The sequence below is a fragment of the Oxyura jamaicensis genome, chromosome 15 (assembly GCF_011077185.1).
Source record: "Oxyura jamaicensis isolate SHBP4307 breed ruddy duck chromosome 15, BPBGC_Ojam_1.0, whole genome shotgun sequence".
Taxonomy (NCBI): Eukaryota; Metazoa; Chordata; class Aves; order Anseriformes; family Anatidae; genus Oxyura; species Oxyura jamaicensis.
In genome coordinates, this window is record NC_048907.1 from 13,577,671 (window position 1) to 13,721,849 (window position 144,179).

The following is a 144,179-nucleotide window of genomic DNA, read 5'->3' on the forward strand; positions in this document are numbered from 1 at the left end:
TAGATCTCAGCTTTAAAGCTGTAATGTACAGTGAATTTGGTTTCATGGTAAAGGAAATGGTAATTGCTGAAGTATGTTTTCTTAAGTTGCAAAATCATTTTTGAAATGTTTTCATTGAAATTTTTGTTGGTGCTGTGCATGAGAATGAGCGGACTTGCAGCATGGCACTTTCACAGGATGACAGCACTGAATTTGTGTATTGTTGTCACTGATGCAGAGACAGAGGCCAGTGTTGCTACTCCTTTGTGCATGACATTGTTACTGAAATTATCAGATCCACCGTCACAATCTATAGGACTATCCGAGCAAGTCAAGTAACAATTTTGGTACACTATTCCAAGAATTTTTCTGAAAGATTGGTCAAGTTCCTGGCTATCTGGCAGATAAGCTCTCACAAGAACCAAGAACACAAATCCACAAGTGATATCCTTGGTTACAAAACTGTACATTACAGTTGTAAGGCACTAGTAAAAGCACTTTGCTCCTTGCTCCAAACAAATACAAGGGTCTGGTCTGCAGGGCTGAAAATAACGGAAGGGCACAATGAAATATCAAACAGGTTTCTACCTGTCTTCTACACCTGGGCAGCTGCTCCAACCAAACCACACACCCTGTACTCTGTTTCCAGAGCAGTTTAACCTGAACATTTTATTACATGGAGGCAACTGTCTTTATTGCATTTACATGAAAACAGAAATATGAACATTTGGTGCTCCTTTCAAAGGAGGTTGCATTTAAACATGGGCTTCTTTCTACAAGAGGCAGAGTTTACTCAACTTCTGTTGCTTCATGATTTTAAGTGATGCAAAGAAAATATAATTCTTGAGACTGTATACTGCTTTTGAAAACTTTGCTTTCTTGGGTGCATTCTATGTAATAAAGGTATACTTCATATAGCATTTGCGTAATGGGAACCACAGGCAAAAGTGTTATTATCTGCAGTCTACACAAGCAAAGACATGCACATTTTTAGTGAATCTGTCATAGGCTACTTATAAAGGCAATAGGTGCTTGTGAATTCAGTGCTGCAATGATATTGAAACATGGACGGACATTTATGCCACTACTGACCTCTCAGTTCTGTGGGATTCCAGATAGACAGATGCTTTGTGATCCTGGCCAGTAGTTGCAGACTTTCTTCAAGGTATCATAGTTTTTAGAAACTTTGCTATGTTACGTAAAAGACATTAATAAAGGTTTCATATCTCTTCCTCCTATATTTGACTGACAAATTTTGTTGTCACTGTTGTCATCTTGTATTGCACCCTTTGTAAGACAGCATGAATATTTCAGTTGTGTCTCAGCACTTCGCTTCAGATGCAGACTAGTAAGTGCCTTGGAAATTAAATCTATGGCTCCATATTTAAGGCTGCCATTTTATATTATTGAACAGCAAAATAAAAAAAGACTTAATCTTAAACCTTTTCCTTAAATTTTATTTTAGAATGTCTCATTTAGAATTAATCAATCACAATGATCTGATACATAATACAGTAAGCTACAATTAATAGGGCTCAATCTCTACTGTTACATATTTAAAAGGAGCACATTTGTCACTATGGAAAGATATTTCTCCTACATATAAAATAAATTTAAAATGAGCACCACATAATAAAGTGATGTAGAGATTGCATGAGAAAGAAAAATGAGTGTGTTGTTTCCTTATGAAATGTTGCAGGCTAGAACTTCCTGTCAGGGCACACCAGTGAAACAACCTTCACGAGCCAGGGCTGTTAAGGAGCTGGGAACACCAAGTAAGAAAACACGTCAACAGAGGCCACGTTGGCGTGCTGATCCCTCTGCAGGAATGCCATCTGATTTCCTTGATGGTGGTTATACTGAGAATGTAACAGTGATCAGCAGAATGAGGAAGAATTGGAATGGTTTTTCTTAGATGATTCCAAAGCATGGATGTAACTGCAGGTATCAAAGAAGCATTTCAGTTCAGGATCTGAATTAGTTCCTTTCCACTTACTGTATCCCAAGTTTCATTTTCTTAGTAGTTTAGTCTTCCATTTGTGTGTTTAAATTACTGACACAGGTGTCAATAACAGGAGAACTGGCAAGAGCTCTTATCTTGGCTCTGATGGGAAACAACTCACAAATGAATTAATTTTGCTGTAGATAGTATAAGAAACAGATTGTAAATTTCCCTACCTAAACTTCTGGATCATTCTGGCAAGCAATAGGAGGCAGGGCTTTGTCTAGTGGGATACTGGCAAGCTTCTGCAGATATTCTAGGCACTCTGCAAATAAACACATGGATTTTAATTACATGAATGGCTTGTGTGACAAACTTTCTGTTGGGATGAGGGAGAGCAGATGGACTTTTTGTGTGTGCTTGCAGTATACAATGAAGAATTTAAATACAAAGCTGAGATACTGGAATTTCTTGCTTAGATGCTGCCTATTGAAGGTGCCTAATGTCATGTGCACTGAACTCTTTGATTATAAATTTCCCCAGGCACTCCAAGTTCCTCTTTTGTACTTTCCCAGTGCAAAACTGCCTTGACAAAACTTATCAGATTCTTTGCACCAGAGGCAGTTCAGGAGAAAACAAGATTCTCCAAGTTAGAAGCACTCACTCTGTGGACTACATCCACAACAATATGGAAATGATACTGAAAGGCCAGTAAGAAAGATAGAAACATGAAGGAGCAGCAGGCAGGCATAAGCACCCATCACTGTCAGGACATTCACCTACTGACAATCTAATTTCTCCATGCCTCCAAATTCAACCTAAGCAGAAGGTATGCGGGCTGCCTGAATTACTCCCATAGGGACAGCCTAACCTCAGTCATTTTTCACCTTGGGCATCTTTCAAGCATGCAGTGGTTTATTTGCACAAATTACCTGTGAACTGCATCACTTGCACAGTGAGTCCAGTGAAGAAATGAGAAAGCAAGAGAGAAAAGGAGCCATAAGCAGCAGCTCTTCCCATGAAAAATCCACAGGCCTTGTATGATCAAAAAAGATGGACACCAGTCTTTGAAGACAAGAGCTGGAGGGCATTCAGCTGGAGGGAAGGATCGAGGTGGAGTCTAAGTGGATGACAGTGCCCTCTTGCAGCCCTGAATGAGACGAGGAAACAATTCATGGTGCAAACAGGAACATAGGCTCCTACATAGCATGTGCTACTACTGCATGCACTTCAGGCAACATGATGGGGGAATTACTGGTATTCTGCTGAGCTTTCCTTACTATATCAAGCCTGCACCCATCTTTAGAAATGTGCAGAAAGGGACAGAGGGATTCAAGTCCAGTATGCAGAGGTTAGGCTGGCTCAATGTGCTGGCTATTTGGGACTCCACCTGAGTCTTACTTGTTGTGCAAGGGAACTCTGGCCGATAGCCAGGCATCTGTATGATGTTGAGTCCCGAGGTGCTAAACTCAGATGCAAAGTTTGAAATCCTTCTGTAATTTCCACTGGAGCTGTATGTAACCTGCTTGAAGTAGATCTTTTCAGAAGAATTACACAGTGACCAAATCTGCAGGACCATCCCCAAGGTGGTCTGGGAACCTCTGTAACATGCTGTGAAGGGTGCTGGGAACGCACAAATCCCTGCCTACCAACACACAGTGAAAACACAGACAGTGTTATGCTATTTCTTATGTGTTAGGTACACACAGACAGACATCAGTCAGCTCCCCAAAATGTAGGCCTGAAATGCCCTCTACATTCAGAGTTCTGTCAACGGAAACATCCAGAACACTGAAAGATGTTTTGAAAACAGGTTCTGTTTTGCACTGCTTTGCTCTGTTTTCCTCATTCTCAAACAAACATTTAACTCCTGCCTGACACTGTGCTATGGAAAGGAGACTGGTAGACACCGTAAAAGCACAGTGCAGACTTCCAGCCTCCCAGTAAGATAAAAAGTGTCAGCTTCCAACCCTCAGAAGGTACATTCTTAAGTGACGTTTTTTTTTAGAAGGCCACAAAATTATCCTGAACTCTTAAGAGATTTTAAAATTGGTCCGCTACACCCATCTTTAGGTAACAAAAAGGACAGCTGGTTGTACAGAGGAAGAAATATAAATCAGTCTTTATATCAAAATATAAAAATCTTGGAGCCATTTGTTGCTTTTCTATACTGTTAGTGGCAAACACGGAGTGAAGGATAGAGCAGTAATGCTAGAAGATTTGAAATGAACTACAAAACTTATTATTGAGATTTATTCTTTAAGTCATACTGATAGATCACTGTATCACAAGAGGCCATCCGAGTTTTCTCTTGCTTGCATATGTAACCTAAGAATAAAATTTCCATGCTTCTAAACTCACAGTCATTTTTAGTGTAGTTGAATGAAATCCATCAAACTTACCCGTATCTTTCTGATGAGATAGCCAGAAATTAGTGCAATACTTCAAGAAGAGATGAAAAGATGAAGTCAAGATTTGCCCTTACTTAATACAGATTATTATGGTGAAAACAATCCTAAATTCCACTTACTTTTATTTTTATTTTTTTTGCAAACTATTGTATTGAATATTTATATTTAACTGCTAACACCCATCTTTGTTAGTTCCCTGGATATCCCTGACCCAATCAAAGAATCTCATTAGTTCATTTACCCCTATTTCAGTCAAAAATTTTAGTCTAGTTTTAGGCATCTTTGCCTAAGTGACACTAGTCTTAACTACTGTCCTTGTGACATCTCCCTAATCAAAATCTTTTATTTGCATTTTTTTTCTTATTTATGGTGATTTCCAGATTTCTATTTGTCTCACTTCTCTGATAGAATCTACAAACAAGGGTTATTTTAGGCAAAATTTGTACAGAAAGGCTGCTGCTTCCTGAAACAAAGAGGATCAGTCTTGCCTTGGACCCCTCAGCAATGGTCAGCACAGAAAATGCAAAACAAAAACTTGTTCTTTGCTTGGCTCGCATCAACTGTTATTAGTAAATTCAGGACTTCCACATTGTAGATTTGTTCTAGTCAGTAAGATCTGCTGTTATTTCATCATTGCTACTACTAGCCATTTAATTTCCACAGACTTTCATCCCTAAGTATCTTAATTAAAGAGAAATAATGAGTTAGTGAATTCATTTAATAGCACCTCCTTAACTAAATGCAAGTTGGGTGATGCTAAAACTGCTTACTCTGTGCATTTCACATAGGAATCTAGAGCAGAAATTCATTGCTACTGTTCAGGGAAGTGGAAAAAAAAAATACAGATTCACTTCCAGTTTTCTGTTCTCTTTGCGTTCTTTCTTATTTTTCTCCACTGCATAGATATTGTCTAGAACCTTGCTTTTGGGCCAGATAACTCCCTAGATGTTACCTAGATAATTAGAACTGTAGTTATTTTTTTTCTTTAAAATTATATTTAGCAGATTCCTCATGTCTGCTGTATTGATATTGCCTGACAACCTGTTTTATTATAGACCAAACAAATGCTAAACCTTTATTTAATTAAGACGATATATAGATTAAGGCAGATGAAATGTCTTGTTGTGTTGTGTTTTGTTTGTTTGTTTTTGTAACAAAGGAACTACCCAGTGTTTTTTGGAAGCAGAGAAAAAAGCAAGACATGTCACATTTCAACTAAATAAAAAAATGCATGTGGGGCATTAGTCCAATGCTTTTGTATGGTGTATTTCAAAGTTTGCACCCAGTGGGTGGGGCAAAAATAAATCAGGGCTTCATATGGTGAAAATGTATTTGGGATTCAAGCATCTAGAATCTGACTCTATATTCTGCTCCCTGGAAATGTCAGCTGCTTCAGGGGTTGTCTGATATATACGTCCTTTTCTCTCTTCTGAGAATTTTTAGCTTGGAGTGTGTTTGAAAACACTTCAGAAAAAGGGTGGAAAACACAGAGTGCCTTCTTTGAAATACACTCCTTTGTTAAATTCCTTTCCCAAGGGTAAAGAGACTCTCAAACACCTGAGGGCAACAAATGACTCTATTCAACGCTGCAACAAATGACCTAATAAACTCCCAAAGGGTTACAATAGCTTATTTGTCATCATTTATTGTCAGCTATTTATAGCACCAATGTAAATTGAAGCAAAACAATAAATACCTGAGTTATTTTCTTTATTTTGAAGGTTCTTTAAAGACTAAAAGGTGCTTTTTTAAATAATAATAATAATAATAATAATAATTTTGCAATTGAATTTTAAGTCACTCATACGTTTCGTGTTAAACAAAGTTTGTATCTACATACATGCCAAACATCTACCACCATTTCCCTTCCCAGAAAATATTTGCAGACCATGACTTTATAAAATTTTATTTGGTTAACTTTTAAAATGTTGACCCATAGCCTGATAGACCATGTTACAAATGCTCCTGCTGAACAGATTTCAACTTAGACTTCAGTGAAAAAGCAGGGTATGAATACAGCAGTAAAGATCCTGATCTCAGTAACATTAATTTCAGAGTGTAATAACTCCATTGTACTTCAGATCCATTCTGGATTGAATTCTGATCCACGAATCCACCCATTGCATTGTGCTCACAATGAAAAGAGGTTGTAAAGCTGCCCTAATGGAGGAGATGAAAGACGTAACTATTTGTGTTGTTAAACCATAGTTAACCAAGTTAAGAGGAAAAGACTTACCTGAGGTGGTCTGGTGTGGTTTTTGTGAGGCAACACTGGATAGTTTGGCACTATCAGTTCACCATTGGTCCAAAAATGTACATGGTGTAAGCATCATCACAGTGGGTGTTTTATGTGTGCAGTGTCCTTCACACACAACGTGACATTCACCTAGTTGCAACACGGGCTAAGTTTTTGGCCAAATTCAGCAGTGAACATCCCTGCCAAAGAAGATAATTCACAGGTATTTTGAGAAACTATTTTTATGAAACATCAAGCAGGTTTTATTTATACAGTAAAAAAAAAAAAAAAAATTAAAAAGATGAGAAACTTACTGTTTGATAAAAATGCTGAAGTGCAGTCCATTATTATATTGGTTCTAGAAATAGAGATAATATGAATTTCAAGGCTACAATTATTATTATGATTTCTATAGTCTGAAGTGGTGATATAGCTCAAGGAAAAAACGTCCAGTTTTGGGTAACTTGAATCAGTTGCAATTTATATTATGAACCCTGTATAGATACACGGGGCCTCTGGGGAGCAGATGGAGGTTGTACTGAGTATTGTTAAAATCTGCTATTGGATTACTGATTCTGTAAGGAGAAGCTGTATTAACTCTATCTGTTCTTGAAGTGGGAGAAAAATAATGCACGGTCTCTGGATAAATTAAAAATATAGAGAGAGAGAAACAAGCACCAGATTTTTAAAGACCTTAAATTTTCATTCCTAAATGAAAACCACCATGAGTTCCTACCTGTATTTTCTCTCACAGATATTCTCATTCTACCTCTAGGACAAATCAGGACAACTTCTCTGTTCATTATTCTTTTTACATAATTAAGTTCAGGAATCTGAATGGAAAGCAACATAAATCGTTATAGTGACGAAACAGCATTACCATACAGAAAGTGGTAAGACTCAGAGCCATCTATCAAATTTAGATGTACTACCACATATATTTGATATTTTACTATATTTATCGCTTTAAGCAGAAGATGGCTTCACTGACTTGAATTGAGTTGGGCAGATACTTGTTAAATGAGTCTAGATCAAATGGTTTTACTACTATCAATATTTTGTAAGTAGTACATTTAAATTATCACTATGCCTTTAGACAAAAATGAAGAAAAAGACTGAGGGTTACTTTTGATGGCTCTTTTGTTGCAATTAATTTGCCCAAATGAGTTCAGTTTGGTGGCTTGGAAATTGGCACAAGAGCTGTGCCAATTTACAATATCTCACTAAGAAATCTAGCTACATTTTTAAAAGTGTATTTGCTAATTTCTCTATAGTGTATTTTATGTGGACTGCATCATTTGTAATGCAGCACAGTATGTAAAATATGTCTATCCATCTCTTGCAACATCCTTTGACTTATCAGCCTCATTGCCACCACCAGCTTATTGACGTACTTCTTTTGATGTCTGTGATAAAAACACCCATCTTCTGACTGCTGGAGTCAAATGACTTGGTTACAAGTTTTGCTGGTCCATATAAATACATGTATATGTATGCAGACATGTATGTATGTATTTACATTTTTGTGGTTATTGCATGAATTCTGCTTGGGAAAAAGAAGAAAGATAATTCACATGAGGCAGTTCTGAAAGAAACTCAGATATTGCTGTGGTCATGGCTGCAGTGGACATAAAAGTGAGAAGGGTAAGGAAGCATTAACACTGTCAAAAGAAACATTCATATGCCTAAAGCAAATTTTAGAGAGATTTAGGCACTTAAATACCGGACTTCAATCTACAGAATTTCTTTAGAATATGTCTAACTCCAGATATGGCTAAAATTATTCTTTGACCACTTGGTTTCCAGTTCTGTCTCCTGGATGCACATTGTTGAACAGCTGGGTACAGCTGCTTGAGACCTCGTGGAATCCAGGACCTAGCCAGAGTACTGAAGTGCCAATTTCTGGAGGAGGATGCTGTATCAGTAGCACTGCGCTTCACACAATGTGCAGTGTCTGTAGCCATTCATATTTTAAAATAACACATCTGACTTTTACATGCAGTGATTTCATGGTGAGAGAGCTCAGCCAGGAGGTATAGGTTCAAAACCAAAAAGAAGGTAACCAAGGGAACAAATGCATCATTAGTTTATATTCACTACGAAGGGGCAACTGCGGGTGCCCATGTGCGTGGAAAGAAGTTCTTGTTTTCAAAGTCTGCATATTGCTATGCTCTTACTCTTACTTTGCAAGCAGGCTAAAGATGTCCTCAAGGAGAAACATAATTCACTAAAAGTACCAAAGAAGATACATAATTCTGGGGACATTTCAGGGATGAGAGCAGGAAACAAAAGAAAAATTCAGCTTATGGTAGCTATTAATTTTAAGATGAATTACTGATTGTGAGCATTGCACCAAATCATCCCGTGTCACACTTACTGTGTGATTCATCTCACACAGTCTCTATCTCAAAGTTAGGAGTTTGATCTGAACTAGTTATCTGGGCTCCACCAGTCCATTTACTGTACACCATATCTAAAAGATGTTCTTTCCCATTGTAAGTGCTGATAGGATGGTAATATTCTGGAGGTGCTGGTTTCTTTTTATCAGCAATAGATTCTCCTGAACTCTTATCAAGGATCGTGCCTTTTTTAGATGGCTAAAGCAAAAAGAAAGTAATTGGGCCTTTTTGTAGCCATTTTAACATTGTGTCCAGATGCTATGTTCAAGGAAAGATCAATGCCTTTAGGCAGCTAGAGACAAAGGAGCAAGGGAGAATACATATGCACACAAGTAAACGTCTGGAAAATCTTCATGTTGCAATTGTATTCCTGTGTCCATAATAGTTTACAGAGCTGAGAGACCCCAGGTTTCTAGGGGTCTCATCTTCTCAGCTTTTATGAGCTCAGATGACACAAAAGTGGACTAGATTTTAGGCACACTAAATCGTCTGCTATTTACTTTTGTTCTGCAGAGGGAAACCTCCTTTTTCATTGGTTCTGAAGCATTATTTGCCATACGTATGATAACAACAATAAGATTTTACAAACACACACAGGTAGCTAATAGCAATTAACAATTTTGTAAAAACCTATTCTGAGCTAGATTAGACTTAGTACTCAAATTGCTGGCAGCAATGTTAAATGTTGTTGAAATATTGTTAATACAGACTAATACATACTAAGATGTGTCCTCTACGTCTTTTCTAAATTAATATATGATAAACAAAACATCACTGCAATGGAAGGAAAAAAAAAAAAAGTGAGATGCTATAATATAGCCCTAATATAATGACAAAATCAAGTGCTCTCTAAGTCTCAGTTTATGTATTTAAATGTTCTTTGCCTTAAACAATGGTGGTAACCAGACAGACATATGGTAAATACGTCCCGATCCATTATGTGCTATTCAGACCAAGAAAGCTGGCCGGAGAGGGGGAGGTTTGGTATTAAAAGTGATCTGGTGTTATGTACACTCAAGTAACCCCTTCATGGGGGAAAAAAAGAAAAAGAAAAAGAAAAGAAAAAAAAAACTTTGTGAAAAGGGAAAAAAAAATCTTAAAAAGCAAAGCTGAACACTTTGCTGCTGTGCAGTGAAAGTGAGAAACGGTCCCCCCTGCCGGGGAAGTTGATGAATAATCCGCAGATCTCAAGCTGAGCCTTGGGCTCAGAGCGGCTGGTATCCCATACTAACACTAATCAACCAGTATGAAACATCCATTTTAAACGCAAATGAGGGGGGCCTTTTCAAAGGAGACCCAAAGAGGGGAGGGAGGGGGAGTTCAAAGCTCAAAATGGTTCTTTCTTTCTCTTTCTCTTTCTCTCTCTCTCTCTCTTTCTAAAAAAGACAGAAATATGGTTGGTTATTATCTAAGTTATTGCTACAAAGAATTTTGAAATTAAAAGATAAGCTTTCAGAGGAAGCTCAGTAATTTTCATAAAGAAGGACTTAAAACAGATGTGCCCTCTTTAATCGGGGTGTGCTTGAAAAAATATAAATGCATTTTTAACAGGGAGAAAAATCATATGGTTACACATTTGTCTCCTGGGCAAAAATAATTAAAAAAAAAAAAAAAGTCTCACTGCATTAATAGCCACCACTAGAACTTTCTTATCTAGCATAAAGTGAGGTGAATGATTAGCCTGTGTTTAGAAACCAGGAAAAAATATATTGTTTTCTTTTTCCTTTTCTTTCTCTCTGGCTTTTTTCTATTCAAACAACCACTGATTGGAATTAACATCTTCATTGGGCTGGTATGTATACAACGCTAATATGTACTGATAGTTTATCGGTTGGTTTTCTTCTCAGTTAACTTTTTCTTATAATTTCTGTGCCCAGTAACAAGCTGTAGCTAATAAATTCTCTGTCAAAAAGGTGTCATGGGTACCAACAAATGTTTTCTTTAACAAAAGGTAGGAACTAAGATGTTAATGAATCAGTGTTTTCTAAGTGTTCTTCCTAAATATTACTAGGTTTGCATGAGCTACTTTTGCCTTATTTTCCTAAGTCCATACTGGAAGGTGGATATATGTTCTGCAGGAAATTGTTAGAATATGGAGCAGAGAGGACCTAAATTGCTTTTCTGAAATAAAGTAACACAACAATCTTCATAACAATCCTTTCCCCAAGAAAACCACAAGTCCTGACTGGTTGCTCAGCTACAGTTTATAACAAGCCTGACAGAACATCACTGATGTGTTTTGTTAAGGACACAAAGAGCTAAAAATCCTGCAGCATTAAACTCGTGTGTACCTTCTGGCCAGAGTAGCAAGAAGCCTCTTCCTTTTCAAGAATGCCTTTTCAAGAAGGCTGTTGCTGAGAGCCCACTCTTACAACATCTCAGCAAGGGCTTTCCCAGACCAAATTGCCCACTGGTGTCAGAGAGCACAGCAATGCATCTGTGCTTAATCCTCCTTATCACTATCTAGGCTGGTTCAGGCCATGATGAATGTCTAGAATGATCATCACTGTGTGCCACTCTTCTTTATGCGTATTCCTTTTTAATGTTAAATGCGTATGTTTTAACAGTGCAGTAATATAGATTTGGATGTTAATTTGCTGTGCACGGCTGTACTCTGGAATCTGATACTGCCAATCTGATGGCTGTAAATATACCATTAATTTTGAAGGGAGTTGTCTAACTATAAGGAATGTGGTCCTTCCATTACCAGTTATGTCGTCTGACAGCTGTACTCTGTAACTAAGCCACAGAACAATAAAACAGTACCTAATTATTACATGAAGTCAGGCACAGTAGGGGACCTGCTTTGACATTTGCCCATTTATAACTTAAATATTATGGCCACCCAACAATAGGAAAACAAACAAACAAACAAACAAACAAACAAAAACAATAAAACCTCTTGACATAAAAAGCACCTATTATCTAGTTTTCCTTTTCTATAAGCAAAATAACGTTCTTGATATACACTACAACTCTTTTAATGAAAAAGTCACAGGAAAGAAGTTTGGTGAAGAAAAATGAGATTCCAAATGCAGTTGTTTCTGTCCTCGGCATACAGAACTCAAAGGGTAGAGGAATGGCAGTAGCCTCAAAAAGTGCTCACTTTTCTGTAAACAAGAACACTTTGGTTTGGAATTCCTACCTTAATTCAACAGTGGCATAGTTTTAACATAACGGATATATTTAATGCTCCTTCTGCTCCTTTCTTTCTGTGTTCCAGAGCCCATTTTCAAAGCTGACTAATGACTTCTGATCTCAGTACTAACATTTCACATGTTCACGCAAAACCAGCTGCTTCCCATAAATTGTGGTCATATAATCAGTTGTCTTTATGTCCCATATTAGATCTCATTCATGACCAGTAGCCTAAAAATGTGCCAAAAAAAAAAAAAAAAATCCTTAAAGTAAATAGCAAGTCATTGACCATTACCTTTGGGTAAGCCAGGCAAAGAAGGGGACAAAAACTAGAGTTCCCACAAAATGGATTGTTGTCACCTCTCAAACCATTGTTTCTCTACCTGTAGTAAACTACATTCTATCATTCTTCAGTGATATCATTTTCAATATTTTAGAATGCTTTGAAATGATTATGATAAATGGGTTTTATTTTGGTTCTGGTTTTGATTCAGGATTATTCCAAGTGGTTCTTTGACCTTTACACAATACGTCGCTTAATACCTTGCCTACCTGATGAAATTTGTCTGCTACATTGTCACTGTTACAATGGTACATACTCAATACAGACACAGCATGTCAGTCAAGCATGATTTACAACTACGTGCAGTGACTTAAAATAGTTAGTGTTGTTGATGTATCTCTATATTAAGGATTATAATTATGTAATGTCCTCATTTTAGTTATGCAATTTCTCTCATAGAGACAGGAATTTACTACAACTTAGCACTTGTAGCTCTTTGCAATATTTACCTTTTAGTTTTGGAAAAAAGGGTGTGATCCCATGAGATGTCTCATTGACTGAGAAAGCAGAACTGCATTTGGGCCAAAATCCAACATATTTCAAAACAATGTGCTGCTCTGTGTGCCTCTCCAATGTCTTTGGAATTCTTTTAATTCAAAATTCTTTTGGCTTCTTCAGCTACAGCACCAGTTAATCCTATAATAGAATAGCACTCATTAAAATTAAGAAATTGTTAGTTACACTCCATCTGTAATTAAAACCAGGCCTTGATGTTATAAGAACTGTACACTATTTTCAAGATATAATTGATACCCATGGTAATTTACACAATCTATGCACACATTTTGCTCAATCTTTTAAACAGTTTACATTTTCTTTTTAAGGAACAGATCATTAAAATGGAGTAATTTCTGCAGTTTAGATTATACACATTTTATGGTCAATATCATTTCATGTTCTGGTACATAGCATATTAAATGTCTCTTGATTATGTTTATGCATTGCTTTGAGTTGGTATGAGCTGTATAATTCTTTAGTGTCATTGATAGCCTTTGCAGAACAATGGTCTATTCCTTGGATGTCCTACATTTGTAAAATAAATCAGTGCATTTAAGCTGTACTTAGTTTCTAGTTAGTACCGTAGCTGTAGCATTAACATTTTTGATCTGTCATATCAGTGGTAAAAGAAAACAAGTCTGAAGTCTCCTTCATGATTTCCTTTTAAAATATAATTGAATTCTACAGCCAAGTGTATTAATCATGGTTGGATATTTAATGTAAGTTTTCAGATTTGTGAAGTACTTTTTGAAGTTAGTGTTACCACCCTGTTTTTCTTGAGAATTATTATTTACAGACAGTTTGGATAGGGCTACTAAAGCAGTTGGGTTTTATCCTCAAGCAAGAGAGAAGTGGGTCATCTGGTCTCTTGATTTTTGTTGTGTTTGTCTGACATGCAATCCCTGGAGAATCCAAGTCAAATCAGAATACACAGTTCTTGCTGAAATGAATGTATTAGTTTGCTTTCATGCGGAATTTTGCAACATCCCTACATGCAGGCACCTCCTTTAGGATTTTTGCCACACTCAAATGATGCTACTATAAAACCTTCAGATTTAGACAAAGAAATAGTACTTTCTTATTTTTTTCCATATCAACATGCATGGAGGACCTCCTGCTCCTGAATCCAGACTCCTTTTTTCCCCCATGCTGGAGTGACATCACCATTTCTGTGGTCTTAACTCCTTCCCCACATGGAAAATTTCCAGGGTTAAGATTTAACACAAGAGGAAGTCTAAACTGAAGAAACTGGAGAAAGGAATAGCAGCTTCATTTTGGATGCACATACATCTCTGTCATATCAAGTGGAGACTAAACAGAAGGGGCAACATTAAATAGGGAGGAAATAATTTTCCCACAGGGTGCTCTTTCAACATATGAGAGTTTAGTGGAAATGATATCTGTAGGATTCTGTGGAACAAGGCAGAGCTGTACAACTGTGGCAGGAAAAAATGCAGCAGATTCAGAACAAACTTTCATGGGTAGATGGCCTGCACAGATACAGCCTCTTCTTGATATGAGGGATCTGGCTGATTTATAGCCAGACTTCACAAACTCTTCATGAAAAGACAAATCTTGCATTCAAGGAAAAAATGTCTGAGAAGCTTAGTGAGAGGACAATTATGATGCTTTCCCTCTGTTTCCTTCTCACAAATTCCTGGTGATCTAAGCAGTGATCCAATGCTGAGAGGGATGGCTGCATTTCTTCGTAAACTATGAATGCCCCTGCTCTTGTCTCATCTGTGCTTTGTCTATGTTAGCAAAACTGGTGGCTCTTCTTTTGTTTGCCTTGCACTGGAGCCAAAGGAAATATTCACTCTTATCTAAGGCAGCAGTGTGGAGGAAAAGGAAAAAGAAATATCTGAATAACCAGAATAATGGCCAAATGTATGCAGATTGATCAATGTGGCTGAGATCTGTGAAACTGGGGAAAGGAAGGATAGGTTGGCAAAGTCCTCTGCCTCAGCTCTCTCTTTCTAATAATAGAACTATTTATTACTAGAAAATGCATTTAAATCTCTTGCATCGGTATTAATTTTATTCACAGAAAGAAAACCTGCTCAACAAGCTTGTAAATGTGGGTAGGAATGATGTTCGTTTCCAAAAATGTGCTTGTATTGTCAATTTTCCAAGACCTGAGTCCCCTAGTGCCAAAAATGTGTATTGCTGTGTGCCTGTGGCTGTAATTCTTTATGTATGAGAAGGTAATAGATTGTGCTTCTGATAGGAAAAAGTGAAACAATATTAAATGATTCTCAAGCTTAATTAAAAGCATAATTATTTAAGAGATGCGCATACAACTAGATTGAAAATCCAGATTGTCTGAGAAGAAAAGTTCATAGATGTTTTGCACGTCCCATCCTCCGTTCAGACATCAGATCCTTGCTGAGCAGCAATGGTACTACACTGGAACCTGTGCCAGGTTACAGCAATAATTGCAAGCCCCCCAGGATCCAAGCTCAGAAATTTTTGTATGTTCTCAGGAGACAAAGATGAGTGATCATCAAAGGCAGAGGAACACAGCATGACTGTCATAAGCCTGAAGTTACAACTTAGACATGCAATAGAAAATATCATCGGTACCTCTCCAGTGCATAGCCTGTAGTAATTAAAAACTTGATCCCTGCTGTTTTATCATCTCATTAGCAATGGGGGCACAAGACTTTTATCCTTGTTTGTCAGGAATCAAAAATACCAGAGCAAGTCTGATTATAAATTGATGAAAGTAAAGTTAAACTTTTAAATAAGAGCTGTTTCAGTTCACAATGTTTTTTAAGCTGATTAAAGAGATCTCTTTTCAGTAAAAAAATATATATCTAAGTGCAGCACAGACAGTAGAGGTCATTGCTAGGAACAGGACATGACATAACATTTGAAAAAGTGCAATAACTTTTAAAATAGACTGAGAAGTAAACACAAGCCCTGTCTGATAGTGCTAATACAAAAGCTTTCAAAATTTAAGAATTTTAACTCTTCAAATCTTTTAGTAATCTCAAATTTGTGATGGTTTTCATTGCACAAAGTTATCAGACAGAGAGGTATTGCTAGCATGTCAGCAAATATAGTGAATACTTTGTTTGCATTATTGATAAAGTCAGTTGGTAACAGCAGTAATGACTTTCCCTCAAATGCTTAGCCAACAACCACTTCAGCATTCGTTTTAATGATGCAGGATTATGGCAAAACTGAAATCAGTGCAAAGCATTTGCTTCTGTGGGTTTTGGATCAGACCCTTTAAGAAGAATTCTTGAAGTAGTTCTAGGATGGTTCCAGGTTTCCAGAAATATTGTCACTTCATTGCATTTTAATAAATTTCTGACCTGAGCAGTGGTACCAGGATTGAACTGGGCAGAGGCAAATTTGGTGGGAGAGAACTGATGGTAACATTCTTTTCTTTCATTTGATACCATCTGAAAACACTTCCTCCCCCCCCCCCCCCTTTTTTTTTTCTCCCATGAATCTCTTTCTCCTTCCCTTTCTTCTTCTTGTTCTTAAGATCTGTGACTTTCCTGTCGGAGGTCTAACAAGGTAACATACCTGAACCACTGTGCTGATTTTATTAATAGGTTTTTCATCCCAATGAAAAAAATGGACCTATGTCTTTTCATAGTGAGTGGGAAGCCACCCTTGATGTTTTGGGTCATTATAAGAAAGGATATGATTCATTATTTCAGAGCAATGGTGAATCAAAAGTAAAGAATCTGAATATTTTTTTTCTTTCAACCTGGCAAAAGACAAGTCCTTTAAGCCATGAAGACTAATCAAGAACTGAAGGACTTTTTGCAAGTGGAAAAGGCAAGCAATGAGAAACAAAGCAAAAATGATGATACAGTAACTCATTATTTTACTGTGATTACTTTATGAGAAATAAAGTTATCAGATTCAGCAGAATTCATTATGGTTGAGCAAATCATCCATCAAAGACAGAATAGAATTACATGTTGAACTAGCTTCTCTCACAGAAAACTGCATCTTTAAAATACTGTTTCTACAGCAGATAAGTGAGATGGTTGCTTAAACAATCTATCATCAGCGTAAAAACTGAGAATTATTCAAAATGAACAAGAAAGAACTAGATAAGTTATCTTCTGAAAAGCTACAATGAAGAATTTACAATGAAGAATCTTTCATGATGGAAAAATATACTTTAACTTTTGACCATTTATTTATATTGAAATTGATCAAAAAGAAAAAAAATAACAGAAATCTATTTCATAACTGAATATAATTGGCTTATTGAACTCTTCGTCACCATACAAACTGTGGAGGCAAGAAATTAATGGGACTCCATGAAAAATTAGATATTTCACCCCCCAAAAATATGAAATTATGATTGCTATCTAAAAAAAAAAAAAAAAATCCTTGCAGTTTTTGAAAGGATATAAAGTTTTGCACTTCAGGGCATAACTCAGTCTCCAACTGTTACGGCTTGGGGAGAAATCTTTCCCCACAGGCAGGTTACCCCTAAGTTACTAACTGAGGCATTCCTTTCCCCTTCCTATGCAGCATCTGTTACCAGCTTCTCATAAAGACAGGATACTATACCGCTAGTCTGATCAAGTATGGAATTCTGATTATGCATCTAAATGAAAACAGAACTCAGCAAAGTAAAAAAAAATCTGCAGTGTGATATTCTTTCTTTACAGGGATGTTAGTTAGAATTGTGTAGCTCCCCAGTGGACAAAGGAATAATAGGAAACATTTTAAAAATAAAATAAAAAACAATATTTACACTGATTCCTGAAAACATACTTAAGGACATGTGTTAAAACCTTGAAGACAATGAGCCTAGACAGATGGATAGATAATATTATAGGAGTGTAGTTTTCAATACAAATGCAAAAGCCAAATTAATCTTTCTAAATTCTTAACTATCTGGATATAGATATCCTGTGGCACATGACAAATCTGAAACCTGCATGTTTTCTTCTCAGCACAATTTGACATTATTCCTAGTGAAATACAATTGTGTTCTTACAGTATGCAATCACCCAAACAGAAAATATTTTTTCTATCTACACACATGTAAAAACTCTTTTTTTTTATGATCTAAGATATGAATTATTTTGCATAATACAGCTAACAATCTGCTGCACAGTGTTCTAATAATTATTAATAATTCTAATAATTAAGTCTCGGTCATCTCGACTTCCAGATTAAAAAGAAATAGTAGACAGAAAAAAAAAAAAAGGCAAATTAGTCTTCCAGCAAGCCACTTTGAATCCTCAACTGAAAACACAGATACTTCAGCAGCTTAAGTTAACCCACATGGACCAGCATGACATTCCATGAATCTCCTTTTTTCAGCCTCAAACCCTTTAAATTAACAACAGTTGAGGAATGTATCATGGTATGTGTGCTGCAACTTAGGAAAAAAATGGTCTGAGAAGATTACCATTCGATTATACATTTATCCTTTCATAAGGCTCAGTATTAGCTTGAATGATTCATTCTACTGGGTTTGTTCTCATGTCTCTGTGAGGGGAGCACTGTCAGAAGAAGGAATATGAAGTCTGTTTATTAACGGATTGCATTTTTTCAGGTGGCTAGTAATCTTTATATTAGATTGAATGGTTTGCTTCATTAACTTTCCATTTCTTTTTCCAGGTTGATAAGGATAGGATGTGTTCCTGTGTTAGGGGGTTCTTTAACAAAATACCAAAAGATTAACTATTTCCACTTCTTTCATGCTTATCTCTAACCCCTTAATCCATTAAATATTATCCAAATACAGGAATGTAAAACTTATTTTATATAGTATATTCTGTGTTCAGGGATATGAACTGCTGTAAGCAGATTTGAACAGAGAATGGTTAAATGAAGGGAGAACACAAAAAAGTAGACATCAACTAAATAGTCCAGATCCTATTTGAGAACACCCTACAAACCAAGAGAGAAGAAATAAATCTCAAATCTTTAGTCTTTTTCTCCCCATCAGTTTCACAAAAACTGGCACAACACAAGGTTTGTTTAGTTGTGCTAGTCCTTCCACTTTGAAATGAACCCTGTTTCCTCCTATACTTTGTTCGCATGTGTGCAGCTTGAAAGCTGGGACTCCAGGAGAGCAGGAAAATGGATCTTCTGCTGAAGTCACGGAGCAGCAGGATCTGTGAGAAAATAGTCCTGAAGTACTATAGTGAGTGGTTGGCTTCCATAACACTTTCAGAAATACAAAATTTGCACTCTACAGGTACCTGCAGGGAGGCTGTAGCGAGGTGGCGGTTGGTCTATTCTCCCACGTGCCTGGTGACAGGATGAGGTTGCTAAAGGTGACAGGATGCTAAAGTTGCGCCAGGGGAGGTTTAGGTTGGATATTAGGAAGAAGTTCTTTACTGAACGGGTTGTTAGTCACTGGAATGGGCTGCCCAGGGAAGTGGTTGAGTCACCATCCCTGGAGGTCTTTAAAAGACGTTTAGATGTAGAGCTTAGGGATATGGTTTAGTGGAAGATTTGTTAGCGTTAGGTCAGAGGTTGGACTCGGTGATCTTGGAGGTCTCTTCCAACCTAGACTATTCTGTGATTCTGTGATTCTGTGAAAATCACTGCAAAGCTTACAAGAAACAGGAGTACAATTGGACCAATGTTCTTTCCCACACCTGAGAAATCAGAGGTAGAACCACTCTCAGCAGAGAGAGTAAAAAGCAGTGATCTTACAAGGTGAAGCAATAGTCACTAGCATCACATGCTTTTTTATTTTTTTATTTTTTATCAGTACTGTGGAATTTCTTGTCCCTTTGTACAAATTTCCCATCCAAGGAGAGTCAGGAATTTTGCAAGTAGCAGCTACCACAGTCACCCTTTGAATTCAGCTGGATAATGTTCTCTGTGCCTGCACTGCAACAACAAAAATCAAACTCCACTTCCAAACTGCACACAATATAACAATAGTATTGAGTTCTCCAATCTGTGACAAAATCATCTGATTTTTGTTGTTGTTGTTTCTTTCTATTCATAGAAATAACAGGGTACTTATTAGACACTTGTCATGAATGTGGTGTAAAATCCTTGTAGCTAACTCTCAGAGTTGTTGAGCACCCATAGCTACAGCTGACTTCATTTGAAACTGCAATGATCCACAGACTTGGAATTAAGGTTCTTACTCAATACATTAGGCAAATACTCAAAGTGCAGAATACAGTTTGTCCTTAGTCCTTAGTCACATCATCTTTTAGTCCAAACAAAAATACAGTAACAAAGATGTGAAGGGTCTTAAAAAAGAAAATACAGGGAAAATGATTACTGAAAGGACGTGCCCAATTGTTTTCCATGAGTACAATCTCATTACTACTATGTAGATCACAGCTTGCTTATAGTGGTTGCATCTTCTGGTCTGTAGCTGAGTAAAAGAGTAAAATCTTATTTCAATTCGGAATGGTGTATTCTTCCCAGGTGGTATTTTCCATTACTATTTTTATTGTACAAGGTTCAAAGATCAGCTGTACACAAATGTTATAGACCACTGCCTACGTTCTCCAACCCATTTGAAACCCTCTTCTTTCTAATTACTCATTTCATTAAAATGACTAAATTAAAGTTCACAGAAGTGTTTCTAAGTATACTTAACTTAAAATTTGTTCTTTCTAGTTTAGCCATGCTGTAGGCTAAGAAAAATTGGGCAGCTCAAATACCGAAGAAAGATGAAGGAAATACCGCTTGCTCTGAGATACAGAATGTTATGTTTCTTACCAGATACCACCATATACACCACACAAGATCCTACATAAGATAGCCTGGCACTGGCAGTACCAGGCATACTGACAGCCCAGTTACTATGGGTACAGCAACAGAAGACCACAGAAGCCAAAAATATTACCAAGACTCTTGTCAGGATGTCTAATATTCACAAAGAAATAAAGCCAAGAACAGCATATGCTTGCTCCTAACTATGCACAGCCCTCTGAACAGATAGACAGCTACACTAATGGCATGTAGTCCTGCCCAAGGGCATAAACTATGAGCCGACAAAAGAATTCAGTCTTGAAGACCTTGGAGATACCTGTTACAGTCTGAGAACCAACATGTTTCTAAGGTTTGTAAGGCTTCTAAGCAGTTTAATTTCCACTAAAACTGCAGAAGGAGGCAGGAAAAGGATGTACAGATCAAACCATGCAAAATCTCAGTTTATTCTTGATACGCATTCACACTGTGATGAGCGCTGCATTTAGCTTTTCCCTTGGGGCATCAACAACAAAGCCTCATTGGCCCATCTCAAACTAGGGATTTTAAAGCTTCCTACAGCATTTGCAGACCTGCTGAGCTCTTTCGAAAACCCATGTATGGTTTTTCAAGAGGATTGCTGCCTGAATTGTTTTTCCCTTTCACTGCCTGACAAGTGGTCCAGATTAAGGCTTGAGTGCTTCCTGCAACTACGGAATGCCTGCAAAACTAAAACACATCTTAAACAGGGTGAGTACTAGGTCAAGTCTATCTGCTGTAACAACTGTCTGAGCTGAACAGAGTTTAGAACAAAATCTGGAGCACAGATCTCTTTCTATAAACAAACTATAAACATTGTCGGAGAGCAACCAAAGAAGTCTCTTAAAATCTTATATGTACCAGCAAACATATAAATCAGGCCTGTTATGTGGCAGGTCAAACGAATAACTATTATTGCCCTTTTTTTTTTGGCATTGCTATTATTTAAAATGTCTCTCTTCTGAAATGAGGAGAAACACTTCATTCCCAGGCACAGAAGGACAGCTTCAGAGATAAATATGTTTCTGACTCACCCAAATCAAAGCTGACCCTGTGGTTGAAGTTGTTGATTAGAACAAAAAAAAAAAAAAAAAGAAGTAAAAGAAAACTGTTCCCCTTCACCATAAGCAGAAAATAAACTTCTGAAAATATAGTGTAGAAAAGGAAAGAAAAAGCTCACCCCCAACCAGCTCTTTCAGGATCTTATCATTAATGTAACATTTAACAGGCAGCCGTCTCAAGCGTGAACCAGCCAGTCTCCCTCTTGAAAAGTCTTTCTGCTTAGCCAAGCTTAGAAAATCTTTTCATGATAAATATTACACAAAGCAAAGCGTAAATTCAGTAAAAAGTCAGAAGGATGCAGCATGTAACCAGACTATATGGGATGTTAAAAGACAGTCTTCCCTTATGCTTACCTACGTAACTCATGCCCAAGGTCTGATCCAAGGTCCACTGAAGCCAGCCAAGTGCACCAGTTGCACGTCTGCAAGAGGGAAAGTTGGTGATGAATATCAGAGAAAGGTCCCTGCCGATGGGATTCCCTAGATTCCACATCAGGGAAGGACGCCCAGGTGATGTTAATGCATCCCACCTCAGCTTCTGGCAAAAACACTTTTAGAGAATTCATTCCTTGCCCTGTCTAACTGGAAACCCTACCAGATAAATGTGGGAGATGGAAAAAATTCTTTTTCCAGAGAAGGAGTCCCTTTTGTTATGTGGAAGACATTCTACCCAAAATGGATGCAATTCATACAGCTGCTCAAATGAAATAACTGCATTTTGAATTGTTTGCATTAGGCCCTATTCTTTATTACACGTACTTAGAAAAAAAGTTAAAAGAAAATTTTTCAGGTCAAACTCAAGGACTTAAAAATGAAAAATGCCAGGAGATGAGCCGCTCATGGAGCAGTATTAGCCTCCTGCTGTTTATACATTATGGAAGAATTCTTAGTTACATAATTATGTTCTTTTTTTCCCAGAGAATTCATGCCTCATTCAGCACATGGAGACAGACCGGTGACATTCAATGCTTCCCATTATCTCCGGTGTTCAGTGGGTAACTCCCTGCTTTATGCACAGCACACTAAGTGGCCTTGAGACAGAATTACTAATTTCCTAGTGGAGATTTCTGAAGCACTTATCACTAAAGTATCAGTATTTTAAAAATATGACTTATGCTTTCAGGCTCTGTGAAGACAAATGACAGCATTATTGCCACTTCGTTTGCCAGAATTTTTCAACACAGAAACGCAACAAATATTTCTTTCATCTTACTTTCAGAAATGACTGAGGCACTTGGCTGAGATCACACATTTCAGGACAAACACACAGCTTGGCAGAACTACGAGCAACTGAAAGGTGTCTCAGAATAGGAAGCACTGGGCAACTTGCTTAACAAAGAGTGCAACTGGCTCCATTTGCTCTTTTGTGCAGGAAATGTAAGCTTCCTCTTGGGAAAAAAAAAAAAAAAAAAAAAAAAAAGAGGATAATGGTCGTGCCCTTTCCTCCTAGTCCAAAGAATTTATGAGCTCAGACAAATAAAATATATGGTTTATTGGAAGTCAGAGAGACATTATTCATTATAGCAGCACTATAATAGACTTTCCCTGAAAAGTGGTTTTCAGGAAAGAATTTGAGATATCCATCATATCAGGCACATGCAAGAAAGTATACATGCCTTATTCAAACACTACTGGATTAAATGTAATTCTTCTGATGAATGTTGAATCTAGCCCAGAGGGAACAGATACAAGAGATAATGGATGCGAGTATGATGGGGTGATGTTGGGTGAAAGATACTTCGGGGAAGGTGGCCAAATTAATTTGTAGTAATTATGCATTTATAGCCTGGTATAAGTAGAAATGGAACTTCACAGGGACAAATGTGATATATCTGCTTTACTCTGTAATATGGATTCAGAAGGGCAGATCCAGTAGTGCTGTTTTAGGGGAATGAATGAAAACAGATCAGATAAAATAGACACTTCCAATTACATTATCCTGTTTCTGTAGCTTGTATTTTAAAAATATCTACACCCTTTACTTGCAGAACATTTCCATGAACTGCACTGAAATTCTCAACTCAACTTTCTCATCCCATTTTATACCTAAATCAGCTATGGCAAGTAAGCAGAAGTCTGGACTAATGATAGAAGTTAGCCTCATGGACCTTATTACCAAGACTCAACACTTCATGTGCTTTGCCCTTCTACTATAGGACTGATCATTTGCAAATTTTGGCTCCAGGGTTTGGCTTTCCCTTTTGGCCTGTCTAGAAACTTTTTTTTTTTTTTTTTTTTTTTCTTCCTCGATGCACACAGCTGGTAGCCCTAGCTGCTACATAGGTGGCTAAAGCCAAGCTTCCATGTCTGGACCGGCAGCTCCTTCAGCTGCTCTGTGTATGTAGGAAGGTTCCTTGGGCCTTCTAATTATTCTGCCCAAGGTGATTTGCACTGACACCCAGGGAATTAAAGTGCTCAAACCTTAATTGTTTTTGGTTTCCATGGTCAAGCCTCACTATCAACTTAAGGAAAAAGGCTGAAGGCTGACTGTGCTGTGGAGACCAAGCTTTCAATATCTGTAAAAGAGGGTAAAATACATTGGATGTTTTCTCCCTTTGCCACACACGCACACCAAGCAACATGGTTTTACATGAACCTCCACTGCACAACTCAGCCAAGCACATTAAGCTATCAGCACATCATCAAACCATCACAAACACTTCCTGCCTTCCTTTTCCCTGCTTCTTGTTATTTACCCTTTGCCAGGCAGCAGCAACCGCAATCTGCAGCTTAACAGCTTGCACTACACTGAAAAGAAACCCCTGCACAAAGAAATGTAACCACAAAATTATGTCACTCAGTAGCAATTAGCTTTGTTTTCAATATACACACACTTTGGGGCTAGGGAGGAATTAAAATGTAATGGCAATTGTGCAGGGAAGCAGGTGAGTGACTCTGTGGCTTATGGCAGATCTATCACTTCTCTTGGGATGGATAAAGTCTGTATTTCACCAGAGCCATTGCAAGTCCAAGTGCTTTGGCATGCAGGGGAAAGCAATGATTTGTATCTGATCTGAAACCACAGAACAAACAGGAGCAACGTTAGAGACTTTTGCCCTCATGCAGTGACTGACATGATTTTTTGAACAGCTATTACATGTCTGAAAATTGACATATTGCTGGTAGCAGCACATAAGGCACCCCCTTTCAAAGCTGTTACTCAGCAATCAGTGTCCAATCCTTAATGTTTTCTTTTGTTAAAAAAAAAATCACAAAAACTAAAGTAAACCACAGTCTGGTTCTGTGCCAACAATATTAACCAGCTTCTTTTAGAGCCTTTGAAGTTAGCAGGGGGCATCCAATCTTGTGGTGCAAGTAAAGAATGATACTTTAAGCGATTCCTTTTCATCCTTTTAACTTAATGAAAGATTAATAGCCTTGTTATTTTTGTTTCTGCTTTATTTTTTATATTCAGAAAAAAAGCAGGTTTTTTGGCACTTGTTGAAACTGAAATGCTGCCTATAATGATTTTATGGATCAGTGAAGCACTGAGTTGTTTGTTGTTTGTTTTTTCTTTTTGCCCTGTCTGTGAATCCTGTTTAACAACGCCGAGCACAAAGGCAGTTACATACTGTAAATCCCCCCAAACAGCCATGCATGTACTTTTGGGAAGTAGGTGGCAGAAGGTGGGAGCACGCTTTTAGAGTGCACTGTCCTAAAAGAAAAAGCAGGGAGGGGAGAGGAGGTTAGCAAATCTTTTCAGCCGAAGAGCTGTGGATTAGTTATAAAAATGTAATCCACTTCCCAGCTGAAGAAAGCAGCTTTATGTCGCTGCTGGCTGTGAAGATACAATGTGGGTTTTATAACCATTTATTTATATATTTTCAACCAAAGCCAACAAGCCAGAATTCCTGGCTTGTCATTGCCTTTCAGGACATAGAGGATAGGTAGCTTTTATTTTGCCTTTCTGTTTGCCTTCTGGGGTGCAGGAGGGCTGTAGATTTCACCTAAAACATTGTTGCAGCCATTTATTCTCTCTGCTTCTGTATTCTTAGTTTTGGGTCCACATTGTGTAGTTTCTGTATTACCACTGTACAAACAGCACATTAAACCACAGGAGAAGCACAGTGTAACGTCATGTAGCCCACACAAGTTTCGTTGTGCCAGCCAAGGGTCCAGCCAGGCACTTTCCTAGAGCTTGCACAGTGTGGTGGTTTTACCATGCTAGGCAGTTGAACACCACAACCACTCTCTCACTCCCCCTCCTCAGATGAGGAGGGGAAGAAGTAAAGGAAAGAACAACTCATGGGTTGAGATAAGGATAATTTAAAGAGAAAAAAAAAATATTATTAAGGAAATATTATTATTAATTAAACAATTCAACTAAAGGGAAAAAAGGGAAGGAGGAAGAGGAAGGGGGAAAGGGAATAACAAAACAAAACAAGTAAAGGCTATGTGGAAGTGCAGAGGAAAGAAATTACTCTCTACTTCCCACAAATGAGCGATGCTTGACCACGTCCTTGAAGCAGGGCCTCAACGCATGTAGCCAGTGTTCGGGAGGAGGACAGACGTTTTCACAACAAGAGCCCACCCCTCCCCTCTTCTTCCTTTTTCCACCTTTTATTGCTGAGTGTGACCCCACATGGTATGGAATATCCCTTTGGTTGGTTTAGGTCAGCTGCCTTGCTGATGTTTCTTTCTCGCTTGTTGCCCACCCCCTAGGAGGGTCAGAGAGAGTCCTGATGCTGTGCCAGCACTTCTCAGCAGCAGACACAACACCGGTGTGATACCACTGCTGTTCTAGCTACAAGTGCAGAGTGCAGCACTGTATGGGCTGCTGCAGGGAAAGTTAACATCCCAGCCAGACCCAGTACATACAGTAACTGCACTCAGAAGCGTAGTTGCGATTTTCAGTACCACACCACACACCTTAGTTTTTTTTTTCATGGGTAGGATGAATAAAAGGTGGCCCATGACAAGTGAGAGACCTGATAGCATTCTAAATAAACCTATTATAATCACTTCTTATAAAGTGTTTATTAACTTTGGATCTTGTATTCCAAAGCTCTTTATCCATAATAAGTCATGGGTAGAGTGTGCACATTCACTCCAGCTTATGTAAACCAGAAGATTAAGGCATATTTTTGCTTTTATTTTATGTCATTTGTGTTTTACTTGCACCCCTAAGGGCAAGGCAGCTTTACCCCAAGTGGACATTTCGATTACACTATAAATAAATGACTGTCTAAGAATCACACATAGACTTGCAATGGAGCCAAGACCTGATTTCAGATCTCCCATCTCCAAAGGCCAGCTTTTACCCCATTATTCAACATGAAGTGTTAAGTTTCATTCACAATTTCACATTATAGCTAACAGGATCTCTGCAGCCTCTAACAGCCAGTATTTACACTATTGCTAATTTTTGTAATAAGTCTTTGCTCTGTGAGCTGTTTCTCCTGTTTAACATGCTACTAAATTTTGCATCTGATGTCCACTTTAATTCTTTGGGTAACTGCAAAAAAAGAGTGAATCAAATATGATAATACAACTACTACAAGCAGTGAGTGAACTCCTTTCATCATAAATTTTTCCTCAGCATCTGACAGAGAAGAAGGTTGGGACATGGAATTTCAAAGGGGAAAAAATACTAAGCATTGTGATGTGTGTTAGCAAAGAGATTGTAGAAATGCAGTAGTGGGTATCATGTGCACAACGTAACTGAACTTGCAATCCAAGTTCTTTACATGAACAAGCCCAAAGGTTGGCAGTTCCACCAAGGCAGCCTACCTCCCTGACATGTAACCGTTCTGACAGGCAGAGTATTACATGCTTTAAAAGTTGTCTTCATCATAATTCAGAGGAAGGATGGTCCCACTGTACAAAATAAAACACATCACTGCTCTTGATATCTAGTCTGTTTCAAATGAGAAATCACAGTAGTGTAATACTGTAAAAATTAAACAGAATTTTTCTGCTATTATACCAAACAGCCTACTTAATAAATTGGTAATGAAAAAGAATAATTTATTATAGCTTGTGAATTTTGACAGTTCTAAAAAGACGTTCTTAGAGTTTCCCCAAAGGGAGAAGAAGAATATTTCTTCCTTAACACACTGGCGTTAGATGTAATTTCTCTGTCTGTAGAATTTTGCTCCTGCCTGGTAGAAGGGATTAGGTTTTTTTCTTACATCATAACCTATTTTAAGCAATTATAATCTGTGAGTAATAAATCATTTTCATTCACCTCTCATGGGGAGAGAAACGATGTGAGAGAGCATTCCAGAGTTTTAATTTGTATCAATGTTTGCACTACTATTAAACGAATTAAATGGGTTCTACAAGTGTTCTCTCACATATCTGCAATAAATTATGGAGCATCTCAACCTAAGACAGTTAATTGTCTCTTTTACCAGCTTGTTTTGTTTTGTTTATTTTTTAAACTGGATAGCACAAACAGCTACAAAACACAATGAAAAACTGAAAAGACTCATGGGTATTGCAAAATAGGACATAACTTCAATCATTATAAACACTGCATACTCATTTGAATTGCAAGGACTTGCAGAGACCCAGGTTGTGCCTCAGAAGCAGTGTGACCTCTGTGAGTACTGACAGCAGTACAAGAACTTCCAAGACAGAAAATTCCTGAAATGAAACACTGGCCCTGGCAAAGTCAAATGGGATTTTATATCCATGGTTTATTCCTTGCTTATATTCTGATGGCATGGCATTATTATTATGATGGTATATCTTTTAAATGGCAAGAAGGAATAACTAAATTAATGTAACAACTTATGAAGGTAGAACTGGGGTAAAATATACCTTAAGGGAAATAAAGATTTGAAATTACATTCCACACTTCCCTGTTATTTTTTGAAGGAACCCAAAACACATCAAGAGGGTTTGTATAAGAGCTCCAAAATTGTACTCAGAACATTTTCCAAGACAACTGGACTCATCTGGATCCCTTACAAGGATTCTGCAATTCTTCCTGCAATACAGCAAACTGTCTTATTTCCCTTCTTTTACTCACTTTACAATGTAGACCTTCTATTTTGCCCTCACCAAACAATGAAATAAAAATCCATTCTTTTTACATTATCATTAAACCAAATAAATCAATTAACATATTTTAAGAAGTGAAAACCTAGCACTAAAGTCCTCATGCTTAAATTAAAAAAAAAAGAAAAAAAAAAAGAAAAAAAAAAAGGCTTCTCTTGTTTATGTCTGTCTTTGCCCTTTGAAATGATTCATCTCTGAAGAAGGAACAATCAGACAGAGAATGAAGCTGCTAACCTTACTTCCATTTGCAGTCCCAAACATCTATTTTTTCAACTGTTCAGAACTACTTTGCAGCAAATTGTAATCACTATGTAAAGGGATCACTTTTGAGCAGCTGAACAGTTTCTTTTCAAGTTTGTTTTAGCCTATGACTTGATATTGAAGGTTTTTGCTTGTTTATTGGATTTTCTTTATCTGCTACTGAAACCCAAATCTTTATACTGAATATACTTTGTACAGGAAAATAAACTCATTCCATTTCAGAACAACTATTTCAAATGGTTAGTCTGACGTAGATCTACTTAATCGTAATACAATTTACATGCACACTAACCTAAAGCAAAACCCATTTTAAAGATCATCACACTTAATTACACTAAAATTCACAACTTTCCATGCCAATTTTAAGTTTTAAAAGTAGCAGCAGACATGAACTAGCAAAGGAAAAGGAAGGAAGGAAGGAAGGAAGGAAGGAAGGAAGGAAGGAAGGAAGGAAGGAAGGAAGGAAGGGAGGGAGGGAGGGAGGGAGGGAGGGAGGGAGGGAGGGAGGGAGGGAAGGAGGGAAGGAGGGAAGGAAGGCAGGCAGGAAGGCAGGCAGGAAGGCAGGCAGGAAGGAAGGAAGCTGACAGCAAATAACAATTTTCCCTGCTTTTCAACAGGACAGTTTAACTCACATGGAGTCCTATGCTGCTGGAGCCAGTACCTGAACAACTTTTTTAAGTTGCTTAGATATTTCTACAGTTCATTTCCACGTGCAATGTCTTCTGAATGACTTGAGGTTGCATGAAAACACCTTAGAAAGATCCAGGTGTTCAAGGATGCCCTCCTATTAAGGAAATCCTGCAATTGACACTTTATTGAACATCAGTTTCAGTTTCTGCCTTGTTACACTAGTTTGGGATTTGCACATTGCTATTAATTGGATAAGAACTTTAAAACAAAAAAATCAACACTTTTTATGGTCTAACAAGAAGGCTATTTGAAACAGAATTAAGCACGGATAGAAGAGAACTGTTTGACAATGCATTATTCTTCCAGTTTCAAAGGAAATGACATGGTCATTTGGATACACAGCAAACATCTATACATGAATGACAAGAGAATTGGTGATTTTTTTGTTTTGGTTTGGTTTTGCTTATTAGTTAAACCAAATGTGGGGCTGCCTTGCAAACAGATACATATTCCCAAAGACGGAGATGGTATTTGGCTCCATTTCAATGCCACGTTGCTGTGGAAATACCTCTTCAATTAGTTATTTTTTAGCATCAAATTGACAACAACCTAAGGATGCAAGAGAGCAGGGATATAAGATATCAGAAAAAAAAAATGTGATACCAAGGACATAAAGACATAATGATGTAGCATATGATTTAATTAAGAGCAGCTGATCCACATCCAGGCAGATTCATGGAGCCATCATGAATGTTCTTAATAATGCAATTCCATCCAGACTGTGCTATTAGATTGGTAGAGATTGTACCCCCAGAGCATCTGCAGGCTTTGATTTGGATCCAGGGAATTGCTTAACAGCTGGAAAATTTTAAAAGCTGAATGGGAATTTTGTGTTATGTAATTTTCTCATCTTGATGAATGGGGGAGTTGGACATGTGACTTTCATTAGCACTGATGGAAGTTACTCTTCCATTAGGAAGGGAGAAAGCACCCCCAAGATCTCGATTTGCACTAGCTTGAGCCTATTATCTATGTGCATGCTACAAAGAACAGTAATAAGTTCAGCGCTGGCATGAAGTCTCATGTAATGACCTAAGATTTTTAAGCATGCATGCAATTTAGGCAGCAACAGAATTAAATATAAATTATTTAATGTAATCAGCATAGATACCAACACTTAACAAAGCTGCCTTAACTGCCTCTTTTGTTAGTTGTTAATTGTTTGAGCTGAAAGCTTCATTACTGTATATCTGACAGCCATATACAGCCATTATGTGAGATCAAATGTTTCAGTCTTTTAAAAGGGTGGACTTAAGGAAAATCTTCAAGTTGTTCTTCTAACTATATACTTTTTTTTTTTTTTTTTTTTTTCCTGAGGTGTTCATAATATTTCAGGTTTTATGATACAAATTTGAACCAAGACATACCAAAACATATTTATTTATTTATTTATTAATAAAGAATACAAATTTGACAGTCCAATGGAAATTTTGCTGAGTTCTAACTGTCCAAAAACACTTTATGTGAAATATTTGATTTTGAAATTGAAATCTGCACAGAGTTTATGGATACCTACATCATATTGGCAAAGAAACTGAAAAGATTTTTTTGTGACTAATCTCTCCTAGTTAGTAGGACCACTGTGGTGACAGAAACTAGGAATCATCATGGGGACAATCCTTTCTATAACCTCAGTGCTTCTTCAGATGTCTGCCTGAATTTCATGCAATTGAGCAGGGGAGAAAAGATTAATGTTGCTAAGGTAATATGAAATGACAACTTTAATTCTGACACTTCCTAACTTCTGAAGGTTTAACTTTTCAACCAGAACACTCTTCTAATTTGTTAGCTTGTTATTCTGAGTAGTCCAGGTGGGAAGCTGCAGATGCTTTTCTGTGAACCCTAACTTTTGAGATTTTAGCCTAATCTCAATCAATTAACATTACTATGAGATGAGCCATTTTTACAAAATGCTGGAAGCTAATGACTTTATCCAGAGAAAAGAAAGCCTTTCTCTACTGAATTTCAATTACAAACAAAAACATGCAAGTTTATTTTGGATAGCTCTATCTTTATCCCATTGTAGGCTGTAGCTCTAAGTTTTAAGGCTCACAATGTCTCCAGTTCTAACCCACCCATTTAAGACAATCATTTGTTTGTCACTGTGACCATGCTAGAGATAACTGACCCCTTCACTGAGCTGACAAAGTGGTTTCCTACTCATCCAATTCAGTTCAATTAGCCAAGAGAGTTTAATTAGCCAAGACAGTTTATCTAGGGGGCTGAGGTTATCTGCCTGAAGCAGATATTGCCTGCAGGGTGAGCAGTCCCACAAAACACAGACAGCATAACTATAGGATTCAGCTTGTGCTTTGTAAGATTTTGAACTGGTACAGTTGTATTGGGGAACTACTTATGAGGACCACATATGACTAGAAGACTTCTTATGACTTGTAGGTCTTGCATGTGACATGAGGATCCATGAAGAGGACAACTGAAGATCTTATTTTGTCTTTGGCATTGATAGGAAAACATTCTATATATTGTCCCACTGTACAAATTTCTTGACACAGGTCTTCAACTGACACTAATTAAGTGTTAAAAGAAAGGGTAAAGATGTTTCTGTTTTTCTAGAGGAGGTGAAAAATCATGTTTCTCTGAGCTTAGCTTTAATATTTCTGCATCCTAGTTCTCTATTTCAAAAGCAAAGCTGATGCCATGAGGCACCGCAGAAATTTGGAAAAGATGCTTTGCTTTTGAAACAGAAGAATCAAATCCACTTTAAATCCCATATAAAAGTTAGTCCAAGAAAGTCAATGAATGGATCATGATCAAAGTCTCTGTATTGAATTTTCTAACATCTTCCAACAAAATATGTTTTAAAAGGAACTAACTGCATCAAGTGCTTTCCAGAAAGCAGAAATGATAACTCTGAGTTCATGGTAGTGGAGAGAAGTAAAAGATGAAACCTCAGTTCCTACATAGCATATGGGTTGTTTTATATGAGTTGCCAAAAAAGTTCTGAATTCCCAAATGTTCTGTGGGAAATTTATCATTTCAGCCTTCAGTAAATAAATGGAAACAATGTGTTTCTTAAGGACTACAGCCAACCCAAAATACTTGAAATGTGTGGCACTGTATTCTGGGAATACCTTTGACTAAGTTCTGCCATGCTATCACTAAGCAACACTTTGCTTGTGAAGAAAGGTAATGGACATTACATATATTAAATCTAATTTCTCATTTTGAAAGCTTTACATCTGATCCCTCATGGCTTCATTCCTTCTGGACAGCAGGACACAGTAAATAAAAATGCCTAGAATGATCAGAATGGAAGTATCTAACAACTAATTTGCTCCATGGTGATTGCTCAAAGTACAAAGGAAAGGAGAAACAATGTCGTGCTACAAATAGCATAGCTGGTTATTGAGAAATCATTTTAGTCTAAAGTCTTATTGAAAAGTCCTAAGATAATATACATCTGGACTTTGTGAGCCATTCAACAGACCTCTGTCCCCTTGACAGAACACTACAGGTAGGTAAAAAACAAACATGCAAACAAACAAAACATAAAATAAAAAGCCCAAATTAAAATTTTCACCTGTTGAATTTTGCAGATTTAAGTCTAATGACAGAATATTGGTTTCATGCATATTTTTTCAGGACTTGTTAATTGCAAAGAATAAAGGATTTATTCCTGGAAGTTTCCTGTGAACTCCTATCTGTTTAAATCAGAATTAGGTATATGAAAGGCTGCTGGAATCAGACGTGTTTAGTTTAATAATTGCAGTTTCATGAGGCTTATTTATTTAGTAGATTTGCACATGGCTGATTATATTGAAGGTTCTTTTTCATTGCCTTAGTACTGACATGGAAAGGGGCAAATTTCTGTGTTTTGCAGACAGCTTTGATGCTGTAAGCAACAAGGCAAAACACTGCAGAGGTTGTTCTAACCCTGGGGAAGCAATTCCAAAAACTGTTGTCATGCCAGGGTGCACAAGCGTTGTGAATTGTCACAACCTGAACCACCTCAGAAGACGGAAGCAACGGTGTGGAGTACATACATACCACTGAAAAAGACTTTCAGGCCTTTCCCAAGGTATTGGGATGAGAAATTTAAGGGCCAGGTATGCTTTCCCAGCACCTGGAACTTAGTGGAGAGCTCCTCTGGGATGTGGGTAAAGCTCTGCAGTGCCCACTGGAACAGAGATCTGTGAGCTGCCTACCAAACGAGTTTTCAAGGATTCTTTATACTGCAACTACAAACACAAATGCCGATACTTTTCTTGTACTACCTTGAATAATGTTTTTGTAGTATACAACAGGACTCTTCATAATGCTAACCAATAACAGCAAGGGTGCCAGAATCCAGCCTTTAATCTTTTGCTAACTGAGTAATTGCTGAGGTTAATAATTTACTACGACAACAAAAAGTTGAGCAGTGATAGAAGGAATTTGCTGAATTATGATTTCTGGTTCCTTTCTACAAGTCTCTGCCAATAAAAATTCTAAATGCTGAGTTAGACAAAGTTAGGTTCAGTTCGCTGTTTCAAGCCTGTTGTGCCCACAGCATTTTCCTGCATTTAAATACCAATCTAGAATTGTACTGCACAATGAATGTCAGAATAAGCATTTGCTATAAACCTCACCTTCAGAAGGTATGGCCATTGTACATTGTACATTGGTACATTAAACTTTCACTGTGTTTAAATCATGTCTGTAGCTTAACAGAGAATTGAAAACACTCCTCAGCTCTTAACCAGCACTTAACATTTTGTGGGTTTAACAGTCATGCCTCAGTATCTCTGACTGTTCTTCTCTGTTGCCTAAAGATACCCAAAAGCAGATCATTCAGTTTGTGAAATGCAGGATGGTGCTAAAATGGAAGATGTTGTGGAAATGTGAAATATTTTTAGCACCAGATTCAGGGACAAGCTATTTATTTTTCTGCTATGCTCCAAGATACCTCTGTTGTTTTGTCCTGGGCATTCTGGCCCCCCTGGTCTGGCATGAGACCTAGAGGGAGCCTCCCTTCAGTAAGGTTTTGGAGGGGCACCTGGATGCCACTGAGGAGGAGAGAAGCATGTTGCGAAAGGAAGGCTGGATAAGGGAAGATATGTACGGAAAATTCACAAGAGGTTGGTATTGTTGCATTAGCAGGAGAATTTGTGGGGGAACAGAGAAAACACAGAGAAAAATAGAGAGCAATATGAATTACAACCAGTATGGGTATTCCTGACCATAGTTCCTGTCTCATGTACAGGATGTTCCTTGTTTTTTGAGCTTTAAATTGCAACAAAATTTTATATAAAAAAATAATGTTTACCTTTAAATCATTCTCCATGTAGCCCTCTTTTCTTCTGTGTATTTTGTGTTAGCTTCAATAGTTGAGCACCCTGCGTTTTTAGCTACCACCTCACAGCCCTGACCTATAGCATTCCCCATATTGTATATAAGCACAGAGAGGACTGTGATGTTAAATACAAAAGAGAAATAGGAGTGTTGTAAGGTCATATGCTTCTTGCATAAGGGATTTCAAAGGAGGCAATTGTTTAAAGGACTGGAAGATGACAGAAAATAATCTGTGTAATCCAACAATCAAAACCTGTATTCGTTAGCACAGGGAACTTTGTTGGGTGCCTCAAAAAATGGAAAGGTGAGTAGTCAAACTGAGAGCAGCTCTTTAATTTCCCACATTTCAAGGTGCAAAGAATAGGCTCTTGTGTGTTTGGACTATTGTAGTTTTGACTTTCATATTTCTAAACCTCAGGATTTAGATCTGAATCTTGAAAGTGATTCAGACTTTTGCCAGTTCTCCTGTCCTCAGCTGAAATACAATGTCGAGTTTTTTTTGAAATAATAGTGCAGCTATGACCATTCCTTCAATAAGGCATTTTCTACATGAGCAGAATTCTTTGAAGTATGGAGCCATGAAGATGGTGAGGGCCAAAGGTGAAAGCTGTGCAATAGAAGTTTACATTCCAGTCAGAGAACGGGTTGGAAGGGTGAAGGAATTAGTCTATTGATATTCAGTGCTTTGACCTGCTAACAATAACTGTGGCATAGGGGTTATAACAGTGGCACATCCCTACATTGTGTATCAGTGGAGAGAGACAGACCTTATCTGCTTTAGTTCTCTTTGGAGGAAAAATCAGCAGGGCTTTTGCCATGTGGTCACCAGTTGCTGCTACTGGGGAGAATGGGGAAAAAAATGACCATAATTCCTCCATCACTGCGCTGGATCTAAGAATAAGTCCGCTACAGATCTGCAATATGACGGGCATTTTTCAAACCCCGATGCTAGGAAAGAGAAAATAAATTAATAGGGTATTCTGTGCTGGTTTTTAAAAGGCATATAGACTAAGGAAAGCAACTCCCTGCTGGTTTTTTTCCCTTTAAGATTTTTTTTTTTTTTTAAATCCTCTTTTTCACTTTGAAAGTATTTTTTATAAAAGATAATCAAAGCAACACCAACAATTTTTTGACACCAGAGAATACTTTTCCCTTGGTATACAGCACATTTATAACACAGCTCAGCTAGCCCTGTGGGTAAAATTTTGTGCTGGGGATCTGCAATTTTACTAACACAAACCCAACAAGACTGAGCCCATCCAGGGGAAGAAGCAGTAGCCAGCTGACATGTAGCTAGCAAGGCACGCTGGGCTCTGGCTGTAGTTCTGCCTCCATCCTCTGTCTCTAGCAATCACTTCCCAAATCTCTGGCTTTGCTTTGTCTCCTGCCATTTGTCAGAGTGTGGCACTGCAGCCAATTTGTATACCATAATTCATGTAATAATATAATAAAATATTATGTAGAATGAGGCAAAAATCAGTGAACAGTTTAGATTCAGTTTGTCTTTAGGATTGTAAAATTCAGGCATGTAGGTAACTTGTTTACATCATCTAGTTAATTTTTTTTGTCAATGTAAGACTGTTTTCAGGCTCCTTTTTTTTTTTTTTCAAATTCAGATTGGAAACTTTTTTTTATTTTTCATATAAAACAAATCATGAGGTATTCTACCTTACCTAATAAAGTCTGCATAGCTGCCAGACCACAGAAGTCACAGGCTAAGATCAGTGGGCTGCCTGGACTCTTCATTACTCTGAGGCAGGAGTGCTTAGATGGTACTGGCCAGGGATCCCAAGTGTGGCAAAACCCTGCCATTAATTAAAGGACACACAGACCACAGCCATACTACTACAAGAAGTGCTCCTGTGAGTGCAAATTATTCTCATTCCCAAGGACTTTAAAAAGAAGATGAAAAAGGGCTTTTCACATGGCAACCATATACCAATATTTTGAGAAAACATTTCACCTTTGTGACAGAGCTCCCAAGGCCCAATAAGGAAGGTGAAGTCCTGTTATTTCTTAAGAATAAAAAGTACCCTTTGTCTCCAGAAGAAGATCAGAGATGAAACACTGACTCAGAGACCTGGTCAGTACTATATCTTCTGAGTCAAGCTGCACTTTATTAGCATGGCCATCTTCAAATGCCTTTGCTTGCTTCTCAACAAACGTCTGAAAACCCCAGGCCAGAAAACTGTGTAGTGTCATTTGTTTAACATATTCAAGAAGCAACTTCATAATGCAGACCCAAGGGGCAGAGAGATCACCTTTAATTTTAGACATGCTTATTCAAAGGCTGCTTCAGCTGGAAGGAAAAGCATTTGAGTAAAAATAACACTCTCCATGGTTGTAATTGCAGGTGAGGTGCCATCCGGGCAGTTACCCGGCTAATCTCAAACACAAAGCTGACTACAATGCTGAATGTAAAGTTACTGCAAAAACCTACTCCTAAGCAAATAAAAGCCTTACAATCCTCATTAATAATTCCTAAACATAACACTGAGTGAATTAATATGCTGATCTGGCAAACCGGGAGCTGTTTGAATGGCTGGTGTGGAGTGTTCAGCCCAGCCAGTATAAAGCAGTTTATTTCAGAAGATCATAAAACCGATCATTTCTGTAATCATTTTTTTATGTTGCTGCATAACTAAAGATTTTGAAATTTATATACATATATATATATAAACAAAGTTAACTTAGTGGTCATTATACTAGCCCCAGACTTGTAAAAGCTTTAGTCAAATACCTAATCTGCCCAGACCTCTAATGTGACCTTGTTAAGTCACTGCACACCTCCCTGCCTCAGTTTCCCATTTGTGTGTTGAAGATAAAGTTATTTGCCTAATTCCTACAGACATGGTCAATACAATGATGATTTTATGAATCTCAGTCTATTGGGATTATTATTGTCTGCTGCCTTCCTATAGTGCTGAGGACATGCCACCAGGACTACAGGGAGGGACGTCTTACATGAAAAATAAGAACATGAAGGACTTTGTCTCAGAGACCTGCAGTGTCAAATAAGAAATGGACTTAAAAAAAATACAGACAGATGGGACAGTCCAGCAAAATAATTGAAAAATATTGATCATTATGACAGGCTGTGATCTCCAAAAAACAGCAGCCAAATGGTTAAAAATGAAAGTTTTCATTTGGGTAGTGTAAGGCTGTCCCATGAATATTTAAGAGATGCCTCTCTCCAGAATGAGGGCCAGTGTGGGAGATAACATGAAGGCGTTTGTTTGAAATTGAACCATTAGATTGATTAGTTGAAGCTTAGTTATTTTTCTCCATATGCAGAATAAACAACCAGCACACCAGCGTGAGACAGTGGAGAGACCACATCAGTTAAATGTGGCTTACAGCACAGCCATGCTTTCAGCTCTGCAATTAGCAGAGATTTGTTATCACACTGCCATTGTGGGCACTGTCCAGCACAGCCTGCTCGGCTAGAGGTCAGCTAATGGTGTGAATCAAGTGGGAGAGGAGAAGCCACATATTTTTCTCAGCTGCCCCTACTTTACTCCCTCCTCCCAGCCCTGTACTGAATTTCTAGTGGTTTTCTTTAATTTCACATGTTGAAAAGACTGAGTGATCCTTTTCCTCAGATGGTCTTTCTAGAACCCCCAACAGAGTGTGAATAATTATTCCCACTCTGTTGGGGCTTTGATAAGACTCTTATGGCTGCCTTTTGCTCAGCCTCACAGCCTTTGTTCCTGCTGAAGTTATTTTCTTTCTTAGGAAAAAAAAAAAAAAAAAAAAGGTAAAAACTGTAAAAATGATCAAGCAAAATTGTAATTTTAATAATAGTAATAACAATAAGAATGTTGGCTTGAAAACTATAAATGCCTTGGTCAAATCTTTCTTGTAATGGGTAGTCATCATGTGTTTATTTTTATTTTAAGGAGAGTACAATTCAGAAAAAAAAAATGGCCAGAAAAGTTTGAGACATCTGAATATGAACTTTGACTTCTGGCTGGAAGCAGTGACCTGGTCCTCTAGTTTAGGCAGAATGTGCTCTGTGAGATTTAATGGATGGCACAGGTTTGAAAGTGTTTACAGCTTTCTTGCAAGTATGGAGAAACAAGCATGTTTAGAAACATATGTGAATAAACCGGGAGGCCCTATAAGAATCAAAGCACATAGCTGCCTTCTTGTCCCCATTCAGAAAGGCAGAGGAGGTATTACTGTTGGCTAAACAAAAAGCTTTGTCTGAACGTATGTATGCTCTGATGCTCACGGGATGAGGGAAAGAAGTTAATGCTGAATTCAAACATCCCTTCAAACACTGATTAGCTATCTTAATACAAAGGACCACACATCACAAAGGGGTCTATTTTAACCTTTCTACCTCAGTCCATGTTATAGCGAACAAACAGGCCAAACTGTTAGCTGTTACTGGAACGGGAATCTGAGGTAAGTTGATAAGGTTTATCCAGGTGTAACTGGAGGCACGCTGGGGCCTAATGCACACACACACAATGACAGAAGGACAGGAGAAGCAATCGCTTCAAGAAAATAGGTTTTTGGGCTTTTCAAAACCAACTTGTAGTTGAAGTTTGGGTCCATTATTAAAATTAAATATACCTGGAGCCTGTAGGTTTCCATAGCCATGTTATTTTAGGCATCGCAGTGCTGAGGAGCAGCATGAGATCAAAGTAATGGCGCATACAGATATATTGGCGTTTTGAGATTGGAAGATAAATAATTCATACCTTGAAAACAGAGTTGGGTTGTGGATATTATAGATTAATTCCATCTCACACTTTTCCTCCCTCTCTTACTCCCCCCCTTTATTTTTGCTAGTGGGAGACCTACTGCCCTTGTCCCTTTCTTCTGATTTCTGAATCTGCCACAGGCACTGTTAGAATTACAGCAGTGATAAGAAAAAATCGGGCATGGGATTTGAATTAATGCTTTTAGACAAATCTCCATTCCATCTCTAATTCTAATGCTAATTACATTTGCAGATCAAAGCCCATTCGTTAAAGTTTTGCTTTGGAATACATGTAAAGATTTTACTTTTTTGTTTGATTTTTTTTCCCCCATTTTTGGAGAAATGCTTCTTCCAGTAGAGACCAGATGTTCCTAAAATATCCCTCTGGAGCAGCACTGCTTTGGTTCTCTGTTTTCCTTTCTTTGAATCATCTGTATACACTGTGTATTGCATTGTTCTGTTACTGTATAGGCAATCCATCTTTCTGACTTATTTGGTTTCTGTTTAGAAAAAGACAATGATAACTTAATAAGTGAGTGCAAATACTTGCAAATATGTTTGACTGCATGCTCAGCATTGCAGGTATTCAAAAACTGTATCAGCTTCAGTAAGATTATGAGATTGCAATGAAGAGATTTAATATATATATATTGACAACTGAGTTATTATTTTCCCTCTGACTGTCATGTTTATATGATTTACATTTTTCCAACTGCTTCTACAACTAGGAGGACTAAAAGCTATTTTTTTTCTTCATTTTTTTTCCTCTGTGAAGCAGAACCTTTTTAACATGGGCTCCATATACATATATATATGTATATGTATATACATATACATTTATATACGTATTTGGGCTTTTGGAAACAGAAGCATAAATATAACACAACTAATGATAAAACCATCAAAGCTGGCAGCACAGGCACAAGTCTCATTACACTCAAATTTAAGCTTGGCATGTCCACACGTTTGTAGGATCAGTGCCTATTTTGCAAGTGTCATATAATGAAAGTCAGGGAAAGTCAGAAATTTTTAACACCATAACATAAGTCAGAGATTTTTAACACCAGAGCCTCAGGGGCTGTAGCAAAGGAGTACAAGCTCATTTCGGGAGGAAATAAAAAGGAGGAAAAAGAGAATGGTGGAATCGAAGTGTGAAAAGAGGGGATTAGGTGGTGAAAGGGGCTGGATTGCATGGAGGAGGAAGCAGAAAAGGTTCAGAGGGTGAAAAAGCCAATTAGTGGAGTATAAATCTAAAAATGACAATTTCTGAAATAAAGAGGTGTTAACTTAAGGCAGCTAGAGAGAGGATTAGTCAAGGAAGTGACAGGCTGCAGTTAGGAAAGAGTAGGATTCTAAAAGCTGATCAGAACTGAAAACAACTACACTATATTATATATATTTATAACGTATTTAAACTGTATAATGAAATCTGGTTCCTTTTCTAGGCATTGTACAGGCTCCCTCCATCACTTGCCCCCCAAGAGGTGTGCTATAGATAGCCAAATTCTGGCTTGCGTCTTCTATCTGCAGGCAGCAGCAAAGGCCCTGCTGACTCAGGCGAATTGCTTGTGGAATCTCCTTAGATGTCAGGCACAGTGTGACTCTTCCTATCTTTGCAGCAGCAGGAAAACAGTCAACAGGAATTATTACCTCAGCTACGGCAGAGCTGTTCAGTGGGTTCCTTACCATCAGATCTGACAGTCACAAAGTACAAAAAGTCCCTGCTCGGCATGGGGCAGTGTTTCTGTACCTCTCCCCAAACACCTAGGAGTATTTTGGACTCAATCCTGGTACAGTAGGTAAAATCCTTCTGCGTACTGGACAGTAATAGCATTATAAATATCTATCACCCCTCCAGAAAGCATTGGGTTCTCATTCACCACAAATCCTTTCCTTGGACGTTTTCCACCCTTTGTGTTATCTTAGGTCTCCTGCATGACAGAGTCTGTTACTATCTGCCTGTCACTGCTGCAAAACCCTGTAGCTCATCTACTCAGTCAGGCATGATCCCGTAATTCATACCTGTGTAAGGAAAAAGAAGAGTAACATACATGGCTTCTTATCCCTTTAATATGGACATATTTTTTTGCAGTGGAAACTGAAAAGTCTGGAGGGGAAAAATCAAAACCAAAATCAAATTCTGCTCACATGCATCCACATATATTTGCAACCAATTCAGCTATTTCTAATTTTAGTTAATGAATGCAAAGACTTTTGGATGTAAATTGGCAACCCGGAAAAATCTTCCCCAAAAGACTGTGTGCTTGGCAAGAAGCATACAATTACCTGGGTGTTAAGAAATCATGTAGTGTTGCCAGAAAAAGCTGCTTGCAACACACAGCTAGCTCTTCTGATACATAGGAACTGTAGTATATATGTTTGAATAGCATTTGCTGCTCTCTCATCTATTTTCTAGAATATCAGGTACAAAGACTGATCACACTTGCCACTATAGAGATGTCCCATAGATACAAGACTACTAGAAAATACTTAACTAGAAGAAAACCTCTTCCCTTCTGTCTTCTACAGTGCTGCAGGATAGAAGATGTTAGCCAGATTCAATTTGCCATACTAAATCTTATGGCTAGGGAGCATCTGCATACAGTTGAAAGATACAGATTCATACGGAAAAAGAATAAATAAAAACATGAAATGTAACAGGCCAAGCTTTCTTCAGCTGGGGTAAATCAGCATTTCTCCCTTAAACTCTCTGGAACTGTGCCTATTTATATCTAAGAAACTAGACAGTTATTTGAGCTTGCCAGCTCACTGTAGGGATAAACATAGCTTTAACCAATTAAATGTTCGTTACAAGCAAGACAGAAAGGATAGAAAAAGCCTAAACTCAGAACCAGTGAGCACTTATGCTCTTGTTCTTTTATCAAATGAAACACTAACATTTTGTGGAATGCCTTTTTCTGCATGGGTAAACCCTACTGTCAATACTGTTTTAGAGCTACTGGGGGGTTGTTTTATGCATGGGTTTAGAGATTTTTGGTGTACTGGTGTGTCAGCCTTCTTAGCATAGCACAGTTTTCTCAGTAAAAAAGTGCGTTACACTTATCACTAAACTTACAGGAGTCATAGATGTGATACTGATACCTTAATCTGTAAAACTGCTTCACAGTAGTTTCAAACTAAAGTACTGTGGTTCAAAATCACATACATACAAGACATAACTTGCAACCTACCTCTAACATTAATCTGACAGTGAACACCTGGAAATTAGAAAAGGACAGGAACTGTTAGCCCAAGTGTAATTTCCATGTTATGCCTTGTAAGCTGAAATTTACCTCTGTAAAAAGAAATAGCAAAGAGACAGCCATGGTTCAAGAGTCTTATTTAAATCGCGGTCAGATTCAGTACCGTCTGGCCCTCCACAGTCACCCTGGACTCATGCCCTGCTACTACGAGGAATATAAAGCCATCTGCACACAAAGTGACATTTACCCTTGCGTTGGTTTTATCACTTGTGTTGGAACACCGCCATTCTGACTCACGTGGTTGTATTGGTAAACGTGGGTTTGCATACATTACAAGCTGATCTTGAGAGGAGCATAAGAAGGTATCTCATAATCTTGAAGCAAAACTCTTTCAGGAGGTATGTAGTTGGGATGTGTTGGTTGTTTTTTCAAAGATTTTAGAACAATGACATAAAGTAATAAGAGTTGATAACATTAAATAGAAGGAAAGAACAGAAGTAGGCAGATCTCCTTCTCTCTCTCAAACAGGAAAAAAATAAAGGTCTTTTTTAAGGTTAATGTTCTATTTTACCCATATAATGTCTGTTTCAGCTGTTGACTAGATTGCCCCTAGTGTTCTGGCTCTATATCTTTTGTTTTACTATGACAACTTAGCCTTTTCTCTCATGAGGATGTATATAACAGTCTGCTTATAAATCTGTGACACTATTTGTAGTCATCACCCTTAGGCCACAGCTCTCAAGTTTACAATGACAATCCTAATAAATTTCTCACTTTTCTGTGAAGAGTTCTACTTTCATATTTTCAAAGATCTGGGGGTCGGGAGAGGACAAAGAATTATTTATTTATTTATTTGTTTATTTGTGAGCATCATGCTGCTGAAGGCATGAAGAAACTCAGTCAATAAAGAAGGTATTACAGGATTTCCTGAAGATCGGTGAACTATGAGGAATATCTTTGGCTGAAGAATGAATCAGGAAACCTAAAAGTACTTGTCAAGTCTAAGCCCTTCATTTCTCAATGGTTTCTCAGCTACTAATGAAGTCCCATTATCAGCACATTTTGATGCAGTTATGCAGTCTCTCTGAAACGATGACACAGTATTGTGGACCATTGTTACAGCAACAGCTATCCCAAGCTTGAGCAGTAGTACATGGAAGACATAAAAGCAGTCCAGCAGGAACCAGCAGTGCAACCTCCATGACTACACATCAGGGTGTGTCTGCAGGTGCGTTCTCTTGTATCACAACAGGATCACACAGGGAAGTAGCAGCACCATTACTGAATGATAAGGGCCCTTTACAGAGCCCTCACTGCATCGTTAGTAGCAGTCATTATTCTATTTTTCCTTGTATATCTCATTGTTTTATATTATCTTTGTCATTCAGTCCATAGATTGGATTATTTTTACTATATAGTATAGTAATACATCTTCCATCTTTCTGCAAACTTTTGATAAAACACATCTTAAATTCTTTATGAACTCTTCTTCCCCCTGCCCCACTGACTCCAAGTGCAAGGCTCCTTCCCCTGATAATTCCAGTCTCATTGAGATCTTTATACAATTAAAATTCCCCAGGGTCTTCAGGTCTCTCTCCCATCTAGACAATTCTGTTTTCTCCTCATGCTCCCTTACCCATTTCCTCCTGCAGCTTTCAGTATCCTCTTTGTCCAGTCAGTCTCTGGGATGGAGCAGGTGAAAGGACAGTTCAATCAAATCCAGACTCAGTAAGAGATTCAGGTATTCATAGAGCTGATAAATCTTTAAAGGCTTTGGATGATAAACTCTAACAAGTTTCTACTACATATGTGTGAACTGCAATATCTCCAGTGCTTTTATCTTGGATAGCTTAATGTGAGTTTTCAAAGGGAAAGCGAAAAGACCGTGTACAAGTCAAAGAACATCTTCCTGCCTAATTTCAAGTCCTCACTCCAAAGTCTCCAGAGTGTTTCAAATTAAACCTTATCAGATCTCTTAGGGTAGGATAGTATTGTGGCTAATGTTGGCCGCCTTTAATAATAGGTTGCAATACCAACTCTGCCTATGATGCAAGCCTTTGAATCCATAGGCTAAGTTACATTCCCAGAGGCATATCTGCAGCTTTTATCTGCATCTGTGACTGCTACATGTATATATCTAGAGACATTTTTTTCTTTCACATGGAAGTCTGGATTCCAGTTTGCTTTCACTTAACTTTGTAATTTGCCTTTAACATCCCCAGATAATATTCTCCCACATTATCAATGAGGTCTGATCAGCTAATGGCAGCTGCAAAATAACTGTGGCAGACAAAATCTTTGTCTTTTGAAGTGTCCGTCCTTTCTGCTTTGCTCATTTTCTGCTTGCAGTAATTTCCTCCACCATTCAAGCATCACGGAAGTTGTAATAGACAAATGGGAAAACTAATCTGGTTATTAGCTCCCAGGGTGAGCTGTATAAAGAGCTTTCTTACTAGGAAAATACTGACCTGGGCGTTGTCAAATCTCTTGCAGAGACAGGTCAGGTGAGTCTCTGATCACACATTAAACTAAAGTAATTATTTTAATCCAGAGGAGTTTAAAGTAGAGAGGAAGAAATAAAATAAAGACTTCCTACAAAAGATTTAATAGGAAAACTCATATTAAAGCCTTTGAATGTGAACTTAAGTTCACTAAGATGGAAAATTATTATATGAAGTATGCATAAAATGGATGTTGGTCATAAACAAGGGTAATTTATGGTTACTTTTTTGAATCTAGGCAGCTAAAGAACAATTTAACTGTCTGAGATTTCAGGAAAGAAACTGGTTTAGGAAGAATTAAAAAATGACTCAAGTTCTGTTCTCAGAGAGAAATTCACAACTGTAAAATGTCTATGCATTTTCTGAAATACATCTAGGTAAGCCTATGCAGGCCTCTACATACAGAGGACTCTACATAGAGATCAACTTCCCTTTCAAATGGAAGGGCTGGGAGGCAAAGTCTGCAGCAGAATAAATACCAGTATATTTTGCTGTAGATTCCTGTATCTTTTTCACAGACCCTTTCAACCTGTTCGTGGTCCAAAGGTACCACAAAATCCAAAATGCAGAAGTACATTAGTTTATTGTACATTATTTCTAACCTCTAGTATCTTTTAACCCAAATCTTAATTTCTTTACTCTCCATTCTAATTCATAATGTTCAGTCCTGAAAACAGATATCACTAAGAGCCAAATGCCTTATTCTTTCTTGCTTTTGTAACAACTAGCAATGAAGTTTAGACTCTGGGCCTGACATACCAAGCTTCATCTCAATCTCTGTATTATTACAGAAGGAGTAAGGAAATTATTTTCAAGGAAAAAAAGAAATTAACATTGTTTAGAGTTGATGAATGTGTACACAATGAAAGACAGCTGAGCTTGCAGTGACCCAAAGAAAAGATGTTTCGAGCAAACTGATATGCCTGCATACCTCCCATTAGTGCTGTGAGTTATGCACATGTTGAGGGAGGAAAATGGACTCCAATTAATGTGTTTATAGAGGAAAATGTACACTGTAGAGGAACAGTACACTGTTCTCCAGCTGAGCTGAGAATGACTTCCCAAGATAAGACCCTGCTGTTACTCAGCTTCTAAATAAGGTAAGAGAAGATTGCGCGAAGGGAGGTTCAGATGGCAAAGTGAATTTGCCTTGGTGAATTTGAAGTGCTTACATTGCAGTCTGCAGTTCAGCTGCTTACCTGGTTTCTGGATGCTTTTTTATTTACTGTCAATTTAACAAACCTTGTCCTCTGTTGATAAGGAGCCTTAGTGCTCAGCTTAGTCCACCAATTTCCCTTCTGATGCCCCAAGCTTTTATAGTGTCACATTTATTTTGGTGACTACAATATATTTGTAAACCCTCGCACCAGGCTGCAGTGCATGTTAATTCATTAAGCCTGACTGAATGTAAAATTACAACACAACAATGGGAATGTTGTCCCTGTGCTGATGTATAATTGGTCATCCAGGGAAACCTGAGTTCCCTTCTTCAGGGAAACCTTTTGTAATTCATAGCAGTTAAAACCACTAGTTATTCAAGTAGGTTAATTTTCTCTCCAGTATCTTCCCTTAGATAGGTATCTTGTGCAGGATCTCTGATGTGGGCAAATAGAATGATCTGCATCTATTCCACCTCAGGTTCTGATTTCACAAGCTGAACAAATCTGGATTGACTCCATACTGGATTAACAGATTTCTCGCAAAAACGAGTTGTGCTACAGGAAATGTGGTGACATGACAAGTTCAGCTTGGTCCTGATCTCAATATAGTCATCAGAGGACACGTGGACACTTTGAGTAGGAACAGAGGTGCTATGCACTCTCCTCTGGGTGAATCTTTTCTGCTTCTCTTCTTCAAAATGGATGAAGTTACACTGTGCCTGCTTAAAGCTTCCTTGCAGCTTTACAGCTACTGTTCGTTCTCATTTCCTACCCAGGGTTACTAGGGCTGGCTAAGCTTAAGTAGCTGTCATGCCTTATCCGAAGTATAGATTAAGAAGCATATAAAATGATCTATAATAGATAAATACAAGAACTATTCAGATGAATTTAAATTTGGCTCCTTCTCTATTTCTAAAATCTCATCACATCATTCACTGAGAAATATAAATAAATATGAAAGGGGCAGGCCCCTTCTGTCAGAACTGTGATATGAGTTGTCGGTAGAAGTGTGGGCTTTTGTCACATCTCACTTCTGAAGGGTTATTGAAGGTGTGGGGCCATCAATCAGAAGGGTAAAAATGATTTCAGCAATAGCTGCACAGAGAGTTTGCAGCCACCTCACCTTCTGGCAAAAAACTGTGCTCCATTTATGAAATTCATTTCATGTGCGTGCTAAGCACAAAGGATGTATACTACTTAAATTCCACCATCCGTGATGAATATTAGGGCTTGTCTCAGCATGCTGCATAAAAGGTAAAAGTCTGCAGGAGAACTTTGCTGACATGGGCTAGGAATTGACAGAGTGATTAGAAATGGCTGGTTTTTCTTTCAGCAACATAATCTTATGGCAACAGAATCCCATTGTACAAGGAATCTATTGCTCCCAGCCTCTACTTCTCATCATTTTGAGGACTGTGTTTGCTGACCATACTTACTTTGCCTGCACAAGCCCATACAGACAGAAGTGGCTGCATGAAGCACAGGTACAGTGCCACTTATGCTCTCTTATGATATACCTCATGATAGAGGGGGAAAAGAAGCAAGGGGAAAAATATCTCCCCTCCAACACCCACATTTCATTTTTTTATATATATATATGCATTTCTTTTCTTTTGATTGTATAGTAATCAGGCTAAAGATTTTACCTGGTGTGAATGCAGTGAACTTGATTTATACAGTGGAGAAGAACCAGGTGGTAACAGGGAAGTTTCAAGGAGTAAAGAACAGGGAGAAAATAGAAACAGTTTGTGGGATATCACATATTTTAGAAAAACAGAAACTTCCAAGAGTGTCAGAAAGGTTTCCCTTTCTTCACCTTGACTCTTCAAATTTTTCCTCTTGCACCAAAATAGACTGTTTGTTTATTACAGCAGGAACTAATATTTTCCCTATAGCCAGTTAAAAGAAATACATCCTCTTTGTGGCTTTGAAAATCCCTACAGGATTATGAATGAATACTTCAAGAGTGTATTATAAATTCAGACATGTCTATTGGGCTTTCAAGTATCACAGCAGGAGCTTCTTACTGAGGCAACCTGAGGGTAAAGGCTTTCCCACCTTTCCAAAGTGACTCCTCCCACAAAATTTTCTTAGGCTGAAGTTAAAAAAAAAAAATCACCCTACCTAGCTGAGCTTCTTAGAGCTACTTCATTCTAAGAAGAGCTGAATATAGATATAATTTAGTACAATCACGTACCCAGACATTGCTCTGGAGCCAGCTCAGTTTTCCTGCCATATGCAGTATCTTGCACACTTTTTAGTGGCAGGCTGTTGTTTGAAACCAACGTGTTTTTTATTTTAAGGTCTAAACAGGCTAGTTAAAAAACTTGTTCGCCAACACATGCTGTCCTAGATGTGCTATGAGCACCTGTCATTATCTCCTCGAAATTCTGCTGTTGCGCCTACGTGCCAACTGGCAGCGTCACAGCATTGTGACAGCAATTACAAAGTAGGATTAGACATAGCCCATTTCTCCCATCCCCTGCTGTGAGTGCTGAACCAGCAACTTTGCCATGTTTTGATCAGATACACTCAGCACTGACATATATATCAGGGACATTACTAAAGGGATAGGGGAGGAATCAGCAACAAAGAACCAAAATCAAGGGCAACTTGGATGGAAAAACAGGACTAAAGAGAGTTTAAAAAGGATACAGCTTTGAATCTATATGTACTTGCTTCTGAAGGGGATGAGGGGCATTGTTACTCTCAAATGAATTCACACATTTTCAGGCTTTTGAATGCACATTGCCCCAGTAAGAAACCTCCAGTGGGCTGAGCCTCAGAACAAACTGCAAGATGAAAATGAGTTTTAACTGGAAACTGTTAGGGGCAGTTGTTAAGAAGTCCTTTCACACAGTCTTTGAAATTTAAGAGCCACCTGCAGCAACTGGTGTAGGTGGTACTTGTAACACTATGCTTGATGCTGACTTAATGGCTCAGCAGATGTTGTGCATTAGGTGGAACTTCTTCATAAAGATTATCTGAAAGGCTTAAAGAGGTGAATGCATTATCTTTATGGATGTCAGCTAAAAGTACAGGGCAGCATGAAGAAAAACTTGAAGATGGTGATCTGAGGATTTTTCTTGTTCTGTTAGTTATCAGACAGAAAAGCTGGTGTCAAGGTGCTCCAACATTGTAACAACAGAGGAAGATTTGGTGTTGGCAGCTGTTCTTCCAACACACAGGACACAGAGCATGAAGATGAGGTAACATGTTGTATTTGATCAAACCTTTAATATGTGATATTTTCAGGCATTTTTGCAGGACATTGGTCTAAGACAGAGCCACTCCTCAAATACTTTACATTACAGTCTGTGACTGAACTTTGCAGGGCTGTCAGAGAGGAGTGATGTACATCAGCTGACATGAGCTCATATGGTTAAAAAGAATCATGATGAAGTGGCAGCAATCACCTCTGATTCCAGCCTGACTTAACTAATAGACAAAAACCTCTCTGTTACTCTGTTCCATAATGAACAACTTGGCCTGAATGAAACTGAAGAACTGTTTCATCCTTTGCTCTATCTGGCTTTTTAAACCTGCTTATTTGTATTTATGACTATAAATACTGAGATCATACTGCAGGTCAAGAAATTTCTGGAATTCTCTGGTGTAGAGACTCACTCAGTAAAATACATCCTGGAGTTGGCAAATATAACAGAAACAAGAATAAAAGTAATAAGATCTTAAGCACTTGGAGGAGGAGGAAAAAAAAAAAAAAAAAAAAAAAAGATTGTTATCTCAATTTTTCAATTGCTGTTAGTGAGAAAAGTAGCCAGCAATATGTAGGTCAGCACCAGCAGCTGCTTTGGTAGTCTGAGAACAGTTTAAAGGAAGGAAGAGGTTTCTCTTTGTGGCTGAATAAGTTACTCTATATCCATGAAGTAGCTGTGTCTCACCCCCAAAGGGAGAAGCATTATCAGCAAATAAATGAACAGGGCATTCTGTGTTATGCCAGTAGCACTGTCTTTGAAAACAAGGGAGACAAGAAAAACAGATTTGGTGTGGCTTTTATTTTCCTGTTGACCATTATAACAGAGCTCCTCCATTAACTCATTCTTGTCAGGTTGAATTGAAAGTGACAGCTAATGACTTACACCAGCATCTGCTTTCACTTGATGCAATAGCAATAGAGCTCTGCAGTGTCCTCACAGTGTTTGGAGAGACATGGTTTGTGGGCAGAGGTACTATCTTGTATTAGAGCATTAGGCACAGATGGAGAAAAATAAAAAGATATGCTCTTGGGCCAACAAGCTCTTCTTTAGGTCACCTGGAAACCCCAGTTCTTACTGATGTACTGGTAAAATCTAGTGGGTATAAGCATTCTGCTTCAACTAAGTTATCAGAAGTTCTGTTCTTTACTGATACCACTCCACTCACTTGATTAAGCTGCACTGAGCTTTCCCAGAAGGCAGAAGCTGCATCTGAGCTAGGAAAATAACAAGTATTTTTATTTTACAGTCTATGCAACGACTGACCAGATGATAGCCTTTTGTTCAGTGTGGGAATCAAGAAACTCAGACCAGTGCCAGGGAAACCTCCAGGTCAGCCCATGCAGTAGTACCATTCCTGCATCGAGTGTGTGCCGAGCAGCGACCCACCAGATGGAGGCCTGCCTTGCGCTACCCTGACAGCTCATGAAGGACAGGGTCCTGGGTAGGCATGTTATCTGGCATTAAGTGTTTCAGTGTTTTTGTTTCTCTATCCCTTAGACAATTTACAGCATTAATACTGTATGTTATACTATCCTTTTGAATACATTCTAACCTACAAAAAATTACATTAGTCAATGTTTTGCTCTAGCTACTTCTGCAAGCAAAACTTTGTGTCGCTCTAAAATTTGTGCTTGGTCTTTTCCATGAGACCTTTTAGTGCTCAAGTCAAAGTAATAAATCTGTAATTGGTTTTAAAGCATGCTTAGACTGAGATATATCACACACTATAGTCAAATTCTCTGGATATTCCTTGAGTAAATGACATTTACTCTTGTCATCACACTTTCAGTGATTTTCAGACATGATGGACTGTTGATGTCAAATTTTATATCGTTCTTTCATCAGTGTGTAGGTCAGCATATTTTGGTATACTCACTTTATTCCATCTGTCAGGTAGGACAAATTCTGCCTTTAATTATACCTACTTTAAACGAACCCTTATGTCCAAAAGTGTTGATGTCTCCAAGTATTTCTACACTGATTGTCGCACAAACAATTTGGCTTGTTTTTTGTTGTTGTTTTCTTCACATTGTCACATCAACATTTTTTGTAATCTGACTTAAAGTATCTCCCTTTCATCTTTACCTGCAGCTTTTTCTGAATGGAGTACATGGAAAAAAAATCCTTGCAAGTGGGACATCATTCCCAGTGATGATCTTCACTGTTTTGCTTTCTTTCCTTCCATTTTCATCCCTCCCCTTATTTCACTATATTCTTTTGTGGTGGCCTAGATTTAACATCCTTTTACTGCCAATTTTTGTAGTTGCAAAACTGTGCTAGTATCATATTGTATTAGTCAGGAAAAGTTATTTAGGGCAGGGACAGTCTTTTTGGTCTATGTTAGCGCACACATGTCCTGAGCCAGAATGGGAACTCAGAAGTACTGCTCTCATATGAATGGCAGGAGAGAGAAATGTATCTGCATACCTATACCTGTATAGAGATCGATGAAGGTAAATGTATCTAAAATTTTAATGAAACCTGTTCTACTTACTCACTTCATTTCTGATCCATAATGACCCTCCTCCTCTATTTTTTCAGAGGTCACCTGCTTCTTTACTTGCTCTTCTAGGATCCCTGTCCTCAGCCTTTTTATTTCCTTCAGATTCTTGCTCCTGAATTATTGGAGTATTGTTCACAACTACCCACTGTAGCAAAAGGAGACAATGTTAATGACCCATTGAAACAACTTAAGATTTGTTACCAAGAAGTTCTAGCCTGAAGGGGACAACTCACAAAAATTGCAGTATAAGGCTAGGAGTCTGTATTTACTATTCCACTGGCCACAAGTCAAGCAAAAAAGATTTCTGGTTTCCCTTCCAACAGCTGCTCATGTCTGCTTGTTCATCAGAGATTACCATCTGTTCAGCTTTGCTGATTCAGTGTTTGGATGTTTGTGCCCTGTACCAGACCTCGTATCAGTTTTGAAAACAAATCCAACCAAAAATGAACCTTACTTCTCCTCCTTCTTACTCAGTTACTATTTTTACACCAGAAAATCTCACAGTTCTTCATTGGGACACTACCAAAATAAAGCACTGATTCAGAAGAAAAGAACAAAGGGGACAAGAATAAGCAGGAATCAGAATTTCTTCAATCTGTTCTAACAGAACATACAACCACAGGCTATCAGTATGCAAAGGCTAAAATAAATAAATAAATAAAGCCTTGTTTGATGAACTTGCAAGCAACTTGAGCTGCTGTTCCCTTCCCTCAATTGAGTGACTTTGTCATCAAAGGGCTTTTTGCATCTATAGCATCCAACAAATTAGTTTGTAAGTCTCAGGAATTTAGATAGCATCCTCTTCTTGGATTTTGAATAGGACCTTCTGGATGTGATACTAAGCTTTGTTCCTTGGTAAGCTAAAGGTCCTTTTCTCTGTGTAAATGTGTGTGTGTGAGAGACAGAGTGGCTGTGTCAGAATGGATGATCTCAGCTTCTTGAGTGGCTTTAATTGTATAGGCTAATCATCCCATACAGGCTGATTTCACTTACTCTGTCTGTGACACAGCAAGCCTCTACAAAGCACAAACAATACAAGAATAAATAATCATTCCTGTCATTGTAACTGATGAATGTTGCTGGCAACCTGTGCAAAAATGCTGACAGGCAATGCAGGGAGGGTTAAAAAGAGAAATATGGCTCCACTGGTATCTTCTCTCTATGCTAAATGGTTTTGGACAAAGGAACGTTTAATCCTTAGAGCTCATATATCTGAAAAGCGTCTGATTCATATTTGAAATGAAGGCAACTGGACAGGCACTCAGTACTTTCAGAATATTTTCAAAGGAGAGAATAGTTCTGTCCCTATTGTAGACTTTGATTTTGGAGTATGATCAGAAAAAAATAGTATTAATCTCCCCAGGGGACTTAGACTTCTTATGTCAGAGTGGGGAAGTCATTAATTACCTTCCAAGTTCCTTACAGTGCTACAAGCAGAAAACTCACCAAACTCTGCTCTCAGAACAGTCCTTTGTTCATTCTTTCACCCAGGCTGCGTGCGTGTGTAGGGCAGTAAGGAAGTTTTGGCAAGTATGTCACACCAACCTCAGTATGGAATGTCATTAGGATGATTTAGGGAAGAAATTAACCAAAACAGCTTAAAGTGGTATTTGCCAATAAGGATCAGAAGCCTGTTAAAGAACACAGCCATGTTGAGCCTCTGCCATTTGCCATCTGGCTCCATTTCCAGCCTCCCCTCCTCTCCTAACACTCACAGAAACTTAATCTCCCTCCTTTCAGTCACAACCCAGATGTGCAGCTTCTCTTCCTGGGTAGCAGGAGGAGGTAGGGCTCAAATCCATTTGCTTTCAATGCTCTCCCACCGAAGTTGTGGTTTGCTTGCTTGCGCTTGTCTCTCTAGCTGTATAGCTGAACTGAGACTGTTCTTCCTCCGTGCAGACAGCTGAGATCAGTAATAGAACTTCTACATACAAAAACATATTTTATCTGTAAACAGCTAGAACTAGCCTGCCCTACACTGACCTGTCACCAGCAGAATTGCATTAAAAGAGCTATCTCAAAAGCAGTATTTTTTTCCTCCAACAGTGAAGCAAAGCTTGAGAGGTCATAGGATATATTATGTTAACTCTACGATTTTCTACATTTCTCTGATTTTAAATCAAAGGTTGAATTAATAGAATTTCTTTCCATTAATATCCTCTGTTCAACCAAAGGAAAAAATGAAATGAAGTCAGCTGTGCTTAATCATGTTAGTATTTAAATTGTTCTAATTAGACTTTGAAGTTCATGTGTAACTTAGGTGAATGGGATAAAACATGAGTATGACTCCAGTTCTGCGGGCTCACTTCTTCTAATTCTTCAATTTAGATCATGGCTGGGCTAACACAGAAGCAGGTGTGTTTACATTGCAACAGCTGCTCTTTGGTAACAATGCTGACTTCAGAGTTAATAGGAACTTGGAATTCATTGGGCATTGAAAAGTACAGAAAACTTATCAAGTTACTCTGTCCCTTGATTTTTTTTTTTTGTTATCCTTGATTTTTTTTTCTTCCAATATTAAAATAGTGTTCTCAGAAGAAAAAAAAAAAAAGGCAAAAACAACAAAAAAAAATCAAACTTACAGTTTTCTGTCTCGTTTTTCCTTTTTTTTTTTTTTTTTTGAGAATGAACAAAGAGAAAAAGAAAAAAAAGAAAAGAGGAAAAAAAAATTGTCTTTATCTTTCTTCAGTAAAGAACCACAGGAACTGACAGGAACAGTCTAAAATAGCCTGTAGTTCTAAAATATATTTCAAAGAAAGTGCATACAAGGTACAAATGACCATTCATGGCCTCTAATTTTGCAGGCTGTCAAACATCCTGAGCCTTGAGAGAATGAGAAACAACTCTGTAAACAATGGAACTAATGGAACCTGGTTTCCTAAAGATTTCTGTGGTATGTACCAATACTCCCTCACCTAAACCTGTCTCCCTATTGCCTCCCTTTGTCACCATGGCTAATACCACTTAGGTAAAAAATACCCTTACAATATCTCCAGTGATCTTTTCACTACCAAGCCAGGCCATGCCTCAAATCCTTTCTTGTAATACTCCTATTTTCTCTCATTGCCTTCATAATTCCCCATACAAGCCTTCTCCCTTATTCCCTAGGGATCTTTGTCTCCTAGATGAGCAAGAAGTAGGAAAAGGTGTGTCTTGGACAGATCTACCTTGGTACTGATGAACCAGCTGGCAGGTACCTGCTGCTTGCCCAGGAGCTGTTTCTCGGAGTGACCAGGCCATCAAAACTGAGGCTGCGAGAGCAGAGAGCTCCCTGCCTTCTGCTCTCTGACTACCGAACTCAGGAAACATGTGGGAATTTAAATTCTTCAGATCTCCATGCTTCTTCTAAGCTAAGTAGAAATTAGCTGATAAGGTGATCAGCAATTTAAGGAGGGAACAGGTAAATAGTGTGAATATGTAAGCTTTATTTCCTTAGTAAAGCTGGTTAAAAATTAGTTTGGAACTCAGACTACAGATTTGTCTATTCCTTAACACAATTAGAATGGCTAACTTAACATATAACAGTTTTTTCTCTCTCTTCTATGTATTTATATGGTCTGTATTACCATAGTGATAGGATCCTGGCATGCTTTAATAAATGTGAGGAACGACCCTTCCTCTCCCCAGTGAAGATGACCAGTACTGTCATCCCAATTTTAAGTGCAGGAATTGTGCCAGAGAGCCCCTAAGTCCCCTGCATGGAAAGTAAGGCCTATGCAAAGGGGCACATGCATTGCAGCATGCAGCACTCTAACACCTCGCTGTGTACAAACCCTCAGAAACATGTGTGATGCAGTTCACCTCAGCAACCACAACCTCATAAAGAACATCACTTTCTGCTGTACCAAATTCATACTGAATAACAAATTCAGAGCAGTAACAAAAAAAGTAATCAGATTAGGTCCTGGTTTTGATTTATTGCTATCCTTCTCATGCCCCTTTCTTTCCTACTCCTTGTATTTATTTATTTTTTTTCTCTATTCTCTATTTTTCCTCTTCTCTTACTAAGCCATCCATTTAAAAGAGGTATTTTCTATCTAAAGCACTTGAGAAAGAGCTTGTTTGAATAGAGCTTGACTCAGATCCTTCCATCTCATATCTGTGGCTCCACAAAGGCAGGAAATACTTCCTATGTTTTTTGCTAGAATTGTTTTATGCTCATAGTAAATTGTTGGCTCTCCTTTGACTATGAAGATTTTTATTCAGAATGCATAACCTTCTATCTTAATAGGCTGTATTGACCATGTTCTGCAATAAGTTTATACCTTAAAAAACAAAAAAGGTATCAGAATTTGATTAAGCAGCTGTAGGCTTTCATTGTAGTCTCTCTATAAGCTTGTGATGCACCTGACTATGTTATTACAGATATAAATTAAAAAATATATATATATATATATTTTTCTGTTAAGAAGTTTAGCTATGTAATCAAAAGTAATTCAGTACCTGTTTAGCCTTGCTACTGGCTAACAAGAGGCAGATTCCACACCCTAGTAGAAAAATGATCAAAGGTTCTTTTGGCATCAATGAATGCTAAATAAATAACAGTAGTAATAATAATCATGAGGGAACAAACCTGTAGGACTCATGCAGCTGTGAGCATTTCCACAGTTTTTTGTAGTTTATACTTGAATCATATCTCACAGGTTGTTACCATGTAGGTGATCAGGATTAAAGCCAGGTGACAAAGGGTGTGACTTTTGAAGTGTCTTAAAAACTGGCATAGACATGAATGGGGGCTAGGCTGGACAAAAAGGGAAGAGCTATTATAGACTGTCACTTCAGAAAAAGCATTTAATGTGATCACGTGTGATTATGGCTCAGAAACACAACAAATGCTTTAGAGGGAGGTAAAAAAGAAAGGATGTACCTGACTGTTTTCATAAGGCTGCTTACAAGTGATACAATAATTCTTTCTTATCCAAAGTGGCAATTAGCTGATATCCTGAAGCAGATTTGATTATCCAGCTTACAAAACACAATATCAGTTGTCAAATAATTACCCTAAATCATTCTAAGAATATATTATTTTCATTGCACTATTTTCATTGCACATTGCACTATTCACTATTTTCATTGCAGTTATGCTAGGGAGCCTTGGTGACAGATCAGAATCCACTCTGCAATGCCTCAACACATAAAGAAGAATTGGTGATTCTTTCCCCAAAGAGGTTGTGGAAGATGATTGACAGGAAAAGCACATGGAATCTGTCCACTGATACTGGTCAGCACAGCAAGAAGAAATCACATGACACCAAATGTTTAACCAGTATTGTTTTTGTATAGGCATCATAGGGGAGTAGACTTAAAAAGGTATTACAGCAGCTAAAATGCAATTACTTAAGAGATGATTAAGAGGTGCTCCACCTATACAGAGAGACAATCCAAAAAAAAAAAGAAAGAAAAAGGGCTTAGAAGAGAAAATAATAATTAAATGATAAAGGTGGCATCAAAAGGAGTAATTGTGGAAATGACACCTAGCTAGTGTGTGAAATGTTAGGTAACCAAATCCACAAAGAGCTTTGAAAGTAATTGAAGTGGTAGAGAAGGGGCATGTTGTAAAGGCAAGCCACAAACAGATAATGCCACAACAAGACCCAGCCAAGAAATCAGGAAGTTAATCTTTGCAGCAATGTGTTGATGATAAAATTTAGATTGTAGGCAAACTGCTGTCAGCAAGCAATATTGAGACAAAGTGAAATCAACACTACAGATTAAAAGCAAACAAACAAAAAGAAAAAAAAAAAAGAAAAAAAAAAAGAGAGAGAGAAAATGGGAAATGAAATCAGTTAGTTGTTTTGGTTGGTTTTGGCCACCCCACCTGAGTGATGGCAGAGTATCATCTTCCTGGCCGTCACAGGACAATTGTTTATGCCTGTGCAAAACCATTAATTGCAAAAGAACCTTTCAAGTGTTGATGAGATCAATGTAATACAGGGCTATTACTAAAAGTATAATCTTCTATATGAGACAAAATGGAGAGAATTCTGCTTAGTTCTTAAAAGTCCAAGTTGAATGTAGAGGACTGCCAGTTAAAAAAGCATTATTTAGTAGTGCCATCTGGGCATTTCCTGTGGATATCAATGAGATAGAAAAAAGTAACCAAAAAAAAAAAAAAAAAAGACAGAATATTCTGTGTGATTCAATTTGTAATTGTCCACTTTCAAAGTAAACCACATGAAAAATTCATTGAAACATTATGGAGTGAAATGTTCAGGTGATGAAAATAAGGGAATCTCCTATAAAATCAATGAAGCTTTGCATCAGTTAAAGAGGTAACCAAAACATATTTATCTTTTTTTTTTTTTTGATATGGTTGAAAGCCAATATTATTTATGTGGATGACAATGAATAACATTCATTGAAAAATCACCAGCAGATGAATTTTTAATGTAGATAAAACCAATAAAAAGTGAACATAGACTGTGCTGAGCATTTTTATTATTCATTATTAAGGAAGGTGAAAAGACATTGCTTCATTAATGCATAAACCACCCCCCAAAAAAAATCTATGACCTACAGAAAGCGGGGGGGGGGGGGGGGAGTGATATTCTCTAGAAGGAGGTCAATGTTCATTCTTGAAGATCCAGAAAATGCCCTTTACAGAACATAATTTCATGTGGAAAGGATCTATAAAATTGCAAAAGCTGAAAAATACCACAAAAGACAAAATACGTGTCAAGGTTTCAACAGCACGTTGGTTACCTGTATGATTGTACACAGTTCAAAACTGTCAAAGAAAAGAAATAACATTCCACTTGAATCTACAAATGCTTGCATCTGAATTTGTAATTGGGGCAATTACCAACTAAATTACCTGCCTGCATATGTAATTAGGTAATCTGCTACATTTTTGTGGTGCTGACAGCCTTTGTAATTGTGCCCTGTACTTTCACTGAGATCTAGTAATTAAATCAAAAGGACAGAGAGCCTAGAGGTTTCTGGATCCTTATGTAGGCTGAGTCACCTGTTGATTCTATTGTGTCACACCTGAGTAGGCAGTTCAATGGAGTTAATCAGTCGTTCTCACTTGGGAACTAGTCCTCTGCAGCAACAGATATTATTGTGTTTACAAATATCAGGATGGCATTCTGAAGATTTCTAGTGCAGGATAAAGCTTAGTATAGACCCAGAATCCTTCCCCCTCTCTGTTAAATTGTAGGTCATCTGAGTTTAAAAGCAACAGATTATTTTTACAAAAATCTCTTTAATCCAAACACACAAATCAATTGTCTAGTTTCATAGCAGTAAAAATGTCAGTATTTGTTTCCTTTTTATTTTTTTTCTCCTTTCTCATAGGAACTTCTTATAAGAAAAGAGCACCTCAGTAATCAAGTCCAGAATCCCTCCACCAGAGACAACCATGCAATAGTCACTCCTTTAGAAGGGCACACAAAATTGCTACTCCCTCTCTATCTCTCAAAGACGCTTCCTATCACGTGAATTTCAGACCTGAAGTGAAAGATCGAGGAACACACTTATAATTACTATGGAAAGAGAAGAGAAAAGATGAAGTATGTTACCAGTGATTTATACCTCTACTAAGCCGTATTTTTGCTCGATGACTCTAGCAAGTCTGTTGCACACTACAGAAGACTAAAGTGATGATCTAAAGTGATCTCTGCCAGTCAAACCTGAGAAAATACTCCTTTCCAGACCCCAAATCAAGCAATTGGAGTAACGCTGGGTGTGTGAGCAAGACTCATTGGCCAGGCATCTGTCAGAGTTTAATACTGCTTGCCAAATACACTCACACGCCACTTTCATGCAGTTTAGTTGTGAGACAAGAATGAGGAGAAAAAAAGACACAGAGTTCATGTTGTACGTTCTTGAGGATGACATTATTCACATTCCATTCCATTTTCAGAAAAGAAAGGACCAGAGCTTTTAGGCAAATACTGACACTACGTGTCAGATATGGTGAGATTTTAGCTTGGACAGCACAGGAATTTCCTATTTCATTTGTAAGAGCCAAAAAAAATAAAAAATAAAACAAAATAGCAAACTAACAAACCAAAAATCATTGTTTTGAAATAGTCAGCATAGCCCAGATTAAAAAAGTAATAATAACTAAATGATGTGTTTTTCAGTGAGTTTTGATTACCCCTGAGGAAAAAAAGTAGCCAAATTATACATCAAAATGGAAAACATCCTTTCTGTCTCTTGCAGTTGGGTAGTGAGATTCCATACATCATGGTGTGCATAAAAATAAACATGAAAAAAAGAAACTTGACCAAGTAGATTTCAATCAGCTTTTCAAAACCATTAGGGATAACTATAAATCAAATACTCATTATTTAAAATACCAAGTATCTACCTCAAGATTCCCTCCTAAGCTGTGATCTCTTCCTTAATTTACTGAGCTCATTTCATTTTACCTCTTACCAAGCTTCACAACGGAAAACAACACGAACTTTTCAACAGCATCTAACTAGGAAAGGAATCTAAGAGAAAAGGCACGTACATAGTTGATGAGAGCACATCCAAAGGCTATAATAGAATACCTCCATGTACCTTGATGAAGCAGATGGGATTACTTCTAAATGACTCTGCTATCAGAAAGAGCAGAATCTGTCCCATCAACCTGCAAATATGTGATAATTCTGTTTGGTCCCTTACTGATTAAAGCTTTGCCAAGAGCTGATCGGCCTTGATTCTCTCGACCTTACCAACACCTTTCATCTGAAAAACTGGGGATTCAAAGCCAGTAGAAAGATGTACTCACCTCTGGTAAATGATATGGCCCACCTAGGGCTGGAATTGCTCTCTTAAAGCCTGCAGCTCACCAGAGGGAGTCTTTGGCAGTGAGTTCCTAGTTTAGCTAGGAATCCAACCCTTGCATCTTCTGTGGCAGTCTCCTGTCTTTTAATTCGTTCATTTTTTTAGTGAGGTGCAATATACAGGAAAAGGGAAAGGCACATGAGTGGAATGTTACTGAACAAATGCTGATTCCACAAGAATCAGTTTCGGTGGCTCCAAGTCACATGTTCTTCCGAGCATAGTGCAGTTATCCATGCCATAAACCAGTCTCACCTATCCTGTCCTCTGTAATGGGATTGGCATGAACCTCAGTGTCCAGCTCATTTTGTATCACAGAGACCAGGTTCTATCCTACCTGCACATACATTACAGTCAGTTGTTAATAGATAAGGATATTGATTATGGCTGATACTTTTTTAATCGGTGTTTGGTAACTTCATGAATTTGCTCATTATGCATACAGCAGTGTGATGATGAACAGACCGGTTATAATTCTGGATGAAAGGCAACAGAAAGTGGGAGGCTGTTTCAGCTGGCATGGAAAGATAGCACAAAAGTCATGAGTGGGTGAAGGAAACCAAAGCTTGGGTGGAGCAAAAAGAAAAGGGTAGGGCATGAATTGAGAAGATGGTGAAGCTGCGGGCAGGGGTGACACATTCTGTACAGTTATTACAGCACTTTTAATTATTTCCCATGCCTAACATTCCACTAGCACCATGCTGCCATGGGTGGAGACTAATGGGTGGAAAGGGCCATCATTCCCATCCTTCTCTTGTGCAATTCAAACCACAGCGATAACAGGTAAATCCCTAGTGATAAGGGCCTTTTACTATTCATCCCTCCCAAATGTAAGTTGAGCTTTCTATAGGTGTTCTGTGTTTCCTGTGTCCATTAATGTTATTCATCTGCTGAAGCCAAAGTCGTACCAGTTTTTGCAGTTATTAAGATCACTAAGGCAAGTTTTTCTTGTCCAAACTATGTTCACCTAGGGTGTGTGGCCTAATTACTAGGTGGAGCTGTTAAAAGGAAAAACAGTTCATTTTTTTCCTTTTCCTCACTGACAAAATTTGTAACTGACAGGAAAAGATGCTTTTCCATCCGTTCTGTTTCCAATTGGCATAGATTCTGTTTCTGATTGGCATTTCTGAAGCATAGTGACCAGACTGTGCCTCGTTCATGAACAAAGCTTAAAAAAAACAAGCAAAGGAACAACAACAAAAATAAACGAACAAACAAACCCACACTCAAATTTCCTACGGCATTTTTACAGGTACTTCAATAAGATAGATTGAGGTCACGCCATTTTTAACATGTTTTAAAGATTTCTATGTGGGGAACAAGACCTAGAATAGACTTTGTAAACTTTTCTTATAATCTATTCTTTTCTTTAGGTGAATGATGCACTGTGCTTATGGGATCAGCTGCCTCAAGTCACTTTTGTGATCTAACTTTTAGGAGCTGGACACAGCACAGGCTCTGCGCACCAGATCTTCACCACTCCTACCACTCCAACATCCCCTTCAAAACCCATATCCTTCCTCTTGCTCTGCCTTAGCTTCACTCCAACATCTTAAAACTGGTAATGCAAGGTTTTGTTCTTGCTGAATTTCAGAAGATGAAGAAGCCAGCACAGAAGATACCAGTCTTGCCCTTATACAAAAAACTGGCTCCTTGTTACTCACTGGAATCCAGGAGGAAATTGGAACCCCACCGAGATACCAGCTTGCCCCCGTGAGAGACAACAGGTCTAGTGGCTTCATGAATTTTCTGGAACTGGTATCACAGTGGCCAGATATCATCAGTCAGCTCTATCTTCTTCCTGAAGTACAGTGACACTCCACCTCTGCTGTGTTCCCAACGCACCTCTTCCACAGCACCTGTGGGAACCACAGCTTCATGCAGATGCGAGATGTTGTTGATGCTGTATCTAAAAACTGTGGCTCCCAGCTCAGCTGGCTGGGGGTAATTTCCCCCCCCCATCCCTCTGTGAGTCAGCCGCGCTGCGGCGCCTGCAGCAATTCAGCTGTGCCTCCCTTCAAACATGTTCATGCCTCGCTGTCTGAGAACGGCTTGTCTGCACTCTGTTGAGTTGCAGTTCACTATCTCTAATAAATTGATACAGCTTTGGTGTTAATACTCAGATTAGCTTATGTTATAGTTTGAGATGATCAGATATTGCAATAACTAAAACCATAAAAGGATCTAAGAGAGAAGACTCAAATTCATGAAATTTTGAGCTGTCAGTTTAGTTGCTGCTTCGTGATTCTGGGCCCTACTCAAGGGCCCAGCTCATTATATTCTCTACTGTGGAATGTGATGATATATTTTAAGTGATTAATTTACTGTCACTTTTACTGTGCTACCACTTATTTTTCAGCAAATGTCTGAGATATACCAGTAATATATTTAACCATGTATCACTCATCCCATGGGAAACATAGAAAACAAACAGAAACCAGCCATCTCTTTTCTGACATGAACTGCTCTTGTTAGCTTGGGTATTTGTTTTGCAGATCGGTTTTGTTGTTTTCTGAAATTACTTTTGCAAATGACCAGAATTAAAAGGAGATAATTTAGGGAGGCCTTCTTTGTAAACAAAAGGAAAAGAAAAAACCTCACTACATAGCTTTTCGATGCACTACTTGTATGTGTAAAATACAAATCCAGAACATTAAACCTGCCTTGAAATATGGTTTCCTGATTTAAAATCAACATATTCAATATTGTCATGCTGAGTTTTATGAATTGTCAGATTGTGATGATAGGAATATTTTGTCATATATATTTACTACTCACAAATTACAACTATTTGAATATTATATGTTTTTGAACAGATGGCATGAAAAAACAAGTCATGAATCACTCATTGTAGTGACTCAGGTTATTACTGGAACTTTATTACAAATTGTAGCTTTCTACATCAGTTATAATCTGATTCTGTGTTAGAATCAATTGCAAAGCTTGCATAATATCAGTCCTTTTAAAAGAATACGTAGAAGAAACACGTAATAATAGTGTCCCTGCAGTTTCTATTATTGTTGTTGTAATACCCCGCATTGTGGAAGGAATAGATTTCGTTTATTGAAATTTTACCATTTGCTGTGTGTACGAGATGAGAGGTTGAGCTCCAGACTAGACAGATCCTTCTCCCATCAGTGACAGAAACAAGGGTGCATTTCAAAGGAGCCTCCTTGCAAGTCCAAGGAGCTTTTTGTTATGTAAATGAAACGAAGTTGTTTGTTTTTGTTGATGTTTTTAAATGCCAACTTGTAGATAGGTCTGTTGTGTTAAGCACATCAAACAAGGATCCAGAACGTCTCCTGGTGTAGACATGGATAGTTTGCTTAAGGTTGCACATCAAACAGCAGCTCTTTGATGCTTTAAATACCCAGCTGATCAGTGATCATTAACACAAGAAGGTGGGAACATTCAGTCAAATGGATATTCCTTGCAGAAGAGGGATATTAACATGGTTTGTCAAAATGAAACAGCTTCAATTACTTCAAACACATACAAAAGCATACATAAAGCCTGAAACTGTCACTGCCAGTGTGGATTATCTAAAACTTCTCACTGTGAGTGATGGAGGGGGAAAAGAACTGTGATGCTCTTCAGTCTGGAAATAGGAATCCTTCCAGGGGTGTGGACTGGCTCCTGCAGGATTTACCGTGGGACTGGAAATCACAGAACCTGAGCTGTGTTCCTGTCCAGCATTAAAGTGCGTCTGGGCACGTCAACGCCACGCAATGGAGATCTTCAGTCTGCACGAGTTGCAGTGCAGAGACGAAAGCTACAAACCCACGTCGAAACATTTAAACATAAAGGTCGTTATGACCTTTCCAGCTCTTTTGAGTCCTATGATTTTCAAGTTAATAAAACCATTAGTTTGACATCAGGGTGCAGGATCCTTACAATGGAAACAAAAGCTGGAGTTCTCAAAATAACTTCTAAAATACTGCTTTTGGAATTCTGTTTTTCTAGGAGACACAAAATATTTATAGATAAATTGAATATGCTTTTTTATCAGAGAGTATATGGTCTCCTGAGTATTCACTCTGGCTGTGATTCTGCTTTTGGTGTTCTTTGTGCCATGCCTGAAACCCTGTGGATGAAAGCAGTCTGAGGAAGGGAAGACAAACTCACAGATGTTCCATTTCATCATTTTCCCAATAAGTGCATTTACAGAAAAGGGTGGCTTCTCATAATCACAGGCAGAAATAAATGAACGCTTTGACCAGATCCAGTCATTCTTGGGCTGATCTCCACTTTATTCTTTCAGTATGGCAATCCCCCAATCTCACTGGTGTTTCCTGTACTACTGTTTTATTAAATGTCTTGCTCAGAGGTCATTAATCATCAGTAGTTCATATGAAGCCAAACTTGGACGTTAAAAAAAAAAAAAAAAAAAGGCATAAAGAACACACTTTTTTGTGCCTTTAAAATGTTCACTTTATCATACACTGCAAACCAAGGACTCTGATTAATTTTCAAAACTGATCAAAGAGCGGCATAATACGTCCCTTCACAGTCCAAACTCTGTGGGCTCTAAGGGTGGAAATTTCAAAGCAACATGCAGAAGAACCTGTTACCCCAGATAAGTTAATTAACAAAACCAGTAATTGCTGAAGTTCTAAATTTGATTATTTTTCAAATCTTCACTGCATTGTAATTTGTTTCGAAACCATGGGTGGGCAACTTCAGCATATCAAAAGATGTAACATACTCTTCCATTGTAATTGTGCAAAATACTATGCATAAAACTAAATAATCAGATTCCACTGTAAACATTGCTACACTGCTACACAATAACTAGGGGAATCATGAAATGAAGATCTCTGAATGTCACTTCAGATCTGTAAGGAGAGTAGTGGGTCAGAGCAGTACAATGAAAACCAAAGCTCCTGGGAACCAGATGATATTAATGCAAAAGAATTAAGCAGTTGAGTTTGTGAATCTCTTGCTTTAGGACTTACATAATGACAACTCCCTTGAGGCTGTTTGTGCTTCCTCCTCTCCAATGGCTCTCAGTATCTTTAACCTACTTACTATCCATGCTCAATTTTCTTTCTCCTTTCTTGTTTAGAGAAACTCACAATTTGAAAAATTTCAATTCCTTCCATAAAGATGCACTCAGCCAACATTTACATTATTGTTAAATTTGCTATCTGACACTACCCTATAGAATACAAAATTCAGAAGTCTCTCTTACAGTTCTCAAGGATGTTCCTGAAGGGTTATTATAGACTGAAGGGAAACATAAAATTTGGTCCACTCTTTAAGTTGTTATCTCAGCATAAAAACAGAAACAAAGCAAAATACACAACCAAGGATTACATCTATTTCTTTGTAGGACAATTCCCAAATGCTGTAAAGCATTAGAGTTTGCACAAATGTGGGCAGTGTTAAAAGCAGCAATCAGTCCACTTCAAAAGTCTTGCAAAGATTTCAAGGACTTCAGTACAGTTCCAGACCAGCTAAACTGAAGGTCTGACAGGCTTATGCTTGCTAATTCAATTTCGTGGATGATTCTTTGGATGTGATTGGTCCAGAACTAGCACATTATATTTTCCTGTCCGTCCAATGCCACCTGGAATTCAAAAGAGCTGAGCAGCACCGAGGAAAGCACAAGCAAGGTTTTACATAGATCCCCTGTCCCTCACCCTCCAAAACCAACCAACCAAAAAAAAAAAAAAAAATCCCCCCAAAACAACAACAAAACCCCCACATCGAAAAAACAAAGCGCAACCAAACAAAAAACCATAACATTGGCTTGAGCTGACTTGATTAAATATTATTATTTTTTAATCTGGTTTCAAATTGATCCGGTTAAGTTAGTATAAAAATCATGTGTAGACATGTAACTTGGGCTTTTTTCTCTACAAATTTTCAATGAATAACTTCAAAAGGCATTCTAAAGCAACTAAAGGGCTGTATAGATATTGATGCAAAAGGATGAGAAATCTTGGGAAACTGTCATATCTCATCACTAAAATCAGTGTTCTAATGAATATATAAAGTTATTTAATGTAATTAAAAATAAAAATAAAAATGTCAGGATTCAAAAAAACCCCACACCTATAGTAATTAAAAAGCCTGAAGCCTCAATAGAAATCTGTCCTGTCCTTAAAAATTAATTTACAAGAAAAAATTCTGACAGTGCAAAATAAAAAGATTTTGGCCAGTTCCACTAAAATCTTAACAAGGTAGAAAATGATGTAGCTGAAAGAATATCAAAGGTCCAGACTTTAATACCATGTCTTGTAATGTTATCAAATAATATAGAGGTCATAGTCCAGTTTCAAGGTTTGTTTAAAGAACCACAAAGATCAAAATGAGTCTTATGGTTACTGCCTGTAGCGTAGCTCTAAGTGAAGCAATGTTGCAGCTGTAAGGAACTGAGGATATGAGAAAAAGAAGCTAAAGGAAGATAAAATGTCTGTTAGGCCAGCTGGGTACAACTGGGAAAAACTTGCAAGCTTTGAGGAATACAAACCTCTTCTTGGGCTAAAAGCTTTTGCATGCAAGTGGTTTGTTGTTGCTGTTGTTTTTGTTGTTGTTGCTTTTTATTTTATTTTTTTTCCTGCTTTATCCATTGATCTAATTTTCTTTCTCCCTTTCGTGTTTGTAATCTCACGCAGATAGATATCAGTCTCATATAATGGAAATGTAAAATAACTTATGTACTAGACAGAGCCAAGCATTGCTTGTCCTCAGCAAGAATATTTTCACATTTAAGGCGCTTGCTCAGAACTGGCAGTCTCTTCTTGACAGTCTCCTGTGTTCATCAGCACCTTTGGTAGCTCAGGACTTTGAACCTCCGTTTCTTACCACACTCCTTATCCAAAAAGAGATAAAACACAAGTGTTGAAATATCTTTTCATTTATATTGAACAAAAAGGCTCAAAGCAGTCCCAGCTATGGGCCAGTACCACAGAAAGCTGTGTGCGGGCAGATTAGAGTCTAAAAGGATGGGATCACTTGAGAGGAGGGTAAGGGAGGCAAGTCACATGCAGATGAAAGACTGATCAGCAGTGGAAGAGAGGGGAAGGGAAGTGCTTATCGGGGAAGAAAAGAAGAAACAAGGAGCACATTGTAGGCTCAACTCAAAATGTTGCTGTTCATCCTTAGCTCCCATTGATACTACAGGACTACTCTCTTGGAAAAGGTGACAAAAGGCTCATGAGCAAACATTTAAATTGGCTGAAGATTTTTTGAAGAGGTTTTCTGCTGCCAGGAAATGCAGATCTATTAACACTGAGCATTCTGCAATAAATCTAAGTAAAGTGCTCTCAAAAAATGCTAAACAAACTTAAAAAAAATCCATTTCAACTTTATCAACACCCAATACTTCTGAATTTCATTTTGAAATAACACCTGGTTTTGGAACATGCTATGTGCAATCTAATATAATAGCATGCTTTAAAAATATAAGTGAAATAATTTCCACTCACTGATTCATTTATTTATTTATTATTATTATATTATATATTATTATATTATATATTATATTGTATTATATTATATTATATTATTTATTATTATTATTTATTTATTATTATCATGAATATTTCATTACCAGAACTTGTAAAAAAATATTCTGATTTGGAAAAAAAAAGTCAAATTAAGGACTTTTCCTGTAGCACGTGCTTTCTCTGAGATAGGAAGTTGATTCAAAGCATACACTGAAATTAGTTGGACACCCATTGGTTTCAGTGGAGCTGATCTATGAGGAGATCTTGAAGAACAGAAGGAAGAAACAAGTGACAACAAATTGAAGGAATTCCTTTTTAAACAATGCCTTACCAAGATATACAATGATCGCTTGGTCCTGCCTTTGATGTACCACTCCCCAAAGCTTTAACTTTGTTAATACAGGAAAAGCAGAATTGGGCTTGAATCACATCTGTTCTCAGACACACTAAAATTAACTAATGAGATACCACTGACTGTAGCATGTATTTGTATCTAGGTTGGTAAGACTATACCAAAGTCTAATGTTACATAGACAACATTCAATAACCAATGGATACTAATTTCTGTGATTTGTCACATGCCCCTTAGTGAAGTCAAAGCCTTGTTTTGTGCTGTTTTCTAGAAATATCCATTACACTTCAAAAGTAAGACAAAGCTATTTGAAACAGTATTTATTAAGCTAAAATCTTATCTACTATACCAGAACCCATTTGTTTTGCAAACATAATAATATATAGTCTCTTCTGGATAAACATCTAAAGATACACAAAGCTTAAGCTGAACTGATTCATGGGCAATATTGTTTAGACAAAATATGAAACAAGGTTAATATTAGCACCCAGGTTGATTATAACTCAGTAGTTCACTGAAAATTAAGCTTTTATAATGGGAATGTTGATTGTAAGAGCACAAACACTGCTTCTGAAATACAGTTTTGAGCAAGCTCCATCAAGGAGTGTTTTGTAAATGAATAATGGCTTTGCTTAAAGCCAATCAACATCAAGTGTGTTAAAAAAGATGAAATAGTGCTGGAAGGCAGTGGGAGGTAGAGGAGCCTCAAAGTGCAAACAGGTGCTGATCTCCCTCCAGGGGGGATTGAGTGGCACAGACCTTACAGGCCTGTCACTTCTGATCAAAGCAAGCTCCAAGACCACATAATCACCATCACCCACCTTTTAAAGGATGCCCTTATTTATCATCTGTCAGTGTTAATAACTTGGCTACTCTGTCTAAAATAGTTAAGGACATTACACAAGGATAACATTTCAAATTTTTTTAAAAGAAATGTGTAAATGTTTTAAACCAAAATGCACTGAAGTTCCTCCTTTGAGGCCATCTGTTGTTGGAGACCACCTGTCATCAAAAGACCACCTGAGCACATAATATCCCATCATTACAGAACTATCCCCTTGAAGCCATAGATTTTAAGTGTTCGAATAAGAAGGGTGTATGTTACAGACATTGTCGTTACTTGGCTTTTCATATAGTTTGAAGCCATAGGATGACAGCCATATGTGAATAATGGCTTCATAATAACATACATATGAAATGCTACTTTGGGAAAAATCTGATAAGAGATCTGAACATTCCTTGACTGAGCTCCTCATCCTTTCAACTGTGGTGCTTGCACTGTACTCTTCAAAGTGTCCTAATACATCATACCTAAAACAAAACTTTGAGAGTACTGAGCTTAATTTCCTTTCTATTTATAAGCAGCATTGGCATTTTACTGAGAAACACGACATATTATTGTAAATGGAAGAGATTTTTTGTGTTTTCTTTTTTCTTGCATCTAATTTTTCCTTTCTGATCTCATATTCTTATCTCAGTAATCTCTATTCAATAAACAAAAGTACTCCACCAAACTACCCTCTCCAAAAAAACAAACTTTCTGTCTTCTTCTGTCCCTAACATATACAGATGCTACCTGAATGCTGAGACCTAACCTGCATCATCTTAATCTGCACCGTTGGAGACAATTTCTACCCTCATGGGTAATCTACAGCTCCCACAGGAGAGAACAGTGGCCTTGTATACAACCATGTGGCAAACATTAGATTCTTGATTGGTGTATGCATACACTAACAATGTCTTTTTTTTTTTTTTTTTTTTTTTTTTTGGAGATATTTTAACTGAGCAAAACTGTATCAAGTTAAGCACCACCGGACTGTAATAAAATATCCTCTCCAGAAGGAAGTTCTGGACTTGCATTCCTTCCTCGACAAGTTTCCTATGGAGTGACTGAATTGTTAATATATTCATATGTAAATACTTTTCTTCAAAATATTCCGATAAGCAAATACCCAATAGGCCTTGACAGTATGTATAAAAAAATCCTAACAAATTCAACAGATAAAAATGCCAATATGATTTTACTGAAATATAAAATTACCATGAAAATAAAGATGTTCAATAGAGAATACTTCTGAGATATTTTCTCAAAGACTTTTTGGTTGCTATTATTTTTAACTAATATGCAGACTTCTAAGACAAGAATAAAATTATCTGTTAAATTATTAATAATACTAAATTAAATCACTGACATATTGTGAAAATAAGCATCACTTTCCCTTAACAGCTGTAAGCTTCCAACTCCTTATGTGGCAACTTCAATACTAAACTGTTAAGACTTTTCAGAGTTACAGGACAGTAAGAAGTACAATTTTTGAAATAACTCATTCTTAATGTCCTTAAACAACATACTCTGCTACATTTACTGTACACTATTCCTGGAGTAATAAAAGCAGCAGCATTATATACTTGAAGAATCTAGTTTGCTTACTAGTTAAAAACAAACAAACAAAAACACTGCAAAGGGGAAATAAAATCCAAATTCCTACTTTACAGTTTAGGAAGAATCTACTGGTGACATGAGGCACCTAGCCAGGCATTCAAATGTGGCATTTTCCTAAAAGAACATGCAGTTCTGCTCTGGTGCCAATGAAGGGCCTAAGCTGACATTTGATAAAGCTCAGAATGGCAGCAGGAGTCCAGCCATTGCTGAACATCTTTCTTCATTTTTTGTTTCCTCTTCCAGAATCCTAGTAACAGACTGAAAAATATATGATCAACGATGAAAGCAAGTAAATTTCTATAGTCAGCAAAAACAGTGAGATGCTGATTTCAGAGGGCATTACATTTTAGGGTGAAGCATTCTCTAAACAAATCTGCCACCAGTAAAACAAGCACTAACCTTTATGTCAGATGAAATTTGTGTGAAGACACATTAGTGGCAAGGTGCACACAATACTGACAAGGTGACATGTATAATAAAAAAACACATGTTTAAAGACTCCTATAGTAAATTGCAATACACAGATAATTTGAAAATGTATTTCTTGGGATCTAATGTAATTGATTTTAACTAGAACATACACAGATGCAAAAGCATTAATTCAGTAGTTTCATAAGTGAATTTGTGTAGTGCAATGTCCTACTTTGGCTCCAGGAGGGTGTGCTGTGTCAGGATTAACTTCCAGGGCATCCACCAGGTTGTGCATCAAACAGTGGCATGTACGCACAAAGGCAGAACAATATCCCCCCCACCTCCCCCAGATAAATTTGATACAGAAAACTGCTTCACATGTGCGCATTTTAGACATAAAGTTGATTCATAATACCTGCAAGATCATTTTTGTCATTACTAGAAACACTTTAAAAGACTACATATATGCAGCGCTGCACATATTCTTGAAAAACCAGGCCACTAAAAAAGTCCTTTTTTATAACTTTTCTAACCACTGCAACGTGACCATCACAAGGATCCACACTCTACCAAAGTCCATTAAGACCTCTCTCTGTAATGAAATTCCTGATAAAGGGTTTTCTAGAACAGCCTGCGTGAGAAAGTGAGGTTACATTATTATCTCATCAGGTGATCACACAGCCTGTTAGTTAACTGCATGGAAAACTACAGGTTCATAAAAATCACGCTCCGCTAAAAACTTTTTGAAAACATATTTACAGTTTTAATCAGATAGTTTTCCTAAAGAAGTATTTAAATTCCATATTCAGATTTCCCCTCTTCTTTCCCCTGATCTTTCCCTAAGCCTTTTCCCAAATAATAGTGATATATTTGGTAATGTTAGAAGGGAAAAAACTCCCTGAAGAGTAGAGACTGGAGTGTATTCAAACCGTGCAGAAGTGAGCCAGCTATCTTTAACATGCTAAACATACCCTATGCAAATTTGAAAGGGGTGTTAACCAAGGATCATTGTTGTAATCTCAGTGCTTTGTAAACATGGTACTACCCTACATGACTGCAGCTTTTTTACAGCACTAAAGCTTCTTCCCATTCCGTTTCTCAATTGCAGAGGTTCACAGAAAGATGTAACTTCAAAATCCATTTATTTAATTTCAACTTGCAAGTTCTTTTGAGCAATTATTGTTCTATCTGCTTATACTTGCAGCCAAGTATAATAACAGATATTGTATTCAAAGTGTGCTTTTTATCAAATAATTGAAGAAACAAGTTTATTAACCACAAAGCACATCAGAGAAAGTTTAGAACACACAAAATTATCAAACTAAAGAACATATTTTATTTTTAATAAAATAGTGGAGCATGAAAAATAATTGTATATTACAAATATATACAGCCAAAACTGCGCACCCCCAGCACAGTAAAGAGCATCATTCTATACAAAGCTTCCCTTTGCAGAATCTAGTGCTTCTTGATCTATTCATAGTTAGAATTTGTTTAACAATAGAAAGAGTCAATAAGCCCTTTGGGTCTCTTTGAATTGACCTCCCCACCCACCCCCTTTTTTTTTGCACAAATCAGTCCAAACGTGTATAACATTGGCTTGATTTCCATTAAAAAGCCACAAAATGTAACACTAAAGGGTTTCTGAGGACTAGACCTCTTAGTTCTTTTGTTAAGAGATTTCTTTTGTTGTCTTTATGTACAGCAAAATACTTGTTTCTCTTTTCATGTCATGGTAAGAAAAAAAATGTATTGCACATTATTCTTATTCATAAAGTTTGTGTCTGGTGCAGGAAGTTTCTCTTTTAGTGAAAGAATATTGGTGAGCATTATAGATTGAACCTATTTTTAGGCACTGCAAACCCACTAAGCTGAGATGAATTGTAAAGGATTTCTCTCTCTCTCCCTCTCTCAAAGTTAGCATGGAAGTTGCTTTCAGAGATCGCCTGCTTTCTGAGGACAGGCCTCTTGGGGACCTTAGAGGACAATGAGCACTTCGGCACTTTTCAAAGAATATCTTTGCTCCATGAGACTTTGCTGTACCTTGTTACTCAGAAACCTGTAGGAAATCCAGCTCAGCTACACAACAAAAGTTAAACAGGGTGTTTTGTTTGTTTTGTTGTTGGGCTTTTTTTCTTTTAAACATCTGACAGATGGATGAAGTACTTAACTACAATTAATAACAGAAAAGCCTGCTTTAATTCACAATATTTCTTTCACTGAAAACCTTTCCATAAGTATATTTACCTTCAGTATTTTACCAGGTCCTGAATTCAGCATGACACGTTTTTTGCCTTGAGATATTAAACTGTCCTCTGACAAAAAAAAAAAAAAAAAGCACCATTTATTTTTTAATTTCTGGCTGATACTGTGGACATTTATAAGTCTGTAAGGTGAGACGTAATCTTGTCTAAAAAATATTCATACACAAGTGGGTGGTTGTAACGTTGATTCATATTTTGCAAGGTGAGATTTCTGTGGATGTTGAGGTTTTTTGTAGATTCCACTACTTGTAATAACACTTGCAGGTTTTCTCCTACTTCTCTTCTTTAATCTTCGACTACAAACATTTTGCCAGGACTGAAGAGTCTTGGAAGTCCAGATCCACATACCACTAGTAATGCCCACGACTAATAACATAAAAATTTTGACCATGAAAATTTCTACTGCTGGAATAGAATTATTCATTGTGCAGTCCAAGTTTTTAGTCTGATTGTTCATCTTGCATTTCTGTTGAGTTGCCACAATTTTCCAATAATCCATATTAAGTCTTTCATAAAAATAGCAAGCTATCACGCAAGTTGCAGGCACTGTATACAAGACTGAGAAGACACCAATCCTGACCATCAGCTTCTCCAACTTGTCAGTATTTTCTCCACCTGTTTTCATCACCCTCCTGATATGAAAAAGGGCCACAAACCCAGAAAGAATAAAAGAAGTGCCAATGATTAGATAACAAGCCAAAGGAATGAGTACAAACCCAGTCAAGGCATTCACATCCATGCTTCCAACATAGCACAACCCTGTCAGCTCATCTCCAGCCACCCTTCTCATAACCAGGATCATTATGGTCTTCACAGCCGGTATGGCCCAGGCTGCCAAATGAAAGTAGCTACTGTTTGCTTCAATTGCTTCGTGCCCCCATTTTTTCCCAGCCGCCAGAAACCAAGTTAAAGTCAAGATTACCCACCACAAGGAGCTCGCCATACCAAAGTAATACAGAACCAGGAACACAATGGTGCAGCCAGTGCTCTCCAGTCCTTCCTGGATGACATAGAGCTGGCCGCTGTCCTTATCACAGGCGATGCTTTCAGCACCTGAAAAGAGGCGAATAATGTACCCCACCGAGTAGACACAGTAGCACATAGACAGGAAGATAATGGGCCTCTCGGGGTACTTGAAACGCTGTGGATCTATCAGAAATGTGAGTACAGTAAAAGCACTGGAGAAGAAGCACAGAATGGACCAGATGGCAATCCAAATGACAGCAAACTGCTTGTCATCCCAGCTCCAGTAAACATCAACCCCTGGGGTGCAGAGCGGTGCGCAGGAAGCACTCTTTTCCACATGGTGGAACTTGCCGGGGTTTTCACAGGAGGTTCTGCTCAGGCTGTCCTTGTGCTGCTGCAGGTCATGGCCACCACTGGGCCGCTGTGGCCGGAACATGGGCGGCAGCATGCTGGATCCTCTGGGTGGCTCGTCCGATCCATTGTTGGGGGCTTCCATGCACAGGTAATTGGGGTCATTCTTGTTGGGCAGTTTGCTGCAGTCTAAGGAGTCTGGCCACTTAAAATTGAACTGCTCCATAATGGGAGAGCATTTCAGCCTCGCCTGCTCGCACATGACCCTGCAGGCTGGGATCGGTGTAGAAACTTGCTCCGTGCACATAGGGGCATAAAGGGAGCAGAGGAAAAACTTCAGATGGCTGTGGCAGCCATACTCCACCAAGGGGGCAAACTCGTGCAGCTGGATGGCAGCTTCCCTCTGGTTCTCGTGTCCCATCAGGTTCGGCATCCTCGTCATGTTGTACCCTATATCCTTGCACATGGGGATTTCTATGGGCTGGCACCTCCCGTCGCCAGGCCGGTCGATGTCGATGGAGCTTATCCCGGCGCAGGAGCCGCTCAGGCAGCACAGCACCAGCACGGCCCGCAACAAGCTCCGGGCCCCCGGCCCCATGCTGCCGCGGGGGCGGCCGGAACGCGGCTCCCTCCGGAGGGCGCCTGGCACTAGGGCGGCCGGGAAGGGGGCCGGGGGGGCGGCAGCCACTTCAGCGGCCGCCCGGCTGCTGCCCGGCCCGGGACGGCCCCCGGCCTTCGCGAGGGAGCCGGGCGGCGGGGCAGGGCAGCGCGGACCTCAGCATAGCCCGGGCCGGGGGCAGCGAGTACCGCCCGGCCCCGACCCCGACCGCAGCCCCGGAGGCAGCGCGGAGGGGCGGCCGGGGAACGCCGCGACCGGGCGGCACGGGGAGCAGCGCCCCCAGTCCTCAGCTGCGCCAAACTTACTGCGGGGAGCCCGTCAACTTTCTTGTCCCCGGGCTTCCACTTTTGCGGTCCGTTTTTCCACCGCCCTTCCTCCTCCTCCTCGTCCTGGTTCGAGCACTCAGAGCCGCTCACCGCCCCTGTCCCGGGCGGGTCCCTCGGGGCTTTGCCTCTCCCAGATCCGCGCTTTCTCGCCGAGAGGTAGGGATGGTCGTGTCCGAGCGTGGAGTAAAGGAGGAGGAAATCTCTAAACTATCGAACAGGGGGGGCTCGAAAAGGTGCCCGGCGCCCCCCCGCCACCCCGGGGCTGGCTCTGCAAAGGGCCGGCTCCGCGCCTGCCTGGGGGCGCCCCGCTCCGCTCCCCCCACATCGGCGGCGATGGCCCGGCTGGAGCAGCCCGGCTGCTCAGGGGGCGGCTGAGGCCGAGGATGAAGTAGAATAAAAAAAATCAAAACCTGCACAGGGTCCGCCTCGCATACGACATCCACTTTGCATGAGAAAGGTGAAGCTGACACGGTGATTACTTTCCAATCACTCGGAACGTCTTGAAACCTCCTTAAGGACCCCTACAGGTTCTCCTTGATCAGCACAGATTAGAAAATGCCCCATTTGTTTCTTTCTCTCCTCCTGCCTTTCTCCTTTCCCTCCCGGTGCCCTCCCTTGAAAGTTTAACAAGATTTGTCTCTAGAAGGCGTCAGCCTAACCTCCCTCGCACAGGTAGGAGGGGAGCCAGGAGAGGAGCGCCGCAGCCTCCGTGTCTTCTAACGAGAGGGCTGAAGGTGGTGCCTCCCCGGCTGCCTTTATTGGAGGGAGGGCAATGCTTTAACAGGGAGGATGTGGGGAGGAGGATGCGTTTTATGGCGAGTGCTATAAACTCTCCGCTGCCAGGGTCATAAAATACGGTTGCTTTCAGCCTGGAATCTCAGCTGTTTTCATATGTCGTGCTTTGTCTCGAATTCCTAACTGAACAGGACAGGCGGGATTGCTGAAAAAGTACCTGATTATGGTTTTAATCACGGTATGGCATCTCTCGAAAAGTAGCTTTTCTTTTTCTTTTCTCCTCACACAAGAAACCCAAAGAGGACTAGAGATATACCCTTGGGAAAGTGACTTCATCCTCTATAGAAATGATACAGATTTTGGAGACGGAGATCATTTTAAAGTGAGTTGTGCTTACTTTTTAAGTTAACCTTTGAGATTAATGCTGCTTATTGGTCCAGCAGAGCTAGAAGGAGGAAGTTAAATCCCCAGCCCACCCAAAATAAAACTCACAATTCTACACACTGAAAGGAGCACTGTGATCAGAACTCAGATGATTAGCTCTACTTTATTACTACTATTATTGTTAATTTACTTTGAACTTAGTTTTAGCAAACATACTAACAAAGGAGGAGAATCTTTCTCTTCATTCACGCTTGCCCCCACAAACCGGGCTCCTTTCCATTAGTGCCTGCTTCTTATCAGAATGAACACGGATTCTCCTGGAAACTACCAAATCCCATAGGGTCAGAGTTAATACCCCACCAGTCTCTAGAAAGGAAACTGTTGGCTTCCTCAGTTGTGATAAGGGTGAAATGGATCCAAGCAAGGACAACAGACCAGGGCTGATGTTTGTCTTTGAAAACCCTGAAGATGCAGCTAGTTTTTGCTTAGAAGTAAAAGCCACCATAAACATGGTTTAACATAGTACTGTTTTTTGTGGCTTTTCAGTGGATTGAGGAGATCACACTTATAAAGTATTGGTCTTAGGGGCTGACCTTTCTTGGGCACTTTTAGATTCCTTAGGGGATGTTATAAATGCAGGCAGTGTTACGTGCAAAAAAAGCTTTATTTTAGTGTGTCTGTGTGCATGTATGTGTGTGAGAGCGAGTGTGTTGGGACATTTCCATTCTTCATTAATCTAAGCCTGTTTTCTTAGTATTTGTATGCATCCTGATTCCTCTGCTGCAGCGCTCAGCTGGGGGTAGTAGGGAAGCGTGGGGAAAGCTTTTACAAGGAACAGCCACCTTTAAAAAGTAAAACTTAAAAAACACTTCAGATGAACGTATTATATATTTGTTTTGTTTGGCTTGATTATTTGGGAGGTTGTTTTCCCTATTTTCAAGAAATATTTTTGAAAAGCATTTTATATCACCATTCACAATGAAATAATCCAGAAAAATACACAAAATAAAACGTGGCATGGTTTGTTCTGTCTTACTGATAGCAACCTTTTTCTCCTAAGTGGGAAAAAAAGAAATACAAATAAAAACAAGAAAAATAAAAAATAAAAACAGCCAAACCTTTGTAATCGTGTCTCTCTTTAATTGATTTTTTATGTGACAATTTAATTCAGCCTTGTTTTCCCAGCCATTATTTTAGCCCTTACATCCTGCTTTAGATCATTTATTTCACTTTCTATATTTTAAAGAGCTATCTAGGAGTATATCCCATTCAATGAGCTTGAGTCAGTGAAACTAATAAATAGAACATTATTATAGAAAAATGAGAGCGCTGAGAAATCAGCAACTGGAAGATACCTCTGTAACTAATAAATGAAAAGAGCCTTTTGATGGCTCCAGCTGAAAAGATATTTTATTTTATTTTTTTTCTCCTGTGTGTGGGATTTGAGATGTGTGATTCTATGGAGCAGCCAGGCACCCCTGCTGCTAGGCCCTGGCTAGGAGTTGGCCCCCCTCTGGCAAATGTTATGGAGAATTGGGAGGAATTTTATGGCTGTCTTTTCCCTCAGCTCTTTTTTCTTTTGTCTTCTTTGAAGAATGACTTTAGACATTTTATTTACATATTTAACCATGGATGAAAGAGGAAAAAGAAAGCATTTGGGCCGTTGTGGGAATAGTGATATGTTTAAATTAATGGAAATCTTATTAGGCTTCTAAAATTTTAAGCAAAAGATTTTTAATGAAACTTTATAATTAAACATGATTTCAAATAATGTGCCAACTCACAGGAAAGATATACTTCTCCCTCCAGCTATCCATCTCCCCACTTCCCCAAAAAGTGCAGAAGAATCATCTGTATCTAAAAGTCCAGCTCATGTTCTGTCCTGTAAGCAAAAGCTTAAAAAAACCTGAATATTTAATAAGGGATGTCAAAATTTAAACCATAACTAAATATTTTGTAGGTATAGTGAAGCATAAACAAGACAAGAAAGAAGCCCACCCTCCCCCATCCACGGAATGGCGAAGTTTAATGCTGTGTAATCTATTGCAGTGACAGTGTAATAAAATACTTTGATATGGGTAATGGTGAAAATCAAAGTTACATCTACTCTATGCATGTTGGAGTCAATGGAAATTACAGTGCTAGGCAGGGTTTTCTGAAATGGGATTAAAGAGAACACAAATAATGCCTTTGAGATAAAATGTTCTGACATTCAGCAGTGGAGAGTAATGAAATGATAAACTTGGGGAGCTAAAGAGTTAATTAATACATTTAGGAATTTTAGGAAAATAATGATCTATTATGTAATGATCAAAAAAATGATCTATTACATAAGAAGTGCGTTATGATAGAACATGAACCGGTATCGACGATGTTATGTGTAAAAAGTCTGTAGCTCTCCCTGTATTTCAGGTGCAATATTTTCAGCCATCTGTTCATTACACAAAAAGAGAGCAGTTTAATGTTAGTCCTACTCAATAATCCTATCCTCCTCCATATTTTGTACTGAATCATTCTGACACTTTTTAGCTTCTTGCATCTGGTAGAATTTGTTACCAAAAGAGATGTATAACATGTTTTTTAAAAAGTTAGCCATGCAGTAGGTAGTGACTGTAAAAGAAAAAAAGATCAAACCAAAAAAAAAAAAAAAGAAAAAGAAAAAGAAAGCTGATAAGAATTTATCCATTTTATAAGCCAGCCTTTCTTACTGAATCTCCACTAGATATTTATAAAATTAAATGGCGTGAAGAAAATGTTTACTTTTTAACCCAATTGGCTCATATTTTCCTAGCCCCAGAATCTTTGTACCAGTTTTCCTCCAATGTTTAAATAAACATGACTGCCTAATAGGAAAAGCATACTGAGAAATATCCCCATGCAAGTGTGAATATTCACAATGCACAAAAGTTTTAATTACCTTAGAAAGCCACCACCACCAACAGTTAAAAGAATTAAAAACAAAAACAAATCATAAATGGATGAGTGGGTTGTATAGTATCGCTCTAATACAATTTAGCTGGCTATTTTAAGGGCACTTCCCTTGAAATGTGGTTTGAAATATTACCAAAGGTTCGACGGGGTGCATTAGTGTGAATTGCAAATCAGAACATTTCTTTAATCCCCTTTTCATGGCCTGGCTTCGGATCAGTGGCATCTAAGGGACTCCCCACTGATTCTGGCTCAGGCAGAACCATTCACTGGGGCAGCTTCCCTCCTCTATTCCCACAGTCCAGAAAACAACACCACAGACAGACACCCTCCAAGTAAATTAGATTAAACTCCTTCTTTTCCACAGCACATTAGCCTTTTCACTGCCCAGGATTCATTATTCAGCTACTCTTAATTTAAAGATACAGTATTTTTCTCCTCTTAGGAACAAAACCAACAAACAGAATGAAAGCAAAAACAAAATTAAAAAAAAAAAAAAAAAGACTGTTAGTCAGAAATAAACCCAGTAATTCTAAAATTATAGGAAGGTAGAATATCCTTTTTGTTTATGCTCTAATACTGCAGGGATAGTATCTTTTTAAAGCACAGGCCATTTCAGCAAGTTCTATAGAGACATAAACAAGGAAAGGCATAGTAAAAAAGAAGATGTACACAGATTTTCTTCTCTTATATGCACTATTCAATAAACTTCATTCATCATTCCTTTTGCATGCACTGTTTGCATAATATCTTGGAGCCAGATCTAGACTCGTAAAGACATACATACGGTGAAAACTACACGTGATAGCAGGGATTCATTTTTTCTGTTCTAGTCATTGCCCCCCTTATGTTCCTTCTAAAAGTTCTTCTCACTTACTTTTCAAGATAAAAATGATCTTTTTTACGACTCCCTCACTCTGCTTTCAGGTATGAGTGCGCACCTCTTCACAAATACCAATGCAAGCAGACAGGAGCTGTAAGATCCCAAGCTGGCCATCTCTTGGATCTCAAGGGACTACACTCGCAGCGTTGCATCAGGAATTGCTGGCATGTGAACCTAAACTTCACACTTCTGGGTGCTATTTTACATAACCTAGAGTACCTGTGTACCACCTGGATGGTGCAAAAGGAGAAAAGTTATAATCTCCGTTCCTTTAATCTTCTCTGGTTTAAAAAACAAAGCACCATGCTACTGAAAAATCTTTGCTCCTCGTGCTGCTTTGTAAGGCATCATGGAAGTATCTTTACAATCAACCTCTACTGCAAGCTAGATCTGCAGCATCTAGCTTTCAGAGAACTGGAAGAAGAACTTTATTTTTCTTTGGAAGATCCTGAAAGATACTCTCAGTGCCTGCAGCTCCCAGTTGTAGTTTCAGTTCCTTTCTAAATTAGCACCTAGATTATGGAAAAAGATGACTGGGTAGATGAAAGCAGTCTGAAGTATACAGCAGTATTTCTGACATATGCATGTTACTCTATTTTACCTGAGTTTGCAGCTGATGAAAGATGTTGTGTCTGACCTTCCTTGGTCCACCAAGGACCTTTACACCTAGGCAATAGAATCATAGAATCATAGAATATCCTGAGTTGGAAGGGACCCTTAAGGATCATCAAGTCCAACTCTTGACACCGCACAGGTCTACCCAAAAGTTCAGACCATGTGACTAAGTGCACAGTCCAATCTCTTCTTAAATTCAGACAGGCTCGGTGCAGTGACAACTTCCCTGGGGAGCCTGTTCCAGTGTGCAACCACCCTCTCTGTGAAGAACCCCCTCCTGATGTCAAGCCTAAATTTCCCCTGCCTCAGCTTAACCTCGTTCCCGCGGGTCCTGTCACTGGTGTTAATGGAGAAAAGGTCTCCTGTCTCTCGACACCCCCTTACGAGGAAGTTGTAGACTGTGATGAGGTCTCCTCTCAGCCTCCTCTTCTCCAGGCTGAACAGGCCCAGTGACCTCAGCCGTTCTTCGTACGTCTTCCCCTCCAGGCCTATCACCATCTTTGTAGCCCTCCTCTGGACACTCTCCAACAGTTTCATGTCCTTTTTATACTGTGGTGCCCAGAACTGCACACAGTACTCGAGGTGAGGCCGCACCAGCGCAGAGTAGAGCGGGACAATCACCTCCCTTGCCCTACTAGCGATGCCGTGCTTGATGCACCCCAGGACACGGTTGGCCCTCCTGGCTGCCAGGGCACACTGCTGGCTCATATTCAACTTGCTGTCTACCACGACCCCCAGATCCCTCTCTTCTAGGCTGCTCTCCAGCGTCTCATCACCCAGTCTGTACGTGCAGCCAGGGTTTCCCCGTCCCAGGTGCAGGACCCGGCACTTGCTCTTATTGAACTTCATACGGTTGGTGATCGCCCAGCTCTCCAACCTATCCAGATCCCTCTGCAAGGCCTTTCCACCCTCATTCGAGTCCACGACTCCTCCAAGGTTGGTGTCATCAGCAAACTTGCTCAAAATACCTTCTACTCCTACACCCAGATCGTTTATAAAAATATTGAAAAGTACCGGCCCTAAAATGGAGCCTTGAGGGACCCCACTAGTGACCGCCCGCCAGCCTGACGCAGCCCCATTTACCATAACCCTTTGGGCCCTGCCCGTTAGCCAATTGCTCACCCATTGTATGATGTTTTTATTTAGCTGTATGGTGGACATTTTGTCCAGTAGGATCCTATGGGAGACCGTGTCAAAAGCCTTGCTGAAGTCCAAAAAAATCACATCAGCTGGTTTCCCTTGGTCCACCATACGGGTGATCTTATCATAAAAGGAAATCAAGTTAGTTAGGCAGGACCTACCCTTCACAAACCCATGCTGGCTGGGACCAATGACTGCTTTGTCCCCCAGGTGCGCCTCAATAAGTTCGAGAACCATCTTCTCCATGATTTTACCAGGCACTGACGTGAGACTGACAGGCCTGTAATTGCAAGGGTCTTCTTTCTGACCCTTCTTGAAAATCGGCACAATAGTCTTATGGAAATCTCCCTTCTCTGCTAGTATACTTTTGCAACACTGTAATCTTCCTGCTGGCCATGCATATGATCACCTGAATACCATTCAATTCATTTTTCTCATTAATACTGTATCTTTAAATTGCCTAAGCAATGCCATTAGCATTTTGACACCTCTGGTCTCAGCAGGGACTTTCAGAAGTAATATGTTGGTAATAAATACTTTTATTCCTGTGACAGCAAGGTCTATTTTGCTAATATGAAGTACCTCTCATTCATTGAACTTCCAGAGAAATATACAAAAGCCCATTTATGTGAGAGGTACCCTACTTTGCTCATGTGAAAACTTGATGGGAAATATTAGGCTTTCTTGGCAACATTATAGGACTGACTTTTACTTTTCAAGCTTAAAATCTCTCTTTAAGAGAAACAAAATAAACCAAAAAAAAAAAAAAAAAAAAAAAAAAAAGGTGGCTGGGTTTGTAGCTATTTAGGACAGGCCTGAGGATTGAGAGTTTGAGAGGCTTAGTCTCTCTTCCATTAATACTTCTTCGTGCTGTTTTGGTGGTGGAAGAAATGGCCTGTGGGCACTGATGCAAAAGATAATTTCCAGTTGTCTATAACTGTTGAAGTAGTCACATCCCAGCTTCTGTACCAAGCCTGTAATATTCAGAACTGGCTGGGGGCAGACCAGAAGTAAAGAATTAGAATATGCAATTAGAAAGGGAATTAGGTTTATCAGAGAGCAGCCAGGGTAAGCAAACATAAGATGGAAATCTCTCACGCTTTGACAGGAAGCATTGTTTTTGCCCTCAACCCTATGATTTATGAGCTTCAAAGTGTACTTCTTTGTCCACCACCCCCTTTCTGTTATACCTGTTTAATCTTTTATCAGTAACTTAATTCTGGAACCTTTACAACACTTTCTACATCAAAATTATGTTTACATTTTTGTAAAGGTCACCCAACTTGTGTATGCAGAAGGCAATAAATAGGATTAGATATTTGTGGTATTTCTGTAACAGACCAGATTGAAGAAGTCATGAAGCTGATGCACCTATCCAAACAAACAAACAAAAAATCTGAAAATCAGCTTATTTTTAGACTTCTATATTCCCTGGACTTAATATAATAGTTTAAAAATATACCTAGAAGCTTTGACCTACAAAACTTGAAAAATCTCCCTCATTGAAAATCAGTGACAGCTCAAGTGTTTAATTCTTTTACCTGCCTTTTGAAATATCCCTGTTCCATAAGAAGATGGCATTGTCTTTCATCAACGGTACAGTAGCAAAGAGTTTGCATGCAATAGAAAATTCACTTCTCTTTATCCTATATCTTCCAAAAATATTCTTTATTCTGCTATTATCTATATGGTATTTTTCAGTTTGGAAGACTAATTAATACTTTCACAGTCCCTCAGTTAATGCCTATGGGTTTGTCACATAAAATCACAAAGAGAACAATTTTTCTACTTCATTAGAAATCTCTAAACTTTCTCTTACTGAAAACTAACATAGTAGCAAACTTATTTTAGCAGTATAGATAATACATGGTCTTAAAGTCATTTTTATTTGCATGATTTCATAACAGTATTGATTCCAACCTTTAGCGGTTCTTGACCTGTTTTTTTTCCTATCTACTTTGATGTCAAATTAATAGAAGTAAACCTCAGAGGAATAAAAATGTATTGGAAGAGAGTTGAAAGGTGATTCATAACTTAATGCAGGGACCATTCTTGCCCGAATTCAGCTCCTGAGACCATACAACAGATGAAATGCAGTAGCTTTCTGACATGTCCTCCCTTTTGTCCTTGTCTTTGACACTTTAGTAGGTGAGCCAGAGAGACCCAGGCCAGCTCCTCTGCCCGCCGCAGAGGATACCTGGATTCTTACGTGTTCATTAAGTAAATGGTAAAGATTTCTCAGGCCCTTTTATCCAACAGAATTCCTTTACAGCACTACATGTTATATTGTACTGCACTTCACAGTAAAGGTGGTGTCAGCCACAGTAACACCCTTTTCTGAAGTTCTGAGTAAAGGTTTTTTTTTCAGAAGAGAGGCAAGAGACGTTTACCTTCCTAATACCAGACTGGTTTTCTTTGATTTATCACATTATCTCTTCAGAAAGTTTTTACTCTCAACAATATTGAAAAAATCTGGAAAATAAAAAGTTTGGAAACCTGCAGTATACCTTCTCTCATGATATAGACTGCTGTAATATAAACATAGCCTGATATATCAGCCTTCTTAGTGTGTAGAAAACAGAATCCTATATAAACAGCAAAATGTGATACAAAATATGTACACAGCATCAGAAACTGAAAGGATGTCACAGAAAGAAATACAGTTCTGCCATTTTAAATCAAACCCTGCTCCCTCTGCTACATAAAGGTAATCCTCTTATTTCTCTGATGTTTACCAACACCTTTCATTCACTGGACAATGCTCCAAGCCAGGTCTGAAAAGCACACATGGCACACATCAAATTCCCTCTCGTCTCCTTCTTGAAACAATGTGCTGAAAATACCAAAATAGAGAATATACCCTCGATATGGCATATTAATTTAGTGCTGGACAGTTAATGGTGTGCTGCCTGATGTGTACTTCTTGGGAAGCAAACAGGAGAAAGAAGCAGAGAGTGCTTTAGAAAGTCACTGCACGGCAATGTTAGGGAACAGCTTTTGACAGACAACCAAAGATTTCTCCAACTCATGCAGCCACTCAGCAAATTCATGTGCTTGCTGCGTAAGTGGAGCATAGGTGTGTACCAAGCAAGTCTTCTAATTTACTACTGCTTACTCTTGCCTTGCAAACACTGTGATAGCCTTCAGAATATAGAACAAAATCCAGGTATTTTGGCTAAGCATGCAAAAGAATTAGTGAAAACAAAACACAATAACTCTACTCAAATTTCTCTAGTGTTAGCAGGAGTTTCAGGCAGTCTGGGCCAAAATAAATCTAACTTCCTTGATGCAGACAGGCTTCTGTGATAAAAACCTAGTAGTATAAAGTTTCCCATAGGTGTAAAATAGGTATATGATAGTCCCCAATATATAACATAATATATTGGGGAAGTAGCAATTCTATAACAACTTTGTGGTTTTCTCATTCTTACATTCTTGCCTGGGCATCTGCTAGAGGGCACTGTCAGAGACCGGATATTGTGCTAGATCGAATTTTGGCCTGACCTGCGTTAACGACTCTACATTCTTATATTCCTAGGTACCATGGATGGATGATAAACGTTTAATCACTGCTGTATGTTGCCCTTGGACATTCTCCATCTGACATTTTAGTTTTAAAGGTGTGATGTCAATACTTCTGAAAATATTCTCTGAAGCAAGCCTGAAAAGTGAGAAATCTAAATACCATTGTTTGGAATGCTATTTATGAATTCCAGATCACAAAAAAAAAAAAAAAAAAAGACATGCTTTACTTATCTTACAAGCGAGAGGCAGAAGAGGTACCAATCCAGAGTTAAGGCAGAAGTCAAATTTCACAAGGTCATGTATAAAATTTGGTCCTGAACAAGAGCTACAGCTGATGTGTTTGCAGTACAGTCTTTCTCTTATCCTACAATACTAAAAACAAATTGTAGTTGGTTGGCAGAATCTCTAGTTTAAGATGGTATATTGCAAGACAAAATAGACCTGGTTAGGCTGTGTTTTGGAATGGAGGGTGGGTTGGATATTTGAGCCCAACATCTACTCACAGTGTAAGCTGCAGTCCATCCTCAAGTCACAAAATCCAATGTCTTCTCTTATCCTCGAACCCAACCCAACTCATCACACATAACTTGTCAATGCTGTATGTCTTGTGTCAAAGCAGGAATTTGAGAGAAGTGTTAAAACATTAGACAGAATAAATCTGGTTCAAATCTACAAACTGCCAGCATGGTACAGAGTAAGACACACAAAGCTTTCCTTTAACAGCAGAGTTAGGCCAGTATGAAATATGGTGAGGAAGTATTACATTTAGATCACTCTCAGATGTTCAAACTTATTTTCCCCCTAACAATAACAAATTATTATTATTATTATTATTATTATTATTATTATTATTATTCGTAAATGATTAAAACAAGGTGGGAGACAGAACCTTATTAGTCTGAAATACTTGCATCTACACAGGGAGCTGCACAGTCAGAACAGCAAAGATTTAGGTCTAATGATATAGTATTACTGGAAAAACCTTCTGTGTATGCAAGCCCATTGTCTGACTTTGTGTTTCCCCTACCCTTAAACAAAGAATATTCAGCTTGATGTTAGTGAATGGGATGTGCTCCGACACTGCAGAGTGAGAATACACTATTACTTCATGAGAGGGTGATCAGAAAATTCAGACATTTGGGGAGATACAGATAGACCTTTGTAGATTGATTGTAAGTTCAGAACACATAATGTTCCAGTTCGGGCAAACTCAAGAGCACAGAAAGAGTGTTACATGTTGCACACATTAGGCAACCAAGTATAAGGAATCAATTCAAAGCAGCTGTTGAAGACAGAAATTTTAGGGGAGCTATAGGGTGAATTCCTCCATCTCTCTCTCTCTCTCTATATATATATATTTTTTTTTTTGGAAGGGGGAATGCAAAGGAGGAGGGAATGAAAAATTGATACTGCTCTGTGCTCCAGATTAAAGAACAAATATAATTTTATTTCCTTTAATGACTGTACTGGATTCTGAAATTAAACCCAGCGGGTAAAAAGATCCTGTGCAGATTTCAAAAGAGATCATACAGTCTGTCCATGTGCTAAGTCAGGTGCATTTTTTAAGCCCTGCCATGTTCTGTGAAACTGAAAAAGGGTTATCCCTCTAAGCATTCTGCTTTTCAAAGCCATCTATGCCTTTCTACCTACCCCAAGTCAGTGAATATTCCAAAATAAATGTCATTCTATCTTTAAATGTAATTTTCTGGTTCCTCCAACTTTAGAAGGAGAATCCCTGTATACTCTGCATTAAATATTATTAGAACTCAACATACAGACAGCACTCTTTTTTAAACCTCTCAGTAGAGACAGACAACAACAAAAAAAACCAGCCATATAAATAACTGAATATAATCCTCAGTACAGATTTTAAACCAATTGAACTGAGAATAGCTAACCTTCACTCTGAACTCACTCCAGCTGCAGGTTAATGCAGTTAATTGCAGAGCACCTGGTCTAAGCCTCAGGTATATGAATCATCCCCACAGCACACCTTTCAATCTTTTATTCTTATGTAATGCCCTGGGGCAGCTGACAGTGCCTGTTTAAGCTTTGTTCCTAGTGGGTGTGCCAATGCGCTGTCAGAATTCCCTTATTATATGCAAAAGAAAGGCCGTACTTTAAAGCATATGTATGTATCTCCAAGGCTGTGGTTTGAGTATAGACCATCTCCAGCAGCAATACTGACTTAACAAGTACCAACCGTCCCTCCAAAGGAGCCTCTGCTGCATGCTGCTGCTCCCAGGCTCGGTGCACGTTCCACCAGTTACGCCAATACAGCTGTTTGTGGGGTTGTGCTGTGAACTGCACCAGGAAATTGAGTCGTCTTAAAAATCAACTGTAAAAATATTTACAGAATTATAGCACCAAGACGGTGTATAACATTAAGCTAGTATTGCTTCTGGATTCAGCACATTCTCAGACGGTGGCCTGTGAGTGTGGCTACACAAAGCAATATATACGTATACATGCATATACGTATGTGCTTTCATTTGTATGTAAGGTAGAAATATTTTTCAGTGTCTATGTGCACACACATTACTTAGACACTTACACAGTACATCCTTTTAAATCCTTGGCCAGTCCTCTTTTGTTTGATTTTTTTTTTTTTTTTTTTTTTTTTTTAACTCTCCGAGTAAATTGTGTACCTTTACCCACGGAAAGCCTGTTTTTGGACATAGATTTATTTCTAACATCAATAGTAAAATGGCATGCTGAATTAATTTTTTACTTAAATACTATACTGTATATACATATAACATATGTACAACCATGTGAGTTTTATAAATAAATATCTAAGTGCACATGTATAAATAGACATATCTGGCACTGAAATGCCTACAGGGTCTTTTTGGTATGGGTGAGCTACTTGTAGATGCTTGTACATTCTTGCTAGTCTGGGATTGATTATGTTCTGCTTATTAAAGTGGTTTGCAGCTTTAAACTGGTAAATATTATTTAAAAAGGGTGGGACAGTGTTTTGAAAATACTTGGTCACTGCATTATCTTGCACAGACATAACTATGAAAGCACAATCTTATTTATCTTCACGTATACTCATGGCATTACATTTCTTTACATAGGTTTAATGCAATTGTGTCACATGACATGCTTCAGCTATAGGTGATACACAGACAAAGAACATACAAATGAAGATGTAAAGAAGCCTAGTGGAGAAATAGATGTGAAGAGAAGGCAAGTGAGCTGCACTGAACATGTGCTTTACACAGAAAATTAATGATACCCTGCACGAGAATTGTATTATAAGAATGACAGTCTGGAAATTATAAAACTGCCCTCTCTTTGGCAATACTGAATTCTTGTTTCTTTGATGTGTGCAAGCACAGAAGATTAGGTTACTCCTTAAATTACACACAAATAACAATCAGACATTGTCACAACAATCTTGATGTCATCATCTTTTCCATTATGCCATTCCACTACATTGGTTGGCAAACTACCACTCAAATATCAAAGTACACACAATAATTATGATTTCAAGCTACTTATTTTCAGTCTTTGTGATGCTTTTTTTTTTTTTTTTCCTCTTGCTTCATTGAATATCCCCATATATGAGTATGCTGTGAGTGTAAAGTAGTAAATTTCTTATTTCAGAGTATTTGAAGTTTGCTTTGCCCAAGCATCAGTACTGGTGCAAAGCCAAAGGAAGTGTTTTGCTAAACATTGCAAGCCTCCACAAATGGGAATATTCTAAGAAGCTGGGATGCTAGCCTGTTAGACAGAAAAGGCCAAATCTGCTTTCACTGAAACTGATATCAAAACTCCCGCTCACATACAAGGAGTCAGGACTTGGTAGCTTGATAGCTTGAGAGGTCACGTTCAAAGGCAGCTTCTGAGCCTACATGGAGACCACACCTCAAGGGTGAGTGATGGGTCCAAAATTGCTGACCATTCAGCTACCCTTACAGGCTACAGACATATTCTGTTACAAAAAAATAAAAATAAAAATAATAAAAAAATTCTATCTATGATACCTGGCTAGATAGTTATCTTTGGTCTCTCTTAGGAAGACTGGTGACTTTATTATCTTTATCTATGGGTAAGATTTAAATAATCAAAATAATTTCCTTAGCTACACTCTCTCTATCATCAGTCCCAGGGCTTTAATCTAATCAATATTTAGATGAGCTGAGATCATTGCTGTGTATCTTCCCCCTGAATAATCAGTGTTGGCTGACACAACTGGGTGGGATACTTCTGCATCACATATTGTAATGACACAGATGCACATTCTACCTTGAAGTGACAGGAGAATACATATCATAAAAATTATTATTTTAAAAAGTCTACTTGAATTCAGGTATAATTTATCTACCACAAATTAAGATGAACTTATCCTTCTGTAAGGGCCTGAACATGGTCTGTGTATCACTTTAAGCTATTTAAGTGTTGCACGGTGGAAAATTTCACCACGAGAACTGGTACCCCTCTTATATTGTCTGTAAAATGGGATATATTAAAAACTCAGCAGTGATTCAAAGTCCATGATATTAATGGAAAGTTGTTCCAGCAACCCTAATTTTGTCTATTATTGATTCTAGAATAAATATAATGTTTTAATGTTTTCACTGTCCTTGGCCTTAGCCTTATTAATAATTCAACTGGAAATTCAACTAGATGATTTTTTTTTTTTTTTGGAGTAAATACAGTTTTATCATTAATCTGGTTATTTACTTCCCATTTGGCTTTTCCATATTAAATTAGTTAAATAATATAATTACCATAATTTTGCTATTTCTACTGTTCCCCGGTATTCCTGCAGAATCTTTCTTCCAATTCTAGTGCAAGTGTTTATAAATAATGCTCTGTCAAATGTAAAGGAGAGAACAGACATATCCCTTTTTGACTATTATGATGAATGCTTGCTGCCACAGGTCATAAACTTTACAGCATTTATTCCAAACAAAGGGCTGTTATTATCTAGAGGGGTTATCTGTAAAAGGGGAAAGGAAAGAGGAATGTGGGCTCTTGTTTCCATAGTTCAGTTTTATTTTATTACTATTCAGTTGATCTCACAGGTTTTTTTTTTGTTTTTTTTTTGTTTTGTTTTGTTTTTTTTAAATGAGGGGAAACAAAAAGCATGGAGTTCATTTTGTTTAGCTTCTAATCTCTTGCCAAATTAATAGGCTAGAAGGATTTTATACTGACAAAATATAGGCTAAGTTGTAGCAGTTCTGACTCGTCAGTTGCTCTCCAGTGTCCCTTCCAAAGTAGCTTACTTAGCCAAGGAAAGTTCTGCTCCACAGAGTACCTATTAATCTTTTTTATTAGTGGAGATACTTCTTTGAGTCTCAGATCTCACTGCCTTATGAAATGGTAGCACAGGAGGAACCCACGCAAGTTTATGGGCTAGGGCAAGTAATCAATCAAGACAAACAACAATGCCATGCAGGCAAGATTTAATAAGGAGAATGAATGGAACCAGCTAAGCCCACAGGGACAGATGAACCTACTTCTCATTTTCTGTTTATTAAAAGCATTCATATCAATTTGTCATGTGGAAGCATTTAGTTCATTCAAGCACAAGTGTAATTTAAAAATCCTATTAATAATACTTCAAAATACAGACTGTCAAAGTCTTTAAACACAGGTGATAAGGAAACTAAAGTGGCAGCTTAAGGTATCTAATTCCAATCTCAGTGCAAGATTCACAAAACAATGGGTCAAACTCACTTTTCCTGCAACTCCTCTGAAGTTAACATAGTTTCAAAAGGCATGAATCTAAATTCTTATCCATTTGCTGCCCTCCATTTGCTGTGCAGCTATGAACTTCTCTGAAGCTGTTAATTTCTTTCCATCAGTTTTCTGAGATTTATCTTTCCATTCGCTCCAACCCAGATGGAGATGTGGACTGAATTCAAGAAATTTGTAAGAGGTCCTGAAGAATTCAAAAACTTTTTTTTTTTTTTTTTCTCAAAAATCAGAAGCATCGTGGAAGCTTTTCCATCACTGAGACCAAAAGATACTCATTTTGGCTAAAAGGTACCTGCTGTGTTTTGCACACTCATGCAGGTCTCCTTGTTTATGATACAGAAAGGAGCCAAAACCAAAACTTTCTTCACTGAACAGAACAAAAAGTCAGGCCAAGTCAGACCATTAACAGTTGTGTTTATTGCTCTTTGCAAGACATTTAATGGCAAAATTTATTTAAAAAAAAAAAAAAAAAAAAAAGTAGATTTCTGTGGAAGTAAATTTCTAACCCCATAACCCTGTTTCTCTGCATCAGTCCTTGTGCAAACATCTATATTTTTATGCATTAGAAAGGTCATGTTTGACTCAGTGCTCTCCTTGCCTCTGAAATAAGTTGTGCTTCTTATTCAAAGCCTGCAGAAATGATAGTCCATTCACTTACCTGAACTACCTGTAATTTAGACCTTATATATCAGTTTAAGAATATAACAAATGTCTGTTTGTGCACTTTGGAAATGTAATTTCTATAAATTGGGTGGAGATGCAAAACAGAAATCTTCCTGGTGTGGCCTTGGCTTTGCCTTGCCTTCTTACATTCATCACCAATAAGTCAGACTCAGCCCTGGCATAACATGCATCTTCACATATATAATTAGTATCACACCTACAGGCTCTGCTTCTTTTAAATAATCCTTTGATGAATGCCAGAGATATTAAGCATACTATTAGGAGATGGTGCTTAGAAGAGGCAAAAAATGGTATGCTTCCTGACTGCTTTGTTCTTTTGAATTATTGCACAATAGAAAAGGGAAAACAAAACAAAACACTTTTCTCTCTTCGAAAAGAATACACAAATTGCTGTTACAGATCTGGCTGACCTGTTTGAGGTTTAAGTAGTTACTAATAATCTAAGGCAGGAAGGAGAGGAAAGGTAATCTCAAACCCTCAAAATATTCAATAAACTCATGGTTCAGGAACAGCTCAGTACATGACAGCCTATAAACCTCAAGGCTAGGAACTGAAACAACAGCTCGGTATGAAGTGACCAGAACAGAATTCCCCCCATAAACTAAGAGATTACAGTACCTGGTAAAGTTTTATAGCCCTAACAAGATCTTTAACAAATTAAAGCCACTGGAACTATGACTTTGTTCTCTCTTTTCAAGCTGCCCACCTTCCCATTCCTATCCAGCAATGTTAAAGTTAGAAGGATGGTTTTAACTCAGGTCCCAGAATGGTACAAAGCTTGTTATTCATGCCATAAACCTTTCAAAGAAGAATTCATATTTATTGGAGTTGTATAGTTGTCATAGAAGCTCCACAAAAGTAAAGACTTCTGTCATTTTTGTGTCTTTGTTATAATTGACTAAATCTATTGGAATATATTCATAACAGAGGAAAGACTGGGATCCCTGCGCCTGCATTTATATTTATATTATTTTTATAGCAACAAGAACTAGATAAGGCAAAGAAATAAGATACTTGATCATCATCTCCTTTGATCAGTTCCTCCTTTCCCCACCACTTTTGCCGTACATACCATAAAGATATTTGGGTTCATAACCAGATTTCCTCGAACTCAGTTGCAAGAATACAACACCAAAATTTACCCAACAGGGTACAGGGAGTTGCTATAATCTGAGGCTTTGCTGTAGGATTATTTTTGTGACTGTGGCAATAGCAGTACCTCATTTAATGGCAAAATTATGGTCTGCAAATTGTTGAGCAGAGAAGTTACCTTGTGTTGCTTTTCTGCCCAGTAAACAGATAGAGCCAAAATGTAGTGTGAGCATGAGAGCGGAACAGAAGTACTGCAAATGCTTCCTCAACAAAGTGAAGTGGACTTTTCACGTACAAAACAAACAATCAAACAACAACAACAAAAAACTGAATCAGAGCAAAACTACACCAGCTCTCAGTCAGCACAGAATACAGGTTCTATCTGCTTTTGCTTCCCTGGCTACGTGGTGTCTCTGAAGTACTTCCCTTGGTGCTGTCAATGCCCAGTCATTTTATTTTTTTTATTTTTTTTTTTTTCTCTAAGAACCTTCTGTTTTGTGTGGACTTTCACTCCCTAAATCCCAGTCAAACAAACATGCCCACCAGAACGCAGGCAATAGTCCAAAGAAGTTCCTTCACATACAGATCTGAGAAAGACAGAGCTTCATTTTCAGTTTAAGAAAATCACATTCCATAAACTCCCTTCTGTTCTCTTTGGGATTGTTCGTGGTTTTAGCATGAGTTAAGTAGCAAATTGGTACCAAGACTTTGCATACATAAAAGAAAGGAAAAGTGCTTCGTACATATAATATGATGTAAATCATTTCAGTGAGAAGAAAGAAAATGCTGGGAAAATTCTTGCCTATTACATGTATGGATTTAGTGCTACATGATTTGCCTTTTGAATTTGTAGTCAAGTCTGGCATGTGCCTTTCTATTGCTTACACAGGAGCCTAAGAGTCAAACAGAAATCCTGAGGATGTTGCACTTGAAATCAGATCCGCATTTGTTAGGAAGCTTTCATGGTCCAGGTGTAAAATCTCCAATAAACAGAAGACATAACTCAGAGAAAACCACCTCCCAGTCTGACAGGCTGCTAACCGCAAGGCCACCAAGTACAAAGCAGCAGTTTCTGACAAAAAGACACATGGTATTCTTAACTGACACCCATAAAACTAAACTTAGTCAAAACGCATTCTTCACCAAGGCTTAGAGCTGTGTTTACTGCACACTTTGAATAAAAATCCCCAGAGAAGAAATGTGAAGTTCCAGTTGCTGAGGCTAAACTTGGAAATTACATTCCTATAATAGTCTCACTGCAGGTTTAAATCTAATTTAATGCACTTTGAAAGGCTCTTCGCTGACTTTAGTGATTATTCTCCAAAAAGTAAAACAAGCTTTTACCCCCCCCAAAAATACAAAAAACAATATTCAGGACCAGAATTTCAGAACTTTTTAAGGTGATGCTACTTATTAAAACCGGAAGATTGACGAACAGGTTTACTAGAATATCCAGTGAAAGACTACACAACTAGATCACTTCCACTTAGTTGAACATTTTATCATGAACACTAGGAAAACACACCTTCTAATGATGAGTTGTTTTCACATTTTCCATAATACATCCCAACCATTAATAGCATTTTACTTCGAGATGCTGAATCTCTTATGTAATGTCTTGTTCTACACTATAGCTGTATTTCCTAGAGTGCAATGTTTTGCATTTCCCAATTTCTAAATTTAACAGACTTTCTTTCTAAGAGAAATTCAACATACATTTATCAACAATGATGGAATCTTTTGCCTCCAGTTGTCCCTAATTCCTTTTACAAAACCGTTTCTTTGATTGCTGCATTAAGGGCCTCATCTGCCAAACAGAATGTTTGTATTTCCAGTGAAACTTTTATTGTGATGCTGGAAAGTGTAATAGAAAATCGAAACTGAAAAAAGGAAAAGAAGCCAGAAGAACTTGGGAAGGAAAAAAGTAGGGGCTCCCAACTGCCAGTGTTGCACAGCGCACACAACTCTAGGGACTGACTCCTCTTTACTATGTGATGGGCTTTTCTAAAATCTGCTCTCTGCTCTAAGTCAAATCCTCTCCCCTGACTTTACAAGGCTTTGGATCAGTCTGTTAGCAGAGATGTGCTCTCAGTAAATACATTTCTACGCCAAACAATCTTCATAACGTGACAGTGAGTAATACAATATTCTGATCTTGAAGATAATAGCTGTCATAACCAGACATTTCTTCTCTATCTAGCCCAAAAATCTATTTTGGTACTGTAAGTCTGCAACACCTGAAATGGAGCACACATTTGCACAGCACACTGTGTGGAAAGCATACATGCTTTTACATTCAAGTTCAAATTACAAGCAGTTAATGAACAATGTGTTAATGCATGGCAGTTACTGATTACAGAGTTTAAGAGTTGAGTCTGGTGGCTTATAATCACAGTTTATTCACATCTGTAGGAAATCTATTTTTTGGTTGGCTCTCCCCTGTGATTTCCAAGGTCTGAAACAAAAGTGCTGGGTGGCGCACTGTCTTGACAACTCAGCAAAAATACAACCTCTGCAAGACATGGCATAACCTTCTGATACACTTCCACATATAGCTACAAAAAGGGAGGCTATGGTTATATTAGGGAGGTGTATTGAGATGACCAAGCTATCACCTCTAGCACGAATCCATTAAGCTAAATCAAGAACTGAAGCATTATACAGTCATAACTGGTATCTGGAGATAATATGCCCTTGGTTCCTAGCATATGCTGTACAAGGCCCAAGATGTGCTTGGCTTCCACTGAATAGGTGACATGGCAAAGGCACATCATCTATATCGAAACAGAAGACTGATGTAGTTCAGACCCACGTATAAACATCTTGCCACTGTTAAGCTAAATTCAAATGTGATAGCAGTATAAGGTTTTATAACATTAAGAAAAAGTATTCTTTTTCTTACAAATTCCCCTGATACCAAATTTGGTGAAGTAAAAAGTGGGGAGGTGAAGCAGTGTGCCAGTAAAAGTTTGTTTTCTTCTGCCAAGGAAACTGCTGTTTTCAAGGCAGATTCAATTAAAGTCAATGGATGTTACCTTGAGGAGCTACTTTGTTTACATTTCAAAGGCCCAGTCCTCTTGTTAGACTGATACTGTTTCATGCAGCTCCTTAATGAAAAGCATTTGTTTGGGATTATACCTCAACAGCAAATTAGATTCTCCCAAGACAGTTTGACTATGTGAGAAAGCCTTTGTGACTGCCCAGACTTCTGTGGTGTCATTAAGATAATGACCCTCACATCTGCTCTTTCAAATGCTGTTCTCAAGGAAAACACAAAATAATAATAATAATAATAATAATAAGTCAGATCTATTACAAATTTAGAGGGTTTACCATCTTAATTGAATTTAGATATTTTATTTTACTCATAAATTGCTGAACTGAAATTGAAATATATTACAACAGTGAACATTTTGAAAGATTCTCTTACCCACCAACTTTAACCAAGATCCCTTTTGGACTGTGATGGTGTCTGATTATAGCAAGCAGCAGTGGCAGCTTTTTTAAGAGAGATGCTCTTGCAAGGATTGTCACTACACTGAGAGATGAAAATGATGGAAAAGTGGCAGGGAAAAATGAATGCAACCATGTTAGATATTTCCTGCTTCTTGCTTTCTCTTGTACTGCCATTGAAAAAAAGGTCCCTCTCTGCCTCTACTATTTCCACTACCAATGCCTAGAAATAAAAGTCTACCTTTAAGTTACAAGCCAAGAATCTTTGTGATAAGAAATCACAGAGAAAGCTACATGAACTCCACTTTGTATGACAAGCATAATCTGCTAAAATGTAAAATGGTTGTGAAATGGTTATGTATATATGGAAGCTACTGAGAAAATGTTTTAATGCCCATGACTTCAGTGCCCATTACTTCAATGGCTAGCATATGTTACAAAAAAAAAAAAAACAACAACTATAATTTACATGCTGAAAGATCTCTGCAGTGAATTGTATTCTGAAGTATATGCCAATCATAAATCCCTTCATGTTGAAGTGGCAGGATAAAATCTAAAAGCCTTCTCATCTTGCGTGTTATTCCTGGTATGTTATTGAATACATGTTTTAAGAGCTCCCTAAATGAAACATGGAAGATTCACCCCAATACAACAAATATATTTAGAAGAAGAAAATGTCATAATTAAGATTTTGTTTATATTCAAACCTCAAAATCACTTCAGTCTTGTTTGTTACCAACAGAAAATGAACATGTGTGAGTCATGTGGCAACTTTACAGTCAGTCCCTGGGCCTGCTAAACAACGTAATTTTCAGTTTGTCAGAGAATGCTAGAAACACTGTATATTCAACCAGAAGAGCTTGAATGACAAGTGACTCATATTAGAAATTCCTTGTGTTCAATCAGCTACCCTTGATGTGAGATAAAGAGAGTTGATGAAAACAGACAGAACCCAGTTTCAATCTTCTCTTGGGAAGAATGAAGACCTTTTTTACATAGGGACAAATTCATTCCTAGCATACGGATTTTTACTTCAGTGGAATTATACCAAGGATGAAAACAGGTCATCTTGTTTTGTACCACATGATTCACATCAATGACAAAATAAACCAAGTCTCAAAGGAGAGGTGATAAAAAGTCAGCAGTCATGCTTCCTTGTGATTTCTTTTAAGCTATAAAACCTTCTAATGCGTAGTTTTAAATATATTAGTTTGATTTATCATTGGCTTATACAACACTCAGTGCAATGACAATTAAAAGCTTTTCATGCAAAATAAAAAATAAAACCATACAGATCCAGCAGAGCATGTGTCATAGCCCTCACAAAGAAATCACCTGCCTATATGTATCGAAATTGAAGGAAGGGAGGGAGGAAGGAAGGAAGGACAGACAAAGGATTTCTAATTATTCTGAATATCTCCACTTTTGTGTGCTTAATTTGTGATGCTTTAATGACTTGTGATTCTCAAGAAAAAAAAAAAAAAAAAAAAAAAAAAAGTGAAAATGCTGGATGCCTGTTTGCTGAGGCATATCAAGATGGTTTATAGGAATATTCAAGGAGAGCAAACATAGTTGATTATTTTATGATCCCAACCTGGTCTGAACTATAGGTTTTGTAACTGGAACATCGCTTTTGCACTATTCCAAATATATATATGTACATAATATTATATATTCATACATAACATTCTATAGTACTGGTTGCAAATGCTGCAGTGACACTGTCATGCAGGGTCAGCTACAATGTTTTGATCATCCTTTTATTTGGTGATTTTACGACAGTTTTAAGTGGCTGAGAACCACACTGAGGTGACTCAATTGTACCATTACCCATGAACAGCAACTACCTGTTAACAACCTGTAACTACCCCTGAATGGTGTAAACAGGAAGCCTGGTGGTGGAAATTCATTTTGAGGATTTCCACTGCTCTTGCAGCTAATGCTTCAATGATCCTGGGTCACAAGTAGAGACAGAAATTAAATTAAAAATCTGCATGAAATGCCAGTTTGGAGTTTAAACTGTTGCTGGACCAGAATAGATATTTTCAGCAGTTCTTAAAGAGTTTTTGTCATTATGTTCAACAGAACTATATGCAATGTATTGCAGCATTTTTATTTTAATTTACTTACATCATATTAAACTCCCAGTAATATGCCTTACCTAATGCATAATGATTCATTTTTACGATTAAAATATAATCTCTACTAAGTATTAACAACACTATGTAACTGAAAATGATCCTTCAACCTCAAAAGTAATTCCCTCCAAACTAAGGTAAGTAGTAAGCTATTCTTATAGTTATTGTGTATCTAATAGAAAGATTTCATTCTACATTGAAGATTGGCTATCAAAGTGGTCCCTGGGACAGTCAGAATTTTGAAATGTGAAGAGAGAGAACTAGAGCTAATATGGCATAACATGTTCAGAAAAAGTTTCACAGAATGGGGAAGTAGTTTCACATCCAGTCCAGACCCAAAACTAGTAGATTTGATCATGATTCCTTTGTCTATATACAAAATACACTCCAACCACTTCTAAAGTGCATCTTGGTTTCTTGATCATGACTTAAAATGCAAGTAGCACAGCTTCTTCCCAGCATTGACACCTGGGTTCCTCCTTAAGGTCATGTGGTGAGAGGGCAGCAAGTGCCCTAATGCTGCCAAGCATCTGAGGGGCTGGGACATGGCTGGAGTGCTTTGTTGTAAAAAAGTGCTCAATTAATTAATTTTAAACTTCTCCCTATTTGCTGAAAGCTAGACAGTTGTCAGGAGATAGTTCAGGAATCCAAACTCCAAAGCTTGGTTTCTAGAAAAACTGGCAATGATTACTTTACTTCCAAAGAACACATACTTTTTTTTTTTTTTTTCTTAGCTAACAAACCTCTTTCTATTATCCATCAATCAATTAATAGGAGAGTGTAATATTACTTACAACTTTACACTAATATTTATATTACAAAACCACTAGAACTTAAAATCTTCAACCCTATGTTGATGGACATACCCCTGCAGAAGGATCAGGATGTTAATTGGAATAAGGAGTCAGATTATTTTTCTTATCCATGGATATCACTAAAGTTATTTTTCAGACAGCAAAATAAATCTTCTAAATTATGCAACAATTGTATTGCCTTCTGCACAGACTACCCAACACAAGCCAATTAATTTCACGCACACAAAATGAGTTAATAAAAATTAAAAAGTACAAAATACTTCAAAATCTTTTCCAGCTTCCTTGCCAGACACGTTCCCTTCTTTCTGTCCCCTGTAATGTAGTTTGCCACTGCCACAAAACAGAATTGTACTTATTTTGCTCAGAAGCCTGGAGTCAGTTAAGTACATTTAGATCCTTCTCCAAGTACTGTGTTTTGGGGTTCAGCAATCACACTGAGATCTGTTCAAAGGCCTTGGCATTTATGTTCATTTAACTGACTTTGAGCAGGAGTGTTAGTGACCTAAAGCAAACAAGAGAACCCATTTTCTGCTGTACGTTTCAGGCAGTTTGCTATGGCCTATAGAACAGGACAAACTCTGTCAATAATCATATTGGATTTTACTGAAAAGCAATCTCTATATAAACAACAGAACAAATCAAATGAAAACACAGTAATCTGAACAAATGTTTTCAGTACTAGAAAGTGTAAGGTGAGCAAATTGCTGCCCTAAGGACAAGGTGAAAATCCCTAGCCCTCCTCTCCAAAGCAAACAAATAGTAGTGAAATGTAATTTGATGCCCATTTCCACCAAGGGAAAATATTTTGTCAGCCACCTTTTTCTTGAGGTTGTCTTAACATTGTTTTCTTGTAACCTGATACTAACAAGCAGTCTCAGCAACAAACTTAATGACTCCCAGGGGAAGGACTTGACCAGCAAGAGTACTAACAAGACTGAACTATTCTGTACACTTTAGCGCTTGCCTTGACCGAAGATTCTCAGACACTTTAATAAATACTAAGTTAGATATTTTTTACTGCTCTTTGGCCAAGGTGCTTATTTTACACATAAATAAAATGTATTTTTCAAAAGCATCACTTTCATAAAGAGCAACATGCTCACAGTCTTTAGGAACTCTGCTCAAGCTAGAGGTTTTCATTGCTTCTGAAGACGTTTCACCCCAGATACCACAAATTTGAAAGCACCAAGAACTGAGGGACTTTAAAAAAGCTTGACACGTGATACATTGAAAATCACATATAAATCAATACTAGAATTGTAAACAGTTTATGGAAATTTAAAAATTTTGTACTTTGCACAATCCTCAGTGACCAACTGAAGGATTGCAAATTTATATATTGAGGGTTGACTATGACATGGATTTATTTTTAAGTGTTTTACAAACAAACCACCACCAAAGCTTGTATCAAAGTTACTTTTTTTTTATGCTTTGATTAAGAAACTATTTCAATTTGATTTCAGAGTTTCTTTATAGCATTTGAGCGACAAGCAATCCTTTACATTATTAATAAATGTTTTGAATTTAAAGTCTTTAAACCAAAAAGGTTTTGGGAGGAGCTTTGAAAAACCTAGAAATAAAGCAACTCACCATAACACTTACAAGATAAAGCTTTTCTTCACACTGAACTTTGGCTTAATATATCACAGTCATCATTTTAATCAAAAATTCTATCTAGTGTAGAAATAAATGCTAAGGATGATGAGTGGAGGAGCTCTGTCTTTATAAAAATCCCATCAAATAAGAAAGAAAGGTGAAATTTATTAACATGTTCTGGGAACTATGACTTCATCTCCTCAGAACAACATTCAATTCTGTACAGCGGGTAACTCCATAGCTCATGCACTGAATAGTGGAAAGGAGCCGTAAACTTCAGCCTAAGAAGCCCCTGCCTTGATTCATCACTGAGAGCAGCCTATCTTCCTCCAGTGATTATGGAAGTAGCAGGGGAATTCATGTCTTCCAAAAATTAACCCTTTAAAAATAGCCACTTAAGAAACTAGTCCAATATTCATGGTACCAGGTGAAAAGCTCTTCTGTATTGTACAGAAGCAAATTCCTGTACAAAGGCTGAGCAATGATGCACCTGGCTCTAGGGAATTACTCTAGATATGTTGCTTTTTAGTTCCATTGATCTTAATTCCTTTACTCATTAAATAGACAGGCTTAGTGCAGGGAAAAGTTTGATTTTTCCCCTAGGTCCCAAAGCAGCAATAGATCTACTGCTGTGGCCTCTGAACACAGCTCAAAATCCAAGTGGCCACCCTGGTTCAGAGTAAAGGAAAGGTTCTTCTAGCCCAGCATCCTGTTCAGCACTGTGTAAGCAGATCTCCCTAGGCACAGCCAACAGATTTCATGGGATTTCATACTTGATACAAGCACACACCCAAGTACATACACTTATAATGAACTGAGGTGTTTAAGTATCATGGAGAGGAGATTTTAAATAACTGTAATGACCTAAAATACAGAGATTATGGCATTCATCAAGCAAACAATGAACTTTGGAAGAGGACAATATTTTCCAAAATTTCTACTTGAAAAATAACTGCAGGCTGTCATTCAGGTATAGTTTCATCCTGAAACTTCTAACATACATGCTGCAAAGTTTGTAAGTTATTTGCATACCAGCAGACATGTGAGTAGCAGCCAAATGTCACAGTCCATTGCAGTCAGAGTCTTTCACAATGATTATAAACAGCAGTCAAGTTTCTTGATTTCACTTGAGCTGTGCATACCAGCAGCAGCAGCATTCATGTTAGAACCATTGCTCATTTAGGTGGCATTTGACATACAGGAAATTTACATTTCTGTGACACTAAATCTCTGTGTATAGTAATATACTAGAAAGGATTTCGTTGTACATTTAATCTCATCATAAATTGACAGGAACCCATGAATTAAAGAGACCTCTCTACTCCTTTTCTCATGATAACTCTCTTAATAGTTACAAAGTATTTCACCTTTCATAACGTAAGGGTTTTTAAAAATACATTTTAACTTAAAAGAGCTTTAGTGTTTATGCAGGGTTTATACAGATTGATCTGCAGTTACCTATCTAGAGTTCTTTGCCTTGATGAGAGATATTTGAAGTGGTCCTTACTGTATTCTGATGCTTCACGCATTGCATAAAGAGCTACTTCTGAAAAAGCCCATGATATACTGGGTAAAACATCAAGAGCAATTAAATTTAGCAAAATTATTCAAAAGAGGCCCAAGATCAAATAAACATTGCTTTTCCACAGCAGAGGGGAACACTCTTCTACTTTTTGCCTAACAACAAGGTACTGACAGCAGTGTTTCAAGCAGGATGGGGCCAGACTTTGATCTCAGCAGGGGGGCTTGTGTTAACCACAACTGCAAGCTGTCTTAAAACCCACAGGTCAAGCAGGTATTTTTAGTTTTATTTTGAAGATGTAGAAAGATACCTTCTCTCATTTCAACAGCAGGTCTATTTACTTTGGGGCGGGAAAGGAGGGGGAGCTGCAGACAGATATATTGTTGAGATAAATCAAAATAAAACTGAGACATTCAATATCTATCCATTAAGTAATAACAGAATACTTCCAGTGTGACAGAATCCCTCCCATTCATTTTAATGGTTAATATCTTTCATAAGAATTACTAGGTAAAAATTACAGAATAACATTCCACAGCAGTGGTCTTACATTAACACTCTAAATTATAACTTTCTGGGCAATTATTGGAGATCAATTTATTTAAAGAAATAAATCAGATTAATTCAAAATTTTAAATACTGTCAGAGTGGAATCAAGGTATTTTGTTTAATCCAGCAAAACATTAAAGAAAAAAAATGTGAATGGAAACACACCAGTTCTTGGAAGTATCAGACTAGACCATTACTGTAGATAAGTATGATTCCGGGTTATTAAGGCAGCCCCAAGCAACACTTGATCCCACTGCCCTAAGCAGTAGTGGGCAGCTCCTGTTCTTTCTGCTGCATAGTCTGTACTACTTAAGTGTATTTCCTTGTGTGATGCAGCAGATACCAAGGTTTTCAAGGTTACTGATTGTGTCAATTTACAGGAAATTAGCCAGAAGGAAATACAAAAGAAAAAAAAAGAGAGAAAAGGGATAGAACAGTAGGAAGGCAGGAGAGGTGTCTGAAGCTAAGGTGACTAAATACTGAAGGAGAAAAGATGGGCTGGGGACTGCTCAAACAGCCACCACCAGAGAGATGAAATGACAGAAGAAATCTTTCAGAATATTCAAAGGTCCCTGCAGCACAGACTGGCTGGACTATATCCTTGTCTTCTGTCTGTACTTTTACCCTAAGGTCAAGTAGCAGTGGGAGAGAGCGAGAAGCACCACCTGTCCTCAGTTTTTCTTGCAAAGGTCTAGATGCAAAATGAAAAGTTGTACTGGAAATAGCCTGCATGTGGTTATAGCCTTAAGCCTGCAAAACTTGCACACATGAGTTTCCCACCGACTTGGATGGGAATTTTGTGCATAATCATTTCAGCGTCTGACCACAAAAGCCATAATTGGAATTAAAACATCAACTGAACTGTTAAATATCCAGAACCTTGGCACCAAGATAATATGGTTTAACTTTAGTTGGAATACATGACATTTACGTCTATATATTATCTTATATGATCCTGGGCATTTTAGTAGATTTTCATTTACTGCACAGAAAGAATAAATTAAAAGTTGCCCTATATGGTGCTAATAAGGATATTACAAACCCATACTTTAAATCTTAAAGCAGTTTGCCCCCCCCCACCCACTCACCCATTTATTCTTAAAAGTAGAGTGCAAACCACATCTTTTTCATTGTATTTATTATAAAAGCTTGCTTTCCTTAATGTTTGATCTGCTTATAAAAGGAAAAAAATGTTTTGTTTGTAAGCCTCAACCTTTGGCATCCAACAAAGTGACTAAATTTTCTACAAATAATTTCAGTTGCTCTTTTGTTTACCAATGTGCTTGTTTCCCATAATCCCCCTGGGAAGATATATCCTTGTGCAGATGTTCAATGTTATAATTGGGCCACATTCAGCAGAAATGTCATCAGTGACACAACACTTTAACAATAAAAGAAAATGAAGTAGGCATCACAGGGGACTCCCATTTCAAAGCAAACCTTCAAGGATCTGAGTGGGAAGCATGTTTTCCATATTACAAGTTCTCATTTAAATTACAAAAGTGCATTAACATTTATTTCCTGAACAGATGAGTTTATCACTAGTTTAGTAATGAGTATCAATGGCAACTGAAATTACAGTTCCTTTCATACTGAGCTTCTTTTTATAAGTGCCTTGCTTTACTTCCATCCTCTTACAGATTTCTTTTATTCTGACCATAACATCCAACATTTTGCATAAATATAAATTCTCATTTTATCAGAAATATATGCTGCAATAACACATGCTTTGGCAGAACAGCATGAACAAGCTTTTTCAGTTTGGACTTGTGCCAAAAGCTGCTTTCCAGTCAGTCCAGCTGTAATTGAGTACCTGATCTCATGCTCTAAGAAATCAAAGGCAGATAGCAATAGTGGCTCCACTGTTTTGTGTTTGCTACGGGCTACCGAAGCTGACATACTCACAAGCTTAGTCCCAAGTGCAGCACCCAGACTCAGGTGAACTGTGTTGAAACGTCTTTCTTCAACAATTATATTCACATAAATGGAAACATGCCAGCTGGACATACAGGTAATGGTTGGTTTCTTATGGCTATTGTGAGACCCCGCACTCAGGAATCCTGGCTCTCCAGGAACACCTTTTCCATGAACTGTCATCTCAATAACTGCCAGCCACATGGAGACTAGTATCAAGGGAAAAGATCTAGAGGTGTGTCTAAAAAGTTTTGAAGCCAAATTCTGTTCTTAGGTATACACAACGTAAACCCTTCTTGTCTTTATACAGGTGAGAATTTGGGGAAATTATGTGGGTAAGAATTCAGAAACATTCAGAAACAGAGCAAAATTTGGTTATCTATATTCCATCAGCTTCAAACAGAAGACAAGCAAAACTGGCTTCACTGCATTCTCTCCCAGAACCTGTATGCTGAAGATCCCTGCTCAGCTCACTAACAGATTTGCCAGAAATGTTATTAAAGTAGTTACCACAGGTATTCTATGGGGAACCTTTGGTGTACATCAAGGAAGAGGCTGAAACTGAGGGTACTCCTACCATGCATTTTCCTTTTCAGGCTGACAGGATACTCTGATCAGGTAACTCAATATTGAATAAAATAATATACATTTTTTGTCAGATGCATAGGAAAAGCAGTATACGAACAAACAAGCAAACAAACAACTTTTGTGCTGTCTGACCTTATGTTCCCTGTGTATAGAAGTGCACAATTTCAGAATCTCCAAAGAGGGTTCAGGAGGATGATCCTCAATTAAACTCGTCTCAGCTGGGGAAGGTTTTGCATTTGGCTGCAGAACAAACAAACAAATCTAGTGTAGTGCACAAAATAAAACTTTGAAGTAACTGTCTGATGCAGTCTGAGGTATAATGTGGTAAAGAAATCTCAAATAAAAAATTGTACAAGTCCACATTGGGGCTGGGGAGGGGTTGGGGGGGCAGGGAAAGGGAGGAAGTATAAAGTGGAGAGAGGAATTCACACACTACATTCTCCTTCAAAACATATCTGTATTTCTAAGCTGGGAAGCTATAATTTGAAGTTTTGTTATACACATTTTGATAACGTAGTAGAAAAAATACTACGAAAAAAAAGATAACACAACACGCCCCACAGTTACCACCACTTCATCCATAATGGTCAGCTACTACAATTTTCTGCAAAATTAGAAGAATTCCCTTGGAATTTCTGTAAGGTATTCTGGCTTTATCTATTTTGTGCCTTTCTGAAAGTGGACAACCATGCAACATGCCTAATAAAAATGACAAATTTCCCAAATGGAGCAACATAGATAGGAAAAAGAATTCTCCAGAATTTCACTCACCAAACTAACACTCTTTTGCTGATCCTACAGAGGAACAACAGAACATAAAATTGAAACTACACTCCTATCCTTCTTTCCCCAGCAGAGTTTTGACCCTTCCAAAAGAGATGTTCCTGAGGTTTTATGAAGTCCAGCAGGAACTTGTTCTTGTTATTGATCTTACATGGAAGTCAGACAAATGCTACAAGCCAAGGATGGGGTTTTGAAGAGAAGCGCTAAGAGAAATGACGTTACACACCCACCCACATGACCTCTAATGATAGGGAAGAAATAAATATAGTACTGTAGCCATCTCCTCTGCCCTCCTCAACTCAAGTCACCCCAAGACTTCGTTGCTATCTTAAGATCTTGCTGCTCTGACTGTGTCTTTTCCCACCTTCTCCAATCCTTTCATTCAATTGCATTTTCTTCTGCCCTAAAATCAAGTACTGGTTAAAGGCTCTGTGTAGGTGAGGGCACAATTACATCTCCTACTTCATTTCCTCCTCCCCTCCTCACCCTCTCTCCTGGAGGTTCCCTTAATCTCCTCTCAAGTCAGTCTCCATGCCCTCTCTCCTGCTAACTTATGCTGACAACAAAGTCAGGGTTTCACCATCTCCCCTTTCTCTTTCCTCTGCAGAAACAATCTACAGACTCTGCGGTGATCTCCATATCTAGCAGACATATATTTTCCCTCCTTCTATCTATTGGCATAGTTGTCATAAAGTGCATTCACTTCTTTACTTCAGTGACAGACTGTAAATCCTTTGGGGTATTTGCTCAGCATATTTTCTTTTACACTTCTGTGGTGGATAAACCAGGTAGGGATCTTTAGCTGCATTAAAGCGAGTCTGGTTTAGCCAATTTGTGCTTATGTTGATGTGAGGTGGTGTGTTTTAGAATTCATTTCACCCACGACAGCTACTTTTAGGAACGTGACACAGGTGGTCACCTCAGGAGATAGGTGTTCATTTGTTTGTTGAATTTATATCTAAACAAATATGGGGAACTATGAATCACGTCCTTAAAACAGACTTAATTCAAGTTTCTTGAACACCTCTGCAACTTCAGTGGAAGCTTTGTGAGTAGGGAGGTTAATTGGCTTGTTATCTCACTACCGGCAAGCACAAACTATGCTTCTGATGACTCCATTTGGGACTGGAAGCTGCTAACTTAGCCATGTTGGTATGGGACATTTGTGTTACTGGGGGTCAGAGCTGGCTGCTGAGGAAGAAGTTATTCCATACAGAACAAAAATAAATCACATGAAATCAGAATGTTAAGTAGAAAGCAAGGAAAAAAAGAAAAAGGCAGTGGGAAAATGTGAAAAAGGCAGTGGGAAAATGTGAAAAATGATAAATAGGAGAAATGGACTAATTTAGTGTGGAGGTTGTGAAAATCAGAAGACCCTGTATCTGTTACCTATTCCTAACTAAAAGAGCTCACCTTGACACTGAAAATCTTTAAAATTGGAAGTAAAAATGATGGAAAGAGGAAAATGGGATGAAACTTTCAGGAAAGCAGCCATAAAAATGTGCTTTTCCCAGTTAACACATCTATGAGATACTGAGCTATTATTCTGAATTTAACAGTGGAGTTCCCAAAATCAGTGAATATTTTCCATTCCATTGCATATCTTATAACGAAACAGACATCGGTTTTCTTGTACTTCAGATTTTAGTATCTCAACAGCAACACAGAAGCTGGAAATAAGAATTCAAGAACCTTCCCCATTGATTCTTCTGCCATAACCCACAAACTCAGATTCTGCATTGAGATCCCTTAAAATAAACTATCAAGGGCAGGGGAAGGTGTTGAAAACAGCTTTAGAAAGTTATCTTAAGTCCTCAAACATACTACAATGTATGTACATCTGTGCTGGCTGTAACAGATGTTGGAAAGTTTGCTTTTATTTTATTTTTTTAAGAGAAAAAGAGACAACCAGGCCTCTAGCAGACCCCCTTTGATCTCACCTGGGAGGAAAGTTATAATGTGTCCCTGAGAATCTCTACAGTTCAGGCTTAAAAGACAAAAGAGAGAAAAATGTGAAAAGAGCAGGAAGCAGCACATAAAATAAAGCAAATGGGCTTTGAAACGCAGCCTGGTTCCTGGGAATGGCACTGTGTCTAGTTATGTCCTTGGAAGTGTTTTTTTTTTTTTTTAAAAAAAAAAAAAAAAGCTGTCTTAGAGATGTGCCAAACCACTTGCTTTTGATTTGGGTGGCAGCAAATGGGACATGACAAGTAGAGCAGAGCATAGTTGTTACACTGCCCACAGCAAAGAAAGTACCACTTAGAGGATAACAAGAAAAGGAAAGGTGATAACCCGTGAAATTGCCCATCCCCAAAAGAGGGGTTTTCAAGAAAACAATGACTGGAAAACTATATTTTAGAAAATAAAGCCAACCAGAACATGCATAAAAAATGAGTGTCTAACTATGTATTTTCTTTTCTTAAAAACACAAGAAACGTTTCTACCTAGTTACCATGATTAATAGTCCTTAAATTGCAGCCATGAGAGAGTCTAAGAAGTAAAAGGTACAGAAAATCTGAAATGGGAAATTAATAGTAGCTGCTACACTTCAGAATCTGCCCATTTATGTCATTTGGCAGGAGCAGCTATTGTTCCATTACCATCAATTAACAAATTGCACTGTTTCATGCTAGGGATTTTGTAGTGCAAACAACTATATTTCTTTATCCCAAATCAGTATCTGTTTTTTATTTTAATTTCCACCTTTTTCTATACCTTGCAATAATATGAGTGTATGAAAATAAATTAGGGCTACTTAACAGAAGAACGTAAGTGCTATGTCAAGGCAGGGAAATGAAATGTCTGCTGCATAGTGTTCATCAGAGGACAATGATTGTCATGGAGCTCTGTATGCTGCACTGAGCTACTGCTGGGGCCTTAACAACTCACACAATTTGAAGTCACGGTCTCTGCTGCTCATCTGCTGTGGAATTTCACAGAAAACATGCATCATTCTCAGTTTGTCCATTTAAAAGTGTACACAACTATGTACTACGTTCAGACTGCAAAACAAGCAAAAAATGCTCTGAAATTCCCTGTGAAGACAGAAATAATTTGCAAACACATCTTATTCCTCACCAGTTATTGAAATATATTTCTGTATCTCTTGTATAATTTAATATCAGAGTTAAGCTGGTATAGTTGCAGTCTATCTCATTGCCCAGCGAGAGGAACTCTGACAGTGAAAATATCCTTTTAGTATTTCTATTGCTTCACAGAAACTGGGAGAAGAATGTGCCTCTTACATCCTGCAGAATAAGAAATAGTTCTGGAGAATCGGGAGAATTTAGACGTGCTACTGGAATGGGGAGGATACATCTCTGACAAGTCCAGTAGCTCAAAGTTCAATTATAGTAATGGATTTTACGCGTATCTGTGTGTTTTCATTTAATCTCTGTGTGTAATCTGTGGTTCTTTTCAACTTCAGTGAAGTACTTGAATTCCATAGTCTGTGGAGGAGCAGAATGAGGCACAGATAAAATGATTTGGTTGGGCTGGGAAAAGGCACTTTTTTTTTTTTTCCTAAAGGTTTTCATCCCAGTTTTACCATTATTATTATTATTATTATTAATATTATTATTATTGAAAGTATTCCCGTATTTTGTTCTTTGACTTTGTTTTTTCTCTTACACCGTTTGGTTTAAATTCTATCAGTTTTGTACCTTGGATGAATATGAAGAAGGCAAAGCATTTGCAAACTTAAGGTGGCACCAAGTCCCCGTTAAATGGTTGAGACATATGCTTATGATTAAGTGCTGTTTTATTCTCTAAGTGGAAAGGCTTTTACCAGAACCAAAGGACTAATGACATGAGTTCTTGCTGTTTTATCAGTGGGAACCTGTTGTATATTATTACAAGAACCTCTATCCTACACAAAATTTGAACTAAAAAAGGAGATGTATTGAAGACCAAACTGTAATGATTGGGATAAAGTCCACTTCCAAGTGGACCATTTCCAAAGTCCATTTCCAAGTCCACTCTGAGACCAAATCTTTTCACATTAATCTAGCTCTATGCATTAGGTCAGTGCATCCAGTAACTGTATGGGCACATAGTCTCCTGTTGAGAGGGAAAGGAAAGGCAGCAATTGCTTAGATATTTCTTTCACCTTCAAATTTTCTAAAATCTAGGGGGCCATGAGAACAGTAAATATATTGCAATTTAAAAATATACTCACAAATCTGTACATCATCAAGCTACTTTCTCATGACCTTGAATGTCCATGCTTTAATTACCTGAATGCGAATGGGGCACATTCAGAAAACCCTGTGTGTGCCCATCCTTTCCCAGTTTCACACCCTACAGGCTGCCTTCAGAATACAGAAATACCTGATGTTTTAGCTTTGAAAAACTCTCTCCCATTTTGCTCATCGGGTAGAGAACCATGCATGCCACCACATGCCTAGCTATTGCACCCATGGTTTTGCTGGATTGAGACATCTAGTTTGGACTTGAGCCCTTTACGAATGTCACTCAACCTGCCTGAAGTTAATACACACCCACTTATATCAACACACAAATTCAAACCTGTGTTTTTGGCTTGAGTTAAAAATAAATCTGGGGAAGACCTCTTACATCATTCTCTATGTCTTTCTGGCATTAGATTGTTCTGTATAGATGTTTTTTTCAACAGAACTTGTATTTGATTGATGAAATATAGAGTGGTAGGGATTGCTTTTAGGAGGGGCTATTCACCTATACCACAGAAACACCCAGTTACCGTGAGTTTCTGAATATTTACACTACAGTTTTCCTATGCTTCACTTAATTTACCATTTTCACCAGGAGACTGGCACACAATTTTTCCTCTTAGCCAGTAATTTATCCATACCAACCGATGCGAGGTATTTGCTTTACTTTCTCTGCATTTCTCTATTACAAAACATTTCCTACTGACAATATTCAATACTGTTTGATATTTTTCATTATTTGCACAAAAATTGTTTTTCTCTTCTCTCTAGCTTGTACCACAAAACATATTCCTACAAGCATCTTTAGTAAGCCAGTTGTCCTCTGGCATTTCAAATATATCTGCAATAAATTCAACATCTACTAGAAGTGTGAGAGCTAAATCCTGAGCTGGTGCAAATTGGCTTAGCTCCACTTACTCCAAAGCTGCAGCAATGTACTCTCACTAAAGATCCATCTCATATACTGGACACAACTTATATCTGATACACAGAGGCCTCTACATGTAACAGAATGCTCACAGTATCCAAGGCAAAAATATTTCATCATACTAAAAATTTTATTTTGTTTCATAACAGCATAGGCAATTCCCAGGAAAGGACAGTGATAAGGGTGTGGTCTGTGTACCAGGGCACAACTTGCAGCTGTAATTAAAGTGAGTATTGTCCAAAACAGACACTGGCAACCCTGTGCATTCTCAGCAGCCTTCTCTGATGACATTGTACTGATGGTACATATCACTCAACGAAAGGGCTCACAAGGCTGCACATTTGCTACTTCACTATAAAGAGTTGTTCCTTCTCAGTTCATGGTATCAGGGAAGTAACTCCACTAAGTTATCTTTTTTTGAAGTCTTTATAGTTCTTACTTCTAGCTTCATTAAAGAGCTGATGGCCATCATACAACAGTAAATTACTCCACCTTTCAAAAGTAAGTTAGCAAGCTGAGTTAGAGTGATTCCACTACATCAGTTACATCTCCTCCACCATCACACACCCCTTTTAATTGCACATTTTCTAGAATAGCCTGAGATCTGGATCAGTAAATGGTCTTTTTGGTGCCAGCACTCAAAATACTCATGTCAAAATGTCCTGCGCCAACTTGCATGTCTCTCTGTATCATAAATCTGATATTTATGTGCTTGGTTTTAAAATAAGCATACTTCCAAGCACACTTTTTTTTTTTTTTTTTTTTTTAGCAGAACATGGTGCTAAAGTTTTTTTCAAAATAGAATTTACTTCTTCTTCTTCTTCTTTTTTTTTTTTTTTTCCTTTCCTTTTTCCCCTTATTAACAAGGCAAATTCTTTTCTTACTTGTTTACCCTCAAGGAATTCTGTTATTACAATTATTTTCATAGTTATAATTGTAGTGCAAATATATGAAAAATGTCTTTCTAAAATACTAGTAGTATTACAATAGCACAAGGGCCCATTCCATATTCAAGGAGCTGTTGTATTACTACACTATTCTGCACTGCCAAAATATACAAGAAGCCTCACTCCAGAGTCTGCAATCTAAATAAAGTATACTCTCCATATTCAGAGCAATGCGTGGTTATAATGTTCCAAGCAATGGAAATACCAGGACAACACCACTTCCAGACGGGGAAAGTTCTCGAAAGGCCAGTCTGTGTGCTGTACCCAGCCCTGCAGTATGGCTGCTTCCAGGAATATTTGCAGGCTTAGGCACAGTGCCAGACAAATGCCCAAAGGCAGCTCTGATGTACCAAGCTTCCCAAACCTACATGGCACAGACACACCTAAACTGGCTTAATATCTGGGTAGGTTAAATGGCTTCGGCCCAGCCTCACATGAACAGAGATCTGAGCTGACAGCAGCATCTGTGCATCTGCATTCATATCACACAGTCTGAGCTAATAAACCCGTCTAGGATAGAGTCAGTTCAGAGCTGGTTTGAGCAGCTCAGTACCTGCAATTCCATTTATCTGCAAGCTGGAGAATCAGGCTGCTGATGAAGAACTGAAGGTAAATACCATAGAGGAAGGGCACATGAAGACAAAGAGGTAAAAATATTTCCCAAGATCTCCGCAGCTTGCTTGATATGCCACTTTTTCAATTCACAATCTAGATTTTTAAGCTTATGGCTATCCTTTTCTAATTAAAAAAAAAGTTACTTCACTCCTAATTTTTTTCTTCTTGCTACATTTAAAATTTAGCAAAGTATCAGAGATGCATGAACAGGCATTGCATTTTTCTCATTGCAAGGAGAAGTATAAATCTTATAGCTCCACATAGTGAAACAGAAGGGAAATTAAACAAATAATGCATAGCAGATTTGCTGTATGAACTGACAGGCATTAAATAAACACTCTTTCATTAGCCAAAATCTTGTTCCAGTTTGTAGGATGTCAACATACACATTAGTAATATCTCTGAAACTGTCACTCTGTAGACAGGAAATCTAATTTGCATTGGGACAGTGAACATTAAAACTAATCTTGATTTCCACAGATCAAATTTATAATGTTATTTTGATTTACTGGATATCGAGTGTCAATTTAAAGTGGATGTTAAAGAACTTTCATTTTCAACCCTTTTAAAAGAAAAAGAAATCCCCCAAAGCAGTCAGCAATACAGATCATGTTTCCTATTCCAAAAGATTCTAGTTATAGAACTTTGATGGGAAAATAAAACTCTTTAATCTGTGGCATAATCCTGAAAATAGCATGCTGAAACATGAAGGACACCAGCATGCAGATGTTTTGAGAGACATGTTTTTAACCCCTGGGCTACCTTGCTTGCCAAGAAAATTTAATCTTTAACATGTACATTCATGAACAGTCTACCGCTAGTAGTGTATAAAGGAGATCAATGTTTCCTGACGACAAGGGTCTAATCCTGAAGCTACCACATCTGGTAGCTGGATCTGGTGGAGAATTTAACAGTTTTGGTAACAATTGGCAAAGCCTATTTTATGTACTTCATAAAAATCTTTATTGCAAAAACCCTCCAGTTTTTCTTATACTCGATAAAAACTTTTGAAAACCTCAGATTTGTTTACCTGACATGAACTGAACTTTACTCATGGGGATAATCATCTCAAAATCAAGAGATGACTATTGCAAATAAAATGAGACAGATGTACAAGGCTTACAGACCTAAGGCCTATGCACATATGATAACAAATGATACTTTTAGAAAAAAAAATCATCAGCTCTATATAGAAACAGTGATAAACAGTGCATTTGTTCAACTGAGACCTTAATCCATAAATCCAAAATGATACATAAATCTACTCCATACATAACAGGTTTCAAAATCCCAAGATATTTTGAGAGAAAGAAAACAAAAAGAAAAGCAGATTCTTTTCTAAACCTTAGGAAGATGGATGTGGGACTGATTTTTCACCTTGCCTGCTAGAATCTGTACAATATTTCAGACTCTAAGAAATTATTTGATGCACGACCCTCACTTTCCAGATTTCATCATTTTTAGTGAGTTTTACAATGTACATTAATAAATTTTTTAAAGGACAACTTTCAGGGTATTCTAACCAGAATATAGACTGATAAAGAGGTAGACTATGAAGCAGGCAAATCTTTCAATGATTACATATCACAGCTGCAACAATGAAATCTGTCAGAAATCTGACTGTTGGAGATATTGAAATCCTTTGTAATTAGCACATTGGTAAAATCCAAATGCCAAACCCTAGCAACCTCAAGGAGCGTGCAAAGAAGCTAAGTAACCCAGCAAAGAAGTGACATTTAGATGACCCTGTCTTTTTTACACAATATCAGGCAGCTGGAAGACTCCTGGTCCTGTAGGAGGAGGAAGGGGAGGAGGGGGAAGGGAAAATTACTCAAGTCATTGCTTTAAAAATTAGTACTTCTATAATTGGTACTTTAGCCCTGAGTAATTTTCCAGGACCTGTTGTTGTTACAGGAACTAGGAAGCATTTTTATCATCCCTTGTTTTGATTAGTCGGTATGCAGATATCAATACACAAATAAGATTGTACTGAACTGAAGATCTATTATGACTTGAAATCATCTGGAATTCGAGTTTTCTCTCCTGATTTCTAAAATATGATCTTAGAAAGTGAATGCAACATATAACACTGAAGCAGGAAGAGGCAGTTGAGGACCCTTTTAGTCTCATTTGTCACATAGACAGTGCCTCAGAGCTGCCTAGCACCTTGGAAGGTTTTTACTTGCAGAAGATATTCTTGTTATTTAACAACAGAAACACAGATTAGTTCTTTGCAATATCAGTGCTTCCAGCAAATTATTTCCATTCTTAAAGATACCTTCATGAACAAATGCAATAAACAAGACTATCTTTACATAAACTGCCAAAGCTAATATAATTGCATATTGTCCGTGATTAAGTGCCATGCATTCAGCTCATTATCTGAAGCTGAATTTGCTTTACAGACCAATGCAAAATTTGATGTATCATTAAACCTCTTACAAAAGCCTGTATTCCACTGTAATAGCATGCAACAGGTTATCATGTCATCTGAAGTATTGACCATTGCTTCCTCTCAGATGTATGGCATCACCATAAGAGCAGTCAGAATTTCAGGGCTGGACACTCAGGTGTTATGGTGCTAGCAAACCAGTCAGATAAAAAACTTGGAAATTAAACAATTCCATCCCTGCTTTATTTTCCCAGCTATAAAATTGGGATAATTATAAGCTACTTATCAAGTGTGATTTGCAGTTTAACTGATATTTATCACATCCCTCAGTATTCTCAGATAAAAGGTATTAAGTATCCTTACATATTTTAATGAACAATATTTAGTAAGTAGGGAACAAAGGAAGCCAACAACCAAAGATAAATTATCATCTGTTTAAAGATACTTTTTTTTTTTTTTTTTTTTGTAGTAGCTTCTCTAGCGGAAGAAGTAAATCTGTCATATTATACCATTATGTATTATTAGTAAAACATGGACTTTGAACCAAAGTACCTAGGTAGTCCAGAAGAAAAAACAATTATAGACAGCTGATGAAGTTAGAGAAGCAAGAATCCTTCTTGCCACTGACTTGCTATAAGCCTTGAAACAGACTGCTTTATTTCTCTACCTCCTCCACATTCCCTTTCGTCTGTGTATTTAGACTTCAATTGTTCTGAGACAGAAACTCTAAGTTTTAATTATAGTCAAAAACCAACCTCTCTAAGATTTTTTTGAAAACGTATTTCTGAGAATATTCTGTTCTAGCAAATAACATATATTTGTTCTGTGATAATTATTCCTAGCATAGCGCAACCTCCCTCTTACCACCTCCTTTCATCCAAATAGCAGACAAACATTTGGAGCTATAGAGGCAGAAAGAGATGTAGAGTGATTTGGCCAAGATTACTTCACAGGTCAGTAACCAACAGAATCCTGGTTCCTGACATCCACCCAAAGCTTACCCTGCTGGACCACATTATCACCCTAATGATCCCATACTTGGTTCTAATGGAGCTCTTCCTGCAAACTGGTAATAACCTGGGTAAAGCAAGGTGATGTGAAAATATTCCTCAGTATGCTACCTATACTGTTACATAGCTCTCCCATGTTTGATAACATCAAAACTACTTAAACTCTTTCCTTTAAAGAGACATCGGATGACAGAATGATGGAAATACTGAAAGTGGATAGCTAACTTCTCCACACGGTGACATCTAGGAAAAGGGAGAGAGAAACAAAGCTATCTCATCATTGCTCAATTTCCGATCATCCCAGGATTCTTTAGTAATGGGGGCCAGCCATGTAAGCCTTACAGAAATCACAGAACCAATCAAAAGCTTTAGCCTTCATTTTCAGTCTTGTTTTTCCTTGATTCTTCTTGAGGACTGTTAATAATTGAAACAGAAATCCTACATTTCATCACAAATTGAGAGCAATCTCAGCTCCCCATACCAACTCATCCATAAATATTCTCTGACAAGACAGTATTGTTCTCATGTTCAGAGTATCATCACCTTTCATTTATTCTGCACAGCAATATGAAGTGGACTTAAAATGTAGCTCGTCAAGCAACTTTACCATCTTAACTTAGTTTCTACTTCTATGTTGTTGTTAAAGGAAAGTTAAAAGCAAGGACTCCTTACACTGCGCACATACTTATGACATCATATAAAATAGTAAATAGAAGCAGGATGAGGTATTTTTACAAAATATAAATCCAAGAAAGCAAAGTTGAGCTCAAGAATAAAGTTGTCCCGATTCACTTCATAGACTTTTTTTCTCCCTTGACCTTTCACATGGAGCTGCAATAATTTAGCCCTTTATTTGGCTCTGTAAAGCACTAAGGAATGCTCAACAAATCAAACAGGTGTGAAGTGGGTGCAATAAGTCTAACCCTTGCTTTCCACATACAGAGATTTTGTACAAAGGAACTATGGCTGAAAAGAAATGTAGGTTTTTAAAATTAGATTTATTTTATATACTGAAGGTACAAAAAATTTAAAGGATCTGAAGGGCTTTCTACTATACTAAGTCTAGATGTCACTGTAAAATTTCTCTGAATTAGAGGATTTCTTGAAGAATGTAGATACTTCTGTATGTGAAGAAAAGCTAAACAAGTTTCTATACACAATATCTCCACTGTTCACAAGGCAGCTTCTGATTCCAATCAAAGTAACTGAGGACTGACATAAATGGATGGCACATAACAAATGGAAAATCAAAAGGTGGCAAAGCTTCTTGCTTCTTTCCCTGGTTCTGTACAGCTTACCCCAGGCATTGTGACATCTTAATGCCATTCGGCAGCTACAGGCAAGTGATCTTCCTTTCCTGCAAGCTTGGCATGTGCTGCTGTTCTGCTGTTCTGTAGTTTCTACTCCATCTCTTGCTATTGTAGTGTATTAAAAAAAAAAAAAAAAAAAAAAAAAAAAAAAGTATTTGGTTTCTCTTTTGGTTGTTCTGGTATCAAATTAAATTCTGAAACTATACTTTAAAATATATATTCTGTCATCTAATTAGTACTGTCTCCTGATCACTAACTGCAGACCCTAGGAGCTGTCAATATTAATATCAATATTGTAAATTGGTGGTAATCACTGAGCCAGTGTCCAGAGGTTGGATTTAATCCACGAGGATTTTGAATGACAGTCTTATCTTTGGTAACTGGATATGGCTCAATGACTTCAAAACAGCTTTGCTAATCAGAACCATAACTGAGGTTCTGATACATTGTACTAATGAGTCTGGAATGATTTCCATTCTAATTTCCTGTTTTCAATTGTTCCTAGGTTTCTAAGATTATTATTTAACCCAAAACTTTTCCTTTCTAAGGGAGAGCAGGGTGACTGCTCCCTGTTTGACATAAGATAATATAATTCCTAAATATAGGAAACACATAGTTTCTGTTTTATAATGGGAGAATATTTGTGCCTGGCTGAAACTTATTCCATATAAACTTATTCCACTCAGTAAAGAACAGTGGTTGGATGGATGTGGGAGAAAACACGGAGGAGATTCTTGTTAAAAATGATTTCATATGCATCCATTATAATAAATACAGCTCTCCTCCTATTTTAGCTACTGCTTGTCCTCCTTTTTATTATACTGCCAGTGGAGTATCGATTTCTCTGGATTCCATGCGTGACCTTTTCACTGCTGGTTAGTGGCAGCATGGGCTCCTGTAGGCTCCAAACTGTGGGTGTGCTGACTGGTTAGCCTACACTAGAAGGCTTTCTGGTTGAAAGGCACAACAATCAAGAGAGATTGCTATTGATATTATTGATAATATTAACATATAAACAACCAAATAAGATATTTAGCAGTAGAACAGATAAGGTATAACTTCTAAATATGTAGGCATGTCACATTGCTCTTTCTCAAGAGTTTTTTGTTGGCTTGTTCACGCTTCTGCACAAATTGTTACCACCACAAAGAGCAGCCAATACAAGGTTTGCAGGGAGTAGTAATACCTTTTACTGGATCTGCTGACTGGAAAATACAGATATGGGCTCATGGTCCTTTCATCAGCTCTGCCAAGAAAGTAGTTAAAATATGTTTAACCTAATTATGTTAACCAAATAAACAATTTAAATGAAAAAAGTTAGTCTCATTAGAGCAAAGAGAAACTTTCAGAAACTTTCACCTCACTTAGAGGTGAAAGTTTCTGAAAGAAACTCAAAAATCTGATGAAGTCAATTAATATGAAGTTCCTGGACTCCCATGAACACCTGCTGACCTTTTTGCTGATTCACTTAGTTCATTTTGTTTTCTTTTAATAGAGATATGGTCTGACAAAAAATCCCACCCCTTCTATTTGTCTCTTTTCTTTTCTCTGTCTTTAAAATCATTAATAAAAGCAGGCCAACAAAAACAACAACAACAACAAAAATGCCATCACTTACAGAATTCACCTCTTACTGCTTCCTTATGGCTATTTTCATGGTGGAACCAACAGGAAAAAAAAAAAAAGTCCTACCTTTTTAGCAATGTCAATAGAAAATAAGCTTTGATCTAAAATAATCATCACAGACTGAACATTTGGCATATAGTCTGTATGACAACAAAATGACCTACATCAAAGAAAGGACAGCAGGAAAAGGAATGTGGGATAAGGGCAGGGAGCATCATTATAAATACAATGACATTAAACTCAATAGTTTAGGGCAGAAGGGGTTATACAGCCGGGAGACGCCATCTAAGCAAGACAAGAATTTACCTTGTTAAAAGGACCATGCCATTAGTTTCTGAAAAGATAAGAAGATGAGCTCCTAATCTAAGGAGTCAGTGAACTAGGCTACCAACACAAAATATGGATTAAGGGCATATTTGGTGGATTATTAGATATCTAATTTATATAAACTTTCTCTGAAATCATGTCACTATAACACCCCACAGGAGAGTACAGTATTTTCAAATTCTCTGATATGAGACAGACTTCCAGTAAGTAAAAAAATATATATATTGAGAAAGAAAGATAAATCTGGCATTTATATCCCTACCTGCTACGGCATTTGTATGCTTGAGTATTGTTAGATAAAATTCTCCGAGGTGTATTTAGCTTATGTGAACAGTAAGAAAATTAACAAAGGAAAAGTAATTGATAAATCTTTTTATTTTTATTTTAATAATCTTGTAAAAATTATTCACGTCAATATCTACTGTGGGATATATTCTTCAGCTATAGAGAATGTTAGACTGATAACACTGCCCCTCTGTGGTCAAAATTACATATCGATAAAAAGTGATATGTATTTAATGTGTTTTTCCCAACACTCTTCATTTAGTGGATGTTCTGCTGACATTTAGCAGAACTCATCTCAGGTGACTATCATGCCCAACAGGCATCAGTCACAGTTAAGACCTCATCATTTCTTTCCTCTCCCATCCACAAAATCTGCTGATATAACTGTGTGAGTTACAGAGAATATTTTTATAATACTCTCATGTAAAATTACACTTCATGAAGAGTCCATGAAAGTAGCTAATGCATTAAAAAGGAAATGTCTAATCAACAATGTAAAGAAACTCTGTAGAACTCCCTGTAACACTCTGGTCAATAAAACCTTAAAACCTTGTCACCTTCTGTTTATCACATTACATCAACTTTTAATCATTCCTAATCCAAATTTGGAAATTCTATACTTTACAAATGAAATGGCTGTATATATTACATTATTATTATTATTATTATTATTATGTAGCAGTGAGGGAGTTAAGTGCAATGCAAGTGTACTGTTCAGGAATACAGATGGGGAATAGAGAAAATGCTCTCTGGGAAGAGTTGCGTGAATGGTTCTTAAATACACTCCTGTTTCTCTTCCAAAAGCATACCGAGCACTTTGAAAAATCCTACTTATTTCTTGAAACACTGAATGAACCAAGGAAATACCATCTTGGGACACATTTCCAAGAGCAAATTCTTACTTTTACGACTTTCATCTGCACAAACTGCGTCAAGAATTGGGATACAAAGAAAATTAAACATCCTCCCCCCCACTTCCTCCCCCCCCCAAAAAAGGACAAAAAAGAATGCTTAAGTGCCTGTGCTCTTGCATAACCAATAAACTACAAGTTAGCTGATGATCTACCTTAACAATGCTTTTACTCTCAATATGAAATCTTGTCAAACATCTCAAATTCCTTCACAAACAGCCACTGCATAATCTATATGTTGCAGGATTCATCTGCAAATGTGTAGCAAGATTTATAATATCAAGAATGTTTACATACATATTTTTCCAGATGATCTTCCTCTACAAGAGTCCAAACTATTTTTGGTGTTTTTGTAAGTACAGAGCTCTTAAAGTAACCCCTTTCAGGTCATTCTACAATTTACATGGTAAATTTTTATCTACATTTTTAGAGTCTTCTTGTAGGATTAATGTTTTTCACTGAAAGATAACCTGCAGCAGATAGAAGGCTTTATTCTTCTACTGATTTTTGTAAGAGTTTGTAATTTAACTTGTTTCAAAATTTACTCTTTAGTTGCAGTTTCAAAAAAACTTAATCTGCAAAAAGGGAATAATGGAACTGTTCTACTTGAAAGAGACACTGGGAGAATACCTTCTCTGGGGACATGCTCATACAGCTTGACAGTACCAAAGGAATGAAAATGAACAGACCAGAAGAGTAGTAATCCCATGTGTTTATGACATCTTTGACACAAGACAGTGAAGTAGCATATTTCTCATGATATAGCTTGGTTGTATTTATGAGCATAGTACAAAGCTATTTTGTATCAAGGTCTGGATGCAACCTGTACTGGAACTATGATCTGATTTAGAGTATAGAAGAGGTCAAAGGCTTTCACTTATGGCTAGCCCTGTATTCCTATGGGAAAACTATCTACTGCATATTGTAATGAATATGAAACTACCATTCATCTTCAATTTTAGCAAATGCAGACTAGGTTAAGGAGATAAAACGTAGAAACTTTATACAGCAACATGTACATCTAAACTTTATCAAACAAATTAATGACATAATAGACTTTGTTACAACTAATTTACATTTCAGTATCCCCTATATATCCCCTCTGCTGACTATGCTCAATGGTGGTGCTTTCAACTTTTGGGCTCTTCATGTTGTTTGTGGCTTATGTAGCTTTAAGCATTTATTTTTATTTTCCTTCTTTTGTTAAAAAGAAACCAAACAAACACACAAACCCTCCATAATAATTTTATAGGCCTTTATAGTTTTAAGTCCTGGTATTAAAAGTCATATTTAGGTTTAGAATTGTCTGCTTCAGTCAATCAGAGCTTCAACTTCTCTCTTCAACAGGCCAACTAGCTTGAATTTAATGCATCAGTTAAACTGATCTAGATATTTGGATGTTCAACGGTTGAATTAGAAACAAATCTTAAGGTTTATTTTGGCCTTACAATGTACAGAAGTCTCAGATTTTCACCTGATACTCACCTTCATCAAGATGTGGAGCAACAGAATACAGAGCAACAGAATTATATCAGGGGTCTGGAAAGTGTCAAAGGGTATTTAAGCTGAATGAAGAAGTGGTATTTGGAGGGATAGATTTACACAGAATTACTGACCTGGACTTTCTAACTTTTGTCTCTACTGACAAGCCCCCTTTCTCTTCTCAGTAAAATGAGAATAAAGGAATTTTCAGAGAAAGGGGAGAACTGAGAATGCTTAGTACTTTACGTTCCACAGCATGAAAAATCAAACCCTTTAAAATTGTGAGAGAGAAGAAGGAATCAAAAGACATTTACTCATTTACTAGAATAAGGTAGTGTGAGCTGATACTGTTGTTCCAGAGTGGCTTTGATTTACAAGGCATAACCATCCCCCCCCCCCCCCAAAAACAAAACAAAACAAAACAAAAAAACCTGTGCAACCATTCTTTAAATTAACACTTCACATTATGACTACTTGATATCTTTCCTCAAACAAGAATAGCAACCTAACGTGGCTGTGCTTAACTGAGAGAAAGAAGAATGTGAGTGATGATATTACAGTACATAGTCACCTGAAAATGAACCATCAGCAGATGAAGCTGACAAGAGTAAGATTAGAATCAGGCTTTACCAAGTACATAGCCCTGTCCTCAGGGAACTGTGCTGCTCTAGGTGGGGTTGGTCTTGTTCTATAGTTTGGCAACACTCAGCATGGATTGAAACAACTGTGATACATAAACAACCAACCATTGAGCTCACTCAGGGCTAAACGTCCCAAGCAATAGTATCCACAAAAAAAGAGAAGCCAACAACTAATTGCAAGCTGCAAAGCTGCATGTCTGAACAGGCTCTTGAATGTGCTAATACTCCTCTGCAAGTACAAGCAACCATTTTACTCACAATGAAGTACACTGTCTCCAAAGGCATGTGCTATATTTTGCAGGTAGCAGTTTGCAAACTGACCTGCAGAATTCACACACTATTTAAAATTATCTCTGGTGTGATCACACTATATGAGACCTGTTCTGCACCTTAAAGTAGTTTATGACACATCTTGTAGAATATTTTACAAAGATGATAATAATCACTCACATTTTAAAAATCCTCTTCATTCAACCCTTGCCCACGCAGAGCGTATTTTCAAAGAAATGATTCAAACCAGCAATTTACCTTCTCTTCCTCCCCTCAACACTCCCTCCCAGAACATGAGATACCTTCTCCCAGTAACTGACACTTTCCCGTAAGATTTTATTTTGATACATCTTTTGTCCTGCGATGTTTCACCACACAGCAGCTCTCTGCTAATCTACACTTCAATGGGTGAATCCACCAGAGGTACAGGTTTAAATAGCACATATTGAGAGGGAAACAATGGAGGTGGAATGGCTCTACAATAAATAAATAAATAAAGCCCTATCACACACTTAAAGCCAAATGCCTGCTGGGACTTAGGTTCAAAAGCACATTTGGAAACTGATCCCTTGAGAAGATATGTTTGTTACAATGTTTGGCCTCAGGATTTGAGAGGATTTACTTTTAAGATGTTACTTTACTGCAGGTATGTGACTGGAGGCCTCAGGTGTGAAAGTCCTTTGATAAAAGGGACTAGTGTGTGCCAGATACAGTGCATGAAAAGCATTAAGACTAATGGGAGCTGGGAAGTGGGAAGCAGAGAAAGGATGTGGACAAAGTCCATCAAGTTTAAGGTAAGCAGATGCTTGGAATGCAAGAGGAATGAGAAACCATAAAAGCCCTTGAACTTCTTGTTTTGCATACATGAGTGATTACACTAATAAACCTTTAAAGAACTGAGCACCAAAGTTTGCAAGGAAGGGTCATTTCCATTTAATCAGGTGAAACCTGGCTGGAATCTGCTCACAACCACCTCCATAAAGTATTACAGCTGGAAGAAACCACAGGGGTCATCTAGGCACTTTGCTCTTTCAGAGAATCAGCTTGATTTAGGTCACTCAAGACAGATGTTTATCTACCTGTACTTCACGACCTTTAACACTGGTGACACTCCAGACTTCCGGGAAATCTATTCTAATGCTTCACTCTACTTTCATCAGAAAGTGTTTCTTAACATCTGACTTGGATCTTGTCTGCTGCAACCCACGTCTGTTACTGTTCATCCTGTCTGTAGGGGGTAAAGAAGAGACAAACCCATTTCTCTTTGCCAGTCTTTTATGTATTTGAAGATCATTTGCTTTCTGAACTGTGGCAATCTCATCACACTGTGGTCCTCATAGACCACTCTGACCACATGAGCAAATTTGCATCAGTTTTCTAATCAGAGAATCTCTCTACCATTTGCCTTTTAGAAGTAAGGTGCACCAGTTTTCTCATACCTCAGGATAATTATACTTCCTGTTCCCTCAACCATTCCTATATAACACAGAAACTTTCCTTCCATACCAAAATTTGCTGCAAGGGAAATTACAATGAGCACTGCATGTTGCACTGGAATTTGCTAAACTCATACTATTTCTGCACAATTGCCTTCAATTGGCATCAAGAGCACTGTAAATTGCTTCCCCAGTGAATTTCACTGCAGATTACTATTTCAGAGCTCTAAGACAGCTACAGCTGTCAAGTGTATGGGCTCCACTTGCAGTCTACTAGATACTGGCCAGATTAATGGTGATTCAGTATCAAGAGTTCACGCTGGTTAGTATATATGTAATATGTGGGTTAGTGTCAGCATGAAAATTCCAAAGAGCTAAGTTCACATGAACCAAAATTAGATGTAGGCACATGATGGAAAAATGATAATCCTTATTAGCTATAGCATAGATTTGACCTACTCTGGAGAAAGTACATGAAATCCTAGAAGAGAACACTAGTTAATTGTCATTCCTCTACTGAAATAACAAGAAATAATAACTGAAGCACTACATCTGAACCTTAAAGGCTATTCAACCACATATTTACTGTCAGTACCAAGCTGTCAATTTCAGAGGTACAAAGAATTCTGTATTATTATGACTATAAAACTCCTTTGCATCAAAACTATGCTTGTCACGTTGCGGGTGCAACCACAGATAAGTTATATGCGCGTGGCTTCCAAGAAAAAACAGACATTTTCTATGTAAGAATCTTCTCAGGGGCATTACTTCGCCATAAGAGGCTGATAAAAATATACAGATATTTTGGTCTGAAATATCACATATGGATTAAGCTGACTGGAAATTATATTTATGTGATGTTTCATGTACTGTAGCAACAAATTCAGAGCCGCCTTGCCAAATGAACACAGCATATGTTGTTAAATGTGATGTGTTGTTAAATGTTGCACAGCATTCAAGATCTAATTCAGAATATACACTGTATAGCACCTATGCGTAAAGGTATAATAAAAAAACATTTTTTTGCACACAATTGCATTCCAGGAGAGAAGAATCATATACTGACTTTTTAGACAAAGAAGATTATGTGAGTCAGAAGAGAAGGCAAATGTAGAAGACAAACTGCAACAGGGCACCCAGTACTAATCATACTGGCCTTCATAAATTTTGATAAAATGTTCAACACAAAGTGTATGCAAAAACAAATTTTTCAAAATGTGTATTAAGAAATAATTATATTTGTGATAGCCCTAGTGCTACAAGCACAGTGGCAAGAGTATACAAGTTTTCTGTCCTACAAATCCAAAGCTCTGAAAAATGCTCTGAAGAAACTCTCACATGCCTGAAAGGTTGTCCTTTTTTTTCTTGGTATATCGCATCATTAGATGTATAAAAATTGAAGCTGTTTCTTCAGTCCCCAAGTAATTCTTTTGTTTGCTGCAAAAATATTTCAGGAAGCTTTCTGAAGTCAGAATTAAGCAATGACCTATCCTTTAGCAGCTTAATTATTAGGAGACCAATCTATCTTAAATGAAAAACCTTCAGTCTTAGGGCAGGAACTCAAACATGAATATTTTAGATAATATTTTAAATACTATGCTAATTAAAGTCTCTGAATGGTCATGAATATTTCTATCATGACCGTAAAAAATTGAATTGTTTCTAGAATCTGCATACTCTTTGAGCTTTGGTGGACAAATGGTATTTATGCATATCCTTCTTCACCCATCAGCTACAAAGGAACATGAAAATCTCTGCACTAACAAGTATACAGTCATTATCTTACTTCAAACAGAAAAGCCATTCTTAAATATACTTGCCACAACGGTGACTAAACCCCTTGAAAATGTACGTAGCAGAAATCCTAATTCTAATAAATGTATCTCCACCCCGTGGCCTGATGCGTGTACTGCAACGCCATTAGCCAAAACCAACCAACCAACCAAAACTAAAGAACACAAAAAATTAAACCTGCTCGTAACAACAACAGAAATAATCCATTTAATTGGTGGTGTTTTTGATTAGTGATGTTATAGAGACGTATTTAGTTATAGTCCCAAATGTGATCTGGTTGTTTAATCCTTGTAGTGTCTACACTCTCCATATCCCTCACTTCCGCATTTCATTTCTGTCATCAAACCCCACATTTATTTATTTATTTATTTATTTATTTATTTTTATTTCTGCAGTTATGACAGGGGAGAGGAGCACACAATCTAGATATATGCACAACCCATCTAGGATCCACAAATTGTACTTTTCCTCACTGGATTCCCACTAGTTCCTTAATCTATTAACTAAACTCTGACTGTGGATCGTACACGGCTCCACAGGAAAAAACAACAACAACAACAAAAAAACTATGTAACAGCAGTTTCTTTCTAATTTCTCTCTGTAAAGAAAATACTACAGAAAACGTTGTTTTCAAGTTATTTCTACTCCCTCTCATGTCAATTGCAATGCATGCTGCACAGTTAATTGGAAGATTCAGTCCTTCCAACCTCCTCCTTTTTTCCTTTTTTCCTTTTTTCTTTTTTTTTTTAACCCTTTTTATCATAGAGGAATGAGACTAATCATAGCTTGGCATCTAATCCTAACTGTGGAATGCAATTGTAGATCTCATTTGGTAGACAATTTAGATTCAATATTAGAGAAAAACTGAAGTAGCATTACACAACAGATGTACATAACAGGTGAGTAAAGATAGAGATCATTTAAAACCAAAATTTTATTTGTACACTAATAATCTTTTACAACTTTTTGCATATTTCTTTATACTTTCTCAGTAGTTACAACTCCCAGTAGAGCTGTCTCCAAGTACAGTCCTAGCTATAAACTTTATTGATTCAGCAAGAGCAATTATAGCAGAGTGTGAATAACCCCTTTTTGTACTATTAGTATTACAGAAGTGTACAAAGGGCCCAGCTGAGATCTATACTAGATCTATACCATATGACAAAACCTGATCCCCAAAAGGCTAGTATTAAAAAAACCTTATCTACTTTTACAGGTGAGCAGTTGAGGCAGAGAGCAAGATCAAACAACTTCACAGAGATATGGCAGAGACAAGAACTGAACTCAGTCATCTAAATTCCTGTTTGCATCTCTTACAGTCTCTAACTTCCTTTCTCACAGCTACCCCAGCATGCCCCAGCTCTTTGAAATAAGACACCTCTTTTCATTAGGCTCATTTAACACACAAGCTGATAACTGAGACTTTGCATAAGAAAACTAATTAACTTCAGTACAACGAGAAGCAGAATCCAGCTCACAAGTTGACCAGTAGCTGTATCAACATCAACAGGTTTGGGATAGAATCAAAATAAGCAGGTGATGAGTATCTCCAGAGCTATCAGTACTGATTTCATAGTGAGTCAATTTGCCTAGCCATTCCTTCTCTCTCTTGTTCACCCATTTTTAATATTCTGTTTTATAATCTACATAGTGTTGAATTTCTGAGCCTGAATTTCTGAATTTCTCTCCACACAGTTACACCATCCTACTGACAAAACAAGAAAATAGACTAAGCTCACTTGCTATTAAGGAATGTGTCAGTTGTCTGTGATTGCTCTATTTCCTCTGATGCAGGAGCACTGCACCATTTATGCCCTGATGCTGTCAAGATTTACAGATGGTATTAATTTTAAATACCATATTGGACTTATGTGTGTAACTACTTACTGCATATAAAGTTAAGCACACAATAAATCTTGGTCAGATCATGATTCTCTCTTTACCGTACTCTGTGCTGTAGATTTTTATATTAACATTTATGAATTTTCACAATTTTATATATATAGATACACAAATATATACACACACAATCACATATACACACTAGATATGATTCCAAATACCTAGAAGATATTTTGCAAGCTCAAGCTCACAAAGATAGCAGGCAAAATTTAAGGCAACCCTAACTGGAATTCTTATGAAACTACTCTATAAAATGTAAATTTGTAGACAGGTCAGTATCCCATAAACAGAACACCAGCAAAGAGCATTCAGAAATATGTACCTCTGTTCAAAGGACAAAATAGGGACGATAAATCTGATTGTTGTGTACAGAAAATGGCTTACACACACATAGGTCTTTGTTCTTAAATTTTTGCTTTAAAAGAAAACCCATGAACACAAGCAATTGGTTTCTTTTATGTTGTCACAATTTATTCTTCTTCATCTTTAGAGGAATCTCTTCTCTTATCCTTTATACTTTATCCAGTTGAAGGAATTATTTATACTATAATTATTTAATATTTATTTATTATTTATATATAATGGAGAAAATTAAGTCTGGTATCAGAATAAATATTTCATAGAAATGATGCTTCATTAACCATGGGAAGATGAGTGAAAAACTGACATCCAAACTAAGTATCTGCAGTAATAAACATTGCCCAGCAAAGGCGTAAGAACAAAACATACTTCTCAGAACACTTCACCAGCTTCCAATAATGTGTGACTCCAGGAGCTTCCAAACCAGTAAATGTGCATGAATTTAACAGTTATTAGTAACTGTTTCCTCTGTGAATTTGTCTGCGTTCAGGTCAGATAACCATGCACATTCAGATGTTACTCATGATGATTAAAGTTTTCTTTTGGAGCATATTCAGATTAAGGAATGTTGAGATAAACTATGGATTATGGAATATTGAGAGAAAAACATGCAACTCTTTTTTTAACTAGACACTGCAAAGCCTCTAGAGGTAGGAATGAATACTCAAAGTAACTGCAGTTTTTAAAACTAAGCTTATTACCTGTCTATAAATTATAGACTTGCAGCAGGCTGGAAAAGGACTGTTACCCTTCTCAACACTCTAGAAAAAGGTAGGTGACCGAGTTATACCTTCAATGTTGAAGCAGCACATACTGCAAAACCACTAGATGTCAGCATCTACTGTTATCTACTGTTATTGTCCTTTAAATGCATCATTCCCTAAGAAGTGAAAGCATGAAGACAGCATGCACGAAGAACTGGGCTTCATACCACATCCTGGTATCTCCACGTTACAACTCACTCTGGTCTTCCAAAGGCATTTCATAGCTTCAGATGTGTCATTTATATCTCAATATTGGTAAAATTATCATTGATCTCAGTGAGATTTTGGCTAGAGATTATTCATGAGAAGCAACCATACACACAAGAGAGTATTATTTTAATAACTCACACTCTTCAAGCACATTTAAAGAAATAAAATTTTAAAAAAAGACAACTATATGTCAGATTCTACACTGACACCATGCAGTCTTTTTTTGTATAAGACTTGTGCCTTTTTCAATATTTGTTAGAAAACCATGAGCATTTGGGTATGTTACAAAGGTGCATCTTCAGCCATTAATATAGAATGGAGAACAATGGACTAGCGTAGCACTTCTGCAGGCCTGATATATATCACAGGCTGAATAGATGCTAACAATTTTTCTTTCAGAGGAAGTACAGTTACTAGAACTATGATATTGCCCTGATTCATCTTAAAATCTTTGCCAGTCCTATTTATCCATGAGTGACTTTCTTGCAAGATTAAGTCAATAACATCACAGGAGTGAAACCTACTATTTTTATAACATGGAATGAAGTTCACAGACAGTATGAGTGACAGGAAAAGACCTATTAAAAATATTTTTTGAATACTACTTGAAAGCATTAAGCAACATCTGCACCTGCTTCTTTGCAAGCTAACCTCTACAAGCCTTTCACCTGGTGCTGTAATAGATACTGAAGAATACTATGCAGCAAAAGGAGACAGCTTTCACAAAACACAATTGCTTTTGATTTCCAGCAAAGGTTCATTTACAATCTTATTTTTAGAACTTTACACAGCCTTTTTTTTTTTTTTTTTTTTTTTTTTTTTTTTTTTACCAATCACTTCAAATATTCTGTCAGAATTCACCAAGCACTGCCCAGGGAACCCAGGAACTTACTGAAACAGCACCATTATTAAAACTAGTGAGATTTCTGGGCAAGTTTAGCATGGGTTCTGGACATTTGCTTGTCCTTGCATGGGTTCTGGACATGTGCTTGTCCTTGCATCCATGTGCATGTCAAAAGAGGATATTAAGGATTACTTTTCTGTTTGGCCGTTTTTTTTCTTTGTGTTTCTTTCCTCTCTCTCTCTCTTTTTTTATATATAGTTATAATAGACCAGGTTTGTTGAAAATTGTTACAATTTTAAACTTATATGATGGAGGTTGGGTACCAGTAGTGGGAAAAAATAGCATTGCATCCTATTTTGCAAAATTCTAACTACTTGATATTGAGATGTCCTTGGTTATTTGATTCATTATTTATCAGATTTTTACATTTATCAGTTTTCTTCCTTTGTGTGAGGTGATTAATCCTGCTTAGCTAAAAGCATTTAGAACATAGGATGGTTAAACCTAGTTGCATTCTCATTTGGATAAGAGGTTTGAATTTAAACCATGCCTTCTCCTTGTACTAATACCTTCAGCAGATAGCATCGTACTACATTACCATCTTACTTTCCTGTGAATGCCTTGCTGAGAAATCTCATTTTATATCTTGACTCATAGCTGCATTTTGAGAAAAATTCTGTTCAATTCCAGTCCTTTTGCTGCAAAGAGCAAAAAATTGAGGAAATGAATTACAGGTGTGGTTCACATACTGTAGATATTCACATCTGACAGTAGCCTGTGTTCACCTTTCAGAGGAAATTTAAGCAATAGGCATCTTTGGGGTAATCCATCTGCTCTTCTCCACCCCTCCAAATTAATCCTTATCCTTGCTTAAAGGATAAAGATTTGTTTGAACATGACATCTCTGGATATTTTTGTTACCTGAAGGAATACCTAACTCTTCCAGATCCTACTAACATTTTAACTTCAAATTTTATGCAACGAGTTCCCCTATACACAGAGGATTCCTTGTTTTTGGCAGTTTTGAATCTTATTTTTACTGTCTATCCCTCATCTTTCCTGTTATAAGAAGAGGAAAAGTTAAACAGGAAATTTTCATTATCTTATTATACTATGTACTTTGAACATCTTCTCTCAACCTATGCCTACTTCATCTCCTTTCCCAAGTGATGATTCACTCTTTTCCATCTTCCATATGAGAACACCATCCTCATCACCTGATACTACATGTTCTTTACCAGTAGAGATGGATCATGGACAGCATGATCACTGCTGCACACAATGTTCCAGAGAAGGCTGCATCTAATATAGACTTTCAATAATATTCTTTATTTGCTGTTCCTTGCCTCATACACTCCTCCAGGCTGACTTTTTGAATTCAGCGGAAGACTGAAGGATTCCAGTAAACCAATAGAAGTTAAATTCCCTATGCATATTTGATAAAACTTCAAAATGGGATCTCTCCCAACACCATTAAGTGGGAGAAGCAGATTACTTGAGTGCAAAACCATTCTGAATCAAATTTCAGAGTGTCTGTTGTGCCAATGCAGGCATACAAACATAAAAACACTCGATTCCTCAGGGAACAACAAAAAAGTACAAATACAGTTGACTGATTTGATTTGCAAAGTCCTTGTCATTGAACATTACAGTGTTGATTTACTCCACTGTGGCTTGCAATGGCACATCAGATTATGTCCTGTTTATAAAACACTGCCCATGTATTTGAACTCTCAGCACAACAGTCCTTGGCTACAAGCAGCACAACATGTGTTGCAATTTTTTCTACTATATCAAAACCAAGTCAGGACCCTTCTAAGCTTGCCAATAGTGGACATCTGTCATTATGGAAAACATGACTGGTCTGAATTTTGCTCAACAATAAAAATATTTGATGTGATCCAATACTGACAAAGCTACAGGATCTTTTGCCATTTAGGCAGGAGCAAAAAACTATCCTATGAAGTCAATTGGGAGCCCTCTGATCTCTAATTACTTTCAGTAGGTTAGGCCCAATGATGCTAGCTGCAGACTTCCATGACAGAGAGACATACTCAGCTCAGCTAATGCCAAAGGATAAATTAACTACATATTTTGCATTTAAAAAACTCCAATCAGATATATCCTTTATTGTTATGTTGTTTCATGATATTTCTGAAATCATATTCATAGATCAATGATTCGGTTACTTTAATTCCCTGAATTATACAGCAGGGCTGAACAAAACAAAGCAGATTTGCAGATCCGTGCAAAACAAAAATCTCTTCTCTACAAGCTGTGAACATTATATCACATCACTTTTACATCAAGGGGCTGATTAATGACCCTGGCATTTCAGAACTAAGCAATTCTTCCTTGCTCAGATATGAGGCACTGCAGAAGCTATGGTAAGCATCCAAAGTCTTTGTCCATTTAATTTCACTAAATTACTTCCCATTCATTTATCTTTCATCTGTGTTATTTAACGAAGGGTGCTCAGACAGAAGACTGAACAATGACATCTTGGTAGGCTGGTGAGGTATGCTTCAACTATGGAATACTTTTTCCCAAACTGAACCCACTCTGTCTTCAAATTGTCCATAATTTCAAAGTTGTTTCACAAGAAAATTCTTATCCATTTTGATATGTACAATACAGGTTATGTACAATCCATGACCAAGACTACAATAATTCAAAAGTTATTTAGAGAGAAAAGCTCTGTAGCTTTCCTTCAAACACCAGCCCAGAACATTTGAATGTATTCTGGCCAGATTAACAACAAACTATAGCTGTGGTCTGGAAGAGTTTTGTCCCAGGCAAATTTGCAGAAAGTTTCAGAAAGTGACAGAGGCAGTGAGAGTGAATTTACTTTTGATCAAGTTGCCTGGTTATGATCTAGAAAGTACATACATATTCAGTCCTTACTGGAAAATTCTTGCAAAGCTTTACATAGTTTCACAGAAATATATGAAAATAGAATACTAAACAGAAAATGGTAATCTGTACACCGGCTATTTATGTAATTCAGTGGTGGACTCAACTTTTGAAAGTTTTTTTACACATGCAAGTTGGCTTCTTCAAATTCCATTTACAAGTAAGCTTAGAATCCTGTTTATTGGTTTGAAGATTAGTTAAAAAACTAGATATTTGTTCATTATCCTTCATGGTCTTAATGATGCAAGCATTAGGTATTGCAAAAAAAAATGCTATTACACTAAGGTTCTCATAGTAAGAGCATTGTCTATTTGTAACTGGTTTCTGACTATTGTTAAAGAAAACGTGTTGCTAATACTTATGACATATACTGTTAAAAAATAGTGATCTGATTGTCATTAACAGTGTTTCTTTCCAGCATTCTGCTAGTAAAAAACTATGACATACTGTAAGAAAAGGTAAAGCTACATAAGTTCATCAAGAAACAAAGTGCTGTGCCTCTTTGCCACACCTTTCTTCCTATCTGTAATTACCATTTGATTCCTTACACACTTGCTTTTTTTCCTCCTTTTAGAGCTGAAAGGGATCCCTGTTTATTTTCATATGGAACAAAGGAGCATATGGAACAAAGGAGCTTTTTAAATAATTCTGCATAAGGTTAACTGTGAGCTAAGGCATAATAGAAATCTTATATCAGGAGTCAAACTTTTTGCAGTAGTCTTCATTCCTCAAAGGGAAAATACCTGCACGTCCATGAAAAAACAGTAAGAAAAAAAAAATAGGTGCATAGAGAAATTGTGTCTTGGACCTAAAATCGCATCATGTCCAAGCTGCCTTTCCAACTGCTGCTATATAATTAGAGTGTATGAGAAAGTGTGTCTTGAAAATCTCCATATAACTGTTGGAGTTATATGGAGATTATATCATAAAGCAAGACTAGGCACTTATGATCTTTTCAAGCAGAAGTTCATTTAGGAAATTCTCATTTGTCAAGATTTGACTTCCTCCAGTTGATGAGATTGAGCCGTACATTTTAATCAAGAGTTGATTAACATTCTTTTTTCCCTCTTTCAATACAGGCTCAATAATAGGTTCTGCCCAATGACTCCATCCTCTATTGTTTCTAACAGAGACAAATGAAGTTATATTCTCTTCAGACAGTCTGATTTCCCAAGAACACACAAGTTGATCACCTGCTACATTGTGTTGTAGCAGACATGTTTCTTTATTACTTATAAGTTTCTATTTAGCTTATCTGAAATGTTACGATTAAAGCCTGATGTAAAGAGATTGCTTAATATGCCATCTGACCTCGTATTCCTCCAGCAAGAGTGATTTCCCACACAGACTTGACAGAACATTGAATAGAAATGGTTGAATAGTAGATGCAGAGCATTAAGAAGCAAAACGCATGAGAATGAGCCTGATATGATAATTAATAAAGCACTGTCCTCTGTGTGCTCAACGTCTACAACAGGCTAAGCTCCCCATTATTGCTTTTAAAGTAACCTGTGCTCACAGATTCTTAGAAGAGCTAAATGCTGCTGAGGAGAAGCCTAAATCTAGTGTGGTTTCCCAGCCATAATAAGCACATGATCAATGCTAAGTTAAAAGGCTTCTCTTCTAGACAATCTTAAGATTTTAATATTATTGCAAAATCAACCCAGTTTGGGATGCTGTAGTCCAACCCCATGCAGGTATCTGAAAGTTGTTAACTCTGCAAATGAGAGAGATTGTTCCATGCTGAAAAGCGAGAGCTGTTATTTACATATTGTAAATATGTAAACCTATCACTTACAGAGCTAAGGTGTTCACTTGCTGAAACAAGTGACTATAAATTGCTCAGAAGTGAAGAAAAGTGGTACAAGTCAATATCCTCATTTACTACAGACACCTCTGAAAGATGTCAAGTAGTACGTGCTTGCATAGATAACTAAATTCTTTATACTGCTATTAGATGGTGAAAGTCATATTAGAATATGAAACTTTCACAAAGATTCTCACATGCTCAGCTACCAATTTCTTTGAAGAAAATCAAGCTTTTATATTGTATTTGCATTCATTTTATGAATAAATCAAATACTAAACATTAGTCAATTGTTTCAACTCATCTCACCAGATTTTCTAAAAGTACTAAATATGGGTCCTAACTTACAGAATTCCAGTGAAGGGTTCAAAAGCGCCTTAAACCTTGGCTTGAATTTAGAATTTGGTCTTTCCTGCAAAGACAAGGGATAAGAATGACAGTATTCAGATCAAAATTTTAAAGCTAATGTTAAAACAAAACTGATAGCTTGTGATAATTTGCATCCTTTTCAAAGTCAGTTTCTGCTGGAGTTAAATGGCTGAGACTGCTTTATGAAGAATAATCTTAAAGGTTATTCTGATTCTTGTAAAGAAATACTGAAAGTGTCCAGAAATTATCAAAAATACACTAAAAATGTTATATTATTTCACATCATGACCTCAGGATACTTGGAAAGCAATAAAAAATTTCACATGTAGAGTGGAAATAACAAATGAATTTGTGTGAGTGGAAAGAAGCTATGTTAGTAGCATAGATCTATTTCCTCAATTAACATGTAAAATGTGTGCACAGTTTACAGTGTTGACTCAGTATTGGTACATGTCCATTGATCTGTTAAAACATCCTCTGACTCCCCTCAAATAAATTTCAACACCTATGTACATGTAAATGTATATATAGATACTGACATATAAGTGCTAAATTGCTACAAATATTCATTGCAGTAATGGTTAACAGACAAGGTCGATAATCAATTTACTTTTAACATTGATGCCAAAAGAAACCAGAATTTGAACACAGGAAAAAGATTGCAGGGTATGACCAGTAGATGACAGCATATACTTAACACTGAATTGCTTCCAGCCTTCAATCTATCACTTAATTGTTCCATTTATTAATCTGAATGAATACACCTTGCAACTCATTTGATACATCTGAGAGCAAAACAAAGATTGTAGAATATTTTCACTGTTTATAAATAAAGCCAGTATACTAACACCATTAAAAAGAATGGTTCTAACTTTTCAAATTATTTCAGTCAGAAGAAAATGAGACTTGTGTAGCTGATTTACCACATTACAATTTGCATAGATTAGTGGAGTTTTACCTCTTTAAACCAAATAAAGATGCATCTGTTTTCTGATCACGAGTCTACTAAGCACCTTGCTTTTATTTTGCTTGGTCTCAAAGTCAGGGCTTTTTCAAAGAAAGTTTTGAAGTCAAATCACTAACAGTTCTCTCATACTAAGTCGTTATTTATCCTCACAGGCTTTGAGCCAAAGTGGGTTTGATTTTTAAATTCAGTTTCTGAAAATCTTTCACTGTTTAGTGTGACTTGTCTGGGTGCTGCAACTGAAGTACTAGCCCCACTGATTCCTAAGGAAACTGTCCATTCCGCCCCCCCCCCCCCCCCCAAATCATTGTTTTATTTACTTCTGCATCCCGGTCTTTTCATTCTGCTTTGGTATGTCCAATTTATAGAAAACATTGCACTTCCACTTTTTATTATATGTGCTCAGAACTCTTTGTATAAAATAAATACTGACTGGTAAAAAAAAATGTATATTTTTGATAGGAGAAGGTTTAAAGCCAAGGCACTAATTAGCCAACACAGATGCAGGAAGTTAGATTCTGATTATGTGATCAGATGTAAAAGAAGATAATACACAGTCAAAGAGGGGAAAATGATGCATTATACCCTCAAGAAAGGGATTTGATTTGTTTGCCTTTTAAAGTCAAGTGCTGAAGCCGAATGAGCTGATACACAGTTTTAATGCATGGAGAGGAACATCTGTGATGGGTATGGTCCAGAATACACAACATATGGAATGATCAGACAAAAGCCCACTTCGACTTCAGAGGAAAAATGCAACCCTCCCCTCCAACTAGGGATCCTAGGAAGAATCCCACAGAAAGAGAGGGTCAGTGGTAACTATGAAATGCTGATATTTGAGATGTACCTGTAAGGAATATAGCTGTGTAACAGCCAGCATCTTGGCTTGTCACTGTGCTGAACAGCTATTTTTCCTTTTAACAGCAATAGCAGGTTCATCTCCTCTGTGGAGGAGGGAAGAAAGAAAGACATAACTCATATAGAACAGAACCGTATAGAACAGTCGCTGTTACACGTGCAATTCAGTTCTCTGCTGCATTAGATTTTTTTGCAGGTAATGCCTTGTTCCCCTATGTAGAAAATTCTTTAAGACATGAACATCAATAGGTGTGGATTAAGACAGGATGCCATTATTAGTGTGACAATTTGCCAGACAACAGAGCTCTATAAGTCTTGCTTACCCTTTTCACTTTTATTCCATCAATTTAAATACTAAACAGCAGTGTGCTACTCAAAGGCCTTCCTTAATAGGGATCTTCTTTAGCACGTGTTTGAAACTCTTTTATTCTTCTACATTCTTTTGGGACTGAGCTGCAGACAGGCAAAAACAAATGCTTATTTCAGAGTCCTGCTTTCTCAGGGGGACACGCTCAAATAATATGTTTGGGACCTAGAGCTTCTTCTCCTTTCCTGATGGATTTTGACACTGCAGACTTCAGTGACAGTGGGCATTTGACAATGATTTTGTGCTGCTAAAGCTTCATTCTATCCAATTTAGGGTGACAAAGGTTGCATGCATAGTTCTTTCCTGCTAGCCCAAATGTTCTTCAAGCTTTTATTTCTTATAGAAAAGAAACCAAATCTTTATTAGAAAACTAGAACCTGTAATAGAGAATGAAATTTGCTTATTCAGCCACCCACCTGGTTTAGCAGAAAGGGTAAATATTTCTTTGAGATTCCAGTATATTGTTCACTCTTAGAAAAGTATTTCTAAGAACACTCTTAGAAGTATTGTTACAAGCAGAAAGTGATAGACAGCATGCTATATTTTTAACTTCTGTCCTCAAAGTCAGTCTCGGATTGAAAGCTACAAATGTCAGATGTTCCACTTTGTTTTTAGGTAGAGAATTGGCACAGATATTGATGGCTAACTGAAATTCTGTTTTCTTCCATGTGGTATTCAGCAGGTAAAAGAGACAGGACCATCTCAAAATGCTGTTAAATATTAAGAGCATTAACTCTTACCTTCCAATAGAAGTTTGAAAATATTTTTTGCTTCTCTTGTAGTAATGTTTCTATGAGAGAAAAGAGGTTTAGCATCAGTATTCTTGGTGTTTCTAAGGTGATAAACATATAAACTTAATGGTCAGATCACAGTAAGTAAATCTCCCATCATTCCTTATTTCTTTCATTTTTTATTTATTTATTTACTTATTGGTTTGAGAAAGGCCAGGGAGTTATCCCAGCTGCATAACTAATGAAAACCTTTCTCAGCCTTCATAAAAACCTGTAAGACATGGCATCAATACACCTATTTTCTAGATGAGGAATAAACCGAGCTTCCTATTTTTTATTTGTTATTTATTTTTTTTAAGTGACTGGTACCTGTACTAGCAATAATAATTGGTGTAAATTCATAATTTCTAAACATTGCCCTTGTGTCCCCTTCAAGGCAGCATAACTGGCCAATATTAGCCACAATGAGGATTCTGGATATTCTGACTCCCAGTTTGTGATCCTTCACTGGATTATGTTTCCCATTCTAATGAATAACAGGACTAGAACATCTACATCTTTTAGTAACTCAGTAGTTTCTATCCATATAGCATTTTTTTTCCCTTGGGAATAACATACAGATACTGCTGTTTACTCAGTTATACTTTTGGGATAAATAGATTACAAACATTTTTAGTGAATAGCTATCACATTTATAGTATTCCTTGTAGCACATTACAAAACACTTTGGGTTAAGCACAGGCATCTTAAACCAGGACTAAAGAACTGACATAAGCCTTCAGGAAGCCTCACTGCCAGTGATATTTATGGCTGTCATTTCCTTCTGTAAATATGGCAATGTGCTCAAGGAAGTATCCTCAATCCCAGCTTCCTCTCAGCCTCATTTTAATTCAGCTCTGACTCATGAACTGTAGATACAGCAAAATATATCTATGCAAGTCACCTGAGACTTTGAAGTGTAAGTAATAATGCATGCAAGTCATTTCCTGCTCAAATGACAAAACAGCACTTAAGGCAGTTCTCACATGAAATCTTTCTTTTGTAAGCTCTGAATATAGAACCAAGCCTTTAAATTCACCTAGACAGTGTTGTATTGGCTAGAATGGAAAATCAGATTTGTACATGTCAAGCAGAACAACTCCATCAGAACTAAAGGCAGATTCAAAAGGCTACTAAGTAAAGCGAAGTTCTTTTAATTGCTAAAGTGAGACATCCAAATTAATACATGACCACATCTACATAACTGAAAACACTACAACATAAAACATGTCCAAATAAAATGCAATAAAGCATTAAAGTTCTTGTGAAATTTTAATCAGAAAACCCAATACAGGTGCTAATAGACAGAAGTGATTTAGGCAATCATTGTAAGGTTTTAGAATTATTTTAGAATTTTAGAATTAATTTTGCTATTACTGTGAAAATCTGTAAGTTTTTACTTGGAAGCAGTTTATCAGAAATGGAGATACATGTATATACACACATAGCAGAAGGATCAATCAAGTTTTTTGCTCTGCAGGATGCAGTCATTACTGAAAACTTAATTATTTACTGGTAATGAATAATTACATTTAGATACTTATCATCAATACGATAGCTATTTCTTCTCATCTGGAACTGCCTATTTGTTAATTGTGACAAAAACACCTGTTTATTGACAACTGGTACAAATGTCTTAAAAATTAGAAGAGTTACCTAAAGGATACTAAATGCAAAAAGTCCGATTCATCTTTCATGTGAGTATTATGCAAGGAGGTATCAATTCATGTTTTATCACTCAAATAATAGCCTCATTCAGTTCCAACTCAAGCAGGAAGAATTTTCTGCCTTGTGCTGGTCTATATCACAGACCAACTTCACCGCTGTTTCCTTTTATACCCAAATAAAGCATGTAGTTATTACTTTGAGTGTTCCTCTCTGACTGGTGACAGTACTGTGACTTAGTTATTCACATCAGTGTGCAGTTACTTGTTTACACTATAGCACAGAGCAAGCCATTTTACTGTTTCTGCAATCTTAGATAATTCCAAAATGTTCTTGGAAACTTCAGTTAGTTTCTAATATAATAAAGATCTGGCACCTGCTGAATCTAAAAGAGCAGTTTTCTAAAAAAGCTCTGGAAAAACTGTTTGAAAGGAAACATTTCATTCCCACACCAAATCTATGCATTGGTTGTGTCCTGATTACTATAATTATTCTCTATTCATTTTGAAATACATTATTATGATAGTTCAGAGTTATTAGTTTGTGACAAGTATCTGAAAAAAGTGCAAAGCTATTTTATGGCATGAAGCACAAAACATTTATTGTTTGTGTATTTTTTCCCTGAGTCCTTTGAATGTCAAAAAAATATTTCCTCATACAGAAAGGAAAGCACTATTCTTAGAAGACATCACACGGAAAGCTCATACTCTCGGACTTGAAGCCATACCTAAAATAGCAAGAATATGCTTAACACTGTCTTGTCTCATTAATTAGTTGGGGTAAATTAGAATTCTAAACTCATGTACAGATTCTTACCTCTGTCTTATGAGTGCAGAGTAAATAACATAAGAACAAATTACATTCTTTTAAAAAGGAAAATCAGACAATCTTATTCTATGCACATCTGACAGTACTAAGCATAGGGGAAGAACAAACTGCTTCATTTATCCTACATTAAGACAGTGAGAGACTTCAGAACAAATATGCCATTTAAACAATAGGTTCTCTGTGTTGGTTTCACACAGCTATCCCCAGGGAGTCAGATCTTATTTTTTCTAAACAAGCTTTAAAATTAAGATTCACTATGATAATCAGCTTTCAAAACTTCATTGACAAAAACTGAAGTCTAAGAAGCTAGGCCTGTTGCTTAAAATCACAAGTTCAATAAGAAAAAACATCACCTTTTGTTCCAATTCAGCACAACCTATTTTATGGCTGTTTATCAACTCAAGTAAACTTTTAAGGGGCCTGAATGCAATACAAAAGTACTTGATGCATTTTATAGAACAAGTCATTATTGACATTTCCATATATTAGAGGCTGAGGGAGAAATACATACTGATGATAGCAGAGTTGTAAAAAGATGGAATAAGTAACCATTTAAGACTATTAGATACTTTCTGGATGTTGGATCACCCAACTTTAACGGTAATATGAGAGTCTTTCCCAGCTTAGGCAATTTCTCAGGGCATTTGCTGCGTTTCATTTAATGTAAACACATATTTTACCAGACAAGATGGTAGGCTGCTTCTACCCATGGTTAACCACTTCTAAAACTCCCTTGGGGAAATTGTGAGCCCAATGAGATCAGCAGCAAATCTTATCTCAGCTTAATACATTTCTGTTAACGCACTAGCCCTGTGCCTATTAACATACAGAGATGTAAACCTTCATAAAGTACACCTATACAAATTGTCTGATTTATTTCCCTAAAAGATAATATACCATTAGTGAAGTTAAAATTTGTTTCCAACTACCACTGCTGCTACCTTTCTTTTTTAAGATCTCGATTAAAATGGCAACTACTTAGAAGCATTATGCTTAATTTGTTCACTTGCAGTACTGGCAAGCGGGGCACTAACTAGGTAGTTATCACCTGCAAAAATCTCTTAAGGTTTCTACCTTAGTAGAAATAGGAATTAATTAGGGCTGCGATTCTAGAATCAGTATCTTAAGACTGATTGGAGATTTTTGTTTGACCTATAGATTATTACTGTAATAAAGCAGCCTCAGGAAAGAAAATTCAGTAGGAAATATCACTTACATACTCTATATGACTAAACAGCATGATTGCAAGTGGTTAAACTTATTTATTAGTTAGAAGACCTTAAGTTTTGAGTACAGACCATATCTTTTGATAATATAGCAATTGTCTGCCATGCCAGCAGTCTACACACAAATACAGAGGGTTGCTGTCGCTTTTTATTTCTACTGTACTTTCTATGCAGGAGCAAGCTATAACCCTAAATGTTGCCCCTGAAGTGATTTCTCAGAGTGGTAGCCCCACACTTTCGAAGATCGGGAAACAACTTTATAGCTTTAAATCGGGCTGTTTTGACACCATCCACTACAGTATTTCGTTCTTTTATCGAGAGGAGGGGAATCCGGCAGGGCACCTCAGACTGCCGCCCCAGACAGCGGGGGAGGCCCCTCCTGGTTGTGAAGGGGAACAAGCGCCAAAACCAGCACCTAGAGACAGCGACGGAGCCGGGAAACCCTACCACAGGCTCCCCTCTGCCACAACCCCCGTTTATTGCCCCCAGGTCTTGCTTCCCACAGCCCGGGCACCGGCACCGGGCGCTGCCGCCGCCCCCCCAGCACTGAGGTGAGGAGCCCCGCGCCCAGCACTTCCATCGCACCTGCCGAGCCCCCCCCCCCGGCGCAGCCTTGGCAGCGAGCTCGTGCCGGCCGCCCCTCACAGCCCCTTATAGTCCCTCACAGTACCTCACAGCTCCACTCTAACAGCATGGGGCGAGGCTGGCCCCGTCCCTTGGGCAATGCCGCCGTCAGATGAAAGGCTAGAGGGTGTGGGGCAGCGGGAGAGAGCCCGGGCAGCTCGTCCCTGGAGGTGTCCCGCCAGGAGATGGCGCCCGGGACGCCTGGGCTGAGCTGTGACTCCCCTGAGGGGAGCGAGGAAAAGTGGGAGATGAGCACTGAGGTAAAGCAGCCCCCCATT

General features: G+C 37.7%; 1 protein-coding gene and 2 long non-coding RNA genes across 3 annotated transcripts; 1 reads left to right on the forward strand and 2 right to left on the reverse strand.

Annotated features, from left to right (window-relative positions):
• Window positions 1-20,915: 20,915 nt before the first annotated feature.
• Window positions 20,916-120,315, reverse strand: LOC118174991. The gene is made up of 4 exons (XR_004754838.1): window positions 120,277-120,315; window positions 106,616-106,723; window positions 22,057-22,124; window positions 20,916-21,323 (listed from the first exon to the last, which is right to left on the reverse strand). It is a non-coding gene; the product is annotated as an uncharacterized LOC118174991 (long non-coding RNA).
• LOC118174994 lies at window positions 54,515-60,316 on the forward strand. The gene is made up of 3 exons (XR_004754840.1): window positions 54,515-54,601; window positions 55,051-55,139; window positions 59,543-60,316. It is a non-coding gene; the product is annotated as an uncharacterized LOC118174994 (long non-coding RNA).
• Window positions 72,995-77,003, reverse strand: FZD10 (frizzled class receptor 10). Its single transcript, XM_035340819.1, has 2 exons — window positions 76,463-77,003; window positions 72,995-76,431 (listed from the first exon to the last, which is right to left on the reverse strand). Exon 2 carries the CDS (start codon window positions 75,858-75,860, stop codon window positions 74,103-74,105), a length of 1,758 nt encoding a protein of 585 aa, XP_035196710.1. The 5' UTR covers window positions 75,861-76,431; window positions 76,463-77,003; the 3' UTR covers window positions 72,995-74,102.
• Window positions 120,316-144,179: the final 23,864 nt, after the last annotated feature.

Bases quoted from the DNA above. Each gene is read 5' to 3' on its own strand.
- FZD10 (XM_035340819.1), bottom strand. From the start codon at position 75,860: ATGGGGCCGGGGGCCCGGAGCTTGTTGCGGGCCGTGCTGGTGCTGTGC.